The sequence below is a fragment of the Thalassophryne amazonica genome, chromosome 10 (assembly GCF_902500255.1).
Source record: "Thalassophryne amazonica chromosome 10, fThaAma1.1, whole genome shotgun sequence".
In the NCBI taxonomy this organism is placed as follows: Eukaryota; Metazoa; Chordata; class Actinopteri; order Batrachoidiformes; family Batrachoididae; genus Thalassophryne; species Thalassophryne amazonica.
Window position 1 is genome coordinate 18,587,072 of NC_047112.1, and position 141,968 is coordinate 18,729,039.

Genomic DNA, 141,968 nt, shown 5'->3' on the forward strand with positions numbered 1-141,968 from the left:
ACGCCATCTCATTATCTGCTTCAGCTGAAAGTCTTTAAGTTTGCACGTGAGCATCATCCACAGGTGCTGCAAATCATGCTGATGAGGGTGAAGGACTCTTCTGCCAGCACCTTCTCCACAGACAAAAAACCAGTTTGCATACCACCTGGAGAGCAAAGAAAAGAAAACAACACAAAAACATCCAGCCAAACCCCTCCACACACAACACCATGTAGCACAGGGTCGTGGCCACCTGGTAATGAGTTTCAGCCAGCAGATGACTGTGGGGAGGCAGGTGTTTCAACTGAAGGGCAAGGCACACCTGGAAGTCTTCCAATGCCTGAGGATAGTTACCTGGTGCAGAAAGACAGGACACCCTCAATGTTGCAGCTTTTCTACAAGGTAAGACCCAAGTTATCCATCATTAGTGCAGAAGGTAACTGACAATCCTGCAAATTGTGAAACAAGCAGCAAATTTGGTAAAAATACTCCTTAGACTTTACTTGAAAAACCCATTTGGCCACTTGAATTTTCAATCGGCAGCCAGGTAAGAGTCAAAATTAAAAGATGCGCCAGTCATATTGAAAACTATACCACATTTGTTTGATCATAAATATTCCAAAAAGGTATAGTTTGGACCATCTGTGACTGAATGTTATGGAGTGAAAACAGCAAGAATGGTGACAAAGGTCAATTTCAGTTTGTACAGGGGTGAAAAGTTAAAGTTGCTCCAATTTTGGTAAAAAAAAAAAGTGGTGCAAATTATTGGTTGAGCTAATTGGATTAATAAATGGAATAGTTTTGACTGTGTTGAATGTCAAACAATGTCGGTGTCCACTGGATTCTATAACTATGTTGCCCTGTAAAGTGACAACTAAGCATGACACATGGTGCAAACTATTCCTTTTTAAAACCCTAGTAACGCAAACCAATAATTTGTACCACTTTTTTTTTTTTTACCAAAATTAGAGCACCTTTAAGTTGACCCCTGTACAAACCAAAATTCACTTTTATCACCATTCTTGCTGTTTTTACCCCTAAACATCCAGTCACAGATGGCCCAAACTACACTTTTGTGATCAGACAAATAATGTGGTATAGTTTTCAATATGCTTGGTCCATCTTTTAATTTTGACCCTTGTGCAATTTTTCATTTGACCCCTACCTGACTTCCTATTGAAAATTCAAGTGACCAATCAGTTGTTTACAAAAGATTAACATCTAAGAAGTATTTGGTGTTTCCATCACTATTTGCAAGATTCCTCTGAAAATATTGTCTGCTGCACTACATCAGATTTCTGTCCATGTGACAGCAGCTAATGTTGAGTAGATTGGCTCTACCTGCCATACATTGATTAGTCTGCAATCAAGTGATGTCAGCTGACCAAAACACAGCACATCAGAGTCATACTTTCATTTTTTGGAGGATTCAAATTCAGTCAATTTAACACACTGGAGTCTTAGGTATTATTGAGCATTTTTGACGACTTTTGGTTTTAAATGGTAAATGGACTGCATTTATATAGTGCTTTTCCATCTGCATCAGACGCTCAAAGCACTTTACAGTTATGCCTCACATTCACCCCGATGTCAGGGTGCTGCCATACAAGGCGCTCACTACACACCGGGAGCAATAGGGGATTAAAGGCCTTGCCCAAGTGCCCTTAGTGATTTTCCAGTCATGTGGGATTTGAACCCATGATCTTCTGGACTCAAGCCCAACACCTTATCCACTAGACCATCACCTCCCCTACCTTCATAATTTACCTTAAAAAAAATTACCTTGCCTTTATGGCGTAATTTTTCAGCACAACCTCACCCGTGTGACTTTACAATTTTTCTTTCATTCTGACATACTGCATTAAAACAGTGACCCTCAGTTCACTCCAAAATCTAAAATTCGAATCAGAAAAAAAAAGTTTTTTTTTTTTTTACTGTGAAAACCAGAAATATGTTTGATGAACCATTTTTTACAACTTAGAATGCAAATATAAATTGTAAATTTCAAAATATTTGTAAAAATGTAGCATAAAGTTCTATACAACAATTCACATTAAAATGCAGGAAATGCTTCAAGCATTTTTTTTTGTTGTTTTTTTTTGTGGCTATTTACATGTAATAAAATGCCACACAAATGATATTTGTGCCACTCAGAGAAAAAACAATTCCTGTCCAATGCACATCAGAAACCCTAATTCCTTGTCACTGTAGCATTTTTTATTGGTGTTGGTACAGATCGTCCTGACTGTGTTAGTGGAAAAAACAACAACAATAGAAAAAGGTGTTTTGGACTTTTTGGGGGGGGGGGGGGGGGGGGGGGGTCGGATGGGACATTTTATCCAATGTGATCGAAAATCCGTTGTACAAAATCCGTTATATACAGTGTTTATTACCTGGAAAACGATACAAAAACCTTGGGACTTTTTTTGTCCAGTGACTGCGAATATCTGATTTATACGATGACGGTTTAGGTGAGTTTTACTGTACATGGGACTGAACAATAAAATGAACTCTCAAAGCTTTTTTTTTTCTTCTGTTCAGATCTGAAGGGAATCTGTACATCTCGATGCCCTTGTTGCATCATATTCAAGAATTGCTGCTAAAGGTGCACCAATAAAGTATTGAGCAAAGGGTGTGAATACTTACGTACATATGATTTCTTAGTTTTTTTTAATAAATTTGCAAAAATTAAAAAAAAAAATTCATGTTGTCATTATGGGGTGTTGTGAGTAGAATTTTTAGGGAAAAAAGAATTCACTCCATTTTGGATTAAGGCTGTACAATTCAATTTATTTTCATTTGTTGACTCGGTAACTACCTGATAGTGTCGTAATCCTGCTCATTCTGGGCTCCTGTTACAGTTTTTGTTTCATGTCGTTATCCATGCCTCCCTCGCTGATCTTCAGCGTTTAAAAATAAAACCCCAATGTCATCATCTTTATCAAAAGCAGTAAATCGCAGTATTAGAAGTCAAAGTTTATATCTGCATTATATATTATATATATTTTCGAGACGCAGAGAAATAACTCACTGATCTGTGGATTAGTGGATATACGTGGACATAATTTCAACAGATACTGGGGCAAGTCCTCAGCAGGCACACTGAGTCACCACCAGGTGGCACTGTCTTCTACAACTGCAATCTGACATGTTTGGAACAAATGATTCATACGAATCCGACTGGACAGTTATAATTATGGTCTTTAAATCTGTGTGTGTGTGTGTGTGTGTGTGTGTGTCTTAACAGTTCAAATGACTTTTAAATGTTTGTGTAATAAATGGTCAAGTTCTTAATGAGATTATCTTATACCTTAATTAATTCAAATCTGGCAAATCTGTGAAGAGGTTCTGTGCACCATCCTTAAATTTAGAAAACAAAACAGAACAAAAATCCATCAAAAGGTGACAGAGAAGAAGCATTTTCAAGCATTTTGTGTACAATGTGGATGACAAACAGACGATGGACGCCTCATTACAGCCAGAAAAGCCAAAAATTCATATAAATTAAAATAGGATGCGACAATTAACACTGGCGTTGAAGTCAGATTTACACAAAAATGTCATAATTTTAACCCTGGCTCATCCTGAACCTTTATCTGAGTGATGGTCCTGTTAAATCGAGCTCAGACACGCCTGAGAGCAGAATCGATTAAGAAACACTGTTCAGACAGCAGACTTAAGAAAACAGCAGTGATTCATCTGTTCGGCTTCATTCTCCATCACATCAGAAAGATCAGGAAAATAAATCGCTCGTCATCTGCAAACCTTCTGACAGTCTCACTGACATCAACACGCACCACGCCGGGCACCAGAAGCCTTAAAAATAAATAAATAAATAAATAAAATTATGTTGCTTCATTCTCTGCACAGAACACCTGTAAAACACTAAACAGTTAATGAGAAAAGAATTTTTGGCTTCTATATTACTGGTTAAAATCACCTTCATAACACCTTTAATAAATCCGAGGGGAGTCTCGGATATTTGTGCAACCAAATGCACAACAACCCGTCATTTTCAGCGAATAAATAAATAAAATAGCTGGATTTACATGCAGACAGATTAACAGCGAACGCCATTTTGGAACCAAGATGGCACCACGAGTCATGTGACCGATTTTGTTTCGACCTCGTGATGTCGCCGCTCTCTTGATCAGCCACACTACTGAGCACTGCTTCTGTTCTTCCGAGAAGTTCAAAGGTATGAAAACCTGCTTGTTTTGCACTAAAACTAAGTAATTATTTGGTCAATGATATAAACTGATTAAAATTCTATTTTAGAGGTTGGAGAACCGTTGAAGAAGCACTTTTATTTGTCCTTATACTGTGCATTGTTTTCCTTAAAACTAAACACTTCACATTAACTATATATATATATATATATATATATATATATACCTGTGTCCACTGGTTATTGCTATTACTCTTAGCTCCTATGAACCTAGGTAGCAATGAGTATATACTCAGAACAGAAGTGGGTTACAGCAATCCTGAAAAAAGAAGAAAAAAATCTCCCTAAGTCACAACATTTTACATGATGACTGCATCCCTCCTGATGCCTCTGATCATTGTCCAGTAGAATCTTTGTCATTTAACAAGATGCTCTTTGTCTCATACATATTTAAAACCCAGTCAAGTTTATCTGGGCACAAATATTTTTTTTTAGAAAGTACTGGAATAAGATGCTAATCATATAGTTATGATAATAAATATTGAATTACAAATCAAATATAAATGCATTGTTCATGTTTTTACTTTGACATTGAATTTTATCAGCCTACATTTTGTAGAAAATGTGAAATAGAAAATGTACTCAAATATTTCATTAAGTACTCGCCCTTAAAAATTGTGACAAAAATGTCGTTTTGATATTATGACTGAAAATTAAACAGTACAATTAAACGTATCCATATTAAATTTGATTAGATTATATTAGATACAACGTTCCAGCAGCACTGTATAGCACCACACAGGGTAAGAAGCACACAGAGTATCAAAAGTGAAAATAAAAAAAAACAATTAAACACATATGCACTTCAAAAACAGCAACACAGGTTAGGGGTGTGTTCCGGTGCCACCGGGCCACTCCCCTGTTTGTTCGTCGTGCTTCCCCGGTGGCTCTGGGGGCTGCCCTTCCTGGCCCCTGTGCCCTTCCGCTGCCCTTTTTCTCCTGGTTTCTCCTGGGGCCCTGCGTCCTGGACCCATTTCCATCATTGCTCGAGGTCGGCCGTATGGCTTCTGACGTGCTGGAGTGGTCCATGTCATATGGTAAAGTTCTGTACTTTTATCTTGGCCCAACACACCAGCCACAGTTAAGTCCCTTCGGCTGCTCCCTTGTTTGCACTCAGGGTCGCCACAGCAAATCCAAGGTGGATCTGCATGTTGAATTGGCACAGGTTTTACGACGGATGCCCTTCCTGACGCAACTCCACATTACATGGAGAAATGTGGCAGGGGTGGGATTTGAACCCGGAACCTTCTGCACAGAACCAAGGGCATTAACCACTTGGTGATCGGATATTTAGCTGTGATCTGGGTCTCTGTGTGTGGATGGTTGCGTGTTTGTGGCCGTCACCACAATTCGGTTTTGGGTGCTCTCAAGGGGACCAAGACTTTGGTGTCTCAGATTAGGGTGTGAATGCTCATTAATTAGACAACAGACTGTTGCTCTCTCTGTTTGTACACGTGTGGTTGTTTGTCCTGGTATGTTGTATGGTTGGGGCCCCGTCTCCTCTGTGTCTCACTTCAGTTACGGTCTTCACCACTTGTCTTTCATTTTTGTCTGTCTTTGTGTTGTTTTGGTGGTCGGCCCTTCCTGATAGAAGTTGGCGGTTGGCTTTGAGTCGGAGGTTGTAGGCTGATTGGGAAGGGCATGGGGGTCTCACACACACACACACACACACCACGTTCACTCACTCATGTCATCCACAATAAATCCTTAGAAGATTGACTTGCATCAGTGAGAAGCTGGATGTCTAATAACTTCCTACTTTTAAACTCTGATAAAACTTAGAGTGACCAGATGTCCTCGTTTTCCCGGACATGTCCTACTTTTGAGACGTAAAAAAATGTCCGGGGGGAATTTCAAAATTGTCCGGGATTTTGTTCAACTGCCGAAAACATAATACATGTACAGTACATTGTCAATAGAATTGCCACTCCATTCCATTTTTACTCAATTCCAGGTTTCTCTGTATCGTTCACAAATTAGTCACGCCATTCTCCTCAAATCTAGTCACTTTGCATTGTGTGTGTGTGAAGGAAGTAGGGTGGGCTAGCCAGTCTACCCCAAGTGTTAACAAGCGAAAGCACGTGTGTCCGCTGGTTCTACGGCAATGCCGAAACGAAAATGACGCCATTGTAAATTCCGTGATAGCCCCCCATTCTGTTGACGTTGCTTTAGAAGCACTTCAAGGTATTCACTACTGTGGCGTGTCCACTGATGGCAGCAACCATGGAGCAGTAAAACTGTTCCCTCTGCTGATCCAATATTACAACTGGAAGAATGGTGGTGTGCAAAGCAAATTAATCGAAATTAAAAGCACCCCAAATGAATCAGCTGACACCATTGCTCAGTACATAAAAGACACACTGCAAAAGAAGGGAATCTTTTCTAAATGCATTGCATTTACTGGAGATAACTGCAATACAACGCTTGGAGGAATCCGGCGTAATGAGGAAGGAAAGAATGTTTTTGCAAATTTAAAGAAGTCCCTGCAGAACACAGCTCTTATTGGTGTTGGCTGTCCAGCTCATATTCTGAACAATTGTGTTCACCATGGTACAGACACACTAGACCTTGACATTGAGCAAATCATTTTCAAAATCTATCACTACTTTCATATCTACGCTGTCCGCACAGAGAATCTGAAGGAGTACTGTGAATTTGCTGATGTTAATTACAGGGTTGTCCTCTCTCACAGCAAGACACGATGGCTGTCATTATTCCTAGGGATAGAGCGATTACTGCAAATATATCCAGCATTGAAAGCATTCTTTTTGTCCCAGGACAGGCCACCACTGCAGATCAAGATGTTTTTTTGAGGATGAGTTCAGTGAGATTTACCTGTGGCAAATGCATTCACTGATGTCAGTGTTTCAGTCCAATATTCAAGAGATGGAGAGGGAGAATAACTCCGTTGTGGAGGTGAAGAGGATTCTAAACAAGGTCCAGAGCTTGCTTCATGAGCACAAGATGAACAACTTCATGCCTCTTAAAGTCAAGAGTATGCTGGCTCAAAAGCAGAAGGATGGATATGGGCAAAGGTGTGACCAGTTCAGTGCTCAGTTCAGGGCCTGTACAGTTCATGTCTTGACTACCTTCAGAAATAGATGGCACCCATGGAGGAGTTTTCCACTTTTATGTGGATGGATCTGAGTGAAATTCCAGACTGGAATGATGTGGAGGCCTGCATCAGGAACCTGGCTGAAACGGGAGTAGAAGTTGATGATGCAAAGTGCTTTGATCACGTCACCAATCTCAAGAAATTCATTGAGAAAAATGGTGCGGAATTCAGTGATCTACAAGCACATCAGAGGTGGACCAAATTTTTTGAAAGGTCAAAAAGTGTTGATTTTCATTCAGAGCTGCTTAAGATGGTACAGTTTTTTTTTTTTTTTGCCATAGCTGCCCACAATGCAAATGTGGAGCACATCTTTTCACTGATGCAAGCGCAGTGGATGAAGGAGAGGAATTGCATGTCTGTGGATTCACTGAAAGGGATTTTGTGCACCCAGTACAATTTCAGGAACATGACCTGCAAAGATTTTCATACCTACTTAATGGGTAATCATAAACTGTTGAAAGAGATGCAGTCTTCTAACAAATACACCCTGCAAGAGGAGGACTGAAGAGGGGCCTTTTTTTTTTTTTTAAATGCTGCACCGATGGCCCTATTTTTCTTTTTTTTTTTTTTTTTTACTTAGTCTACCACTATTACACTCAAAAATGTCAGTGTACATATGTTTTTGTTAGTGTACATATGTTGTTATAATAAATGCAATTGTTATACAGACACCATGTCATTTGTGTCATAACATACACCGATACACCCATGAATTCACCCCCCACCCACCCAAAAAAAGTTGTCCTCCTTTTCGGAAACCCAAATCTGGTCACCCTAATAAAACTGAAATGATGGTTCTTGGTCCAGTGAGACATCGGCATCAATTTGACCAGTTAACGCTTAGCCTAGGCTCGTATGTCATACATCACACTGACAAAGTGAGGAACCTTGGGGTAATTTTTGATCCTACATTGTTCTTTGACCTCCACATTAGAAATATTTCGAGGACTGCGTTTTTCCACCTGTGAAATATAGCAAAGATTCATCCCATCCTGTCTATGGCTGATGCTGAGACCCTGATTCATGCATTTATCTCTTCTAGATTGGACTACTGCAATGTTCTATTTTCTGGTTTACCGCAGTCCAGCATTAGGGCTCTCCAATTGGTTCAAAATGCTGCTGCCAGACTTTTGACACAAAGTCGAAAGTTTGATCACATTACACCCATTTTACACCCATTTCACTGGCTTTCTGTTCCTGTGAGATCAGATTTTAAGGTTGGGTAGGCCCTACCTAGCTGACCCAGTAATTTGACCCAATAATTTGTGATTTGTAATTTGTGTCTGTAGCATGACCCAAGCAGAGGGTCACCCCTTTGAGTCTGGTCTACTTGAGGTTTTTTCCTCAGATGTAGTTTTTCCTTACCACTGTTGTCTGTGTGCTTGCTCTGGGGGTTGGTAAGGTTAGACCTTACTTGTATGAAGCGCCTTGAGGCAACTTTGTTGTGATTTGGCATTATATAAATGAAAATAAATTCAATTAAACATCTCTGGAGAGATCTGAATATGGCTGTGCACCGACGCTTCCCATCCAACCTGATGGAACATGAGAGGTGCTGCAAAGAGGAATGGGCAAAACTGGCCAAAGATATATCTATAGGTGTGCCAAGCTTGTTGCATCATATTCAAGAATTGCTGCTAAAGGTGCACCAATAAAGTATTGAGCAAAGGGTGTGAATACTTACGTACATATGATTTCTTAGTTTTTTAAAATTTGCAAAAAAAAAAAAAAATTCATGTTGTCATTATGGGGTGTTGTGAGTAGAATTTTTAGGGAAAAAAGAATTCACTCCATTTTGGATTAAGACTGTACAATTCAATTTATTTTCATTTGTTGACTCTGTAACTACCTGATAGTGTTGTAATCTTGCTCATTCTGGGCTCCTGTTATAGTTTTTGTTTCATGTCGTTATCCATGCCTCCCTCGCTGATCTTCAGCGTTTAAAAATAAAACCCCAAACAATGTCATCATCTTTATCAAAAGCAGTAAATCGCAGTATTAGAAGTCAAAGTTTATATCTGCATTATATATTATATATATTTTCAAGACGCAGAGAAATAACTCACTGATCTGTGGATTAGTGGATATACGTGGACATAATTTCAACAGATACTGGGGCAAGTCCTCAGCAGGCACAGAGTCACCACCAGGTGGCACTGTCTTCTACAACTGCAATCTGACATGTTTGGAACAAATGATTCATACGAATCCGACTGGACAGTTATAATTATGGTCTTTAAATCTCTGTGTGTGTGTGTGTGTGTGTGTGTGTGTCTTAACAGTTCAAATGACTTTTAAATGTTTATCTTATCTTTATCTGAGTGATGGTCCTGTTAAATCGAGCTCAGACACGCCTGAGAGCAGAATCGATTAAGAAACACTGTTCAGACAGCAGACTTAAGAAAACAGCAGTGATTCATCTGCTCGGCTTCATTCTCCATCACATCAGAAAGATCAGGAAAATAAATCGCTCGTCATCTGCAAACCTTCTGACAGTCTCACTGACATCAACACGCACCACGCCGGGCACCAGAAGCCTTAAAAAAATAAATAAATAAATAAATAAAATTATGTTGCTTCATTCTCTGCACAGAACACCTGTAAAACACTAAACAGTTAATGAGAAAAGAATTTTTGGCTTCTATATTACTGGTTAAAATCACCTTCATAACACCTTTAATAAATCCGAGGGGAGTTTAAACAGATTTTTGCTGAATTAGAAATTTTTGTGCATTTCAATTATGACTAAAATACTAAATTTCACAAAAATTTTCAGCAAAATTCTAGGGTGCATAATTGTTTTGCACTGTATTGTCAGAGAAATGCACAAACATTCACCAAGATAAATGACAGAATACCATCCAAATGTTTCACGAAGTGAAAAACCCCTCTCTTTGCAATGCCCATGCAAGTTCTTTTTAATATTGCTGCAGTTACAAAACCTGACTTGGTGACAGGGTCATGACAAATGTTGCACACACTGCTGACGACGATGCTGAGGACAAAAAAAAAACACAAAAGGACACCAGTGTACAGTAAAAGTGCTTTGGTTTGACCAACTGGACATCAGCAACTAAATCACATGTGCTGCAACATTCCACATCCGCTACTTTTGGAGGCGGCGTGCTCCGCCCACTCTGCGGAAACGGCGCTCAACGTGCATGTTTCCTACTTTACGAGGCGCGGCCGTCGCATGCAGTGATTTCCGTCATTGCTGCAGGAAAATGTAAACGATTTGGAGAAACTGCTTGTTTTGTGCTTGACTGCAACTTCTTCACAAAGACGACTTGGAAAAAGTGTCCACTTGCTGTTTTCTGAAAACAAAAAAATAAATCTTGCAATGACACCATCATACATTTCAGGAGGACAGAGTAGTTCAGATCTGATGGACAGTATCGGTTTCACATTAGACACCAAAGGTGGACGGTTGCATCACAGATTCTAGGGGGGGTGGTGGAATATTATTATACTGCACATTCACGGCTCCATGTGGCGCCGCCAGCAATTCCCTATTGTACAGACACATTTACAGTTTACACCTTTGTTTTAAAGTGGACCTTTGCAAAAAAAAAAAAAACCAAGCAAAAAAAAAAATCAAACCCTTGCAAAACACGCCACAGACCAGGTCCTGAACCCTTTTCACACACAGTTGAAGCTGCTGGTGGGATCCTGGAGCTGAATCGACTTGATATTCTTAATCATTCGTCACCATTCCACGTCTCCAACAATCCTCATCCCAGACTATCCTCATCCCAGATTATCCTAGTCCCAGACTATCCTCGTCCCAGGACTCCACAGAAACCAGCTCAACTTCCAAACTGTTGCGTGTTAAAACCGAGCAAAACAAAATAAACAATGCAGTCCCATTTTGCTCAAAATTATGTCCATTCATTCCCCTACTGTCTCTTTTTTTTTTGGCAAATACATCATTCCATCATCCCCCCCACCCCGATAACCCCATTGAGTCCATCCCGTGGTTCAGCTCGCCTCTCGAGCTCAGAGTCTGATTGGCTGCAGCGGCTGTCCATCATCGCTGAAGCAGCATGGCAGCCAGTGGAAAGACAAGTAGGAGGCTGCAGAGGTGGGTCTGGGATGAGGCCACACCTCTGACCCGTTTGTTGTCTGGTGGGAAGGCGTACAAGCCCGGTCTGCTCCGAGGACAGTGACTGCTCAAACACATTCCGCTTCCCGATCCGCTGATGTCTTCACCTGCAGGGAGGAAAGAATCCCTTTACAATAAAGTATTTCTGTTTTTGTGAGCATCAACGTTTCAGGAAGTGGCAATTAATGCAAAGACTAAACGTGACCTTCACAGTTTGTTCTTAAAGTTTTATAAAGCATTAGTTGAGAGTATAGAAGAGAGGAAGGTTTACAACAAAGCAGCACAACTGTTGACTGGTCTGGATACTGAACACTGATTTCGTCTGCCGTCACATTGCCCCAATTGCTACGTCATCATCATCTTCTTCTTCTTCTTTTGGCTGCTCCGTTTCCATCTCACCCTGTCCTCTGTATCTTCCTCTGTCACACCAACACCTGCATGTCCTCCCTCAGCACATCCATAAACCTCCTGTTTGTCCTCCCTCCTCTCCTGCCTGATGACTCCATCCTCAGCATCCTTCTCCCTATATACCCTGGGTCCCTCCTCTGCACATGCCCAAACCATCTCAATCTCACCTCTCTGACTTTATTTTCAAACTGTCCCACCTGAGCTGTCCCTCTGATATCTTCATTCCTAATCCTGTTCATCCTCGTCACTCCCAAAGAGAATCGCATCACCGTCTCCTGTCTTTTTGTTAGTGCCATGTCTCTAAGCCGTACAGCACAGCTGGTCTCACTACTGCCTTGTAGACTTTCCCCTTTACTCTTGCTGATATGCTTCGGTCACAAATCACTCCTGCCACCTTTCTCCACCCACTCCACCTTGCCTGTGCTCTCTTCTTCACCTCTCTACCACACTCTGCATTACTTTGGACTGTTGACCCCAAGTATTTAAACTCATCTACTTTCACCACTTCTACTCCTTGTAACTGCACTATTCCACTGGGCTCCCTTCCATTCACACACACGTACTCAGTCTTGCTTCGACTGACTTTCATTCCCCTTCTCTCCAAAGCATATCTCCACCTCTCCAGACTAGACTCAACTTCCTCTCTACTCGCATGTAATGCGGAGTTGTGTCAGGAAGGGCATCCGGCGTAAAACTTGTGCCAATTCAACATGCAGATTCACCTTGGACTTGCTGTGGTGACCCTGAGTGCAAACAAGGGAGCAGCCGAAGGGACTTACTTTTTACTTTCACCACTTTTACTCCCTATAACTGCAATTTTCCACTGTCTTGCTCCTACTGATTTTCATTCCCCTCCTCTCCAGAGCATATCTCCACCTCTCCAGGCTAGACTCAACCTGCTTGCTACTCTCACTACAGATCACAATGTCATCTGCATATATCATAGTCCATGGAGACTCCTGTCTGATCTCATTTGTCAACCTGTCCATCACCAATGTGAACAAGAAAGGACTCAGAGCTGATCTTTGGTGTAATCCCACCTCCACCTACTGTGCAAAACATTCACTGCAGACAGCATGAACCAAAGATATTTCATGTGTTGTGGAAAACTGAAACAATGATGATCCCGTACTGTTGCACACACTAACATTTGTTTTCAGGAAGAATGGGACAAAATAACATCTGAAACGCTTCATCACTTGGTGTCCTCAAAGCCAAAACATATTTTAAGAGTTGTCAGATGGAATGGAAATATTACAACATGGTAAATGCTTTCATGTCCCAGCTTTTCTTCTTGGGTTCATAATATCTGCAATGAAATAGAAGCCAAAGTAAATGTAAGAATCACAGCTTTTTTGTGTGTGTGTGTATTTTCCATTTTCCATCCCATTCTATTCCATGGCAGGTGGTGGCCAAGTGGTTATGTGCACTTGTTTCAGTGTGGCATGTAAAACGTGCCAAATCAGCATGCAGATCCACCTTGGATGTGGCAACCCCAAGTAGGGCGGAGAAAAACAAAACAAAAAACAAACAAAAAAATCAACAATGGAGAAGATGAAGGGACTTACTTATTTTCCATCCCATTCCAACTTTTTTTTTTTTTTTTTGGATTTGGGGTTGAAAAGAGAACTAATCTTGGAAAATAGTTACCAGTAACTAGTTCAAACTAGGCATAGCCCAGCTTGATAACTGCATTAGGGATAGAATATAGCGGCCATTCCCAAACGTAAGAACTCCGCAGCCCGCTTTGAAATCGGAAAATCATCTGATGTCCACCCAACACTTTAAGCACAATTTTGATGGGCACACCATTATTTATCTCTATTACATTATATTTTACATATTTTGGGGTAAATTTAAACTCAAAGACAAAACTGAAATTTAATGATGATTTTATTTATTTATTTTTAATGACTTCTCACAGCACACCTGCAGTACATTCATGGCCCACACTTTAGGAATCACATTTTTAACTGGTATTTCTTTTGCTTCTAAACAGTCTGGTAGTTTGAGGCCCTGTGAGCAACTACTGTATGTATCCAGCTGGAGTTGGTAAAGGATGGTTACAGTGTCAGCCTCTTCGCATCTTTGGCGTTTGCTGCAGTTCAAATTCAAATGAATGGAACAAACATTTTGCTTTATTTTGTTTTAGGCCATTTTGAATTGGATGGGCTTGATCGGATCGGAATGATTTAGAATGACTTGGCTGCATGGTATTTGCCCTTTGGGGACATAATGAAGCACTGAAGTGTACATTAATATTGGTCAAATACTCACGGATGAAGTTTTAGAAAGCCAATGTAAAAACATGGTACAACCAGACTTATTCAAGATTTATATTTTTTCATTATGTTTTTACTAAATTAGTTCAATTTTGTTTTCAAATCAGGTGCATTCACCATCGTGCTCACATGTGCATCATAAACCCTACTATGTATGTGGCTTCTGAACACTGTGCAGTACAAAAATCAGAAAAACTCGGGTTTTCATGGGTTTATGGAGCCATCACATTCTAGTGCCTCATGACAGTGTAAACCGGTGCTGCACCTGGGTTCTAATGTTAGAGCCCAAAATATTAAAAAAACAGCCTAGTCTGGAAAATGCACAAGTATTACGTGGACAGTTCACATAAAAATGATAATTGCCTTGGTTGGCTGCTAGCAGGGACACTGCGCTGTGTGCAGATGGAGTCCAAACAGTTTGTGTGTGTGTTTAGGGAGTTTTCACCCACTTGCATCCTGAAAGTCCACATCGTTTCCTTCCATTGCGTTTCTCAGCCTGTTGCTCATGATTTTGAGCTGCATGATCTGCTGTCGAACACTCATATCTGGCTTAGTGATGTCAAGCTCCACCTCTGGGTTGTTAATCTGATTGGCCAGACCATCACCCATCACCTCTGGAAGGTACCTGATTGGAGCAGAGGAAAAGGGGATGAAGTGATGTGTTGTGGCAATAAGGATCTATCAGTTTTTGGTCAGAAAATCTCAAATGTGAAATATGGTTAGCAGATAACTGAAACAATCTTTCAAATGGTGGTACAAACACCACATTCAGCGTAAATATTCCTTAGACGTCACTCTTTTTGAAAAAAGCAGACGATCCACTTGATTTTTCAAGTAGGGGTTAATGAAAAATTACACAGGGGTCAAAAATTACAAATGTCCCAATCATATTAAAAAACTATACCACGTTATCCGTCTGATCATAAAGATTTCAAAAAGGTATCGTTTGGACTATCTCTGACTGAATGTTATGGAGTAAAAATGGCAAAAACAGTGACAAAGGTCAATTTCAGTTTGTACAGGGGGCCACAGTTAAAGTTGCTCCAATTTTGTTAAAAAGTGATGCAAATTATTGGTTAAGGGAACAGGGTTTGAAAAAGGAATAGTGTGCACCATGTGTTACACTTATTATCACATTACAGGGTAACCTATGTCACATTTCATAGAATCCAATGGACGTCGACCGTATTCGACATTTACTTTGAACAGTAAACATTCAACATAGTCAAAACTATTCCATTTATTAATGCTCTTAGCTTAACCAATAATTTGCATCACTTTTTTTTAACCAAAATTAGAGCAACTGCTGTTTCCCCCCATAACTCCTTAACATTAAGTCATGATAGTCCAAACTATACCTTTTTAGAATCTTTATGTTCAGACAAATAATGTGGGATAGTCTTGAATATGATTGGAGCATCTTTTAATTTTGACCCCTGTGTAATGCTTCATTAACCCCTTCTTGGCCACCTATTGAAAAATCAAGTGGACAGTCTGCTTTTTTGAAAAGAATAATGTCAAAGGAATATTTGTGGCAAATTTGCTGCTTGCACCATGATTTGAAAGATTCCTCTGTAAATATTCTGTTACACACACACACACACACACACAAAATCACACACAGTGTTGTGTGGGCCGCTGAAGAAGAGGTACTGCTGGCCCACTACCACCAGAGGGCGCCCTGCTTGGAGTGCGGGCTCCAAGCACGAGAGGGCGCCAGACCCAGAGGAAGTGACAGCTGTCACTCATCACTCCAGCTGTCACTCATCTACACCACTATATAAGCCGGACTGCAACTCCACCTCCCCGCCGAGAAATCGACTACCAGTACCAAGGTAATTGCTCTGCTGACTGACACATTGTGTAACCATCTGAACTTCTGTTGCAGCCGTTTTCCTGAAGTGTTGCCTTGTCTGGAGGATTGGCGTTTGCTGTGACAGTGACGGCTTCACCTCGCACCCCGTCCCAGATAAGTGGTTGATCAGGAGCTGCACGAGTGTGTGTGATTTAGAGGTGGAGGTGCTTCCTCCTAACGGTGTCTGGACTGTAAATTACTGAGTGTGCGGACTCACACTCACACATCATATTTCTGTTTTCTGCCAGCAGTACCAGGGTCGACAGCCGAAGACAGAGGCCACCTGGGGACTCGGGACTTGGCGGCTCCGGTGTTCTTCAGACCGTTGGTGGTGGAGGCCGTGTGGGACGCGGCTTCTCTCTCGTCGGGCGTCTTCTATCTTCGAGCCTGCCCACACGTCACCTGGTGTTTATTGACTGTGAAAATTACGACACATTTCGTTGTGTATTATCACAACATTAAATTGTTACCTTTTGGCTTACTCATTGTCCGTTCATTTGCGCCCCCTGTTGTGGGTCCGTGCTACGACACCTTCCCAACACAGCTGCGACTCGCTTTTCTCAGTCTGATGTGACATTTGTTGGTGAAGCCATCTGTGCAGCACATGTGCACACACACACTCGAGAAAACACACAAACACACAGCTACGCTGATTTGAAAATGTCCAAACTAATAAAAAATGGCCTCACGCACACAGATTGAACCGTTTAACTCATAATCATCATAATAACAGACGTATGAGACATCATATCCATCATATCCACTTTGCCAAAAACTGACCACGACACTTTTTAAGTTACAAATTCTTGTGTACTTTTTGATTTCCTACCATAACCACTAGATGTCAGGAAAAGGCAGCAAAACAAATATTAACGAACACCAGCTGAACTCCACAAAACCTGGTGGAAATATCAAGGAACCTATTTATATATATGTGTTAATTTATTTTACACTCAACAAAAATATAAATGCAACACTTTTGGTTTTGCTCCCATTTTGTATGAGATGAACTCAAAGATCTAAAACTTTTTCCACATACACAATATCACCATTTCCCTCAAATATTGTTCACAAACCAGTCTAAATCTGTGATAGTGAGCACTTCTCCTTTGCTGAGATAATCCATCCCACCTCACAGGTGTGCCATATCAAGATGCTGATTAGACACCATGATTAGTGCACAGGTGTGCCTTAGACTGCCCACAATAAAAGGCCACTCTGAAAGGTGCAGTTTTGTTTTATTGGGGGGGGATACCAGTCAGTATCTGGTGTGACTACCATTTGCCTCATGCAGTGCAACACATCTCCTTCGCATAGAGTTGATTAGGTTGTCAATTGTGGCCTGTGGAATGTTGGTCCACTCCTCTTCAATGGCTGTGCGAAGTTGCTGGATATTGGCAGGAACTGGTACACGCTGTCGTATACGCTGGTCCAGAGCATCCCAAACATGCTCAATGGGTGACATGTCCGGTGAGTATGCCGGCCATGCAAGAACTGGGACATTTTCAGCTTCCAAGAATTGTGTACAGATCCTTGCAACATGGGGCCGTGCATTATCCTTCTGCAACATGAGGTGATGTTCTTGGATGTATGGCACAACAATGGGCCTCAGGATCTCGTCACGGTATCTCTGTGCATTCAAAATGCCATCAATAAAATGCACCTGTGTTCTTCGTCCATAACAGACGCCTGCCCATACCATAACCCCACCTCCACCATGGGCCACTCGATCCACAACACTGACATCAGAAAACCGCTCACCCACACGACGCCACACACGCTGTCTGCCATCTGCCCTGAACAGTGTGAACCGGGATTCATCCGTGAAGAGAACACCTCTCCAACTTGCCAAATGCCAGCGAATGTGAGCATTTGCCTACTCAAGTCGGTTACGACGATGAACTGGAGTCAGGTCGAGACCCCGATGAGGACGACGAGCATGCAGATGAGCTTCCCTGAGACGGTTTCTAACAGTTTGTGCAGAAATTCTTTGGTTATGCAAACCGATTGTTTCAGCAGCTGTCCGAGTGGCTGGTCTCAGACGATCTTAGAGGTGAACATGCTGGATGTGGAGGTCCTGGGCTGGTGTGGTTACACGTGGTCTGCGGTTGTGAGGCTGGTTGGATGTACTGCCAAATTCTCTGAAACGCCTTTGGAGACGGCTTATGGTAGAGAAATGAACATTCAATACACGAGCAACAGCTCTGGTTGACATTCCTGCTGTCAGCATGCCAATTGCACACTCCCTCAAATCTTGCGACATCTGTGGCATTGTGCTGTGTGATAAAACTGCACCTTTCAGAGTGGCCTTTTATTGTGGGCAGTCTAAGGCACACCTGTGCACTAATCATGGTGTCTAATCAGCATCTTGATATGGCACACCTGTGAGGTGGGAAGGATTATCTCAGCAAAGGAGAAGTGCTCACTATCACAGATTTAGCCTGGTTTGTGAACAATATTTGAGGGAAATGGTGATATTGTGTATGTGGAAAAAGTTTTAGATCTTTGAGTTCATCTCATACAAAATGGGAGCAAAACCAAAAGTGTTGCGTTTATATTTTTGTTGAGTTACAAAGCACAATGGGATATTCTTCAGCATTCCCCAGATTTCTTAAAGCTATTTTGTATTTTTTCCAGGAAGAAGAACTCATTAAAGGACAAGTTCAGTTTGTATAACAGTCATATTTCAAATATGGATAGTAATCAAACTTGCTTTCTTTGACAAATGTGTTGTTGAAGAGAAATTCTTTTTTCCACAATTTGCTCAAAAGGAAACATAATCTAAATTTTTATTGTTTCACAATTTAATTTGCTTTATTAGCTTTACATTTATTGCCTAAGCACATTAACGATATTAAAAACTGTTAATGAATGAAAGTAACAGTAAGTATTAGTTGATAAAAATGTAGCACTAAAATAGTTAAAAGAAAAAACATATTGAATTGCTGTATTTTTCAGATTATAAGCCTTTTTTCTGTTCTTTATTTTTACTCGTTTTGGAGGTCCTCTTACTTCTATGTGACTTATATGTCAAACAGCAGGAGTGTAACAGACCAGAAAAATCACAGTTTGGTATGTTTTCAGTACAATGGAAACAAGAAACACAACATTAAAGATGTTCAGCCTATGTTTTCTAGGTTAGTGTGTGACTGAATAGTCTTTTCAGATATTACAAAATATTCTATCTTGAATTCTTGTGAAATATGTATTTCAAAAATAAATGCAACATAGAAATTTTCCCCCTACAGCCAAAGATACAGCACACACTCTTACATGCTATTAGAAAATTTGTGGAAAGTACAAACGAAGTTGTGGAATCTGTGCAGAAAACCTCAACAAACTCAAAATGTAGTGTCATGGTATCAAGATATTATCTTGCTTCTGGTTCCACAATTCCCAAAGGCCATCAGTTCTGGATTTCTAGATATGTTTTTGTTTCATATTTGATGTTCATTCCAGTTATTTTGACAAATATTGGATGGATACAATCCAAAAATATCGATACTGGAATTACCGATACTGACAACACATGTTTTAATCATACTGATGAAAACAAAGAAGCAAATATAGCTATTTCATTGGCATTTTGAGGATACAGTGGATTTTTTAAATTCCCAATATTGGCTCCAAATTGCACTGTCATTCTTCCCGAAGATATACTGTCAAAGGTGAGTTTAGTGCTCAGAGCCTCTACAAAATTGAACTTATCTATTAAATGTTGGCAGTGATCAGCAGCTGGATATGGATTCTGCATATTATTGCTTTTAAATCATGATATTCAATCAGTTTCTCAAAAACTAATCCACTGATTTTGATATATCAAACAAACAAACCCATGGATCTCTAAACGTCCTTCTTTTTCACTTCACGCACTTTGAAGTGTGCGACTTTAAAAATATGTAACACCTTGAAGACGTTGTTGTTATCCTCTGTTTTGTGTGAGGAAAAAAGCAGTTGGTTTTTCTATTTTAAAAATACAAGGATAAACGCGGTTGGCTGATAAAAGTTGAAGACCTACTTTCCATTTGTCCTTCCGCTCAACGCTTTCAAAAACTTGTTTGCATTCAGCTTTTGTAATGAATCTTCTTTCCACACAGCATGAACACAAATCTTTGAAACTTTGAAGAGCTTTTTACTCGACCCTCTGTAATCAAGGTTCTGAGTCAAGGAGAAGCGACTGGAAGTGTTTTACAGGAAGATCAGCCGGTTTATTCGCAATAAAGTTTGTATGAGCTCATTTTAATCAGCGGGTGTGTTAGCGTTCAGACCGCTCACAGGTTCCTTCCTTACCTGGCTTTGGAGATGCCGTTCCAGCATTTGTCCTGACTGACACTACCTGACAGTTTGCTGCAAAGCGCCAACGGGAGCTGGATCCAGTACTGACGCATCTCCCTCAGCTTACTAGACAGATCCGATACCTGAGGACACAGACCCACGGATCAGGTCTCACATCGGTGAGGTCAAAGTCCCACATCATGTGCAAACGTTCAGAACCTCAAAGTGCATGCTGCTTTGACATCACACAAAGGTTAACAAAAATCAAGCAGTACAAAATGTATTATTAACATGTTTTCCTCGATTAACTAAAAAAAATGTTTTGCTAGGAGATACAGTTTGTCGTAACATCAGCTTTTGTTCATCAACTTATTCGTAAAACCTAAAAGAAATTACCGTATTTTCCAGGCTATAAGTAATTTCTTTTACTAGTTTGGGAGGTCCTGTGACTTATATAGTCCAAAGCGACTTTGTATATATAAAAAAAATTGCATTATCTTTTTCAGCCACAAGATGGCATGATTGACTTGTATAACAAGCTGCTCCTGTATGGTGAATGAGCTATTGTGTCTCAATTCAGGGGCATCCTTCTGAGAACACGGAGGCCAAAACAACCAGAATAAGAAGAACAAGAATAAGACAGTCTAGTCCACTAAGCATTTTGTTACTGCAACATTAGCTTGTAGTTTGTAGCTGTAGTTTAGGAATCATTTTTCAATACTTATTTACACTTTATTCATAAACACTACCTATAATTTATAATTGTACATGTGGATGATGATGTGCATTTTTTTTCCTATTTTATTTTCAATTTAGCAACCATTTTGTCTTGGAAAAAAAAACACGTACTGATTAATGGGATTGTTTGGGCAGCAGAAGATACACCTTCACTTTCGGGGGAAAGAAGGCTGCATACTTCAACCACTTTATTCAGCCAGTGAATGCAGCCTTAGAAGGATGCAGCCCCTGAACTGACACACAGTCTGTGACTCACAATCAGAAGACGATGATGAAGCCTCATAACAAATGTCCTGCTCATGCTAAATCAGAGGATAGATCACACACTTATTTCAACAAATTCAGCTGTGCACTGTCTGTATGTATACACACACTCACACACCTGTATCTCCAGTCTGAGTCCAGCGGTGGGGGAAGGTTTGTACTCAGAGGAGGTCAGAGAGCCGCTTTTGCTCCTCTGCTCCTGAGGCGAGGGGCTACCTGTCCCAGCCTCACCTGGACTCCCACAGGTCTGATACACCTGAACACATATGAAAAACAAAAGTGGACAAGTTCATGTCAACATGGAACCCAGAACCTGTGGACTGAGAGGGGAGAACATCACCAGCAGATGTCTCCCCAGACCCAGAAACATTTTAGGTAAGACCAAGAGCTGAATCTGAATTAGTGGTTATAAAGATGAAGTTAAAGGCTCGCTCGCACCTTCAGCTTTTTGAGGAAAGATGTGTCAGAGTGAAATCTGTAGGTAGGAGACAAGAGAGGACTCCTGAAGTCCTGATTCAAGTTTGTCTTAAGTCAAGGACAGAGTGCAGAAATCCTCACTTGTCTCAATAACAAGAAAATCAAAAACTTCCAAAATGCGATAATGAACTCAGTCAGGAGCCACATCATCATTATCATCCTCCTCATCATCATCACCCTCACCCACACTGTCATCATCATCAACATCCATATCATCATCATCATCGTCTTCTTCATCATCATCATCATCGTCATCATTATTGTCCTCATCATCATCATCACCATCACCATCGTTGTCTTCATCATTATCATCCTCGTCTTCATCATCACTGTACACATCATCATCATCATCATGGTCCACATCATCATCATGGTCCACATCATCATCTTCGTACACATCATCATCATCATCCACATCATTGTCCACATCATCACCATCACCACCTCTTGCTTGCCTCTACTGGTGGTTGGCTCTCACTGCGGTATTGTATCACTTCCTGTTCCGGAGCACAGCGGTGTTTTTCTGTATCTGTTAGCTGTTTAATCTGCGCAGTTAGATTGATCTAGTTATCTAGATTACGATTTGTTTCCCAGTGTAATCTTTACGTGCCTTAACTAAAGCACTCTGTTGTGTGGGCCGCTGAAGAGGAGGTACTGCTGGCCCACCACCACCAGAGGGCGCCCTGTCTGGAGTGCAGGCTCCAGGCACCAGAGGGCGCTGCCGCCTCACAGGAGCAGCCAAGGTGACAGCTGTCACGCATCACCTGCAACAGCTGTTACCAATCATCTGATCGGCAGGGGTATATCAGCAGGACGACGTCTCCACCTCTTTGCCGAGATATCGTTCTACCTGGAAGGTAATATTCTCAGCTGACTGCTTGACAGTAACCTTTTGTGATTTTTGTGAGTGATAGCAGACTTTTTCTCCAACGAGAGGTGGAGGTAGCTTCCCTGCCGTGCAGGTTGCTGGGTGCAAACGCGCCCACGTTTAATTGTGTTCTTGTTCCTCGCCAGCAGTACCAGGTCCGACACGCGGAGGCAGTGGCCACCTGGGAGTTCGGGACTTGGCGGCTCCAGTATTCCCGGGGTCTGGTGGCGGAGGAAATCGTGTGGTTCCGGTTCTGCTTTGGACAGGCGTCTCCTATCTTCGAGCCTGCCCACACGACACCTTTGTGAATTGACTCTGGTCTATTGTTGTAATCTGTTGTATTTGTTGTGCACATTCACAACAGTAAAGTGTTGTTATTTGACCTGCTCCATTGTCCGTTCATTTGCGCCCCCTGTTGTGGGTCCGTGTACCTACACTTTCCCAACACACTCCTTCTGCTGAATCACCTCTAAATTATTTACACATTATTCACTATGCGTGTTTTTAGGAATCCGCTAGCTTAGCGTAGCTACTAGCTCTTAGCCGATTTAGCATGGCGGCTTCTCCTGTCTCTCCCGCACTTTTCTGCTCTGGGTGTGAAATGTTTAGTTATTCCTCGGCCTCCTTTAGCAGTAACGGTACTTGTAATAAGTGTAGCTTATTCGTAGCTTTGGAGGCCAGGCTGGGCGAATTGGAGACTCGGCTCCGCACCGTGGAAAATTCTACAGCTAGCCAGGCCCCTGTAGTCGGTGCGGACCAAGGTAGCTTAGCCGCCGTTAGTTACCCCCTGGCAGATCCCGAGCAGCCGGGAAAGCAGGCTGACTGGGTGACTGTGAGGAGGAAGCGTAGCCCTAAACAGAAGCCCCGTGTACACCGCCAACCCGTTCACATCTCTAACCGTTTTTCCCCACTCGACGACACACCCGCCGAGGATCAAACTCTGGTTATTGGCGACTCTGTTTTGCGAAATGTGAAGTTAGCGACACCAGCAACCATAGTCAATTGTCTTCCGGGGGCCAGAGCAGGCGACATTGAAGGAAATTTGAAACTGCTGGCTAAGGCTAAGCGTAAATTTGGCAAGATTGTAATTCACGTCGGCAGTAATGACACCCGGTTACGCCAATCGGAGGTCACTAAAATTAACATTAAATCGGTGTGTAACTTTGCAAAAACAATGTCGGACTCTGTAGTTTTCTCTGGGCCCCTCCCCAATCAGACCGGGAGTGACATGTTTAGCCGCATGTTCTCCTTGAATTGCTGGCTGTTTGAGTGGCGTCCAAAAAATGAGGTGGGCTTCATAGATAATTGCAAAGCTTCTGGGGAAAACTTGGTCTTGTTAGGAGAGACGGCATCCATCCCACTTTGGATGGAGCAGCTCTCATTTCTAGAAATCTGGCCAATTTTCTTAAATCCTCCAAACCATGACTATCCAGGGTTGGGACCAGGAAGCAGAGTTGTAGTCTTACACACCTCTCTGCAGCTTCTCTCCCCCTGCCATCCCCTCATTACCCCATCCCCGTAGAGACGGTGCCTGCTCCCAGACTACCAATAACCAGCAAAAATCTATTTAAGCATAAAAATTCAAAAAGAAAAAATAATATAGCACCTTCAACTGCACCACAGACTAAAACAGTTAAATGTGGTCTATTAAACATTAGGTCTCTCTCTTCTAAGTCCCTGTTGGTAAATGATATAATAATTGATCAACATATTGATTTATTCTGCCTTACAGAAACCTGGTTACAGCAGGATGAATATGTTAGTTTAAATGAGTCAACACCCCCGAGTCACACTAACTGTCAGAATGCTCGTAGCACGGGCCGGGGCGGAGGATTAGCAGCAATCTTCCATTCCAGCTTATTAATTAATCAAAAACCCAGACAGAGCTTTAATTCATTTGAAAGCTTGACTCTTAGTCTTGTCCATCCAAATTGGAAGTCCCAAAAACCAGTTTTATTTGTTATTATCTATCGTCCACCTGGTCGTTACTGTGAGTTTCTCTGTGAATTTTCATACCTTTTGTCTGACTTAGTGCTTAGCTCAGATAAGATAATTATAGTGGGCGATTTTAACATCCACACAGATGCTGAGAATGACAGCCTCAACACTGCATTTAATCTATTATTAGACTCTATTGGCTTTGCTCAAAAAGTAAATGAGTCCACCCACCACTTTAATCATATCTTAGATCTTGTTCTGACTTATGGTATGGAAATAGAAGACTTAACAGTATTCCCTGAAAACTCCCTTCTGTCTGATAATTTCTTAATAACATTTACATTTACTCTGATGGACTACCCAGCAGTGGGGAATAAGTTTCATTACACTAGAAGTCTTTCAGAAAGCGCTGTAACTAGGTTTAAGGATATGATTCCTTCTTTATGTTCTCTAATGCCATATACCAACACAGTGCAGAGTAGCTACCTAAACTCTGTAAGTGAGATAGAGTATCTCGTCAATAGTTTTACATCCTCATTGAAGACAACTTTGGATGCTGTAGCTCCTCTAAAAAAGAGAGCTTTAAATCAGAAGTGCCTGACTCCGTGGTATAACTCACAAACTCGTAGCTTAAAGCAGATAACCCGTAAGTTGGAGAGGAAATGGCGTCTCACTAATTTAGAAGATCTTCACTTAGCCTGGAAAAAGAGTCTGTTGCTCTATAAAAAAGCCCTCCGTAAAGCTAGGACATCTTTCTACTCATCACTAATTGAAGACAATAAGAACAACCCCAGGTTTCTTTTCAGCACTGTAGCCAGGCTGACAAAGAGTCAGAGCTCTATTGAGCTGAGTATTCCATTAACTTTAACTAGTAATGACTTCATGACTTTCTTTGCTAACAAAATTTTAACTATTAGAGAAAAAATTACTCATAACCATCCCAAAGACGTATCATTATCTTTGGCTGCTTTCAGTGATGCCGGTATTTGGTTAGACTCTTTCTCTCCGATTGTTCTGTCTGAGTTATTTTCATTAGTTACTTCATCCAAACCATCAACATGTTTATTAGACCCCATTCCTACCAGGCTGCTCAAGGAAGCCCTACCATTATTTAATGCTTCGATCTTAAATATGATCAGTCTATCTTTGTTATCTTTGCTATGTACCACAGGCTTTTAAGGTGGCAGTAATTAAACCATTACTTAAAAAGCCATCACTTGACCCAGCTATCTTAGCTAATTATAGGCCAATCTCCAACCTTCCTTTTCTGTCAAAAATTCTTGAAAGGGTAGTTGTAAAACAGCTAACTGATCATCTGCAGAGGAATGGTCTATTTGAAGAGTTTCAGTCAGATTTTAGAATTCATCATAGTACAGAAACAGCATTAGTGAAGGTTACAAATGATCTTCTTATGGCCTCGGACAGTGGACTCATCTCTGTGCTTGTTCTGTTAGACCTCAGTGCTGCTTTTGATACTGTTGACCATAAAATTTTATTACAGAGATTAGAGCATGCCATAGGTATTAAAGGCACTGCGCTGCGGTGGTTTGAATCATATTTGTCTAATAGATTACAATTTGTTCATGTAAATGGGGAATCTTCTTCACAGACTAAAGTTAATTATGGAGTTCCACAAGGTTCTGTGCTAGGACCAATTTTATTCACTTTATACATGCTTCCCTTAGGCAGTATTATTAGACGGTATTGCTTAAATTTTCATTGTTACGCAGATGATACCCAGCTTTATCTATCCATGAAGCCAGAGGACACACACCAATTAGCTAAACTGCAGGATTGTCTTACAGACATAAAGACATGGATGACCTCTAATTTCCTGCTTTTAAACTCAGATAAAACTGAAGTTATTGTACTTGGCCCCACAAATCTTAGAAACATGGTGTCTAACCAGATCCTTACTCTGGATGGCATTACCCTGACCTCTAGTAATACTGTGAGAAATCTTGGAGTCATTTTTGATCAGGATATGTCATTCAAAGCGCATATTAAACAAATATGTAGGACTGCTTTTTTGCATTTACGCAATATCTCTATAAGTAGAAAGGTCTTGTCTCAGAGTGATGCTGAAAAACTAATTCATGCATTTATTTCCTCTAGGCTGGACTATTGTAATTCATTATTATCAGGTTGTCCTAAAAGTTCCCTAAAAAGCCTTCAGTTAATTCAAAATGCTGCAGCTAGAGTACTGACGGGGACTAGAAGGAGAGAGCATATCTCACCCATATTGGCCTCTCTTCATTGGCTTCCTGTTAATTCTAGAATAGAATTTAAAATTCTTCTTCTTACTTATAAGGTTTTGAATAATCAGGTCCCATCTTATCTTAGGGACCTCGTAGTACCATATCACCCCAATAGAGCGCTTCGCTCTCAGACTGCAGGCTTACTTGTAGTTCCTAGGGTTTGTAAGAGTAGAATGGGAGGCAGAGCCTTCAGCTTTCAGGCTCCTCTCCTGTGGAACCAGCTCCCAATTCAGATCAGGGAGACAGACACCCTCTCTACTTTTAAGATTAGGCTTAAAACTTTCCTTTTTGCTAAAGCTTATAGTTAGGGCTGGATCAGGTGACCCTGAACCATCCCTTAGTTATGCTGCTATAGACGTAGACTGCTGGGGGGGTTTCCATGATGCACTGTTTCTTTCTGTTTTTGCTCTGTATGCACCACTCTGCATTTAATCATTAGTGATCGATCTCTGCTCCCCTCCACAGCATGTCTTTTTCCTGGTTCTCTCCCTCAGCCCCAACCAGTCCCAGCAGAAGACTGCCACTCCCTGAGCCTGGTTCTGCTGGAGGTTTCTTCCTGTTAAAAGGGAGTTTTTCCTTCCCACTGTAGCCAAGTGCTTGCTCACAGGGGGTCGTTTTGACCGTTGGGGTTTTACATAATTATTGTATGGCCTTGCCTTACAATATAAAGCGCCTTGGGGCAACTGTTTGTTGTGATTTGGCGCTATATAAAAAAATTGATTGATTGATTGATTGATCATCACTGTCACCATCTTCATCATCATCATTGTCGTCATCTTTCTCATCATCATCACCGTCCACATCATCATCAACACCACATCACCACAGTCCACATCATCATCATCATCCACATCATCGTCATCATCGTCCACATCATCGTCCACATCATCATCATCATCGTCCACATCATCGACATCATCATTCTCATCATCATCGTCCTTGTCATCATCATGGTCCACATCATCATCATCATTCGTTGTCCACATCATCAACATCATCCTCATCAGCATCATCGTCCACATCATCATCATTATCCCCCTTGTCATCATCATCATCACCATGGTCCTCATCATCATCATCATCAACAACATCATCATCATCATCATCCTCGTCATCATCATCATCCTCCTCGTCATCATCATCATCATCGTCATCATCATCATCCTCCTCGTCATAAACATCATCATCCTCATCAGCATCATCGTCCACATCATCATCATGATGACATCATCATCATCACCATGGTCCTCCTCATCATCATCATCGTCAACAACATCATCATCAACATCATCCTCCTCATCATCATGTTGTCATGGGTCATGTTTTGGCTCTTCTTCTGTTTTGGTTATAAGTCATTTTGAGTTATTTCTAATCATTTTCACTCTGTGTCATTTTGTGATGTTTAATATTCATGCTGTTATTCTGGCATTTCATTTTGTGTTACTTTGACTACTGGATTGTTGACCTACACATATGTGTCCCTGCACTTGTGGGTTTAATTGCTCCATGTCCTTTATAACTGTTAGAACATCTTGTAGTGGCCAGATTGTATTAGGTTCCACCCTGTTCTCTAGCATTCCATGTTAAAGTGTTTTTTATTCCACGTTACTCGTGTTGGCTGTCATTCCAGACTCCTGTTTCTTGCCTATGGCTTTTGCTCTGGTTACAGTGTGTTTTACTCCATGTTATACACTTTTGCCACCATTCTCCATTCCTGCCTGATGATTGACCTCATTCTGTGTTTTGGATAACTCTACTTCCTAACCCCTTGGAAGACTGTTTCTCTTGAGAATTCTGGTTACAGAATTCTGCCTGGTCTTTTGGCCTTTTCTCCTGTTGTTCCCCTCAGATAAGGAGAGGATGTCATGATCTGGACTTCTGTGTCATGTTTTCTGTTTAATTCTGTTTAGTTTAGGTTTGGTTGTTTTGTCTGTGTGTGATTTCTCTTGTTGTGTTTTTCTTGCTTGGGCTTTGTCTTTCCCTATCTCTCTTGTCTGTCTCTCTTTATGCTTGGTGGCGGGTGGTGCACAATGTTTGGGCCACACCCTATTCTGGAGCTTTTCACACACCTGTTTCTAATCTGTAGCTCATCACCTGGGTGTATGTAATCTTCACAGGTTGCACTAGTTCTCCACCAGATCGTTGCGCCTTGTGCCTTCGTTTCCAGCTCTGTACCTGTGTTTTCTAGTCCTGCTTCCACGTTGTGTTTTGACCACCATGCCTGATGATTGTGATTTGTTTGCTGATTTTGGACTGCCTTACTGTGTACCGGACCCCGCTGATTCATTCAGTAAACAATCTTGAAAACCAGAGCTGTGTTGTTGAGTCCAGCATTTGTGTCCAGACATCTCTGTCCACCAACCCTGATAGAGGATGGTTTTGGAATGATTACAGCCTGCCAGACCCAAGTCTGTGTTCTCACCGGTCTTGCCTCCCATGTTTGCTGCTGAGTTTTACCAATTAGTGTTAGTATTTAGAACAATAAAAGCTGGTCTAACCACCCTTTGTTGTTGCTCTCTGTTTTGGGGTCTTTGCCAAGATTCATTATAAGCATCACAGATACATAAGCCAGGGTCAGTACATAGAGGTGGCGCTGCTTTTGCAGGTCACATGACATTCTGAGGACATCCTGGCCATTTGACAGCAGAGCCTGAAAGTGCTGAATGAGGCTGTTTGAGCAAGCATCTTTTTATGACCTATAGTTACATTCTAAAGTTAGACAAAAGTGAATTGTAGAGTAAAAAATGTACCCAACGGCAGCATATTGTCATTTCTCTCTCAAATTTTGTTTTCAGTCCTCATTTCAAACAGTTGATGTCTTTGAAGTACAGATTTTCTTGTTGTGAAACAGGTGTACTCCAGCCAGTGCACCGCTATGATATCACCTCTAAGGGAGTTATACACTCACCAGCCACTTTATTAGGTGCACCTTGCTAGTAACCAGTTTGGACCCCATTCTGCCTCAGTTCTTCATGGCATAGATTCTACAAGGCATTGGAAACGTTCCTCAGAGATGTTTGTTCATATTGACATGTTGGCATCATGTAGTCACCCATTCAAACAGTCTGTCCATTCTCCTCTGACCTCTGACATCAACAAGGCATTTTCATCCACACAACTGCCGCTCACTGGATAAATTTTTCAATAGATTTCTCTGTAAACCCTAGAAATGGTTGTGTGTGAAAATCCCAGGAGATCAGAAGTTTCTAAGCTACCCAGACCAGTACATCTGGCACCAACAACCCTGCCATGTTCAAATCACTTAAATCACCTTTCTTCCCCATCGTCAACAACATCATCATCCTCATCATCATCATTGTCAACATCATCATCATCCTCCTCATCATCATCATCATTATCCACATCATCATCATCAACATCATCCTCATCATCACCAAAATGTAAGTGGTTAGTCCTCTTACCCTGTCTGTGAAAGTATTCATGTTGTTCTGCAGGTATCGCATGGCCTCATAAATTTGAGCTGGGATGGAGGAGACGACCACGTCCAGACTGGGTTCTGTGCTGAAACTAGACGCCACCTGGATCATTGTGTCTGAAGCATGAAAAGGACAAACACAGAGCTGATACAAGGCTTAAAGTAAGGGGAAACAAATAATAACACTCCCACGTGGTTACAAATTCAAAAAGCTGATAATAAAGTCTAAATTATTACCCAGCATGCTCTTTTTAATATGCAATAACAGTAGTGGGAGTAATGCTGAAAGAATGACTAAATACGGTTTTGAAAGGTTGTCTAAATCTAAAGTGTTATAATGTAATAACACTGGACAACTTAACAGGTAGATTCTGCTGTTGTTGTTTTAAAGTGGACATACTGTCCACTTTTTCAGCAAGTTCATACAGATCACCAGTTGTCTGAAAACACATGAACATTGTCCAAAAACTACAAATATTCAGGCGATGCATAAAAAACACATTTCCAGGCATCAAAGCAATGACCTGTTGTGCCTGTCACTTTAAATGCAAAGCTGGTGCTGACCACGCCCTTTAGTAAGGGGAGGGGCAGGGGCAGCAATGTGATAGCTAGACCTGGGGTCACTAGACCTGCTCAAGGAGGACGCCTGAACTGCGTGCGTTCCATGTTGATGCGCATCACTCAGCCTGGTTCAGTGGGCGTGTCACACACAGGGCGGCCTGGTTCAGTGGGCGTGTCACTTAGAGGGCAGCCTGGTTCAGTGGGTGTGTCACTTAGAGGGGAGCCTAGTTCAGTGGGCGTGTCACTCACAGGGCTATCTGGTACATATGGTCCCACTCTGGCCAGAGTGGGACCATATGTACAGTGGCAGTGTTAATTTAACACTGTCAGTGATAGTTTTACATGGGTGATTTTACTGTGAACGAACAAGGGCAGGGTTCAAGGTCAAGTTTCTGGTCCCATATTTGAAAGTGAGGTGCAGACTGACACTCACTATTGCCTGACAAAGTTTGATCCGGCTCTGATCCAGATTGTGGATTTTGTGGACATTTGAATTTAATATTGAACAGCCCATTTATTGTAGATTTTGCATTATATCTCAATCAAAAGTGCCTCAGTCACTCTCATTTGTGACAATGAGGTGCAAACTGGCACACTCAATGAATAGACTAAGTTTGATCTCCATCTGATCCGTATTGCGGGTTTAGGAGATATTTGCTATTAGCATTGAAAAGCCCTTTTGATCTATATTTTGTATTACATTTTAGCTTATGAAAAGCATTTGACCTTGAAAATTTTTCTTCAAGGTAAAAATTTGTGAAACTGTAAACTAGTGTGAGTACAGTGCTCTTGTTTTCTATTTTGTAATTTATGTTATAAATGTATAAATCCTCCGGGGAGGTGATGGTCCAGTGGATAAGTGTTGGGCTTGAGACCAGAGGATCCTCGGTTCAAATCCCAGCCTGACGGAAACGGAAAATCACTAAGGGCCCTTGAGCAAGGTCCTAAATCCCCTAGTTGCTCCCGGTGTGTAGTGAGTACCTTGTATGTCAGCACCCACACATTGGGGTGAATGAGAGGCATTATTGTAAAGCGCTTTGAGCACCTGATGCAGATGGAAAAATGCAGTCTATTTATAAATAAACACACACACACACACACACACACACACACACACACACACACACACACACACACACACACACACACACACACACACACATATATATAAGATAAGATAAGATAAAACTTTATTGATCTCACAGAGGAGAAATTCACATTACATCAGCTCTTAAAAACACACAAGATGAGTGCAAGTAGAAGAAAATGTTCATCAAACAGCGTGTGCAAGGATAAGCAGTAATAATAATAATACTTGTAACAGTACAATAAAATAAGAAAATGAGGTAGAAATGTATATATATATATATATATATATATATATATATATATATATATATATATATATATATATATATATATATATATATATATATATTGCTGCATATTTAAGACCATGACATTTAATGTTTGTAATGTAATGTCTGTTCTTTTGCAGTAACATTTAGTGGAAAAACTGCAGTCAGTTCTGTGTTTCCACTCAAACTCATGAAATCATTTTTCGGGTTTTATGGCAGCTAATCAGCCTTACCTATCAGGTTCTGCCACTCGGAGTTCAGGTCCGCTTGATTGGCGAGGCAGCCTTTCATCACATTGGCGCAGTAGTTGGAGCAGGGTTTGACCGAGGTCAGACCCCGACAGTGGGGGCAGTAGGACAGCTTCATCAGGGCCTTCACACACTCAGGGCTCAGTGGAACCTGGCGGGGTCGGACGAGACACATTTAGTATATGGAAACGTTTAAATGCGCAACATGCACATGCATATATTTGACTTTTCAGCCTTCAGTACACTTGCCATAATCTGCCACCACAACTGGGAACAATAGTGAAGAAACATGCAAGGTTGTATTAAAAAACAAAGAAAGACGACAAAAGAAGAGGGCAAGAACAGAAAAATAAAAAGTGACACTTTTTGATTTGTAAAGAATTATGCACAATCATCACGTCGCTTAAGGCTTGGTTCCTGATTTATATTTTAAAAACTGATCTGAGGAGATTATTTGTATGCGTAAGTGTCTGGTAATAATAATAATAATAATAATAATAATAATAATAATAAACTAACCACATTCATCATTTGATAAAAGGTGTCCTTATGACTTTTGATAGAAGACCCTAACTTCCTTTTTGATGATATGTGTTTTTTTCCCTGGTGGAGACTTTTTCTCAGACTGTTTAGGGTGTGACGACTGCATGTGCATCATATCTGCTTTCCTGGGACGGAGCCCAGCAGACCTTAGTCACGCTCACTGAGCCAGAGCCAGTCAGATCATGACTGTGTCACTTCAGACTTCATCCACACGATCACACAATCCAAATATCTTTTTTAAAGAAGCTTCCCAGGGTGGTTAAATATGCAAAACACTGGCTGCTTGTCCACGTGAAAACAAAGACATGAACTGTTCTCTGTCCTACTACTCTGGCATCTAAAAAGTGATGTTTTAAAACACTTTTTATGCTTCTCCTTGAATAAGAATGAAGCTGAAGTATTTGGTGTCCTCAAGAAAAAACAAACAAAACCAAAGTGAGAGTCTGGAGACCTCTGTGTTGTCATGGGTCATGTTTTGGCTCTTCTTCTGTTTTGGTTATAAGTCATTTTGAGTTATTTCTAATCATTTTCACTCTGTGTCATTTTGTGATGTTTAATATTCATGCTGTTATTCTGGCATTTCATTTTGTGTTACTTTGACTACTGGATTGTTGACCTACACATATGTGTCCCTGCACTTGTGGGTTTAATTGCTCCATGTCCTTTATAACTGTTAGAACATCTTGTAGTGGCCAGATTGTATTAGGTTCCACCCTGTTCTCTAGCATTCCATGTTAAAGTGTTTTTATTCCACGTTACTCGTGTTGGCTGTCATTCCAGACTCCTGTTTCTTGCCTATGGCTTTTGCTCTGGTTACAGTGTGTTTTACTCCATGTTATACACTTGCCAAGATTCATTATAAGCATCACAGATACATAAGCCAGGGTCAGTACATAGAGGTGGCGCTGCTTTTGCAGGTCACATGACATTCTGCGGACATCCTGGCCATTTGACAGCAGAGCCTGAAAGTGCTGAATGAGGCTGTTTGAGCAAGCATCTTTTTATGACCTATAGTTACATTCTAAAGTTAGACAAAAGTGAATTGTAGAGTAAAAAATGTACCCAACGGCAGCATATTGTCATTTCTCTCTCAAATTTTGTTTTCAGTCCTCATTTCAAACAGTTGATGTCTTTGAAGTACAGATTTTCTTGTTGTGAAACAGGTGTACTCCAGCTAGTGCACCGCTATGATATCACCTCTAAGGGAGTTATACACTCACCAGCCACTTTATTAGGTGCACCTTGCTAGTAACCAGTTTGGACCCCATTCTGCCTCAGTTCTTCATGGCATAGATTCTACAAGGTGTTGGAAACGTTCCTCAGAGATGTTTGTTCATATTGACATGTTGGCATCATGTAGTCACCCATTCAAACAGTCTGTCCATTCTCCTCTGACCTCTGACATCAACAAGGCATTTTCATCCACACAACTGCCGCTCACTGGATACATTTTTCAGTCCATTTCTCTGTAAACCCTAGAAATGGTTGTGTGTGAAAATCCCAGGAGATCAGAAGTTTCTAAGCTACCCAGACCAGTACATCTGACACCAACAACCCTGCCATGTTCAAATCACTTAAATCACCTTTCTTCCCCATTCTGATGTTCAGTTTGAACTTCAGCGAGCTGTCTTCATCATGTATAGATGCCATTGAACTGCCCTGTGATTGGCTGATTAGCTATTTGTGTTAACAAGCAGTGGGACAGGTGTGCTGTACAAGTTTAAACATGAACTTTATTATAAAAACTTTATATAAAACAACCAACCAATGTATGTCATGCTGCCACCTCATGAATTGGCAGTTACTCAACATTTGCATAAAATAAACTTCTCGTCTCTTTAGGCCACACCCGGCTGGCGGCATAGTGACCACTTTCCTCTTATCGCTGTAAAATGCCCACTCTGTTTGAAAATGAATGTTAGCTGGTTGCTCTGCCTCTTGTCTCTTTTAGCTAATGTGATGAAGGGTGAGTGGGGTCCCAGCCATGCTGGACAGTGTTTTTTTTTGCATTAATTATTCAGTAAAATAAAAATTTACATATTGAAAAATAACGCACATACCGATATGTTTGTGAAAGGCTCATACTGGACGATATTTCGACCAACCGATATATATCGGTCAAGCTCTAGTCTCCAGTATTGATGAAACTGCTATACACAGTAACACAGCAGAAAAACCACTGTGAGGAACCTTGGATGTTCGTTGTTGGGGAATATCCAAGAAATCTCAGTTCTACACCGGTATTAACATATGCAATTAACTACTAGGTTGATTTTGTAGCCCTTAAATAAAGTTCAGTGCAACTAACCCACTCACTCATCTTCAACGCTTATCCAAGATTGGGTCGCGAGGGCAACAGCTCTAGCAGGGTACCCCAGACTTCCCTATCCTGTGCCACATAGCCCACCTCTGACTGGTGGATCCCGAGGCGTTCCCAGGCCAGTGTGGAGATATAATCTCTCCACCGAGTCCTGGGTCTTCCACGGGGTCTCAGCCTAGGTGGATGTGCCAGAAACACCTCCCTCAGAGGAGGCATCCTTCCAAGATGCCCGAACCACCTCAGCTGGCTCCTTTCAAAGTCAAGGAGCAGCGACTCTACTCCGAGCTCCCCACAGATGACCGAACTTCTCACACTATCTCTAAGGGAGACACCAGCCACCCTCCAAAGGAAGCCCATTTCGGCCGCTTGTACCCGCAATCTAGTTCTTGCGGTCATGACCCAACCCTCATGACCATAGGTGAGAGTATGAACAAAGACTGACCAGTAGATTGAGAGCTTCGCCTTTTGGCTCAGCTCCCTTTTTGTCACCACAGTACAGTACAGCGAATGCAACATCGTCCCTGCTGCGCCGATTCTACAGCCAATTCTTCGGCACTAACCCAACCCAAACCAAAATTAAATTCTTAACCCACTGCATTAAAGAAGAACCAGATTTCTGTCTGTGCAACATCTATGATGACATGGCACATACTCACCTGTGAGACCTTTCTGACCACCTCACCACTGACTACCAGCCCCTGGACAAATGATCTGGCTGTGACAAAAGCCCGGATCACCTTCATCTTCATGTCTCGTGGGACATCTCCAAACGGCCGAAGCGTCTCTTGCTGCTTCGACACACATTCGAGATAGTCCTCTGATAGGTTGACCTGTGAAACAGAGACGAAAGGGTGAACACAGCGTAAGGTCAGGTCTCGGAACATGCATTGGCGTGATGTGTCCCCGCATCCACCAATCTATGGAAATGCCCTGGATACTGGATGGTAACCACCCAGGCCGACAACCATTTTATCTCAACCTCTTGAAAGTAACCATCTACCTGTCAAAACTAGGTGTAACATGGGCATCCCCTTTGCCTTCTTCAGCTGATGGGGTCCTCAAGACGGAGGCACCTACGGTCAGAGAGACGTGCCTCATGACCAAAATGTCATATCTGATGTTTCCTCATGATGCAAGTAAACCTCCTAATTTGAGTCTCGCTAAATAACCTTTGGTGTGACACAAAGTCATTCCAAGGGATCTATGAGGAAACCTCATACCAGAGACATCTAGTCACTGATTATGACATAGATGTCCCATCTTCAGTCACAACTTTTATTCCATAATCCATTTCACATTTTGAAATACATTTTACTGGTAAAAGTTCTTGTGCGACACGTTTCGTTTTTATTTGAAGTTGTTCATGACATTCAAATGTAATTCTCTGTGAATCAAGCCAACAATTTAGCTGCGGAATTTCACAGAATACATGTGATTTCAGTGTAATCGGTGGTTTTCACTGCGAGTTCAGCTTTGGTTAACACATGGAAAGAACAAGCTGTCTTGACACTGCTGACCTTTGAACCGACTGAGGTAATCGATGTCCAAAATGAAGGCAGCTGTCTCATTAGTTAACTGTGTCACACAATGAAACACTATGAAATTCAGCCAAACCAAAGTACAAGTGGTTCCAAACCCAGACTGATACAGTTTGCGCTCTGCTGTAAAACAATAAAGTACAAATAGTGTACATTCTTTTAAAATGATTAAATGATGCCAATCAACAGTCGTGTCAGTGCACATACAGATACTGCAGTACTGTAGTCATTCCATCAATAATTCATATACTTATTTTTAATCATTTCTTAATTATTGTTCATGAATCAAAACAGTCATCCCACTTTATGAGCCACTTGTGTTGTATTATGTCCTAACACTAGGGGGCGCAAATCAACAGGAATGTTTTGAAACAGTTGGTGAGGTAATAATGTTCCATTTACCTCATCACATGATAGCCTCGTGTTCTTTTTGTCACTAATCTGCAATACTGAAGAAAAGTTATGGTATCACCCCAGCCACACATACCATCTATTCTTTTATTTAGGCTTTTCATCCGTTTTTTTGTACATTTCATCTTGTATTTGCTCACATAGCAGAGGTTATTGTCCACCCCACAGTTGGTAGCTTGCTAGCTGACACTAGCGTGAAGGCGAATAATTTTCTAACATACATACCTAAAACAAATTAACTTTTTTTTTTATTGGTCTGGTATATCAAAGTTCATCATATTGATGTGGTCTTTTTAATTTGGTGAGTTACAAGATGAGAGCACATTTCTGATTTTCAGTTACTGTTTGCACAATCTATGGGAGGGACTAGTTTGCTTGCCCACCCAAATTTATGCTGTCCAAGCCCGACCCTGTTGTTAATTTAGGTTGAGACTGAGCTAGCTAGCTAGCTATGTTATTGAGGATAACCTAATTATCCAAATAGTTCGGTCAGAGCTGTTTCTTCCCTAATTTGTGAATTTGCCTTTTACATTCAGTGTCTCACTCAACCTGACAACACGTGACCTCACTTACATCAGCAGGGGCGGAGCTTTTAAAGGTGCGCTCCAGGAGACGGGACCAGAATTCTGACAAGTTCTCATCCAGGTTGAGAGCAGAGCCACGATAGTATTGTCGCAAATCGGCATAGAGCTCCGCATAGAGCCGGGTGTTCTGAGAGTACAGCAGGCCAAGGGGAGATAGCACCACCTGGAGGGAGCGCTCAGAACGGCTGTGTAGGTCGGTGAAATAGGCTGGAGGAAATACAGAAGAAAAAAAGTACAGGCTCAATGAAAATAAACAATAATAAAAGGGGATATATATATATATATATATATAGTGTTTTTCTTCCTTTTAAATACACCATATTCAGTGGTGGGCATAGTTCCGCTAACTGCTAATTATCAAAGCTAACTTTTTTGTTAGCAGATTAGCTTTTCAGCGAACTTCAAAAACCATCAGCAGCTTCCAAGAAATTTAGTTTAGATAACCTTTAGACCGCTAACGCTTTTTTACAGAGTTAGTAATGGTGAAAAAAATTCATAAACTCTGTTGGCTCCTGTCTGCTATGTACTTTGCAGCAGTGAGGCAGCTAAGAGGAGCTGAGCTCAACTCTACCCCAGCAGGAGGAACCTGGCCTCCAGGCTGACACACAAAAAAACAAAAACAAAAGTCACTACCCTTTACAGTATACAGCAGTTCAGCCATGAGGCCAAAGTCCTCAAAAGGAAAGCAAGTTTGACTTATGGTTTTGATCTATAAACCAAATTAATCCACATAGTTTAACGACATTAATGTCACTCTGTCATTTGTACAAAAAACGTAACGTGTGTGTTGGTTTTTACAAATAAATGTGTATTTGTAAAATATGTCAATTTTTTCTTTTGTTAAAAAAGACATTTGCAAAACTGCAAATTCTGTTTAAGTAGTGATCAGCCAGGCAGCAACAATCATGTGATATAACCAGGTGTCATTCACACTGCCATCCAGTAGATGGCAGTGTTCTATGTGTTGACCCATCTACTGGATGGCATATTACATACTGGCATATTATGTTACTATGCATTTTACTTTTTTACTCTTTTACTCTGCTTTATAATCTTTTAATTCATTTTATTTTGTGTTCTAAATTGTTTTGTGTGAAGCGCCTTGAGGCGACTGATTTGGTGCTATATAAAGTGAATAAATTGAACTGAAATTGAGGTTCAGTTTACTCATAATGCAGTTCAGCATCTGTGTGTGTAAATATGTTCAAAACTTCAGAATTAGTGCATTATTTTAAAATTAAAAGATATGTGTTATATTTTCACTTTGTACAAATGACAGACTTGACATTAATGTAGTTAAACTATCCGGATTAATTTGGTTTATAAATCAAAATCATAAGTCAAACCTGCTTTCCTTTTCAAGACGTCTTCCTCATGGCTGGATCACTGTATGCCATCAAGGTAAATGACGCTTCCCTACAGCAGTGAGCAGGGCCCACAAAGACAGAAGCACTGACTTTTCTGTGTTTCAGTCTGTGTCCGCCTTTGATTCTATCAGAAGTGTTGGCGGTGTTTAAACTCAAAATTGGCTTGTCAGTAGCTGAGAGTACGATGTCTGTTAGAAAACTATCCAACCTTTTTATTTTTTGCAAAAGCCATATGGATTTGAATCACGTGTGATTGCATCAGCCAAGCTTGAACCTTCGTGCGCATGCATGAGTTTTTTTACGCCTGTCGGTTGCGTCATTCGCCTGTGAGCACGCTTTGTGGGAGGAGTGGTCCAGCCCCCTCGGCGGGTTTTCATTGTCAGGAAAATGGCTGAGCGACTGCCGCTTTGCTGCATCAAAATTTTTTCAGAAACTGTGAGAGACAGCCAGGTGGAAACCATTCGGAAAATTCAGATGGCTTTCGGTGAAGATCTTATGGGCATTACGCAGATTAAGGAGCATTACAACCGGATTAAAGACGGCCCACAGCGGCTGAGGGCGCGCCGCGCTTCGAGCGGCCATCGACAGGCTGAAATGACCAGATCATTTCCAAAGTGAAGGCTGTGTTGATCCGGGATGTCTGACTACTACAGAAATGGCAAGAGAGGTGGACATAGCACTTTTTTGGCACATTACACTGTTACAGGAGATTTTGTAATGAAAGACGTGCGGCGGAGTTCGCACGTCAGGACGGAGCCGCATAATGGCACACAACAAAAAACATCTCCGTGTTGGAAGTCTCACGGGACATGCTCAGCTCTTCCACCATTCGGAACATTCAGATGGCTTTGGGTGGCTTTTCAGTCGATGAGTATCCGAGAAATTGTGTAAGACCTGGGCATGCCACAGCATGTCCTGTGAGACAAACACGGAGGTGCTTTCGTTCCATGCCATTAGCGGCTCCGTGGCGAATTCCTCCACTCCTGTTTTCATGACAAAATCTCCTTTAACAGTGGAATGTGCCGGAAAAGTGCTGATGTCCACCTTTTCTGCCATTTCTCTGGTAGTCAGACGACGTCCCGGATCAACACAGCATTCAGTTTGGAAATGATCTGGTCGTTTCAGCCTGTCGATCGCTGCTCGGAGCGCAGCGCGCCCTCCGCCATTGTGCGCCGTCTTTAAACCGGCTGTAACACTCCTTAATCTCTGTGATACCCATAAAATCGTCCCTGAAAGCCATCTGAATTTTCCGAATGGTGTCCACCTGGCTGTCTCTCACAGTTTCTGGAAAAATTTGATGCATTGCTGCTCCAGCCGTTCAGACATTTTCCTCACAATGAAAATCCGACGAGGGGGGTGGACCAGTGCTCACTCAAAGCCTGCTCACAGGCGAATGACACAACCGACAGGCGTGAAAAAACTCACGCATGCGCACGAAGGTTCAAGCTTGGATGATGCAATCACACGTGATTCAAATCCATATGGTTTTTGCAAAAAATAAAAAGGTCGGATAGTTTTCTAACAGACCTCGTATACCCGAGACAACACTGAAAGTTATAGGTTAGCTGTAGCTTCTGATAAATGTTTTGGTGGTTTATCGGTTAAGCATTATCAAAGATAACTTTTCAGTTCAATTTGTTCATGTAAATGGGGAATCTTCTTCACAGACTAAAGTTAATTATGGAGTTCCACAAGGTTCTGTGCTAGGACCAATTTTATTCACTTTATACATGCTTCCCTTGGGCAGTATTATTAGACGGTATTGCTTAAATTTTCATTGTTACGCAGATGATACCCAGCTTTATCTATCCATGAAGCCAGAGGATACGCACCAATTAGCTAAACTGCAGGATTGTCTTACAGACATAAAGACATGGATGACCTCTAATTTCCTGCTTTTAAACTCAGATAAAACTGAAGTTATTGTACTTGGCCCCACAAATCTTAGAAGCATGGTGTCTAACCAGATCGTTACTCTGGATGGCATTTCCCTGATCTCTAGTAATACTGTGAGAAATCTTGGAGTTATTTTTGATCAGGATATGTCATTCAAAGCGCATATTAAACAAATATGTAGGACTGCCTTTTTGCATTTACGCAATATCTCTAAAATCAGAAAGGTCTTGTCTCAGAGTGATGCTGAAAAACTAATTCATGCATTTGTTTCCTCTAGGCTGGACTATTGTAATTCATTATTATCAGGTTGTCCTAAAAGTTCCCTAAAAAGCCTTCAGTTGGTTCAGAATGCTGCAGCTAGAGTACTGACGGGGACTAGCAGGAGAGAGCATATCTCACCCGTGTTGGCCTCCCTTCATTGGCTTCCTGTTAATGCTAGAATAGAATTTAAAATTCTTCTTCTTACTTATAAGGTTTTGAATAATCAGGTCCCATCTTATCTTAGGGACCTCATAGTACCATATTACCCCATTAGAGCGCTTCGCTCTCAGACTGCGGGCTTACTTGTAGTTCCTAGGGTTTGTAAGAGTAGAATGGGAGGCAGAGCCTTCAGCTTTCAGGCTCCTCTCCTGTGGAACCAGCTCCCAATTCAGATCAGGGAGACAGATACCCTCTCTACTTTTAAGATTAGGCTTAAAACTTTCCTTTTCGCTAAGGCTTATAGTTAGGGCTGGATCGGGTGACCCTGGACCATCCCTTGGTTATGTTGCTTTAGACGTAGACTGTGTTTCATAATTATTGTATGGCCTTGCCTTGCAATGTGGAGCGCCTTGGGGCAACTGTTTGTTGTGATTTGGCGCTATACAAGAAAAAAGTTGATTGATTGATTGAGTTAGCTGATTATTGATTATCGAAGCTAACTTTTTGGTTAGCTGTGCCCACCACTTCCCATGTTGCAATGTGGATAAAATTAAAAACATAACCCAGATCTCCCCATGGATTTGGATTTACTCCAAAATTTAAAGCTGCAGTATGTAGGATTTAGTGCCATCTAGTGGTGATGTTGCAAACTGTATTATGACATTGTCATTCGTGATTTTGTTTCCCTACACGTTTCCACTTCTTTGGTGACAGGGATTCATGATTGCTTGTCTTCTTTTATAATAAGCAAATTTATGATCCTCTGTGTCGTTAACGCTAAGATTCTCAAAGTTGTGAGCTTGCATGAGCAACCAGCAGACACTGTAATGAAGACCAACCACTGATTGCTTTTCTTTTTTCTTCAGGTTTCTGGCTGTGATGCAAAATACAAAAGGTGGAGCATGAATGTCCCTTTTGGGCTACTGTGTCAACCTGGCGGCCTCCCATCTAAATATGAAGGGATCATTCCAAGCTCATGAAACCACATCAGTTCATTGTTGCAGGTAATTATGCACAAATGAACAGATGGTTATGAATGCTATATTCCATTTATGCTAATAAACGCCCCTACACCTGACACGTAGCTTTAAAGCATTCTTCCTTCAATCTATAGATTTTAACTCAATCCTATGGCCAAGTGGTTAGTGCACTTGGCTTCAGTGTGGGAGGTCGTTGGTTCAAACCCCACCCCTGCCACGTTTCTCCACGTAATGTGGAGCTGCATCAGGAAGGGCATCTGGCATAAAACTTGTGCCAAATCAACATGCAGATCCCCATCAGATCTGCTCTGGTGACCCCGAATGAAAACAAGGGAACAGCCAAAGGGACTTACTTACTCAATCCTAATCCTGGCAACAAACCAACCAATAAACCAAAAACCTTACTGTAACTGACATTTGTGATTAGGCAATTGTTTGACAGGTTTAGTATTGATGAGCGCCACAAGGCCAACTCTGGATCGACAGTGCCACCCACACCAGTCATACAATCAATTTTACCTGATTTCTTCAATGTTTCTAAATGACTTTCACAATGCTGTGCCAACTGTTTGGGTCCACAGTATTTCATATGTGTTGACATTTATGGCACTATTCTTCATGTGTCATTTCACACCTTTGCTTCTTCCTTCTTTCTTATAGCTTACCATGAAATATTACTTTCGGCAGGCGTTTGACATTATACAGCCTGTGTCTCGGCCCATTTGAGCTCCTTTATATACAACTGCGTCCACAAGTATTTGGATGGCAACACAATTTTTGTAATTTTTCCTCTATACACCACAGCAGTGGAATTAAAACCAAAGAAATAAAGATGTATTTGTAGTGCAACCTCTCAGCTTTTATTCAAGGATTCCATTAACCAATAACTGGACAAACTAAATTAAATTAAGTTGCCCAGAAGGGCAAGGGACACAACTTGTAAGTTAATTTTTGGCTGTCAGCCTACCTTATTTTCAGCAAAAGTTTGCATCTCAAATGAATAAACAGTCGAGTCCTTTTCGCATATTTGAGCAGCTTTTTTCACCATCTAGTGGGCAATGTCAGCATTACAGGGCTTCTGGTACATTTTGTACTTAAAACCCCAAATTCCATTAAAAAACTCATTTATAAATGTAAAAAATGCTTTTTTTCCCCTTATTTTTTCATACAGAGCTTTGATCCCCCAGTATTAATGTGTAAAAATTTTGATTTTGAGAATTTTGCAGTTCTTGAGTTTTAAGATATGAAAGTTTGCTAGAAGGGCGTACGGATGGACAGCATTTCTCCTGACAAGCACAACTTACAGTTGTGAATAAGTTTTATACAAATCATCACATTCAGATCAAATCTAGGCCAAGCCCGGCACCAGAAAAAAAATATTAAAGGGGATAGAGAATCAAAATCATCTTTTTCATGTTTTTGGTGTTAGTTCAGAGTCTCCCCGCTGTGGGGAATACACACGAAGTGCCAGCAAGTTTTAGAACCTCTGTTTCAAGTATTTCTCCTTTTTTGAATTGCCCCTAGAAAACAGGCCAATCCGTTTTTGAGAGAAACCTTACGTCACTTTTTCACCAATAGCCCCCCCCCCCACACACACACACCCACACCCACCCCCTTTCACACATGCCCCTTCGAAATTAATTATTCATAAGGTTGTGCCCACCCATTCGTAACACTCGAAGAGAAGCAATGGCGAGCTACAGGTGTGCTTTCCCAGGCTGCTTTAGCGGACTACGATCTTCCCACGCAAAGCAATGTACGCGATCACTGGCTTTTATTCATTTTTAACCGCATCCCCAGTACATACAACCGCCGACTATTTCTTTGCTCTGCGCATTTCACGGAAGACTGTTTCACAAACCTTGCACGATATCGAGCTGGCTTCAGTCGGCATTTAATACTCAGTAGAGGGTCAGTTCCGACTTTAGACAAAATCAACCCCAGCAATCAGTACAGCCTGTGAGTATCACATTTTCTTTTGTTTTAAATTTGTGTTGCACCATATTCCTGTTGTAAGAATTGCACGTTAGAATGGCACGTTAGCTCTGGTTTGTTCCTCTAAAGGGAATGAGCTAACCCCTTAGCAGCTAGGGATGTGTATCAAGAACCGGTTCCTTTTGGGTATCGTTAAGAAATGACTCGATCCACCGACATCAATAAGCTTTGCGCTTAACGATTATGTTATCGGTCCTTCAGAGTGGCCGTTGTTTTGGGGGGTGTTTGTCAGGAAAATGATCATTTCTGTATTGATTACAGACCCTGCAGCGGGTCCGTAAACAACTTTTCTGCAGCGCGGCTTTGCTTTGAACCTTGAACCAATTGAAGCAGTGCTTCGCAGATTGAAGCAATGCTTCGATTATTCTTTCTTTCTTTTGCTTAATTTTCTCCTGCTAAAACCCTAAAGAGCATACGTCTGTGAGTATTATTTACCTTTTCTATGTTAAACCGAAATGTTATGTTTTCTGAAACAGTTGATAGATGTATTTTACAACTTAAAAACGGGAGCGATGCTAATGCGTTAGCATGTCTATGGCATTTTCAATGTTAAAAGTTAGCACTGCAGCTGTCATCACGTTCGGGTGCATTTGTTTTCAAATTGTAATATTTCTTAAATTTATTTTTGTTTATATATTAATAATCTAATGATTATTATATACAATTTTAGAGAAAGAGGCAAAAAAAAAACCCCTGAATAGAAACACAACAGAAAATATAAAAGCAATGAAAATAAATAAATAATACTTTCTTTTCAGTGAGAGCAAGGGCAGCCAATGAAACAACGGCAACCAATCAGCGCCACCTACTTGCATTTCATAATGAGGTTGCCAAATAAGCTCTGAAACGATGCCATTAAAGGCAAACGAGGCATTCTGTTGTGAAGGTGTAGTAACACGGACCCACAACAGGGGGCGTAAATGAACGGACAATAGATGAGCCAAAAGACAACAATTTAATGTTGTGAATGTGCACAACGGAATACAGACAATAGCAGATTTAGAATCAAGTCAAATATACAAAGGTGACGTGTGGGTAGGCTCAAGGATAGAAGACGTCTGTCCAGAGAAGAGCCGGGTCCCACACGATTTTCACTGCCCACGGATCCGGAGCACACCGGAGCCGCCAAGTCCTGAGTCCCCAGGTGGCCACCGTCTCCAGCTGTCAGATCTGGTACTGCTGGCAGGAAGCAGAAACAGATTAATGGTGGGTGTGTGCACACCCAGCAAACAGTCAGCAAACACAGTTCCTCTACTGGTGGGACAAACACCTCCACCTCAAATCCAGAAACTAGGCACGTGCAGAAACCTGTGAGTACTTATCAAAGTTTGGCGTGGGGAGCGAAGCCGTCAGCCCTCCACATACCACAAACCCAGCCTCCAGCTGCAAGCACTGACCAGCTGCAAAAGTACCGATGCAAAAAACTGTCACAATACGGCTGAGCAGTTTACCTGAGAGGTAGAACGATATCTCGGCAGGGAGGTGGAGTTGCTTCCCGGCTTTTATGGAGATGGTGACGAGGTGGTGATGAGTGACAGCTGTCAGGTGGTGATGAGAGACAGCTGTCATTCCCGGCTGCTCCCGTGAGGCGGCTGCGCCCTCTCGTGCCTGAAGCCCGCACTTCAGGTAGGGCGCCCTCTGGTGGTGGGCCAGCAGTACCTCCTCTTCAGCGGCCCACACAACACATTCTAAACCCAGCATAGTAACATAGCTGTTTCAGAGAGCCTTTTAGGAAGGTTCTGAGCCATTACAGACCCAACCAATTTTTTTGGGCTACATATCACATCACAGAACAAGGATTAATGCCCCATTCAACCTCTCTCTATCACCTTTAAGGGGGCGATGAGTTTATCACAGGGGGCGGGGTCGTCCCCCCCCCAAAAGAAAAGTGTGCACCGGAGGGGACATGCCTCTGAGCGTGCGTAATGAATTGGGTGCGCTCCTGGAAAGCTCATGTATTTAGGCTACACCGTTGTAAGAGACTGACTGACTAAGAGTAAAGAGTGATGACAGTATTTTTTAATTATTATTTGAACGTATAGACCCTCGGTCAAGTGATCTCCTGCATACCACAAAACCAAACCAACAACTGATCTGAGAAACGACACGAGACAGTAGATTAACCCCACATACAGCCCTCCATCACAAGCGCAAACACAGCGCAACTGGGCATGTGCGCCACTCCATGGCACAGAGCCCAACTATGCATGCAGTTACAAAGTTCTTCTGAAAAACTGGAGCGATCTGAATTCGGTTGGATGAATATGGGTGTGTGTGTGGAGGCAATTCACCTCGTTCACAACGTGACAGAACTTAACGATGCGCTGTTACATGCAATAGCGCGCAATAGCACGCAACATCACGCAACAACACGGAACACTATTCTTGACCGTGCATAATGGTTCCGTCACATTCGTGATCATCGGCCAAGAATGTGTACTTCGTGGCATTCGTGACTTGTCACCAGCGCCACAAGGGGGCGTTTGGGGGCGGCGCCCCCTCACGTCATCAACCCTGCCCCCTCGTGGCGCCGGGTCTGATCTAGGCTCATGTCTCCCATTTACATTGTGGCAAACTGCAAATTAAATCTGAACATCTGCTTTTAAAGGAAAGAACTGTCTGCCAACCAAACAACGGAAAACATAACCTGCTCAGCGAAATACTCTTCAACACTTGTGTAGCTCTTCTGGATATGAGTTGGACTACCAGGATATAGATCAGTATTAACCTGTCTGTGTCCTTGGACAAGACACATCATCTGCATTTCCCCAGTCCACCCAGCTGGAGAAGTAACCTCCAATGGACTATCCAGGGGGAGACTCACAGATGCTAATCCACTTTGTACTACAGTATCTGAGAATAAGCACCAGACCGATGGTCCTCAGGCCCTGCATTTGAGTTGCTTCGACATATATTTTAGGACTTAGCAGCTAAATAGATCCAAAGCAATAGAGAGGTCAAAGAGAGAATAAGGGAGTCTGCAGTACACTTGCGTGGGCTTTTTTCCTGCCTCAAAGGCCGTGGCTCAGTGCCAGCCTCTTCTAAACACAACCAGATGGACGGCCACATTATTGCTGCTGCTACTGAGGTGGCCTGCCGCCTTCAGGCTAATAATACCGTCCACCGCCTCCTCTGACGAGTCCTTCTCCTGCTTTCGGTTTCAAGTCGTTCCTTTTTCATTTTGATCCACTGATTCTGCTCCGTACTGGGGACACATTTCTTACTTGCTGGACTAGTCTGCTGCCCTCTTGTTAGCGGTTGTGCTTCTTGGTATTTTTCTCTCTCTCTCTCTCTGATGTGCTGTGATGTGTGGTGTCGGCTCCTCAGTGGGTCAACTGCTCATTAGCTGATTCAAAAAGCGCCCCAAGGGACACCCGTCTTCTGTGTGTGTGTGTGTGTGTGTGTGTGTGTGTGTGTGTGTGTGTGTGTGTGTGTGTGTGTGTGTGTGTGTATGTGCTGCTTCATGATCAGGGGAACCAGCTTATCATGATTCATTGTGTCTATAGCACCCTGTCATGGGTCCCACTGACTGATACACACACACACACACACACACACACACACACACACACACACACACACACACACACACACACACACACACACACACACACACACACACACACACACACACACACACACACACACACACACACACACACGACTCAAGGTGCAAACACAGAAACAAACACAACATGTAAAGTCACACTGCTCTGCAGTCTCTCAGCTCGTGGATGAAGCTCTGATGTGAAGCTCAGTGAGTAACAAGCGTCCATCCAGCACAGTGGTACTTACTGTCAAAGCTCCTGTAGAGGTTGTTGAAGGCCGCCTGCAGCGACCTGCCCGCCTCTCTGATCAACGCTTCAGTTTCTCTGGTGCTCAGGCCAGCCAGGTTCTCCTCCATGCTGCTGGTACAGCAGGTCGGACCCTGGGGACACATCCTCAGATGTTCACCTGGAAAAGTGCAGAAGATGCATGAATAAAATTTCAGTATTCACACACATTTATAAAAACAGTTGAAAATATGGTACCTGAGGACAATGCAAAGATATATCAATATAACCTTTTCCAAATCATCACAGAAAATAAAGCTTTGTTAACAAAAGTAGAAGAAAACAGAACATAAGAAAAAAAGATAAGAAAAAAAAATCCAATTCTACACGTTGTTAAATTGTGAATTGTGCTGTTTACTTTTCTTCCCAAAAATGGATCCACTGTTGCCTGACTGAATATTTTAATACAAAATTTTGTCCAAACCCCTTCTAATTGATTGTGAATCATCAAGTGCACAATAAACTTGTCAGCACTCACAGAACCCAAGTCTTCTGCTTCTTTGTTAGTCAGTAAGAAGGTCCCAGGTTCACTTCTGTTATGTTAATGCTCTGTCAAATATATTTTTACCATTTTAATTATCTGAATAATTGATTGTGACTAATAGGTTGCCATTTATTGCTGCTGTACTACTAGGTTTGCTGTGATAACATTTAACACTCAGTGTACTGAAATGTTTTATGTGTCAAAGGTTGTATTGCAGAACAATGCCATGCAAGACGGAAGTGTGCAAAGAGCACAGATAAGACTGATGAGGCGAGACATTCTTTCCTCAGTGCATGATGAAGGAGCAGGAACGGACTCTGAGACTGACTTATGCCATCAAATGATTTCATTCAATGAACTTTGGCACACCTTGGAACTGTATATAAGTGGCGTAAAACTGAATGTTCTGGGTATTTGTCTTCAGAACTGTACTCTGTATGACATGTAACTTTAAAGCTTTAAATAACAAAAGATCTTAAAAGTTGAAACCTGCTTCCTTGGTGTCTCATGTGTTGTCTGTGCCAGAGAGGTATTAGGTAGTGTTTTCAAATGGGCTTCCTCAGGAGGGTGGCTGGTGTCTCCTTTAGAGATAGGGTGAAAAGTTCGGTCATCCGTGGGGAGCTTGGAGTAGAGTCGCTGCTCATTCGCGTTGAAAGAAGCCAGCTGAGGTGGTTCGGGCATCTGCTAAGGATGGCCCCTGGGCGCCTCCCTAGGGAGGTGTTCCAGGCACATCCAACTGGGAGGAGACCCAGGACTAGGTGGAGAGATTATATCTCCACACTGGCCTGGGAACACCTCGTGATCCCCCAGTCAAAGGTGGTCAATGTAGCCCGGGAAAGGGAAGTCTGGGGTCCCCTGCTGGAGCTGTTGCCCCCGTGACCCGAACCCAGAGAAGCAGTTGAAGATGAGTGAGTGAACTGACCACACTGAGTGAACTTCCAACATGGTCCTGGAGTTTGCATGTTGCCCCGTGTTTGTGAGGGTTCCCTCTTTGAGCTTCGGCTTCCACCCAGTTCCAAAGATATGTGTGCATGATTGGTGACTCTAAATTGACTGTAGGTGTGCGTGAGAGTGTGAATGGTTTGTTTGGCTGTACTCTTTGGCCCTATGGTAAACTGTCAGCCCATCCAGGGTGTACACCAACTCTTTCCAAATGACTGCTCCAACCCACCTCCTTCCTTAAGTTCCTTAAGTGGAATAAAGAAGTTCCGAAAATGGACAAACGGATGAATGTCTCTTCATCAGCCTGAAAGTGTCATCAGTTCTTCCTTGACTCAAGATTTTCATCTCAAAATTCATCCAGATACTCAAGCCCCTCTCACACAGATGACGTTTGCGGTGTTTAGAGGTGCGTGTAGTGCTCTGTACCCAACTCACCACAATCGACCACAAACACGCAGTCTCCAAGGTGTGGCGGGTGTTTTGGTCATGATCTAAACACCCTCAACTTCACTTGTAGCGCAATCACCCATTATACACCACACACCATCTGTGTGAGCGGAACGAGGTTGCTAAGAAACCTTCAAATCCACCATAAAATGGGGAAAATCATAGAGAAAAGGTTGATAAAACACTGGTCACAGTCAACAAACAGAAACATCCAGTTTCTTGCTGGCTGGTGAAGCCTTTTCATACGGCTTTAAAATGTCAAATACTGAATTATCTCCTGTCCGTGAACTGTAGGTTTGAGACTACATTATTATTATTATTATTATTGTTATTATAGTTTTCAGTTGCCACCAGTAGCTCGGGTTCCCAGATCAGGATTTGGCACAAGTATTCTACCAGGTGCGTTTCTCGAACCAATTGCACTTCGACACTTTGAGCAGTCGACCAGCCAGGTACTAATCAGGTCTGCTCTGCTTCACTTCTGAGATCTGACGGGACCCGGCATGCACAGAGCGACGTGACTGTGACTGAGACCGTATTGTTTATACTCCATTGACGCTATAACATAGATTTTTAAAGATCTTGCAACCTTGACAGCTGACCTAAATATACAGTGAGGCCCACTGCCGACTCCTTTGCCAAAGTTACTCACCTTGGCTTCAGTTACTGTTGAGTTACAGAACCAGATGCCTTTATCATCACAGCGTCATGAATCTTTCATTGGTCCTGGCAAGAGTGTGTGTGTGTGTGTGTGTGTGTGTGAGGATGTATTCATGTGTGTGCGTGAACATATCCACTATTCATTTTCTTCCGCTTAACCTTTGAGGTTGAGCCTGTCTCAGCCTGCACTGGCAGACAGTTGGGGACACGTACTGACCATCAACCAGCCCACCTACAGCCGATTCACAGTCAATAATTAACCAAACTCAATGTTTTTGGACTGTGGGAGGAAGCCAGCTGCTTTCAAACTAACAGCCTTGCCTTCATGCAGTGACAAATCGCTGACAGATGAATGACTGTGCCGCCCGTGTGTGGACGTCCTTTCTTTATTCTGTTTTTTTTTTCTTTTTTGCAGGAGGGATCAGTGTCAAGTGTGTGTTAGTCAGTCTAAATTCACTTCATGTGTTTTTGAAAATGAGTTCTATCTGAAACAATAATAAGAGTAAAACCTTGTAAACATCAGCCATATGCCAGCTGTAAAAAAAAAATAAATAAAAAAAAAAATATATATATATATATATATATATATATATATATGTTCTCCACTCAGACTGCAATAGCCAATCACAGATTAGGCTTTCTGTCCATCATTTACCTGTATTTTGGCATGCATGGCGCCCGAACGTCATGTTGGATCCAAAAGGATCCAAAAAGGCTAGGACCAAAAGTTATATTGGATTGGTTCCCACTGACCAATAGCGTTAGCGCTTACTGCCAACAGCTAGCCAATCAGAGTGCGGCATACGAAGGTCAGGAACTAGATGACAGACGCTGGTTGAAAAAATGGCAACAAACATGTCAATAACAGCAGAAAATATGCTATTCACAACAAAATAAATTGATCTAATTTACTTGACTCTTTGTTGTTTGCTTAATTTGGGAGGGGGTGGAGAACATAACAATTGATGGATGGTAAGGAGTCCAACATAGAGAAATATTGGATTCAGAAAAGTTACGCTCGTCCAATATAACTTTTCTGAATCCAATATTTCTCTCTCTCTCTCTCTCTCTCTCTCTCTCTCTCTCTCTCTCTCTCTCTCTCTCTCTCTCTCTTTCTCTCTCTCTCTCTCTCTCTATATATATATATTCTGAATCCTCATGACATGGGGAACAAATTGGTACCATTTTTTTAAAAGTTGAGCTGAAAATTAGCCCCAAAATAGCCATTTATGTAAGACCATGTGTGCTAAACTCCCAAACCATAACATGTAGCCCTAGCAAGTCCCTTCAGCTGCTCCCTTGTTTGCACTCGGGGTCGCCACAGCAAATCCAAGGTGTATCTGCATGTTGAACTGGCATGGGTTTTACGCCGGATGCCCTTCCTGACGCAACTCCACATTACATGGAGAAATGTTGCAGGGGTGGGATTTGAACCCGGAACCTTCTGCACTGAAACCAAGCACATTAACCACTTGGCTACCACCCCTGCCACATGTAGCCCATAACATGTAGCCCTAAAAACTATGTATATTCTGAATCCTCATGACATGAGGAACAACTATTGACATGAATTTTTCACCAGAAGTTGGTAACAACCCAGGTAATGCTCACATACAAGGAAATCAAATCACAGATGTAATAAATAAAATTAAGAATAAAAGAATTAAGAATAATAAAATAAATTAAGTTAGGTGTAATAATGTGAAATGACACAGGAAAAAAGTATTGAACCCCTGCAGAAAGGGAAGTGCAAAAAGGCATGGAAAGCCAAATCTACAATCCTGTTCCTTGTCAGTGCAAATAATTATCAGCTGGTTCAGTCCCAACTGATGGCCTGTAAAAAGGTGTCTCATTATCAAGGTGTCACAGAAGAAACATGTCATGATGGGAAAAAGCAAAGAACTGTCTCAAGATCTTTGCAACCTTATTGTTGCAAAGCATACTGATGGCATTCATTACAGAAGGATTTCTAAAGTTCTGAATATTCCAGTGGGCACTGTTGGGGTTATACAACCCCTGGCAAAAATTATGGAATCACCGGCCTCGGAGGATGTTCATTCAGTTGTTTAATTTTGTAGAAAAAAAGCAGATCACAGAAATGACACAAAACTAAAGTCATTTCAAATGGCAACTTTCTGGCTTTAAGAAACACTATAAGAAATCAGGAAAAAAAATTGTGGCAGTCAGTAACGGTTACTTTTTTAGACCAAGCAGAGAGAAAAAAATATGGAATCACTCAATTCTGAGAAAAAATTATGGAATCATGAAAAACAAAAGGACGCTCCAACACATCACTAGTATTTTGTTGCACCACCTCTGGCTTTTATAACAGCTTGCAGTCTCTGAGGCATGGACTTAATGAGTGACAAACAGTACTCTTCATCAATCTGGCTCCAACTTTCTCTGATGGCTGTTGCCAGATCAGCTTTGCAGGTTGGAGCCTTGTCATGGACCATTTTCTTCAACTTCCACCAAAGATTTTCAATTGGATTAAGATCCGTACTATTTGCAGGCCATGACATTGACCCTATGTGTCTTTTTGCAAGGAATGTTTTCACAGTTTTTGCTCTATGGCAAGATGCATTATCATCTTGAAAAATGATTTCATCATCCCCAAACATCCTTTCAATTGATGGGATAAGAAAAGTGTCCAAAATATCAACGTAAACTTGTGCATTTGTTGATGATGTAATGACAGCCATCTCCCCAGTGCCTTTACCTGACATGCAGCCCCATATCATCAATGACTGTGGAAATTTACATGTTCGCTTTAGGCAGTCATCTTTATAAATCTCATTGGAACGGCACCAAACAAAAGTTCCAGCATCATCATCTTGCCCAACGCAGATTCAAGATTCATCACTGAATATGACTTTCATCCAGTCATCCACAGTCCACGATTGCTTTTCCTTAGCCCATTGTAACCTTGTTTTTTTCTGTTTAGGTGTTAATGATGGCTTTCGTTTAGCTTTTCTGTATGTAAATCCCATTTCCTTTAGGCGGTTTCTTACAGTTCGGTCACAGACGTTGACTGCAGTTTCCTCCCATTCATTCCTCATTTGTTTTGTTGTGCATTTTCAATTTTTGAGACATATTGCTTTAAGTTTTCTGTCTTGACGCTTTGATGTCTTCCTTGGTCTACCAGTATGTTTGCCTTTAACAACCTTCCCATGTTGTTTGTATTTGGTCCAGAGTTTAGACACAGCTGACTGTGAACAACCAGCATCTTTTGCAACATTGCGTGATGATTTACCCTCTTTTAAGAGTTTGATAATCCTCTCCTTTGTTTCAACTGACATCTCTCATGTTGGAGCCATGATTCATGTCAGTCCACTTGGTGCAACAGCTCTCCAAGGTGATCACTCCATTTTAGATGCAGACTAATGAGCAGATCTGATTTGATGCAGGTGTTAGTTTTGGAGATGAAAATTTACAGGGTGATTCCATAATTTATTCCTCAGAATTGAGTGATTCCATATTTTTTTTCCCTCTGCTTTGTCTAAAAAAGTAACCGTTACTGACTGCCACAATTATTTTTCCTGATTTCTTATAGTGTTTCTTAAGGCCAGAAAGTTGCCATTTGAAATGACTTTAGTTTTGTGTCATGTCTGTGATCTGCTTTTTTCTACAAAATTAAACAACTGAATGAACATCCTCCGAGGCCGGTGATTCCATAATTTTTGCCAGGGGTTGTAATCCAGAAGTGGAAAGAACATCATTTCACTATAAACCGGCCAGGATCAGGTGCTCCTTAAAAGATTTCTGACAAAGGACTGAAATCAGAAGAGCTGTCTCAGAGCCAAGGACCACCTGTGGGGAGCTTCAGAAAGACCTGGAATTAGCAGGTACAAATGTTTCAAAGAAAACAATAAGTAATGCACTCAACCAGCATAGTCTGTATGCACGCTCACCAAGCAAGACTCTACTGCTGAAGAAAAACTATGTTGAAGCTCATTTAAAGCTTGCTGCTCAACATTTAGACAAGCCTGTGAAATACTGGGAGAATATAGTCTGGTCAAATGAGACCAAAATTAAACTCTTTGGATGACATAATACACAATATAAATGGCACTGTACATCACCCCAAAAGCACCATACCAACAGTGAAGTTTGGAGGTGGGACCATCACAGTGTGGGGCTGTTTTTCAGCATCCAGTCTCGCAGACTGAATGGTCCACACCTAAAAATCAGTCCGCCTACCTTCACTGTGCATGCGTCATTTCAGACCACAGGTGGTGTTGGGGGGTAATTTTGGGTTTCAGCTTTTTTTGTTTTTCACCACTTTCATCCCTGAATATGTGAAATCGTGAGTCAAACGAGGTGCTAATTTATGGTGGGACTGTTCGGTCTGAACAGTCCCCCTAAAAATCGTTCCCCCAATGATGCAGTTCATGGATTATTACCTCGTTTCTGCTTCAAACTGCACTCCAGTCATCATCTATCTCAGCGACAGATAACTAAAGCTTTTATACAACAATCATTTCTACATAAATTCAACAGTATTTCACCATAAAAGGTGGTGAAAGTGATAAGAGCACTGCGGCTACACGAGCGGCTAGCTGATCCATTCACTGTGCGTCGGACATTTCAAAGCATCACGGAATCTCACCTCGTTTATTCTTAAAACGGCCCCGTTTCTGGTTAAAACTGACTTTAGAATGATTTAAGAGGTTTTACCTTTATCATCTGATGGTTAATAATCCCATTAATCCATCTGATTGCTTTGGGTGAAGAGACTCCATCTCAGACGTGCTGCTGTGGTCTGAAATGACACATGCGCAGATGTAAAATGCGGACCGATTTTTAGAGGTGGACCGTTCAGTCTGTGACACCGGCACTGGCAAACGTCATATAAGTGAAGGAAGGATGAATGGAAAAATGTACTGAAATAAAAATCTGCTGCCATCTGATGGGTGATGAAAATGAAACAAGGGTGGACAGTTCAGCAAGATAATGATCCCAAACACACAGCCAAGGAAACTCAGTTCTAGGGTAATTATAGTGGGCGATTTTAACATCCACACAGATGCTGAGAATGACAGCCTCAACACTGCATTTAATCTATTATTTGACTCAATTGGCTTTGCTCAAAATGTAAATGAGTCCACCCACCACTTTAATCATATCTTAGATCTTGTTCTGACTTATGGTATGGAAATTGAAGACTTAACAGTATTCCCTGAAAACTCCCTTCTGTCTGATCATTTCTTAATAACATTTACATTTACTCTGATGGACTACCCAGCAGTGGGGAATAAGTTTCATTACACTAGAAGTCTTTCAGAAAGCGCTGTAACTAGGTTTAAGGATATGATTCCTTCTTTATGTTCTCTAATGCCATATACCAACACAGTGCAGAGTAGCTACCTAAACTCTGTAAGTGAGATAGAGTATCTCGTTAATAGTTTTACATCCTCATTGAAGACAACTTTGGATGCTGTAGCTCCTCTGAAAAAGAGAGCTTTAAATCAGAAGTGCCTGACTCCGTGGTATAACTCACAAACTCGCAGCTTAAAGCAGATAACCCGTAAGTTGGAGAGGAAATGGCGTCTCACTAATTTAGAAGATCTTCACTTAGCCTGTAAAAAGAGTCTGTTGCTCTATAAAAAAGCCCTCCATAAAGCTAGGACATCTTACTACTCATCACTAATTGAAGAAAATAAGAACAACCCCAGGTTTCTTTTCAGCACTGTAGCCAGGCTGACAAAGAGTCAGAGCTCTATTGAGCCGAGTATTCATTTAACTTTAACTAGTAATGACTTCATGACTTTCTTTGCTAATAAAATTTTAACTATTAGAGAAAAAATTACTCATAACCATCCCAAAGACGTATCGTTATCTTTGGCTGCTTTCAGTGATGCCGGTATTTGGTTAGACTCTTTCTCTCAGATTGTTCTGTCTGAGTTATTTTCATTAGTTACTTCATCCAAACCATCAACATGTCTATTAGACCCCATTCCTACCAGGCTGCTCAAGGAAGCCCTACCATTATTTAATGCTTCGATCTTAAATATGATCAATCTATCTTTATTAGTTGGCTATGTACCACAGGCTTTTAAGGTGGCAGTAATTAAACCATTACTTAAAAAGCCATCACTTGACCCAGCTATCTTAGCTAATTATAGGCCAATCTCTAACCTTCCTTTTCTCTCACAAATTCTTGAAAGGGTAGTTGTAAAACAGCTAACTGATCATCTGCAGAGGAATGGTCTATTTGAAGAGTTTCAGTCAGGTTTTAGAATTCATCATAGTACAGAAACAGCATTAGTGAAGGTTACAAATGATCTTCTTATGGCCTCAGACAGTGGACTCATCTCTGTGCTTGTTCTGTTAGACCTCAGTGCTGCTTTTGATACTGTTGACCATAAAATTTTATTACAGAGATTAGAGCATGCCATAGGTATTAAAGGCACTGCACTGCGGTTGTTTGAATCATATTTATCTAATAGATTACAATTTGTTCATGTAAATGGGGAATCTTCTTCACAGACTAAGGTTAATTATGGAGTTCTACAAGGTTCTGTGCTAGGACCAATTTTATTCACTTTATACATGCTTCCCTTAGGCAGTATTATTAGACGGCATTGCTTAAATTTTCATTGTTACGCAGATGATACCCAGCTTTATCTATCCATGAAGCCAGAGGACACACACCAATTAGCTAAACTGCAGGATTGTCTTACAGACATAAAGACATGGATGACCTCTAATTTCCTGCTTTTAAACTCAGATAAAACTGAAGTTATTGTACTTGGCCCCACAAATCTTAGAAACATGGTGTCTAACCAGATCCTTACTCTGGATGGCATTACCCTGACCTCTAGTAATACTGTGAGAAATCTTGGAGTCATTTTTGATCAGGATATGTCATTCAATGCGCATATTAAACAAATATGTAGGACTGCTTTTTTGCATTTACGCAATATCTCTAAAATTAGAAAGGTCTTGTCTCAGAGTGATGCTGAAAAACTAATTCATGCATTTATATCCTCTAGGCTGGATTATTGTAATTCATTATTATCAGGTTGTCCTAAAAGTTCCCTGAAAAGCCTTCAGTTAATTCAAAATGCTGCAGCTAGAGTACTAACGGGGACTAGAAGGAGAGAGCATATCTCACCCATATTGGCCTCTCTTCATTGGCTTCCTGTTAATTCTAGAATAGAATTTAAAATTCTTCTTCTTACTTATAAGGTTTTGAATAATCAGGTCCCATCTTATCTTAGGGACCTCGTAGTACCATATCACCCCAATAGAGTGCTTCGCTCTCAGACTGCAGGCTTACTTGTAGTTTCTAGGGTTTGTAAGAGTAGAATGGGAGGCAGAGCCTTCAGCTTTCAGGCTCCTCTCCTGTGGAACCAGCTCCCAATTCAGATCAGGGAGACAGACACCCTCTCTACTTTTAAGATTAGGCTTAAAACTTTCCTTTTTGCTAAAGCTTATAGTTAGGGCTGGATCAGGTGACCCTGAACCATCCCTTAGTTATGCTGCTATAGACTTAGACTGCTGGGGGGTTCCCATGATACACTGAGTGTTTCTTTCTCTTTTTGCTCTGTATGCACCACTCTGCATTTAATCATTAGTGATTGATCTCTGCTCCCCTCCACAGCATGTCTTTTTCCTGGTTCTCTCCCTCAGCCCCAACCAGTCCCAGCAGAAGACTGCCCCTCCCTGAGTCTGGTTCTGCTGGAGGTTTCTTCCTGTTAAAAGGGAGTTTTTCCTTCCCACTGTCGCCAAGTGCTTGCTCACAGGGGGTCGTTTTGACCGTTGGGGTTTTTACGTAATTATTGTATGGCCTTGCCTTACAATATAAAGCACCTTGGGGCAACTGTTTGTTGTGATTTGGCGCTATATAAATAAAATTGATTGATTGATTGATTGATAGGGGAATGAAAATAAAACTGCAAGAATGACCCAGCCAATCATCTGACTTGAATCTAATAGAAAATCTTTGGAAAGAAGTAAAGATCAGCGTTCATAGAAGAGGTCCACCTTCAACATTTGAAGAATGGGCCAAAAATCACACCTCAGCAATGCATGTGAGCAGTTTCTCCATCAAAGAAAAGCTTCATTACCAACAAAGGCTTTTGTACAAAGTATTAAATAAATTTCAGTAAGCGAGTTCAATACTTTTTCCCTGTGTCATTCCATTTCATTGCACATAATTTCATTTGTACCTGTATGTTTTAGTTTCTTTGCATGTGTGGGTTACTTGGACTCTTACAGAAAATTTCATGTCAATGGCACCTTTAGAAATATATTAACTGACAAAAATGGTGATGTGTTCAAGACTTATTTTACCCACTGTGTGTGTGTGCGTGTCTTTGGATTTACTGGGTTTTGCATCTGGTCCCTTCATATGTAAGTGCACAGATAGAAAGACTTAGTCAGAGAGGACAGGACACATTTTAGGTTTCAATAACTGTCAGTGTCACACTTTTTGCTCATATTGATCAGGTAACATTTCTGAAGCCACCTGAAGCTACTGAAGGCTTCAGAGTTGCAGAAGAGTTGATGCTGGAGATGCAAGTGGTTCAAACCCAGCAAGCAACATTATTCAGCACTCATGTTAGCATTTTGTCGTTGGCTATGCTGCCAAAACCAGATGACGAAGGGCGTTCACCGCAGACATCTGCTTCACTGCATTCCAGAGTTGCGCAGTAATGGAAGCGGAGCGTCCTGCTATAAAAACTTAATTTACTTGGGAAGACAAAACTGTATGGAAGCCCATTTTCACCATCTGAAAAGAAATCAAATCCACCACTTTCCTTTCACTCATCATTAAGTGACATTTTATTTGTATAGGAGACACCATGTTGTAATTACAAGACCTTAAGTCAGGATCAGGAGTTAGTGAGTTATGAAGTGCAAAGGCATAATTACAAGAACCCTACTTGTATTCATCATGAGTTAAGAAGTTGTCCTGCTCATGACATTTGGTGCAACGGCTACGCTTTTGACAGTTTATACTACAAAATTGTACTGAAGCCAGTCAGTCTCCCATTGCAGACTTTTGGACTCGATGTTTCAATTCGAAATACAAGGTAACCACGTCTGATTGTTCACAACAGTAATCTACTGTTGCGTGTCATCAACAAAATAAATGAGTTGCCCAATCCACATTCAAGTGGACATTACTGATTTCAAGTGATGCTGATGAAATAATAACAAAGCTGTCTGAAATTTTTTTAAAAATATTGTCCATATTGGACAGTGGAAACTGGCATCTGCAGTAGTGGTGTCCCTCACTACTCTCCTTCCCGCATGGTCGCTCAGTTTTTGAGAATTGACTACTTACACAGATCTACCATACAGTACCATAGTGTTTGTATTTATTAATGATTGATGCAAATGAAGTATAGGACGCATGTGTGGCTTAGAAATGTTCATGCATCCATTCAGTGACGTCTCAAGAAGTCTGATTGCAAACTAGCTGGGTGCAGGAATGGAGTGTGTGTGTTGTGTCAAATTCTTACTATTGCCTAACATTACATTTTTCTTATATTACTGTTCTTAAAATCTTTTCAATTAGTAGAAACTTCCACTGAACTAAGAAGAACAGCGGTTTCTAACACATGCATACACTCACCGGCCGCTTTATTAGGTACACCTTTCTATTGTACTGGGTCGGACGCCCTTTTGCCTTCAAAACCGCTTTAAATCTTCATGGCATAGATTCAGCAAGGTGTTGGAAACATTCCTCAGAGATGTTGGTCCATATTGACATGATAGCATCACACAGTCGCCCATTCAACCAGTCTATCCATTCTCCTCTGACCTCTCTGACATCAACAAGGAATTTCTGTCCAGACAACTGCCGCTCACTGGATATCTTCTCATTTTTGGACCATTTTCTGTAAACCCTAGAGATGGTTGTCCACGAAAATCCCAGTAGATCAGCAGTTTCTGGAATCCTCAGACCAACCCGTCTGGCACCAACAACCATGCCAAGTTCAAAGCCACCTAAATACCCTTTTGTCCCCATTCTGATGCTCGGTTTGAACTTCAGCAAGTCGTCTTCACCACATCTAGATGCTAAAATGCACTGAACTGATGCTGTGTGATTGGCAGATTATTTGTGTTCACAAGCAACTGAACAGGTGTACCTAATAAAGTGGCCTGTGAGTGTATATGCACAGAAAAAACAGTGTTAGAAATGTACACTGCTGAAAATAGCAGAAGGTCAAATGTTGGCCATGATACGCCGAAAGGAGCTTCTGCAATAAATGCTTTGCTCAGGGGTATCTTTATGGAAAACAGAGTTGCTTTGTGTGAGTGAGTAAAAAAATAAAAATCGGAATAATGCTGCGGGGAATGAGGCTGGAGGAATAGCTAAGGGGAGTTTAACTGTGAGGAGAAAAAAACTAAGATTTTCATCTAAAGTCATTTTTTCGATGATTTAGTTGGTGGCAGAGCCCGTATGGATTTTATTTGAATGACACACTGACGTAATGTATTCTTGCCTAAGGCCTTGTTCAGACAGGGAAGGTGCACCGAGCATAAATTTGATATATTAGAACCTGGATTTGGTATAATGAAGCGAATTCGAGCCTACAACCCTCTGTGGATGGAACAGCAGTCTGAAGCAGGTTACTTCCCCAGCCAACACGGGTACCCATTTAAAGGTGGCTGAACTGAGACAATGCAGATGAAGTGAGACATGTCAAAGAACACAGGTAGCATGACCGGGACTCAAACTCATACCCACATATATGAAGCTCAACTCCTTATCCCACTGAGTGACCTGCTCTACTGTCAAGGGAAAGCATTATAAAAGACAAACACCAATTAGTTTTCTCAGATTTCGAGGCATCTCTTCAGGTAACATTTCCTCAGCAGGCAACATGTATGATTGTGTAAAAGGACTTTACTCACAAAACAGCACTCCTTTATGACATTACCAAATATTGTTCCATCCATCCCAAGCACTATCCCTCACCCTTACTTCCGTGTTTGAACATTTAACCGTTCAAACCCTAAAATAACCTTTGCAAAGAAACACATAGAGGAAACAGGGTCACTGCAGCCTTGTGAGAACACACAATGTGACAATCTGAACCTCCCAAACTCATTTTCGCTCTGCCACTATCCTTGATTAGTTGATTTGTGAGATACTCAAAGTGATGGAGATGCTCCATTAACACCCTACAGTGCATCAGTGATGGATCGTGTATCATGAAGGGCCAAAAACCTGCAGGTGTTCTTTCCAGCAGATTGCCACAATGATGAGCACCTCGAACAGATCTAATTTATTGACCCACGGGCCAACCGCAACCAGCAACGGCTGCTCAGTGCCATTTTTCATATCACCATTAGGGGTTACATCAACATCAACCTTTACAGTAAAAAATGTTTTGAATTTTATGACCATAAAATAGCAGTAGGCCCACTTTTGACATAGTTATATGATGACATGGATGGTGATTGAGAAGTTTTGAGCCTGACCCAGAAAAAGTAAGGTGTGGTTCTCCATCCAACATTCCTCAACAGTGTACCCAGTGAGTCAAAACTTCACACATATGAGAAATGATGATTTCTCAGAATGCAAAAGATGGAGAATCACGCATGACTTTTTCTGGGCCACGCTCAAAACTTCTCAATTGCCCCTCGTGCACATCGTAGCAAGGGAAGGGACACACATCACAGCAAACAAAAACAGCTGAGACGCCCAAGAACAGTAAAACTTACTTTTATATTCATAAAAATGCCATACAGCCATCTCTCCATATTTCTGATTATGACAGCCTTCAAAGCCAGGGTTTAATGCTCAAGAACATCCCAAAAATACACAAGTTTGAAAAAAAAAAAAAGTGATGCCAAAATATCTCTGCTGCCACCTGGTGGCTGGATTTTAAATTAGCCTTGATTCATTGGGACATGGACCTACATTAAATTAAAATGGAAACAAGTATTCAAAATATTTCTTTTTAAAGATGTGCTGGATTAAGCACAACCAGGTTGTGGGATCACTTCCCGTCTGGGGCCTTTCTGTGTGGAGTTTGCATGTTTTCCCAGTGTTTGCGCAGGTTCTCTCTGGGTGCTCTGGCTTCCTCCCACTTCCAAAGACATGCAGGCTTAAACCAACCGTAGATGCAAATGTGTTTTTCTGTCTAAATGTGGCCCCGCGATAGACTGGCATCCTATCGTCTCACAACCTATAGCTACTGGGATAAGCTCCACTCCCCACCCCTCACCGCCCCCAAGGAGCAAATATTTGTTTATGTCAAAAGTGTCAAAGTGGTTGAGGAGATTGAGAGATGCTTCTGAGTACCTCATGGAGACAATAAAGGCAAATGAAGACTGAAGTCTTGAGGGTCCTGGTGCTTCCAGTCTTTACTGTATGGTTTGGACTTGGACACTAACAAGGCGACCGCTAGACTCCTTTGGTTTTCAGTCTGTCCAGAGGATCTTTGGGTACTGCTGGAATCACTTTGTGTCAAATGAACTCTTATTTAGGGCGACTCCAACAACGTGTACTGTTGCATTGTGGGGAAACCTTGGTGCTGAGGACCTCAGCAACTGGAAAAAGACACAGAGACACCCACGTCACCTGACTTTGGCAGATTGATAGCGACTGCTTGTCTGCCTAGGTGGTTGACCACCAGCACCCAGTTATGGAATTTGCGGGAGCAGCATTTGCTTCCATCCCTGACTTGAGGATAGCTCATGTGACAGCTACCATCCCGGTCACTATTCATTGTGAATCACAGGTTGCTGTAAATGTCATTAAACTAAACTGATATTCTCCAAACTGCATGTTTTCGTTGCACCTATTTCAGCTTCCGGCCAACACTCCATATTTCACACCACCATTTTACCAACTGATGGTGGGACTCAAACCTAAAACCTTAAAAAGTCAGTATGGCATCCACATGCTGTCAGACTAGGAAGCCCAAGTTATACTTTGATTAATAACGTGTTACCACGTCCCGACAGCCAGAGGCTGTGAGAGCGAACCGCCGGGCTACCCGCCCCCTTGATCGCCACCCAGTCCTCTCTGCACCCGACCCCATGGCCCCCTCTGCAGGTGGTGAACCCACAGGAGGGCGGGCCCACATCGCTCTTTCAGGCTGGGCCCGGCCGGGCCCCGTGGGCTAAGGCACGACCACCAGGTGCTTGCGCGCAAGCCCCAACCCCAGGCCTGGCTCCAGGGTGGGCAGGGGGGCAAAGCTCTCAATTTACTGATCGATCTACGTTCCGATCCTCACCTATTGTCATGAGATTTGGCTCATGACCGAAAGAACGAGATCGCAAATACAAGCGGCTGAGATGAGTTTCCTCCTCAGGGTGGCTGGGCGCTCCCTTAGAGATAGGGTGAGGAGCTCGGTCACTCGGGAGGAGCTCGGAGTCGAGCCGCTGCTCCTCCACGATGAAAGGAGCCAGTTGAGGTGGCTCGGGTATCTTTTTCGGATGCCCCCTGGACGCCTCGCTGGAGAGGTGTTCCGGGCACGTCCCATCAGAAGGAGGCCCCGGGGAAGACCCAGGACATGCTGGAGGGACTATGTCTCGCAGCTGGCTTGGGAACGCCTCGTGGTTCCCCTGAGGAGCTGGGGGAGGTGTGTGTGGATCGAGAGGTCTGGGCGGCTTTGCTTGAGCTGCTGCCCCCGCAACCCGACCTCAGATGAAGTGGAAGAAAATGGATGGATCGATGGATGGATAATAATGCATTACCCTTTTAGCCTACAATAAATCATCTTCAGGGGTTAAATGCATTAGTATTGATTATGCTGAAACAAACTGGTTGAATATTTATTACAATAAATTAATTTGATGGTGGGTATTCAGCTTTATCATCATGAAGTATCACTTTCTTTTTTGTGTGTGCAGCCCACGTGGAGCTTCTGCTGCAGAGCTTCTACACCTCATCGTTCGTGAAGCTCTTTTATTAGAAAAGCATTTCAGAGTTCTCTGGTAGCCATGACGACCGCATCAAGACAACATTGCTTCACCATTCCTGCACTCCGAGGACCTGCAGCCAACTTTCTGCTCTGTCTTTTTCCCTGCATTCCTTGTGGCAGCTCCAGCATACCTGAGCCCGTCTCGACAAGTGAGCCAACCCCCAGAACGTGTGCCAGGCAGCCAGACAGGTTGCAGGCTGACAGGAAGCCATCCAGCCAGGCAGCAGAGCGTTGACACAAACTCACGGAATAACAGGAAGCATGGCATTTCCAAGGATTGAGAGTTTACTGGGAATTTCTATGCACCGCTCTCTGGTGCACAGATGTATCTGTACCACGTTCAAACTGAGTTCGGCTGCCCTGAAGACACAGAACTGAAACGCCCATTAAACCTCCACTGAATCAAACCAAAATATTTCAACAACACCCAGATTTACCCAGAGATGGAGCTTTATTGCCGATTCAGCAATTTACTTAAATCGACAGCAGCTGTCAGCGGTTGTCCTTCTACCTCCGTCTGCCACGTAAACTTAATTACTTTTTCCCGATTGTTGCTCTTTTAGTGTTTTGGAGTCAAGCTGTTGCTGACAATCATGAACATATTTGTAAGTTTGGCTGTCGGCTCCAAACGGATAACTGATATTTCTGCTCTGGTAAAGTGCGTTTTTAATTTTTTTTATGACATAATGTGGATTAATTTGTCAGCAACTTACAAAAAAAAAAGTGATTAAGTTTAGTTAAAAGTACAATATCTGCTGGGCTCAAAGTGTGTAGCGAATGTACACTGATGTGATGAGAACAGAATACGGATTACCTGTGATCAAATGGACAGCTTTTTTTTTTTTTTTAAAGCTCTGTTTAAACTCAATTTGACCCTTGAGAGAGTTTTAAACACTACTGTATAGTCATACAGTAGTGTTTTAATACATCAATTGATGTATTGTTATCTGTGTCAGGCATACTGTCACCTGTGTCTATTCATTCGTAGGCTTTGGAAACATCTTTCCACTAGGGATGGGTATCGAGAACCTGTTCCTTTCGGGTATCATTAAGAAATGATTTGATCCACCGACATCAATAACCTTTTTACTTAACGATTCCCTTATCGGTCCTTCAGAGTGGCCGTTGTTTTTGGGGGTGTTTGTCAGGAAAATTATAATTTCTCTACAGTGATTACAGACCCTGCAGCAGGTCTGTAATCAACTTTTCTGCAGTACGGCTTTGCTTTGAACCTTGAACCAATCAAAGCAGTGATTCGCAGATTGAAGCAGTGCTTCGATCATTGCTTCGTTGATTAATTTTTTCTTTCGCTTTCCCCCCGCTAAAACCCTAAAGAGCATATGGCTGTGAGTATTATTTACCTTTTTTTTTATGTTAAACTGACCTGTTATGGTTTTCTGAAACAGTTGATAGATGTATTTTATAATTTAAAAACGGGACCAATGCTAACATGTTAGCATGTCTATGGCATTTTCAATGTTAAGTTAGCATTAAGCAGTTGCAGCTGTCAAGCATTTTTGTTGTAAAAGAGTAAAATGTATTACAAATTGTAATATTTTTTAAATGTATTTTTGTTTATATATTAATAATAATAGCAAACACAACAATAACAGCAATAACTAATCTAATGATTATATACAATTTTAGAGAAAGAGACAAAAAGAACCTGAATAAAAACACAACAGAAAATATAAAACCAACTAAAAATGCGATGGTCATGGATCCAGACAGCCATCCGTTTAGAAATGAAATGGTCGTTCAGCCTGTCGATGGCAGCTTCGGAGCGCGGCGCGCCCCACAGCCGCTGGGGGCCGTCCTTAAAGCAGCAGTTACACTCCTTATTCTCTACCAAGCCCGTAACATTTTCACCGAAAGCCAGATAAATTTTTCTAATGGTTTCCAGCTGCCAGTCTCTAACAGTTTCTGAAAAAATTCTGATGGAAAAAAAGCCCAAATCATTCCGCCATTTCCTGACAGTGAAAATCCACCGAGGGGGCTGGACCACTCCTCACTCAAAGCCTGCTCACAGGCGAATGACGCAACCGACAGGCGTGGAAAAACTCACGCATGCGCACAGGGTTCAAGCTTGTCTGATGCAATCACACGTGATTCAAATCCATATGGTTTTTGAAAAAAAATAATAAGGTCGGATACTTTTCTAATAGACCTCGTATAACTTAAAAACGGGACCGATGCTAATATGTTAGCATTAACCAGTTGCAGCTGTCAAGCGTTTGTTGTTGTAAAAGAGTCAAATGTATTACAAATTGTAATATTTTTGAAATTTATTTTTATTTATATATTAATAATAATAGCAAGCACAACAATAATAGTAATAACTAATCTAATGATTATATACAATTTTAGAGAAAGAGACAAAAAGAACCTGAATAAAAACACAACAGAAAATATAAAACCAACTAACAATGAACATACATAAATACATATATACAGAAATAAATAAGTGTTTCCTGTGAACACCTAGTGACTCTTACACCTCCATTTCATCCCTGTCTTATTTAAGTTTAATGACAGTTTGTTTCTGTCAAACCATATTTTCAGTTTGTTAATTTCTTCAGTGATTTCCTCCAGAACTATCTGCCAAGCTAGAAAACTGCTGCATCCTAGTAAGAGCAGAATACTACTGGAATGAATTTGAATAAGGAAAGTTGTTTTTTTCTCACTAAATGGATGCTGCACTCACTCCAGTTTATTGTCTGGAATAGTCCCAGATTACCTTTCAGAGCTTCTAGAATTCAAACATTTTCGTGCAGGTGGTGTTGGGGGTAATTTTGGGTTTCAGCTTTTTTTGTTTTTCACCACTTTCATCCCTGAGTATGTGAAATCGTGAGTCACTTTTGTGCAGATTAAAGTTACTAACTGGGACTCCTGTCTTGTTGCGAGAAAGAAACGAGAATCGTCCTCCGTTCTGTTCACACAGCTCCAAACGTTGCGCGGCTCTCTGCCGAGTCAAGTTAGAATGATAGAATCCAGTTGGAATTAATAATTTCAAAGTGAAACACCATTTTGTTTATTTTTATTTATGTCCAGAAATCAAGGATACAGTGACCAGTTTCATATTTATTTACTTTAAGACTCAATGAAATACATAGAAAACCTGTAAAGCCTACTTTTAGTACAAAATGCACGAGGTATCGATAAGGGAATCGATAAGGAATCGGATCGATAAGCAGAATCGATAATGGCATCGATATCGATAAAATATTATCAATACCCATCCCCACTTTTCACCCATCACACTTCCTGTGAGCTGTGCCGCTGCTACACAAAATACTGGTTTCTGTTCTTTACAATGAGACACCATAAATATACTGGGCATCTAAAAGAGAGTGAGGATGAGTGAATTAAAAAAGCCCAAATAAATGAGGGTTAGGCATGTCATGACAACCCCCCCCCACCCCCAACCATCAGCCCGTCCTCTTTTTTTTTAATGAAAATTGGTTAAGTTCCGACCCAAAATAAATTAATTGTGTGACTCTACCACATCATAAAAAAACAAAAAGTAATGAGTTTCGCTACGTGTTACCCCATTTCATTATTCGTTATTATTAGTCCCCATTTTGCCCCATTTCACTAAAACAATTAAATGTTGTCCATTCAGCTGCTCCCGTTTTGTTCGGGGTCGCCACAGCGGATACAGCCAGATCCACATTGGCATTTGGCCCTTCCTGACGCAACTCCAGTGTAACCTGGAGAAACACACAGAGCCGCTGGTGTTCCAAAGAGGTCTCCCATCCAAGTACTAACCATTCCCCTGCACTGCTTAGCTTCTGAGATCTGACGGGATCAGACTAACACAGAGCATATCAACTGTGCTAAAACAATGAAATAAAAGTACTTAATTGAATCATATTTGGAGTCAGTCTGCTCCATTTCGCTATGTTTTACCCCCGTTTCATTATTATCAGTCCCCATTTTGCTCCATTTCACGTAAAAATAATTAAATAAAAGTACTTAATTAAATCATATTTGGAGTCAGTCTGCTCCATTTCACCACGTTTTACCCCTCTTTCGCTATTATCAGTCCTCATTTCGCTCCATTTCGCTTAAAAATAATTAAGTAAAAGTAATTATTTGAATCATATTGAATCATATTTGGAGTCAGTCTGGGTCAGTCTGCTCAATTTCATGACATTTTACCCCCCCATTTTGTGATTATTAGGCTCCATTTCTGGAAATAATAATTTCTCATCTCTGTGCTTGTTCTGTTAGACCTCAGTGCTGCTTTTGATACTGTTGACCATAAAATTTTATTACAGAGATTAGAGCATGCCATAGGTATTAAAGGCACTGCGCTGCGGTGGTTTGAATCATATTTGTCTAATAGATTACAATTTGTTCATGTAAATGGGGAATCTTCTTCACAGACTAAGGTTAATTATGGAGTTCCACAAGGTTCTGTGCTAGGACCAATTTTATTCACTTTATACATGCTTCCCTTAGGCAGTATTATTAGACGGTATTGCTTAAATTTTCATTGTTACGCAGATGATACCCAGCTTTATCTATCCATGAAGCCAGAGGACACACACCAATTAGCTAAACTGCAGGATTGTCTTACAGACATAAAGACATGGATGACCTCTAATTTCCTGCTTTTAAACTCAGATAAAACTGAAGTTATTGTACTTGGCCCCACAAATCTTAGAAACATGGTGTCTAACCAGATCCTTACTCTGGATGGCATTACCCTGACCTCTAGTAATACTGTGAGAAATCTTGGAGTCATTTTTGATCAGGATATGTCATTCAAAGCGCATATTAAACAAATATGTAGGACTGCTTTTTTGCATTTACGCAATATCTCTAAAATTGGAAAGGTCTTGTCTCAGAGTGATGCTGAAAAACTAATTCATGCATTTATTTCCTCTAGGCTGGACTATTGTAATTCATTATTATCAGGTTGTCCTAAAAGTTCCCTGAAAAGCCTTCAGTTAATTCAAAATGCTGCATCTAGAGTACTAACGGGGACTAGAAGGAGAGAGCATATCTCACCCATATTGGCCTCTCTTCATTGGCTTCCTGTTAATTCTAGAATATAATTTAAAATTCTTCTTCTTACTTATAAGGTTTTGAATAATCAGGTCCCATCTTATCTTAGGGACCTCGTAGTACCATATCACCCCAATAGAGCGCTTCGCTCTCAGACTGCAGGCTTATTTGTAGTTCCTAGGGTTTGTAAGAGTAGAATGGGAGGCAGAGCCTTCAGCTTTCAGGCTCCTCTCCTGTGGAACCAGCTCCCAATTCAGATCAGGGAGACAGACACCCTCTCTACTTTTAAGATTAGGCTTAAAACTTTCCTTTTTGCTAAAGCTTATAGTTAGGGCTGGATCAGGTGACCCTGAACCATCCCTTAGTTATGCTGCTATAGACTTAGACTGCTGGGGGGTTCCCATGATGCACTGTTTCTTTCTGTTTTTGCTCTGTATGCACCACTCTGCATTTAATCATTAGTGATCGATCTCTGCTCCCCTCCACAGCATGTCTTTTTCCTGGTTCTCTCCCTCAGCCCCAACCAGTTCCAGCAGAAGACTGCCCCTCCCTGAGCCTGGTTCTGCTGGAGGTTTCTTCCTGTTAAAAGGGAGTTTTTCCTTCCCACTGTAGCCAAGTGCTTGCTCACAGGGGGTCGTTTTGACCGTTGGGGTTTTACATAATTATTGTATGGCCTTGCCTTACAATATAAAGCGCCTTGGGGCAACTGTTTGTTGTGATTTGGCACTATATAAAAAAAAATTGATTGATTGATTAATTGATTGATTTCACCCCATTTCATCCATTTCATATTTTAGTAGAGCCGTGATAATAGCAGTCACATGACAATGACGTGAACGCAGTACAAGGGTTGCACAAAAAGCGGAACGAATCTGGCACTGAGGAAAAACTTTCCTTAATCTGCTGGTCTCCAGTGGATTTGGGGCTGTGATGGAATGAGTGGACAACCACCTAATGCGGATGCGCAGCACTTTTGGGTGCGAACAGAACACGAAAAGATAATGCATGGTTAAAACTACAGTGACATGAGGGCAGTCAGCGGCAGATGGAAAACCGGATGTTCCATTATTTTCAGTGAGAGGTTGACGGAAAAATTTCACCACCTCTGGCGGTGAGAATGGCAGCCGTGTACTGTGATGGCACTCAACATTTACTGCTTACCACAGCGACAAGGCCAAACCAGACATTTTATCTTCAATGAGGAAGAAAAATGCACAGGGAGAGGTGGATTATTTAAGTGCAGAGAGTTGCCTGGTTTTAAACAAGTAAATGTGAATAACTGGTGTGATATTTCAGAAAGGAATTAATTTATAACCTCACAAAATGCTTTTTAAGCTGTCACCAGAGCCAGGGTTTATTGTTTTCATATAATGCTGTGCAAAATGCTAAAACTGTTGGTGTATCTTTCAATTAAGTAAATTGTTTGTGTTCTTATTGCTGAAGAACGACTGCACCTCCCCTCATCACCCGCAGTCCGTCGCTGCAAACCATAGAAATTTTTCTACAATGACCCAACTTCCTGACAGGCTCACTAGACATCAGCTGACAAAGAACGCATTTAACAAATGAGAAAAGGAATTGTGTAAGACAAAATGGACACAAACGGATGAGTTATTTGTGATTGATTTTTTTATTTGTGATGAAATCAGACATTTTATTGAAATGGACATTGTGATGAATGTAATATTGGCCATGCTCGTGCATCCGCACATCCCCTCTTCAGACAGAATTTTTGCTTTGACAATTGAGTATGGTACATGCACAAAGCATACTAAAAGCAGTAAACATTGAATTAAAATACACTTTTATCCTTGAACAGAACTCTTAAATGCTGACATATAACATGAACAAATCTTCAGTATTACATCCATCCTATTCATCTATAAACATGAATACCAACAATTAACCATCAAACAACCAAGCTATTTTAAAGGCTAATAACCGAGAGGGGTTATTTATGACCTTGTTGACTTTATATTGGAATACTTCTGTATAAATGATTGTTTTTAGGATTCTTCATATTTATTTCAGTCTCCAATATATTTTGTCCGTCATCCTTTTCAACCTCACTCTGGGCATCAAGAATCAGTCTCAGTGCTTGTGCAGCTGTAAATCTTACTATTCTAGGTCTGTTGGCTTCCCTGCAAAACAGTAAAATATATGATAGCATTGGCAAATTACAATACCATCTGAAGCTATAATGCCGAAAATCTCATAGATCTTCCCAGGGGTCATAAGTGACCCCACACAAGTTTGGATTATCCTTGCCACACGGATTGGCCGATTCTTGCAAAATTATATAAACAAATGTAGGCCAAATAGATTGACAAATTGATGGTAGGAAACTTTTTTCTGATTAAAATTAGAAAAATGGCGAACAAAAATATGTGCACGGGGTCATAAATGACCAGACTTGGTAGCTTGAGAGTTAACAAAGTTCAGTTTGTGCCACAAATTTTTACCTACTCTGAAACAGTGGGAAATGTCTTCTCAAACAAATGATCACAGTCTAACCCTCCCAAGAAAAGGCACTTTTTTTTGCCATTATAAAGTTAATTATAATGAAGAATCTAATTGGCTGGACTTTGCCGCACCAATTTAAAACCTGCTGTAGACACACTTTGTTTTAATTTTAATTACCGGAAATTTCTGTGCTGTGAAAAGTACAAGGAAAAAAAAAAAGCATTGATTTACTGAAGAAACACAAGTGATGTCTCCAATATCAGACTGTTGAGGCACACAGCAAGTTAAATGAGCTGTGTAAATCCAATTACAGCGATACAGCCAGAGTCAAAGCGCTCCATCATACGACTAACCTGCAACCTCGTCCTGCTCGCAGGACGGACTGCACACCAGAGCTGACTCAGCGTGCTGTGTAAACCACGATAAGTCCCTCAGATAAATACTTTCCAGCTGTTAGACTGCTCCTCACTGCTTTTCCTGCTGACAAACTCATGAAAATGGAAGTTTGTTCGACATTAAGCTCTTCTATGAAAAAGTAACATGTTACTTTTGTTGGGGAGGTGATGTTCAAGCAGATAAAGCGGGTCATCGGTTCAAATCCCCATCAGACTGGAAAATCACAAAGAGCACTTGTGCAAGGCCCTTAATCGCCACCCCGACATCAGCGTGTGAACGCCTGAATGCGTGAAGCACTTAGACCATAAAAGTGATAAATAAATAAAGTCCATTTAGAAGATTTGATTAAAGCTTTATTTCACCAGATAAAAACCCACTGAGATCGAGACGTGGCCAAGAAAGGCAGAAGCACACGTGCATCATTTCCTTGATGACATTAAAGTCAATACTTGAATACTTGAGAATTCACATCATGTTCTGAGATTCATTCTGTAGACGCTAGTTTTAAAAAGGTCATATGATTCACCTTTACATCAAATTATTTTCAGACACAAAGTGTCTTATTAACCAAGCGCCAACCTGCGGTGCTGCAAACTGAAGCCGATGCAGAACTGACAAATCCTGCAGTTCCTTGGAAGGCCACATAAGGTTGGCTTCAAAAGCAAATCAGTAAGTCCCTTTGGCTCCTTGTTTGCACTCAGGGTTGCCACAGCAAACCGAAGGTGGATCTGCATGTTGAATTGGTGTATCTTTGTAAGTTTTGCGCCGGATGCTTCCTGACACGACTCCACATTACATGGAGAAACGTGGCAGGGGTGGGATTTGAACCAGGAGCCTTCCGCACCAAAACCAAGTGCACTAACCACTTAGCCACCACCCCTACGGCTTAAAATGCAAATCAACTGTGACAAATGCCCCCTTGTCTTTTAATAATTTGAGATGAAACTAAAGCATTCAGGGATTTTTTTTTTTTCTGTACATATGTTACAGATGTCTCAAACATTCGGTTTGAGGCCTAAATGATATTTCTAGCAGGAGAATATCTGTCAAAACATTCAAAATTGTTGGATTTAGGAGATGATTAACAGTAATCCTCAAACACAGGAAAATATAAAAGGTAGATTTAATACTATATGACCCCTTTAATAATAATCTTTTTGAACCAGAAGCACTCGGAGAGCGCAAACCTCCGCCAAGGCCATAGGGTCACTGAGGTCACATGGAATACCCTTTGGCAAAGAGACTTATTCTACATCGTTTCACGCATCTACCGTCATGTTTCACATTCAGTGGTTAACCCTCTGGGGTCCGAGGGCATTTTTTGGACAGTCCACTCGCCTGGCATAAATGTTTATTATTGCTGTTAACAGCTCTCCCTGCATCCCACAACCAAGTTTTATATCTCTTTTTTTCAGGACAACCTGTACTTTCAAAATATATATGCTATAGTTGTGTTTCATAAGTGTAATAAAGGTTTACAATCAGAAATAAGAAAGGAAAAAGTGAAGCGGGAAATAATTTTTCACACACATTTATTCAAAACACACAGCAAACTATAATAAACTAGTAACACATCACTCCTAAAAATAATCTTTGGTGTGTCACATGAGGTGAATCTGCCCTACGACTGGATTTTGCTCACGTCATCACACAACTTCTATGAGGAGCACAAAGATGGTGGACAGTGGCTCGAAAGTCTGCGGAGTTAACATTTCAGCAAAAAAAAGTAAGTACTTCAGCAAAAGTATTTCTAAAGAGAAACTGCATGAACTACACAAGTTTTTTTATTTTCTAATAATAAGTTTATTTAATGAGGAGAAACAAATGCTAAATTATTGCTGTGTCGTAACTTAATTTTTGTTCAGCCTTTGTGACCCGTCTTCATGAAGTTAGATGCAAAAATGTTGAAATTGGCCCCATCCTGCAATGATAAAGAATCCTTCAAAAATTTACTGGATCCGGATCGTGTTCCAGATCATTACCAAAATTTAATGACTTCTAAGTTAGGCATTGAAACCCGTTGAGGATTTTTTGAGTAATCCTGCTAACCAACCAACCAACCAACCAACCAACCAACCAACCAACCAACCAACCAACCAACCAACCAACCAACCAACCAACCAACCAACCAACCAACAAACAAACGGACACGACCGAAAACATAACCACCTTGGCAGAGGTAACAAGAGTTTAACTTGGACTATGTCCACCAGTCACATAATAAAAGTCACCTTTAAAATAATACTTGTGTGAAAACTAACCTGTGACATTTTGTGAAAATGGCTTTTAAAACAGTTATATCTGAGAAATGTGAGAAACAGGCATTTAACTCATGAGTGCAGTGAACATGAGAGGGTGGTGTTTAAAAAAAAACCTTCAGCATGTGAAGGTGGTTTAATTATTTTAATTTCACCTTTTAAGGATTATATAATCACACAGGTCAATACTGCAATTACAACTCAGATGCAGTTAATTGTGCAGCTCTAATAATGAGCATGCTCAATCTGGCTCTTTGTCGTGCAGTGGCCAGTTTTGCACAAGAATTTCCCACCACTTAAAACAGCAAAGTGTACTCAGACACACCGACAGATTGTCTATATATATTGGACAATCAGTCTGTAACTGTGAGCTGTTTGGAAGCTCCAAAAGTGTTGCTCTTGACTAATCCATAAATAGGTAAAGAGGTGGAGTATGGGAGTGATGTGGGCGGGACTTATGAAGCCTTAACACGCCCCTATTACCAAACAAGCTAAAAGCTAACAAGCTAACTTTGGCTTGATTTTATTAAAGCACATTTTTGTTGACTGGGCCTTGGTGAGTGTTCGTACTAAAAATTATAACCTGATTATCTCCTCAGTAATTATGGATTAACTGGATTTAACATCATCAAGCTACTGAAAGCTACTACAAGTGCTAATACATTAGTTTTTAAAATTAAATAATGTGAAAATTTCACTTGACAGAAATACTGGAGCACAGATATCTTACATGATTGGTTCGGACAATTAGCAACACAACAATCCAGACTATTACGTGGTGTGTCCATAAAGTAATGGTCCTTTTTATTTTTTAAAAACTAGATGGATTTCATTCATATGTTTTTACGTCAGACATGCTTGAACCCTTGTGCGCATGCGTGAGTTTTTCCACGCCTGTCGGTGACATCATTCGCCTGTGAGCACGCCTTGTGGAAGGAGTGGTCCCGCCCCTTCGTCGGATTTTCATTGTCTGGAAATGGCGGAATGAAAAGGACTTTTTTCCATCAGAATTTTTTCAGAAGCTGTTAGAGACTGGCACCTGGAAACCATTCGAAAAAGTTATCTGGCTTTTGGTGAAAAAAGTTTGGACATGTCCAGCTCTTCACAAGTTCTCTTATACTCACTCGACTGGTAAGCACTGAAAGCTGAGATAGGCATGTCCCAACTTGTCCTCTAACACTCCGAAATGGAGGTATTCCTTTGTCTCGCTTCATCAGCGAATCGGTCGTGACGCGCGAAGCCTCTGCGTGGCTTACCATGACAAAATCTCTTGTTAAAAGTGAAATTTGCCGGAAAATGGCTGATGTCCAACTCTTGTCATAACCAGAGAAAGAGCACACGACAGTCTCGTATCCACAGAGCCATCAGCTTAGAAATGATCCAGTGGTTTGTGCCGCGTCGTCGCAGCTCGCAGCTCGCAGCGCGGCGCACCGACCGTCCTTTAAAGGGGTCCTTAAAGCTGTAGTTAAAGTCCTTATTCTCTGTGAAGCCCGTAAAATTTTCACCAAAAGCCAGATAACTTTTTCGAATGGTTTCCAGGTGCCAGTCTCTAACAGCTTCTGAAAAAATTCTGATGGAAAAATAGTCCTTTTCATTCCGCCATTTCCAGACAATGAAAATCCGACGAGGGGGTGGGACCACTCCTTCCACAAGCCGTGCTCACAGGTGAATGACGTCACCGACAGGTGTGGAAAAACTCACGCATGCGCACGAGGGTTCAAGCATGTCTGACGTAAAAACATATGAATGAAATCCATATAGTTTTTAAAAAAAATAAAAAGGACCGTTACTTTATGGACACACCACGTACACATATTTGTAAGAAAATGCTCAGAAAGGACAGATGTGGCCATCCACAACAACTAGCAGCCACAGCTAGCGGCCTCTGTGCTAACAGAGCTCTGAGTCTGAGCTCAGCCGCATCACATTAGCTATCACTCAGGGTGATCACGCTCCTAATTATGCATATTTTTATGCCTTAAAATGTCTTAAAATAAGACTTAAAATCTTCAAAATAAAACCTTAAAATAAGGAGTTGTTTAGTTCTCCACATCTATTTGTGGCATGGAAAACTAGCTCTAAAGACCAAAATGTGTTTGTGTATTAGGCTGTACGAGGTCTGTCAATAAAGTATAGGTCCTTTTAATTTTTTTCAAAAACTATATGGATTTCATTCATATGTTTTTACGTCAGACATGCTTGAACCCTCGTCGCATGCGTGAGTTTTTCCACGCCTGTCGGTGACGTCATTCGCCTGTGAGCACTCCTTGTGGGAGGAGTCGTCCAGCCCCTCGTCGGAATTCCTTTGTCTGAGAAGTTGCTGAGAGACTGGCGCTTTGTTTGATCAAAATTTTTTCTAATCCTGTGAGGCACATCGAAGTGGACACGGTTCGAAAAATTAAGCTGGTTTTCGGTGAAAATTTTAACGGCTAATGAGAGATTTTGAGGTGATACTGTCGCTTTAAGGACTTCCCACGGAGCGAGACGTCGTGCAGCACTCCCAGGCGCCGTCGTCAGCCTGTTTCAAGCTGAAAACCTCCACATTTCAGGCTCTATTGATCCAGGACGTCGTGAGAGAACAGAGAAGTTTCAGAAGAAGTCGGTTTCAGCATTTTATCCGGATATTCTGGGACGCAGCCGCTGCGACGCTCCGCCACTGGAAAAACACCCCTGTTGGAAGCCTTAAGGACAAGTTGGAACATGTCCAGCTGATAAACAATTTCTCATATACTCACTCCACTGAAAGCCATCAAAAGCCGCCTGGATTTTACAAATGGTTATCAACACAGAGGTGTTTTTCCTGTGCCGCCGCACCACGCCGGCTGCGTCCCGACGCGCGGACCAGTCTCTCATCAGCCGTTAAAATTTTCACCGAAAACCAGCTTAATTTTTCGAACCGTGTCCACTTCGATGTGTCTCACAGGTTTAGAAAAAATTTTGATCAAACAAAGCGCCAGTCTCTCAGCAACTTCTCAGACAAAGGAATTCCGACGAGGGGCTGGACGACTCCTCCCACAAGGAGTGCTCACAGGCAAATGACGTCACCGACAGGTGTGGAAAAACTCACGCATGCGCACGAGGGTTCAAGCATGTCTGACGTAAAAACATATGAATGAAATCCATATAGGTTTTGAAAAAAATAAAAAGGACCTATACTTTATTGACAGACCTCGTAAACATATTTTTTCTCTCCTCTAAAGTTGGACATTTTAACATGAGCTTCAATGAGAATCCAAGGAACTGCAACTTTATCTTCTTCCCATAGGCTTCATTCCTGACGTGGCAGGGGTGGTGGCCAAGTGGTTAATGCGCTTGGTTTCAGTGCAGAAGGTTCCGGGTTCAAATCCTACCTCTGCCACATTTCTCCATGCAATGTGGAGTTGCGTCAGGAAGGGCATCCGGCGTAAATCCTCTGCCAATTCAACATGCAGCTCCACCTTGGATTTGCTGTGGCGACCCCGAGTGCAAACAAGGGAGCAGCCGAAGGGACTTACTAGGCTTCATTCCTGACACTGGAAGTTGGGGCTTGGCCACACCCTAAATGGATTTGCATCATCTGCACAGCTTGTTTGAGTGTCTGCCATCAATATAGACCCCTTTAAATATTGGTTATTGACAAACTTTACAATCCAATGAGGCGCTCACATTGTATTGTCATTAAATTCTTAAGTGGTGAGTTACTGAAGGCGCTTAATACTCAGTAGATGGATCAAAAACTAGATTGTTTGTCAAAAAATAATCCATAAACGTGGTGTATATTTGGGAAATGTTTGTGATTTTGCGTTTAAGAAATTGAACTTTGCAGTTGTGATGTTAGATATTTGTGTGTGTGTGGCTGAGTAACGCTCTATTTGGAGCCCCGCCCATTCCTCCAGCCCGCGTGGGTAACGAGTGTGCTGCTAATCCACAGTGTGATGGCAACCAGATCCTGCTAACAAAACAAACCAACAGATGCGGCGGAGGCACTCATTTTCTCTCATTATTACAGAATGAGTGTTTTCGAACACTCCCGCTGTTTGCAGCGGTGAAATCAGTTTCTCCATCACTTCTTCCATCCCTCCACTCCCTCTCTTTCTTTAATTCCTCACTCTCCTGCTGAGATTAAAGGCCACAAGAAAGTGACCTTGCAGGGTTAATGCGGTGTCTCCTTGTAACGGATATGACCTCTGACCCTCACACAGTGCTGTGCAGACTTACACTGTACGCAAAGAGCATCGTGCTGTGATCACCTTACAAATAAAATGCACAAGTAAGTACAGGTCCGGGTTTGGCTGTTACACGCCACATCAAAGCGTCTTATTGCCGGGCAGTAAAAGTGGCGCAGAGGATTGAATTTATTCCCTTCAGTCAGACGTTTATTCGCTGCTTCCCTTTCTTAATGAGCGTCTTACAATAACCCTGTCACTTACTGCGGCAAATTACTGCTACCTAAATGAGAGGCTGATGGTATGCCTACGTGCCCGTGTGGCACCGTGTGCTTCCAGCTCACAGTCTCCTCGCCGTTTAGAAGCACCTGCATGTGATTTAAGGTTCCAGATGGCCTTCCTCCCAAAGTACACATTTACCTTTTTACTATCAACCCCACGGTGAGGGAGGGCGAGGCACTGTAATGATGAAAGAGCAGTGAGAAGGAGGGATGAGAAGCTAATAAAACAGAAATGAAGCAAAGGAGAGAGAGGTTTGTGTGTGTGTGTGTGTGTGTGGGGGGGGGGGTGCAGAGATCATCAGTGGAAAAAAAAAAGGAGGAAAATTTACATAGACGGTGATCTATTTCTACACTCTAAGGAGGGTCTCCCATTGCTGATTTTGGTCCAATTTCTGAGTTGATTTCAAGATTGAAGAAATCTTGCCCATTTTAAAAACACCTCAGTAAACAAAATTACCTAGTACTCTTTAAGGTGTAGTCATACTGTGACAGACTGAACAAATTGAAATAATTTACTGGGGAGAAAAAAAAAAAAAATCACTGAATTTATCTGGTCTCCATTGAACTTTTTGGGGCTCTGATGGAATGTGTGAACCATCACCAGGTGCGGGTGCACAGAGCTTCCGAACACAAACAGAAGATGAACAGATTCCGCACAGATAAAACTAACATCTACCGGATGCCCACTGGCAAGCTAACGAACAAGTACAGGACAAAACTGTAAACAAATATGCACCCATTAGGGAAGGTCTCAAAGTTTTGAGCATGCACAAATCTTTCCAAAGGACTCCTCAGACATCAGATCACAAGGAACACATTTAACCAATGAGAACAGAATTCATACAGGGCAAAAACAGACACAAACGGATGTCTAAATATTTTTTCCGTGGCTCATATATGTCCTCAATCCATCACAGTGTGACAGCTACTTTACGTACATAAAAGCATATAACGGAATATTGCCAAATACATCAAATATGGCAGAAAACAAGCAAATATTACCAAATATTTGTGCAGAATACACCCAAATATTGCCAGATATACACAAGTATTATTGAAAACACCCGACGATTGCCTAAAACACCCAAATATTACCAAATACACTTGAATATTGCTAGATACGCCCAAATATTGCAGAATACACCCCAAATACTTCCAAAACTACCCGACTATTGCAGAATACATTTGAACATTGCCAGATACTCCTGAATATTGCTGAATACACCCAATTATTATTATAAATTTTACTACACTAACAAGTTTGAATTGGAGGAATTAACAGCAAACAAGCTTGAAGTGCTCATGCAAAATGAAAACCAACAAGATGAAAACACAGTTCTGAACAGCCATATAATAAATGAATTATTAACCTCGCTTGCTCAGCCTGTACGGGAATATCAGACCTTGGTCTTTTTTGTACAGACTGAGCACAGCGAGGTCCATGCTGTCAAGACCTTGGTCTGATATTTTCCTGTACAGACCTTGCGCTCGGTTAATATTCCTTTAATATTGCACAATACAGCCAAATATTGCCAGATATACCCAAATATTGCCAAAAACACCTGACTATTGCTGAATACACCCAAATACTGCCAGACACACCCGAATTTTGTTGAATATTGCCAAATCCAACCGAATATTGCCAAAAACACCACAATATTGCCAGATACACCTGTACATACAATTCCTATGACATGCAAAATCATACATCTGTGTTTTTTCCCCACATTTCCATGTTCTACAATTCCACTTTTACCGCACTACCTACTTCTGTTTCAGTTCCATCCATACATTTTCAATACCCACTTACTCCAATTAAGGTTCACAAGGGCACTGGAGCCAATCCCAGCAGTCATAGAGTGAGAGGTGGGGTACACCCTGGACAGGATGCCAGTCTGTCGCAGGACCTCCCAGATTGGGTATTTTATTTTATTTGTGTGTGTGTGTGCAAATTGCAATGGTAGACTGACCTTCAAAATGAAATGCCATATTCACTTGGTGGAGGTGATGGACTAGTGGTTGACTTGAGACCAGAGGATCCTTGGTTCAATCCCCACCAGACAGGAAAAATCACCAAGGGCCTTTGGGCAAGGTCCTCAGTCCCCCATTTGATTCCTGTGGGCAGTTGATCACCTTGCATGGCAGCACCCTGCCATCTGCATGTGTGTGTGTGTGTGTGCACGTGTGTATGAATGGGTACATGCAAGGCATCACTGTAAAGCACTTTGAACTTCTGAATTTATATGTAAAATGCACACAAAAATAGATGTACAATATGATCCTTTAAAGTTAGTTTAACACATCACCAACACCTAGTACACATTTCTCAACTACAAAAGAGGACAGCTGAGTAATCACTGATGCTTTAAAGGACGTTAAACCAAGCTATTAATGCAGCAAAAGGCAAAGTAACAAAAAGGGGAAGCAGTATTTTGGGTGAATCTTATGCCATTACTGAGCCAAAAATACACCACCACCCTCAGTCCAGCCCGGTCCACTGCTAAGTCAGAGTGTGCACATGTGTGAGCTCACTTGGCAACGACCTCACTGTATAATACTATAATTCTATGTCATTTCTGGGAGTAGTTAAAGGTTCTTTACACAACTGCTACTTTTACTCCCCTTGACTCATCTGTTTAAAAAAAAGCATATGCCAACTGGTACGTGCCACGCCGGGGAAAGCCTTAGTGCAAGTATGTGGATAATTCTGCTGGGGCGGGGGGCAAAGGTCATATCAGCTATCATGAATGGTGGTAGAGGCACATTTATAGCTCACTATAAATTGTGCACTATAGTTCCAGAACAAAATAGACAGATAGGTGGGAAAATAATAGAGTGCATAACTGTGACAAGGGTCAAACCATCACATCTCTCAAAGTTAAAGACACGACACTCCAACCTTTGCTCCAATGCAATCCTAAATTTAAAGCTAGAGTGTGTAAATTTTAGTGACATTTAATGCTGAGGTTGCAGACGATATTATGCCATTGCCCGTCATGATTTTGTATGAATACACATTTCTGCTGTTTTGGCGATGGAGATACATGCTGTGGGCACAACCCTGGGACATTAAGAAAGTCCCAAAAAAGTGGATTCATGAGATTACCTTTTTAATTTGAGTTACCAACTACCGAGCCTGTCACAGTAGAGCTAGGCTAACAATATCTTTTGGGATAAATGACACTGTTACCTAATTGTACATAGAATGTGAATATATTACATATAGCAATATTGTCTTATTAAATATTCATTTAAAGATGCATTTTTAACATTAGTAACATTGTTGTTGCACCAGTCGCAAAGGGGGCTGCCATGGCTGTGACGGTAACTCGTGTTCCTCAATTTTCTCACGAGTTTCCCAGTGAAAATTCTGGCCCAACGGAGTATTCAAGGCGTTTTTCCTGAACTGGACGTCAGACTCTCCGATCGTCCAAGGGTTCTGAATGCAGCATCCTGCTTCCCCACTTTCTCTTGTAATAAGCAACATGTATGATCCTTCCTTTTACAAAAAACAGTTCTCTCCTTATTTTTATTTTTTTTTTTTAATAACAACTTCTCTGTCTTCCTCTGTCCAAACGCACTGCAGATTCTGGACCGATGCTGTGTGTGTGAGAGAAATCAGTTCTTCTTTACTGCCGGACTCAGTTCTGAATGTCAGGTGGTCCACAAGGAATGCGAAAACGCTTTAAACCGTCAACTTCCCTTTAAACTGATCTAATTCATCATCATCCATATCCTTTCTACTATTTTGAGCTGTTGTATGTTGTATTGTAATCAGGATCCCACAATGCAGCGTGCAAGTGAAGATGTGCAAATCCCTCTATGGTAGCCTAGTTTCTTCGTACACTTTAATCCGGAAATTTTAATATTCTTTCTTAGGGGGTGCGTAAGGTTAGATCTTAGCCTTCTGAAGTGCCTTAGAGCAACTATTCTGTGGTTTGGTGCTATATAAATAAGATGAGTTGAGTTGAATGATCTTAATTCCAGTTCTCATGGTGGTACTTGAAAAGCCAAATATTTTCTAAGGTAGTACTTACTGTAAAAAGATTGAGAGCCACTGGTCTAGACCAAACCAAACCAAGTTTTGTGACTAGATGCTTAATAGTTTTGTAGGCAATATCCAACTCACAAATAACCCATCTGATAATCTAAGAATATAAACAATATTTTAAAAATGTAGGTATACAGCCCTGCAATAGATTGGCATTTTGACCAGGGTGTACTCTGTCTCATGCTCTATGACTGCTGGGATAGGCTCCAGCCCTCCCAAGACCCTTAACTGGTGTAAGCGGGTATAGAAACTGGATGGATGGATGGATGGATTCAGTGCACCCAAACTTTTGACTGGCTGTGTATATTTGACAAAATAAATAAATAAATAAATAAATAAATAAATACACAAGGCCATAGGGTCACTGACCCTAAAGAGATTCCCTCCTTGGCACAGTGATCTATTTCTTTTTGTCTCGTTCTCTAAAATTGTACATAATACAATGAAAATGCCATAGACATGCTAACGCATTAGCATCGGGATCCGGATCGTGATCAGGATCACCACTAAAATTTAATCACTTGTTCCTCTTGTCATTTCCAACCACTCCACAAAATTTCATCAAAATCTGTTCAAAACTTTTTGAGTTATCCTGCTGACAAACAGACAAATGCGACCGAAAACATAACCTCCTTGGCAGAGGTAATAAATCTTGTCTGGAACACTTTATCTGGACACGCGTCCAAAATTCTCTGACTTCTATTCTACGTAAAAGTCAATGTTCTCAACATACTGTATGGTGAAATATGTCATAGATAACCAGTGTTGCTCTCTAAAGGTCAGTGTGCTCGCTGTCACGCTGTGATCTGAGGAGTGTTAACACAGATTAACAGGAGATTAGACATCAATCTGTAATCCGGCAGCAGAGTGTTTATGAGGGTGAAGGGAAGGTGTTGAATGAAAGCAGGGGGTGGAAGTGAGCTGCTGAGAGGTAAAGCAGGCCGTCCCCCCATGAAAGACTTTCAGAGATATTAGATTTGAAAGCCCAGGAAAAAGAAAGAAAAGAAAAACAGGAAATTTGATGAGAAGCCACGAATTTTAGAAGTGAAAGAGAGCAGAAACTATAACAAACTATATATCACTTTAAATCTTATAATACTGGACATATATATTATTACCTCAAGATTTTTGATTTGGTGGGATAGCTCACTGTGGCTCTCAGCGGCTCATGTGTGGGGAGTGTTAATAGTGGCAGATTGTCTTATCACTGCTCTTTCTCAGCAGGGGAGCTCAAATCCCTGCACCGGGGAACATTAGTTCACAGCCAGGGGTCAAGACTGCTGTAATAAATGTGCCACCAACTGTCCAGGCTGAGAGAACAGTCACAGGGTTTTAGATAGAAAATGTATGGAGATGTGATCTTAACTTTTTATACAACAGGTTTCTGCACTCATATCTGATTCAAGCTCAATCCTGCACACGCTCTCCTGAGCCAACACGCCTTCTGTTATGTGTATGCATTCAATTTTCACATGAAATATGTGCAGTTCTCTTAAGTACAGGCTTTAAGACATGTTCAGGAATAAACGGAAATTACTGTAAGAAATTTTGTGCAAACAGAATATTGAACAAAATGGCAAAAGTTAGTGAACATTGTGCTTGCAGAGAGTCCGCTAGGGATTAAAAACACCATCTTATCACGGCTGGAGACGAGGGTGGGCTGGACACAAATGCAGAGCTCAGACACCAAAGGGACACGGTTTAAAGGTTTTACTGGTAAAACGGACAAAAATGATACACGGTTAGGCAGTCTAAAATCAGCAACAGTATCAGAAACATAGGGCTTAGGCATGGACCAAAAACAAGCAGGAAGTCAACAACACAGCAAGGCAAAAAAATGGGTCGAGAACAGAGCAAGGAAAGGAGCTGGAAACAAAGGCACAAGATACAATGATCTGGTGGGGAAGTGAGGGAACCAAGAGGTCGTTGCCAGATAGAATAGAAGCTTTATTGTCATTGCATATATATATATATATATATATATATATATATATATATATACACACAATGAAATTTGTCCTCTGCATTTAACCCATCCTAACTACAGTTAGACAATCCAACCACTAGGAGCAGTAGGCAGCCACAGTCCAGCGCCTGGGGACCATCTCCAGATGTAGACGTTGCCTTGGTCAGGTGCAGAGAAAGGAGCAGACCCTAAATAAGCATGTTTTTGATTGTGGGAGGAAACCGGAGTGCCCGGAGGAAACCCACACAGACACAGGGAGAACATGCAAACTCCACATAGAAAGGCTGGGAATCGATCCCACGACCTTCTTGCTGTGAGGCACCAGTGCTAACCACTAAACCACCATGCTGCTGATGAGTGGTTGATTGAGAACATGTGTGCAAGAAAGTTCCAGAGAGGGGCGTGGCAACAGGGACAGAACTGCCCACCACCAAAGACCCATGTGAAAGACGAGAGAGAGGTGACACCAAAACCCAAGCAAAAGATAACAAACAAAAGCACAGTGATACAAAGAGAACAAAATAAGAAGAAAACAAAATAAAACAATACAGCACATGACTAAACCAAAACAATACCTAACCAAGCCCCACAATCCTGACACATTTGTCATGTGTGCTTCCTCACAATGGCATATCGAGGCTATGAGCCAAGTTTGAGTTTGATACAACAAAGGGTTGTGAAGATATGACCTCACTCCCTATTTGGTGGCTTTACCATTTAATTCATCTGGCTGTGATGGATGAACACTTTAAAAAAAAAATCTAACTTCCACATACACTGTGTGTACACAGATATTAGGCAAATAAGAATTAAAGAAGAATCGAGAGAAGAATTACTAGAAACACTTCAGCATCCAGAAGTTCAAGGTGTTCAATTCTAAGAGACACGACCCACGTAAGGAAGGCTGAAACAATACAATCACCAAACAAGTCTCAAAGGTGAAATGTCATGATTGGGCCAAGAAATATCTGAAGACAGATTTTTGTTCAAGGCTTTATGGACAGATGAAATGAGAGAGGCTCTTCATAGACCAGATAGACGGGCCTGATGAACAGACAGCACCACTTCAAGTCAGACTCCAGCAAGGTGGAGGGCTACAGGTATGGGCTGTTCTTATTCAGGATGAGATACTAGGATGACGTGTTTGGCAATGGCGAGATCTTTGCAGGAAAATGAAGGAAAGTCCAAGTCTTTAGGGTCCTGGTGCTTCCTGTCTTGCTGTATGATTATGAGATGCTAACCAGTGACTTAAGGTAACGGGTGGATGTCTTTGGCCCTTGGTCTCTTCACAGAGTCCTTGGGTACCACTGGAATGACTGTATCAAACAAGCGGTGACTAGGAGAGACTAACATAAAGACTATCACTTGCATTGTATGGGAGTGTCGGCTCTGATATTCTGGCCGTGTTACGCATTTCTCTATTGCCTGATCCAGCACGCAAGTGGCAAAGTGTTGAAGACCCAAGTAGATGGAGAAGGTCAATGGAACAGCCACGTTTCTCCTGGCTGTGGCAGATAGATGGGTGTGTTATAGATGTGGAGCCAAGGTGGTTCCATGGTGTTGTAGATGTGGCAAAGTTGAGCACCAGTGCATGCTCCCAGACCTGACTTCCCTACCTGGACCTTTTTGGGTTGAAGTTGGGATAAAAATCATCTCTGTGTCGAGATACTTTCTTCAAGCAGTGGTACAAGAAAAAGTCTGCATCATTCAAGAAGGTCATGATTTTTACACATGAATCAATACAGCATGTTGGGCGAATACAAACTGTTTTTTTAATCAAAAAATATTTCTAATCTTCTCATCTGGGCTGAATAAAATTGTTCCATGTCTGCGCAAACTGAGTGAACTGGACTACGATCTGTTAAATCTTTTGTAATGACGTGACAAGTTGAATAAGAAAAACAGGGAAGATTAAAACCAGCTTGTTTAAAATGTTATCTCCCACAGCGACTTCTCACGCGTTTTTGTGTAAATGTACTATAACACCTCCCACTGTGTGCTCAAAATATTAATGCTCTGATCTGAGCACAGGAGACTTTTTAATGCAGTTTCTCACCTCTGTTAACTAAACCTCTCTGTATTTCCTGATGGCAAACTAATAAAGTAGAAACGCCATTAAAAAAATAACGACATGAAACAGCTGGAGAGCTTAAACTCGGGAGCGTGGCAACTCGGAGCAGGCAGCTCTCACAGACACACAAACACGACATGCGTGCTCGCGTTGGATTTTCACAGCTTTACGTCTAATTATAGACTTCTGTCTGAATCTCACATGGACACAAACACACACTGTGATGAAGTTTTTGACTCAGATGCATTTGGTCTCCTCAGATCAATCAATCAATCAATCAACTTTTTTCTTATATAGCGCCAAATCACAACAAACAGTTGCCCCAAGGCGCTCCATATTGTAAGGCAAGGCCATACAACAATCACAAAAAACCCCAACGGTCAAAACGACCCCCTATGAGCAAGCACTTGGCAACAGTGGGAAGGAAAAACTCCCCTTCAACAGGAAGAAACCTCCAGCAGAACCAGGCCCAGGGAGGGGCAGTCCTCTGCTGAGACCGGTTGGGGCCGAGGGAAAAAACCAGGAAAAAGACATGCCGTGAAGGGGGGCAGAGATCGATCACCAATGATCAAATGCAGAGTGATGCATACGGAGCAAAAAGAGAAAGAAACAGTGCATCATGGGAACCCCCCCACAATCTACGTCTAAAGCAGCATAACCAAGGGATGGTCCAGGGTCACCCGATCCAGCCCTAACTATAAGCCTTAGCGAAAAGGAAAGTTTTAAGCCTAATCTTAAAAGCAGAGAGGGTATCTGTCTCCCTGATCTGAATTGGGAGCTGGTTCCACAGGAGAGGAGCCTGAAAGCTGAAGGCTCTGTCTCCCATTCTACTCTTACAAACCCTAGGAACTACAAGTAAGCCCGCAGTCTGAGAGCGAAGCGCTCTAATGGGGTAATATGGTACTATGAGGTCCCTAAGACAAGATGGGACCTGATTATTCAAAACCTTATAAGTAAGAAGAAGAATTTTAAATTCTATTCTAGAATTAACAGGAAGCCAATGAAGAGAGGCCAACACGGGTGAGATATGCTCTCTCCTGCTAGTCCCCGTCAGTACTCTAGCTGCAGCATTCTGAACCAACTGAAGGCTTTTTAGGGAACTTTTAGGACAACCTGATAATAATGAATTACAATAGTCCAGCCTAGAGGAAATAAATGCATGAATTAGTTTTTCAGCATCACTCTGAGACAAGACCTTTCTGATTTTAGAGATACTGCGTAAATGCAAAAAGGCAGTCCTACATATTTGTTTAATATGCGCTTTGAATGACATATCCTGATCAAAAATGACTCCAAGATTTCTCACAGTATTACTAGAGATCAGGGAAATGCCATCCAGAGTAACGATCTGGTTAGACACCATGCTTCTAAGATTTGTGGGGCCAAGTACAATAACTTCAGTTTTATCTGAGTTTAAAAGCAGGAAATTAGAGGTCATCCATGTCTTTATGTCTGTAAGACAATCCTGCAGTTTAGCTAATTGGTGTGTATCCTCTGGCTTCATGGATAGATAAAGCTGGGTATCATCTGCGTAACAATGAAAATTTAAGCAATACCGTCTAATAATACTGCCTAAGGGAAGCATGTATAAAGTGAATAAAATTGGTCCTAGCACAGAACCTTGTGGAACTCCATAATTAACTTTAGTCCGTGAAGAAGATTCCCCATTTACATGAACAAACTGTAATCTATTAGACAAATATGATTCAAACCACCGCAGCGCAGTGCCTTTAATACCTATGACATGCTCTAATCTCTGTAATAAAATTTTATGGTCAACAGTATCAAAAGCAGCACTGAGGTCCAACAGAACAAGCACAGAGATAAGTCCACTGTCCGAAGCCATAAAAAGATCATTTGTAACCTTCACTAATGCTGTTTCTGTACTATGATGAATTCTAAAACCTGACTGAAACTCTTCAAATAGACCATTCCTCTGCAGGTGATCAGTTAGCTGTTTTACAACTACCCTCTCAAGAATCTTTGAGAGAAAAGGAAGGTTGGAAATTGGCCTATAATTAGCTAAGATAGCTGGGTCAAGTGATGGCTTTTTAAGTAATGGTTTAATTACTGCCACCTTAAAGGCCTGTGGTACATAACCAACTAACAAAGATAGATTAATCATATTTAAGATTGAAGCATTAAATAATGGTAGGACTTCCTTGAGCAGCCTGGCAGGAATGGGGTCCAATAAACATGCCGATGGTTTGGACGAAGCAACCAATGAAAATAACTCAGACAGAACAACCGGAGAGAAAGAGTCTAACCAAATACCGGCATCACTGAAAGCAGCCAAAGATAACGATACATCTTTGGGATGGTTATGAGTAATTTTTTTCTCTAATAGTCAAAATTTTGTTAGCAAAGAAAGTCATGAAGTCATTACTAGTTAAAGTTAATGGAATACTCAGCTCAATAGAGCTCTGACTCTTTGTCAGCTTAGCTACAGTGCTGAAAAGAAACCTGAGGTTATTCTTATTTTCTTCAATTAGTGATGAGTAGAAAGATGTCCTAGCTTTACGGAGGGCTTTTTTATAGAGCAACAAACTCTTTTTCCAGGCTAAGTGAAGATCTTCTAAATTAGTGAGACGCCATTTCCTCTCCAACTTACGGGTTATCTGCTTTAAGCTACGAGTTTGTGAGTTATACCACGGAGTCAGACACTTCTGATTTAAAGCTCTCTTTTTCAGAGGAGCTACAGCATCCAAAGTTGTCTTCAAAGAGGATGTAAAACTATTGACGAGATACTCTATCTCCCTTACAGAGTTTAGGTAGCTACTCTGCACTGTGTTGGTATATGACATTAGAGAACATAACGAAGGAATCATATCCTTAAACCTAGTTACAGCGCTTTCTGAAAGACTTCTAGTGTAATGAAACTTATTCCCCACTGCTGGGTAGTCCATCAGGGTAAATGTAAATGTTATTAAAAAATGATCAGACAGAAGGGAGTTTTCAGGGAATACTGTTAAGTCTTCTATTTCCATACCATAAGTCAGAACAAGATCTAAGATATGATTAAAGTGGTGGGTGGACTCATTTACTTTTTGAGCAAAGCTGATAGAGTCTAATAATAGATTAAATGCAGTGTTGAGGCTGTCATTCTCAGCATCTGTGTGGATATTAAAATCGCCCACTATAATTATCTTATCTGAGCTAAGCACTAAGTCAGACAAAAGGTCTGAAAATTCACAGAGAAACTCACAGTAACGACCAGGTGGACGATAGATAATAACAAATAAAACTGTTTTTTGGGACTTCCAATTTGGATGGACAAGACTAAGAGACAAGCTTTCAAATGAATTAAAGCTCTGTCTAGGTTTTTGATTAATTAATAAGCTGGAATGGAAGATTGCTGCTAATCCTCCGCCACGGCCCGTGCTACGAGCATTCTGACAGTTAGTGTGACTCGGGGGTGTTGACTCATTTAAACTAACATATTCATCCTGCTGTAACCAGGTTTCTGTTAGGCAGAATAAATCAATACGTTGATCAATTATTATATCATTTACCAACAGGGACTTAGAAGAGAGAGACCTAATGTTTAATAGACCACATTTAACTGTTTTAGTCTGTGGTGCAATTGAAGGTGTTATATTATTTTTTCTTTTTGAATTTTTATGCTTAAATAGATTTTTGCTGGTTATTGGTGGTCTGGGAGCAGGCACCGTCTCTACGGGGATGGGGCAACGAGGGGATGGCAGGGGGAGAGAAGCTGCAGAGAGGTGTATAAGACCACAGCTCTGCCTCCTGGTCCCAACGCTGGACAGTCACAGTTTGGAGGATCCAAGAAAATTGGCCAGATTTCTAGAAATGAGAGCTGCTCCATCAAAAGTGGGATAGATGCCGTCTCTCCTAACAAGACCAGGTTTTCCCCAGAAGCTTTGCCAATTATCAATGAAGCCCACCTCATTTTTTGGACACCACTCAGACAGCCAGCAATTCAAGGAGAACATGCGGCTAAACATGTCACTCCCGGTCCAATTGGGGAGGGGCCCAGAGAAAACAACAGAGTCCGACATTGTTTTTGCAAAGTTACACACCGATTTAATGTTAATTTTAGTGACCCCCGATTGGCGTAACCGAGTGTCATTACTGCCGACGTGAATTACAATCTTACCAAATTTACGCTTAGCCTTAGCCAGCAATTTCAAATGTCCTTCGATGTCGCCTGCTCTGGCCCCCGGAAGACAATTGACAATGGTTGCTGGTGTCGCTATCTTCACATTTCTCAAAACAGAGTCGCCAATAACCAGAGTTTGATCCTCGGCGAGTGTATCGTCGAGTGGGGAAAAACGGTTAGAGATGTGAACGGGTTGACGGTGTACACGGGGCTTCTGTTTAGGGCTACGCTTCCTCCTCACAGTCACCCAGTCAGCCTGCTTTCCCGACTGCCCGGGATCTGCCAGGGGGGAACTAGCGGCGGCTAAGCTACCTTGGTCCGCACCGACTACAGGGGCCTGGCAGATGACTACAACTTTTATGAAACCGTGGTTGGTTGGATGACAAGCGCTTTTATGTGTGTGTGCTCGTACGGTTGCGAGGACCGGGTTCAAGTTTATGATGCTGTAGTGAGAATTTTTTTACAAAGTGAGAGTATTTTGGTGGCCAATCGCCATTTGTCCAGCTGCTTTCGAAGAGGAAAGACGTTGTTACTGTTCCAGTTAGGTGTACCTTAGGCTTAGGGTTTAGGTGAGTGAGTCCTCCAAAGGATAAATGAACAAGTATATGTGTGCACACTTAGGTAGAAACTAACAGATGCCCTTTGTGGGTAATGTGGGTCACCATTAGAGGACTGGTGGTTGTCAGCTGGAGGACACCAGTTTGTTGGCACCAGTGCTGGAGTCTCAGGGGTACAGTGGTGCTTGAAGGTCTTGCCACAGTGGCCGATCTCAGAGGGGCATTGGGGTCCTGCTTGGGTTTGGAACCAGGACTCTGTGTCCTATGCCTTGTGCTCTTGCATTACAAAGGTTTTGGTGCCCCTCCCCATGGTGTGGCTGGTCTGGTTTCCTGAGGGTACTTCAGACCTCCTGGCAGCATGGGGCGCCAAACGTGACTGGGGGTTCCCTGTGTGGCCAAGGGGCAATGTGACACTAATACAACTACAAACATCTTGATCACACATCTTGAAATATATCCAAATATTTACAGTTCTCACACATAATGCAAATACATGCTGATCCAACTCATATTTACCGACTATAGTTTATAATCCATGAAAAGCCCAATACATATTGAGCTGTTGTTTTCATAATTCTCACAGTTATGCTCACTGTTTATCATTTACTTTGTGACCAAATTAAAATTAGACAAAAAAAAAAAGCAGCAAATATATATATACACACACACATGTATGGGCTGAGTAAATAGACAAAAGAGGAACCCCCACCACTACCCCCTGACACCAAAACACACACACTCAAAATTTTCCATCACGCTCATCTTCATACGGTGTGCTACCATTTTGTGAAAATCCTTCAAACCGTTTACTTACAAGGACAGTTTCATCAGGACTTGCTAGTAATGCACATCGCCATACCCGCCACACCACAGGACCGCCCAAAGTTGTGGATGGTAACTACCCAAGCAGACCAACGGTCCATCCCCACCTCTCGAAAGTAACCATCTATCCACCACAGCCAGGTGAAGCATGGGTGTCCCCTTGGCCTTCTCGAGTTCCTGGGATCCTGAACCAGTGTTCACTCAGTCAGTTGTTGACGGGATCATATCCAGCGAAATGTGCCACATGGCCAAAATGTCTTGACCGATGCTCCCTCACCAAGCAGGCGAGGACTCTTCAGCTGTATCTCACCAAGTCACCACTCATTTGACACAAAGTCATTCTTGTGGTGGTACCCAAGGATCCTCCAAACAGACCTGGTACCAAAGACATCAACTACTCATTGCCTTTGGTCATGGGTTCGCATCCAAGCCTCAAATCCATACTGTAAGAGTGGAAGCACCAGTATCCTGAAGACTTGTACCTTTGTTCACCTGCAAAGATGTTGGCATCTCCAAACACTTCTGTCCAGTGACCTCGTGACTCCACAAGCTCTTCAAAAGAGCCTCCCAATCTCAAAAGCTGAGGACCCGGAGACATGTATGTCACTGCCAACAGAGGTGAATGTCTCTACAATTTCAATTCTTTCACCATCCACAGATACTCTTCTGATGGCTTAGACCAGGAAGTTGTTAAAGACTGACTCTTACTCTTGTTCCAGGACCAATTACAAACCCAGACACTCTGATTCCCATCTTTGTTCTCCTGCAAAGATGTTGAAATCAACAAATACCTCTGGCCACCTCAGTCAATATCATGAGATGCATCAATTAAAAACAAAAGTCCAATTATCTCCCCTTAAACATGACACATCAGAACTATCTTCCTTCATGCACCTCTTCAGATGGTGTGCTACAACTTTGTGACGTTTCTTTGAAATCCAAACAGTTCAGGAGAAGTGATGGTCAGAGAGGGTACTTCATCCCCCCCCACCACACACACACACACACACACACCCTACATACACATAAATTTTTGTTTGCAAGGTCTATAATAATCTGAATATCCACCAATAATGAAAAAGATTATCAGCAACAGCTCTCGTTAAATCTTAACAAATCACTGACTTGCTCTTTGCGTGAAAAATCGAGCGCTGAGTTTCAGGTGAACGCGGCAGCGTGTTTCCATATTGATCTGACCTTTCAAATGCAGCATTAAAATCAATCAGCATTTCACCAGCAACATGTAACCTGTGAAAAACGGCGAGAGCCTTCGGTTGCTATTAGAAACCGGCGATAAGGCTGACTGCGCTGCATCCGTTGAGCACAACTTTGCGACGTAGAACACAACAAATCCGCCTGCCTGCTTGGAGCAGCGAGTCACCGCCAGCGAGCTGTGCGTCTGATAACAACACTGATCCCGTCAGCGAAAGGGCACGTGCGAAGCCTCAGCGAGGACACGGTGAGACGGCTCAGACAGCCCGCCAAACATTATCTGAGGCAGAAAAAAGCGAAAGCGTGCCGCCAGCGTTTGACATGCAGGGCTAATAAATGGGCCTGCAGGCATGTGAGGGAAATGTTTAACAAACTACACCATAGATGTTGCTGCTGTGACTACACAATATGTCGAGACTAATTAGGAAAAAATGCACATTTAGCTGCAGGCCAAAGTGGTTTCTATACATGCAAAATATAAAACCAGAGGCTGTTCTTTTAGAAATGTCTATGTTTTAATTGATTCTATTCCTCAACTGTAAGATTTTTGTGTAACTTCCTGAAAATTGGATGTGGCTTCTCTTTATTTTTGTCGTAACACATGATAAAATAAAGACATGCAAGCTCTATCTCTATAAAAAAATGTTTAATGATCAAATCTTCTGAAAAGTTTCGTGAAAGTTAGCTTGAATTTTTTAGGGTTAGGTGTTTCTATCAGGTGTGAAAAGATAACTGATCACATGACCACTGTAAAGGTGGTCACGTGACAGAAGCCGGACAAACAGACGGATGATTATTGCTCCAGCAGCTGATGCCTTTTTAAAAACAGCCCCACATACTGCAGAATTTTATCCGGATCCATATAGATAATTACTGGTTTCTGTTCCAAGCTGGTGCAAAGTTTTTAATTGCAGCTAACAGCTATTTTTTTTATCCATCTAGATGTAATAAATTTTTCAGCATTAAATCGACACTGCAGCTAGTGTATACAGACTCATTCAAAACAGTGTTAAACCAACTCCACAATATGTTAGTCTTGCTGAATTACCAATTTTTTAAATGGGAAGATACAAACGCACACACACACACACACACACACACACACACACACACACACACACACACACACACACACACACACACACACACACACACACACACACACACACACACACACACACACACACACACACACACACTTTCTACTTTTTGAGCTGTAGGTTGTAATGATCAAACTTTTGAAAAATGTCTGAAACATTTTAGTTTATATGCATTGAAATGAGAAAATGTAAATTATTAGCTCTCTGAAATACCAGACAAAAAAAATACAGATTTTTTTTTTTTTTTTTAATATTGAACAGCGTAGTGACATAGCCAGCAACAGTGACATAGCCGTAGTGAAGCTCAAGTCTTACTGGCATTTCAGCATGAATGTCAAAGACTTTAAGCATGTTGAAATTTTGTCCAAAGGCACGATAAACATCAGGGTTGCACAACTGATGTCCACTTAGTCAGCAAACGCGAGGCTAATCGTCAGTGTGAATGGGGCAGAACATAACAACAACAACAAAAATAATAATACAATAGCAATCAGAGATTTCCGACATTCGCCAATCCAGATCCAGATCACCTCCAAAATTTTGTGGTGTCTTCCATAACCTAATATCTATCTGTAGTGCAAAATTGGTGAGAATCCATGAAGTAGTTTTGATGTAATCCTTAAAGGCCTATAAAGTGAAATCCTGATTCAGAATCCGGATCTGGATCACCTCCAAAATTCAGTGGAGTCTTCCATGCCCTAATATCTATCTGTGATCAAATTTGGTGAGAATCCATGAAGTAGTTTTGATGTAATCCTTAAAGGCCTATAAAGTGAAATCCTGATTCAGAATCCGGATCTGGATCACCTCCAAAATTCAGTGGAGTCTTCCATGCCCTAATATCTATCTGTGATCAAATTTGGTGAGAATCCATGAAGTAGTTTTGGTGTAATCTTTTAAAGACCAATAAAGAGAAATCCTGAGACAGAATCTGGATGTGGATAAGGATCACCTCCAAAATTCGGTGGAGTCTTCCAGGCCCTCCATGAAGTATCCATCCATCCATCCATTTTCTTCTGCTTTATCCGGAGTCGGGTCGCGGGGGCAGCAGCTCAAGCAAAGCTGCCCAGACCTCCCGATCCACACACACCTCCCCCAGCTCCTCCGGGGGAACCCCAAGGCGTTCCCAAGCCAGCCGAGAGATGTAGTCCCTCCAGCGTGTCCTGGGTCTTCCCCGGGGCCTCCTCCCAATGGGACATGCCCGGAACACCTCTCCAGCAAGGCGTCCAGGGGGCATCCGGAAAAGATGCCCAAGCCACCTCAACTGACTCCTTTCGATGTGGGGGAGCAGCGGCTCGACTCCGAGCTCCTCCCGAGTGACCGAGCTCCTCACCCTATCTCTAAGGGAGCGCCCAGCCACCCTGCGGAGGAAACGCATCTCGGCCGCTTGTACTCGCGATCTCGTTCTTTCGGTCATGAGCCAAATCTCATGACCATAGGTGAGGATCGGAACGTAGATGGATAGGTAAATCGAGAGCTTTGCCCCCCTACTCAGCTCTCTCTTCACCACGACGGTCCGATACAGCGACCGCATCACTGCAGATGCTGCACCGATCCGTCTATCGATCTCACGCTCCATCCGTGCCTCACTCGTGAACAAGACCCCAAGATACTTAAACTCCTCCACTTGAGGCAAGGACACTCCACCGACCCGAAGAGGGCAAAGCACCTTTTTCCGGTCGATAACCATGGCCTCGGATTTGGAGGTGCTGATTCTCATCCCGGACGCTTCACACTTGGATGCAAACTGCCCCAGTGCACGCTGAAGGTCCTGATTTGACGAAGCCAACAGAACCACATCGTCCGCAAACAGCAGAGACGAGATTCTGTGGTTCACAAACCAGACCCCCTCTACACCCTGGCTGCGCCTAGAAATTCTGTCCATAAAAATAATGAACAGAACCGGTGACAAAGGGTAGCCCTGGTGGAGGCCAACGTGCACTGGAAACAGGTTTGACTTACTACCGGCAATGCGAACCAAGCTCCTGCTGCGGTCGTACAGGGACCGGATAGCCCTTAGCAAAGGACCCCGGACCCCGTACTCCCGGAGCACCCCCCACAGGGTGCCCCGAGGGACACGGTCAAACGCCTTCTCCAGATCCACAAAGCACATGTGGACTGGTTGGGCGAACTCCCATGAACCCACGAGCACCCGATGGAGCTTGTAGAGCTGGTCCAGTGTGCCGCGACCAGGACAAAAACCACACTGCTCCTCCTGAATCCGAGGTTCGACCATTGGTCGAATTCTCCTCTCCAGTACTCTGGAATAGACCTTACCGGGGAGGCTGAGGAGTGTGATCCCCCTATAGTTGGAACACACCCTCTGGTCCCCCTTCTTAAACAGAGGGACCACCACCCCGGTCTGCCAATCCAGAGGCACTGTCCCCGATCGCCACGCGATGTTGCAGAGGCGTGTCAGCCAAGACAGTCCCACAACATCCAGAGACTTAAGGTACTCAATACGGATTTCATCCACCCCAGGAGCCTTGCCACCGAGGAGCTTTCTTACCACCTCGGTGACTTCAGCCTGGGTAATGGATGAGTCCGCCTCTGAGTCCCCAGTCTCTGCTTCCTCTTCGGAAGACGTGACGATGGGATTGAGGAGATCCTCAAAGCATTCCTTCACTACCCGACAACATCCCCAGTTAGGGTCAACAGCTCCCCACCCGCACCGTAAACAGTGCTGTTGGAGAGCTGCTTCCGCCTCCTGAGGCGCCGGTCGGTTTGCCAGAATCTCTTCGAGGCCGACCGATAGTCCTCCTCCATGGCCTCCCCGAACTCCTCCCAGACCTGAGTTTTTGCCTCTGCGACCACAGGGGCTGCGGCACGCTTGGCCTGCCGGTACCTGTCAGCTGCCTCCGGGGTCCCACCTACCAACAAAGATAAGTAGGACTCCTTCTTCAGCTTGACGGCATCCCTTACTTCCGGCGTCCACCACCGGGTTCGGGGATTGCCACCGCAACAGGCACCAGAGACCTTGTGACCACAGCTACAAGCGGCCGCATCAACAATGGAGGTGGAAAACATGGTCCACTCGGACTCCATGTCTCCAACCTCCCCCAGGATCTGGGAGAAGCTCTTCCGGAGGTGGGAGTTGAAGACCTCGCTGACAGAGGGTTCCGTCAGTCGTTCCCAGCAGACCCTCACGATACGTTTGGGCCTGCCAGGTCTGATCGGCTTCCTCCCCTCCCAGCGGATCCAACTCACCACCAGGTGGTGATCGGTCGACAGCTCTGCCCCTCTCTTCACTCGAGTGCCCGAGACATGTGGCCGAAGGTTAGATGATACGACTACAAAGTCGATCATCGACCTCCGACTCAGGGTGTCCTGGTGCCACGTGCACTTATGGACACCCTTGTGCTCGAACATGGTGTTCGTGATGGACAAACTGTGACTAGCACAGTCATGAAGTAGTTTTGGTGTAATCTTTTAAAGCCTATAAAGTGAAATCCTGAGCCAGAATCTGGATCTGGATCACCTCCAAAATTTGGTGGAGTCTTCCATGCCCCAATCTGTGGTGCAAATTTGGTGAGAATCCATGAAGTAGTTTTGGTGTAATCCTTAAAAGCCTATAAAGCTAAATCCTGATCCAGAATCCAGATCTGGATCCAGATCACCTCTAAAACTTAATGGAGTCTTCCATTGCATAATATCTATCTGTGGTGAAAATTTCATCAAAATCTGTGGTGTAGTTTTGACGTAACTCTGCTAAGAGACAGACAAATAAATAAATAACTAAATAAATAAACGCCGATGATTTTATTACATCCTTGGCAGACATAAGAACATAAAAGAAAAAACTAATGAAAACAACAGAAAATAAATAGGGTTTAACTTAAAAAAAAAACCACTTAGTTTAATCATTTTGTCTATAAAATGAAAAGGGCCCATCACTGTTTTTCACTTCAAGAAAAGAAGAGGCCATAATCCACAAATTCATTTGATTTTGGTAACCAGTCAAAACAAGATTTTTTTTAAATTTATTTTTTAATTTAGCTGTTGCATGTGAAGTTCAAACATTTCAGACTCTAAGCCATTTAAAGGCATTGGAAAAAAAGAAATGCAACTGGTATCCCAGACGATTGATGAAGGTGACCTTCTGTGGAGGTATGTGACAGTAATCGGTTATCCGCTGCAGGAAAATGGGAGCCTCAGGTGACATATCAGACGATCCATGACCGTTTCCTGGAGGTCTGAATTTGTTGGCACCCAATGTTGCTGCTGTCTGCATTCCTAAACTCCCCCTCTTTCATGCCTGACCACCGCTGTGAGAATATGAAAACTGACAAATAAGGAGCGGAGAGTTAATTGGTGATGCAGAGAGGCACCGTATGTGTATGTCGGTACGACATCATCTCAGATCTGATTTGTGTCTCACCATCAGATCAGACATGGGGTCACTTTGGCTACATTCACATGACAAATCTTGATGCCCAGTTCTGATCGCCTGCCTAAACTGAACATTTGTTTTGGACGGTGTATTTCCAGCTTCTTTTCTGAAGTGGTTCACAACCGGATACATGGTTTGAACCTGTTACTCCCTGGAAGCAAGGGCACAGGTTTGCACATGTGTAGATTTCTGATGCTTGCACTAGTTTTTTTTCCTAAAGTGTCTTTAAAGATCCACAAAGACTCACGTTTTCTGGTGGAGGAGAAAGATCTCAGCTCTTGTTGCAGTTTGTTTTTTTTAATGATTCCTGCTACAACATTCTTTGGGAAGTGCAAGCGAACACGTAGGATGAGTCGGAATGCCACAGAAATTCCAAACTATGTGTATGTATAGACCAGTAACTTATGCAGTGTTAGATTAACACTGCAGGGAGTAGATGTGTTAAATCAACACTACTGTAGTGGAATTTGGTCAACTTGAGTTAATACTTTAATAGATTTAACACCACAACGGAGTTGATTTAACTGAATTCTGAATTTGAGTACATGGAGTTGCTGCAGTGTTAATTTAGGTTTCAGCTTTAACTGGTCTACAGTTTCTGGTTGTGAATTTTTTTATGTCATTATCTTTTCTTGGGTGGGGTGGGGGGGGGGGCAGGTCCCACATTCAGCATTCTTGGCAGACATAAGAACATAAACGAAAAAACTAATGAAAACTGCAGAAAATGAATTCTTTATTGCTTCCCTTATTGATTCCTAATCAATTTTCTGTGTGTGGGGAGAAAAAAATAGAATTATACAGGTTGATAGAATCTATTTCTGAGGCTGAACACAGTGTCGAACATCTGCTTCAGAAAATCTGAACATGTGGAAATAAATGACAAGGATATACTGAACCAATATTCCAGATCTTCAAGTGTTAAGAAAGGATGTAAAAGTTTGACTACAAACTTTGTGGATACATGGTGACACCCGTCCACTGTTTTTCCGCTCATTTTCCTTCTCTGTGCAGAAAGCGTGAAAGAGTTTGGCTGCAAGCTGACGGGCGAGTCAAGCAGCTGGCTGTAGATTCAGAGATATCTGCAGAAACACGCTGCCTGACATCATGAAAAACAGATGAAATGGAAGAATATTTGTAAAGTGCTGGTTGTCATTTTGGTTTTCTTAATCAGAGACAAAATGTGATAGGCCTACGAGGGTGGACTGTTTGCACCAATGTTATTGTAACATCAAGAATTTACCCTTGATTACGGGCGTGCTGCTCATTTATGAAGCAGTGGAACTTGTACGTAGAACAGTTTGCTGGTGTTTACACTTTTACTAGAAATGAGCATTTTATAGACATTACAAGCAGCACTGTCGGCATCGTTCTTAATGAAATGACAGATAGATAGATACAGTAGTATTCAGAATAATAGTAGTGCTATGTGACTAAAAAGATTAATCCAGGTTTTGAGTATATTTCTTATTGTTACATGGGAAACAAGGTACCAGTAGATTCAGTAGATTCTCACAAATCCAACAAGACCAAGCATTCATGATATGCACACTCTTAAGGCTATGAAATTGGGCTATTAGTAAAAAAAAGTAGAAAAGGGGTGATCACAATAATAGTAGCATCTGCTGTTGACGCTACAAACTCAAAACTGTTATGTTCAAACTGCTTTTTTAGCAATCCTGTGAATCACTAAACTAGTATTTAGTTGTATGACCACAGTTTTTCATGATTTCTTCACATCTGCGAGGCATTAATTTTGTTGGCTTGGAACCAAAATTTTGCTCGTTTACTAGTGTGCTTGGGGTCATTGTCTTGTTCAAACACCCATTTCAAGGGCATGTCCTCTTCAGCATAAGGCAACATAACCTCTTCAAGTATTTTGACATATCCAAACTGATCCATGATACCTGGTATGCGATATATAGGCCCAACACCATAGTAGGAGAAACATGCCCATATCATGATGCTTGCACCACCATGCTTCACTGTCTTCACTGTGAACTGTGGCTTGAGTTTGGGGGTCGTCTCACAAACTGTCTGCTGCCCTTGGACAAAAAAAAGAACAATTTTACTCTCATCAGTCCACAAAATATTCATCCATTTCTCTTTAGGCCAGTTGATGTGTTCTTTGGCAAATTGTAACCTCTTCTGCACATGTCTTTTATTTAACAGAGGGACTTTGCGGGGGATTCTTGCACATAAATTAGCTTCACACAGGCGTCTTCTAACTGTCACAGCACTTACAGGTAACTCCAGACTGTCTTTGATCATCCTGGAGCTGATCAATGGGTGAGCCTTTGCCATTCTGGTTATTCTTCTATCCATTTTGATGGCTGTTTTCCATTTTCTTCCACACGTCTCTGGTTTTTTGTCCATTTTAAAGCATTGGAGATCATTGTAGATGAACAGCCTTTATTTTTTTGCACCTGTGTCTAAATTTTCCCATCTCCAATCTACTTTTTATATCAAACTATGCTGTTCTTCTGAACAATGTCTTGAACATCCCATTTTCCTCAGGCTTTCAAAGAGAAAAGCATGTTCAACAGGTGCTGGCTTCATCCTTAAATAGGGGACACCTGATTCACACCTGTTTGTTCCACAAAACTGACGAACTCACTGACTGAATGCCACACTACTATTATTGTGAACACCCCCTTTTCTACTTTTTTTTACTAATAGCCCAATTTCATAGCCTTAAGAGTGTGCATATCATGAATGCTTGGTCTTGTTGGATTTGTGAGAATCTACTGAATCTACTGGTATGTTGTTTCCCATGTAACAATAAGAAATATACTCAAAACCTGGATTACTTTTTTTAGTCACATAGCACTACTATTATTCTGAACACTACTGTAGATAGATAGATAGACAGAGAGATACACAGAGCAATCATTAAGCATTAGTATATTTAGATCATTTTGTGTAATTGATAGTGGATATGATACGTTGTGTTTTGACATCCACATTAGAGACATTATGAGGACTGCTTTCTTCCATTTGTGAAATATAGCAGAGATTCGTCCCATCCTGTCTATGACTGATGCTGAGACTTTGATACATTCATTTGTTTCTTCAAGATTGGACTATTGTAATGCTCTATTTTCTGGTTTTCCGTAGTCCAGCATTAGGGGTCTTCAACTGGTTCAAAATGCTGCTGCCAGACTTTTGACTCGAGGTAGAAAGCTTGACCATATTACGCCCATTTTGGCATCCCTTCACTGGTTTCCTGTTGCTAAGTCTCTATTATTGGCCTTTAAAATTGTTCATGGATTTGCACCTCTGTATGTGGCTGACCTGGTCAAGCCCTACGTACCGACTCAAGCCCTGCGTTCGCAGGCTGCAGGACTTTTATGTGTTCCCAGAGTGAATAAAAAGTCTGCTGGTCACAGAGCTTCCTCCTACCATGCCCCAGCTCTGTGGAATCTCCAAGCACATATACGGCAGTCGGATAATGTGGAGACTTTTAAATCGAGACTAAAAACCCATTTGTTTTCCTTGTTTTATCATTAGTTTTAACATGTTATTATGTGTTTTTATTGTTGTGCTCTTTTATGGTTTTGTCTTCTTATAGTGTTTTTCATTTTTTTTATTCAAATTTTTCTGTTTTCGGTATTGTGTTGTGTAAAGCACCTTGAGGCAATTTCACTGTGAGTTGGCGCTACAGAAATTAATCAATTTGATTTTGATTTGAAATTTGATATGCACCATTTCAAAGAGCAATGAACTTTTAATTTCTGAGAATATCCAGGCATTGGAATTAAAATGTGGAAAACAAACATTAAAATTTCCTAAATAATTAAAACATACATAAACAACAAATAAAATGGATTCTCTGAATTTCTGAACAAAAACTGTACTCAAAAAAAAAAAAGAAAAGAAAGGGGCTTTAAACAGTCAACATACCAACTCAACCGCGGCAACAGATTGTTCTCTCTAATTCAGTTTTAATCCCCAAATGTTGCAAAATTGATGCAGCCATGGTTTACAGATTTAACACCAAGTTTAGTTGGATTTATTCTTCTGATCTGGTTGGAATTATTCATTAAGAAAAAACATCTATTGGTGTTATGTATTGTCACTTTACCTGCCTTACTGTTGCTCTCTGTGTCTGTATGTGTGTGTGTGTGTGTGTGTGTGTGTGTGTGTTAAATGTTGAAAGGAAGCCGCCACAGCAGAAGCAGCGCGACCAAAAATTTACCGTAAAACATTTCCTCATGATTTTCTTCTGTGCGTTTGGCTTAAATAATGTGAATTATAAAAAAAAATGCTCAAGGTCACCTCCATATAATTCTACAACAAGTGCATATAAAAATGATCATGACAAGCCTATGATCACACTTTCTACAGTGGTCACACTCGATGGGCAGCTGCTCATGAAGATAGTGCCATCTGCATGACTGGAGGACTATAACATGTAGCTACTGATACTCACTGAGAAAAATCCATTTTTTAAAAAATGGATTTAAATTTTTTTTTTAAACTCTTTAAACTAATCTGAGCAATAAAATTATTTTTCACAAATCCCAACAAAACATGTCCTTTCTATGACTGAGCATGACTGATGAATGTGATCATAAATTTATTGTGTACTTGCAGAGATTTGTGATCCATTTTATTATGCGATTGCTGCACAAATTACCTTTTTTTGTTCACAAACTTACATAATACACTACAATACAAACTGATTAATTGTTGTACTGTTCTTTTATCATATTATGCAGCTTTTTACTACATTAAACTTATCTTTATTGTTATTTCTCAGACACCCAAATAGAACTGCAAACCTCATCCTTTTGCAGTGTGTAATCTTGTGCATGTTAATGACAATAAAGATATCCTATCCTATTCTATTCTATATGAATAATCATTTTTGTTGTTTGGGGGCATGCATGGCCTGTTAGTGCTGAGTTACGATCCTGGCTGTATCACAGCCAAAACACAAAGAAACAAAAAAACTTATCATAATTGATCACTCTGGCCTGTATAAGCTGCACGCAGCCAGGGTGATACACCAATAAATCTCAATCTCTTTAGTCCACAAACACACCAGCACAGTGTCTACAGTCCCTCAGGGCATTTACACCGACTCAGAACGTAACCGAGCAACCGCCGAGTCGACCACATCACTCAAACCATTCATCTTTTCATTTGGAAAACAGATGTACGTGGAGTGAGAGGAAGGGAAGATGACAGGAGTGGTGAGACTATAGGAGGAGAAAGCAAAAATAGCTTTTGATGAGCAGGAAGAAGTAAACATTAAAGAGAAGAAGAAGAGGATTGAAAATAGAAGAGCACAGACTATGGAGGAAAGGCAAACACTGCTGGTTTGTCCCACATTGATTTTTAGTTCTGACACTGATGTTAAGGCATTGAACGGTTCATGCTTTTTGCTCCTCGGCTCTTTCTCTCTGTCGCTCCTGTTCTACGTGATGACCGTATTGATTTCAAAAACGCCTCCTGACAGCGATGTGCGACTCTGACCTTTTTGGGAGACATCAGTATGGCTCGCTTATATGATTTTGCAAAGGAGGAATTAAATGATGTTGTTACCAGAAAGTCACTGTGGACAACAGCTGTGTGTGCATACTTGAAAATGTAAATGCGCACATGTTCATGCGGCTGTTCTGCATACATCAACTGGAGGATTCCCGCAATAAAAAATGAATTTTTTATAAGTTTGCTGGCATTTTTATGGTGGGAATCCATCCTGATCCAACTGTATCTGCGGGTTTCAAAGTCAAGAGCAATTTAATCTGCGCTGCAGCGTATCATGCACCAATAAATAAAAGACCATGTGACAAGTATCAGGTATGAAACCACAGACGCACTGTGAGCAATAGCAGCCGCTTGTCTCGGAAAGGGTGAAGGATAAATGAGAGGAAAGGTACCCGGCTGGGACAGAGCGTCCTACTCCCTTTTATCTTCACCCCTGTCTCCTCCTCTCACAGAGTCTCCCCTCTCCTCCTCACCCCCCCCCCCCCACCTTTATCTCCCTCAAGCTGCTGCATCAGACATCATGAAAGATTCACAGCTCTGCTTTTAACAGATCCCCCCCTCCTCCCCCTTTACCCTACAGTCCCTGATCCTAGCAGGTCGACTGAAACAATGCAGAAATTGAAATAGTGCAGCAGATAACAGAATATTTGCAGAGAAATCCTTCAAATCAAAAAGTTTCACTCTGTATACCTTTTGGTACATATTTGAGAAAAATTACGTTAGCCATTTGAATTTTCAATAGGGGGTCAATTGAAGAACTGCATAGGGGTAAAAAAAAAAATGTTCCAATCATATTGAAAGCTATACCACATTATATGTCTGATCACAAAGATTTAAAAAAGGTATAGTTTGGACTATCTTTGACTGAATGTTCTGGAGTTATGGGGTAAAAACAGCAAGAATGGCGACAAAGGTCACTTTCAGTTTGTACAGGGGTCAAAAGTTAAAGCTGCTCCAATTATGGTAAAACATGATGCAAATTATTGGTTAGGGTTAGTAGGATTTTAAAAAGGAACAGTTTGCACCATGTGTCATGCTTAATTATCACGTAACATATAACATATGTCACATGTCATAGAATCCAATGGACGTCCAACTTGTTTGAGCTTTACTTTGGAGACCAAACATTCAACACAGTCAGAACTATTCCATTTATTAATCCTATTAGTTCAACCATTAATTTGCACCACGTTTTACCGAAACTGGAGCAACTTTAACTTTTGACCCCTGTACAAACTGAAACTGACCTTTGTCACCATTCTTGCTGTTTTTACCCCATAACTCCAGAACATTCAGTTATAGATAGTCCAAACTATACCTTTTTGGAATCATTGTGATCAGACACATAATGTGGTATAGCTTTCAAAATGATTGTAACATTTTTTAGACCCCTATGTAGTTCTTCAATTGACCCGTACTTGGCCCCCTATTGAAAATTCAAATGCCTAACATTTTTTTTCTACAATATGTACCAAAAAGGTATACACAGTCAAATTGTGGTGCTTGTAACCGGATTTGAACAATTCTTACAGTTATCTGCTGTACTAAAACACAGAACAAGAGAAAAGACTGACGGAAGAGTCACAAAGTTGCAGACTGTGTCAGTGTGTATTATTCAACATTCCATGTGGTGGCATGTGAGCATCTGAGTGTGCGCGTGATATGTGACAGGTGACAGACGGGATCATTTTCCTCTGTCCCAGACACAATCACAAACACACGGTTTTGCCGTGTTTCAGTCAGGATCACAACATGCACAGCAGTTAATCTACAGTACAAGATACTGACATAACCATGGATTTACATACTTTTTTACTACAGCAATCTGTAATGTAAAATACAGAGCTGATGCGTGTGATTATATATATATATATATATATATAGACGAGATCTGTTAGAAAACTATCCGACCTTTTTATTTTTTAAAAAAACTATATGGATTTGAATCATGTGCGCTTGCATCAGCCAAGCTTGAACCTTTGTGCGCATGCGTGAGTTTTTTCACGCCTGTCGGTTGCGTCATTCGCCTTTGGGCAGGCTTTGAGTGAGCACTGATCCAGCCTCCTCGACGGATTTTCATTGTCAGGGAAATGGCTGAGCGATTGGAGCAGCGCTGAATCAAATTTTTCCAGAAACTGTGAGAGACAGCCAGGTGGAAACCATTCGGAAGATTCAGACGGCTTTCGGTGAGGATACTCTCGGCGTCACACAGATTAAGGAGCATTACAACCGGATTAAAGATGGCCCACAGCAGCGGAGGGCGCGCTGCGCTCCGAGCGGCCATCGACAGGCTGAAACGACCAGATCATTTCCAAAGTGAAGGCTGTGTTGATCCGGGACGTCATCTGACTACCAGAGAAATTGCAGAAGAGCTGGACATCAGCACTTTTGCGGCACATTCCACTGTTACAGGAGATTTTGTAATGAAAGACGTGCGGAGGAATTTGCACGTCGGGACGGAGCCGCAATGGCGCACAGCAAAAAGCACGTCTGTATTGGAAACCATTCGGAAGATTCAGACGGCTTTCGGTGGCTTTTCAGTCGAGTGAGTATCCGAGAAATTGTGTAACAGCTGGGCATGTCACAACCTGTCCTGTGAGACTTCCAACACGGACGTGCTTCCATCACGGACGTCCCATCCGTATGGGTTGCTAAAGTGAGACCTGTGACTCGGGCCTCTCAGTCTAGAGGGAGCAAGCCAACATTTTCCAGAGTGTCACAGCCGCAGATTTTCATCACCGTTTTTAATATTTGGGTGTCAATCATCCCTATGAGCATTCTAAAGAAACAAATGGTGAATGTACTGCAATTCTACAGAGTTTTTCCATCTGAACTGGATGCTCAAAGCGTGTCCCAATGATGCCTCACATTCATGCACTAATGCCACTGTGCTGCCATGCAAGGCAGCTGAACTGCACACCGGGAGCAATTTAGGGATTAAGAACCTTAGTCCACAGAACCTTACTGATTTTCCAGTCTGAATGGGACTTGAACCATGGATCTTCTGGTCATAAACCCACCAATCCAGCAGAACTCCATCTGCGCCAAGCCTCGTTTTAGTGTTTCTGCCTGAAAACTAAACCTGTAGCATGTTTCTAATCCCTGTGTAATCTCACCAAAAACATGGCACATCATGTTCAGCCCTGACATTAAAACACACGTCCTTTCATCTCTTTCTTGTTTGTTCTTTCAAGCATGGGGGGGGCTAGCACATGAAAACTAGCAAGACAACCTCAATATGTAGGCTGCAAAACGTATGCACACTACTGAAGCTTCGGAACTCAATACCTTCCTGCAGAGAGTTTGAAGCGTGTGTCATTCTATCACATGGGTGTGTGCGATACCTGACATAGACAATGCAAGTGAAATAAGACCAAGTGTTTTCCGTGGAGAAGGTGTTGGCTTTCACTGAGGTTTAAACGGATGAGCTGAGCATTAACTACTGACCAAAAGAAAGGTGTATGATTTAAAAATGCTTGCAGGCACAAAGACAGACAGGCAGACAGCAGGTTAGACCATTTCCATTCACTTGCTGTTAAACCGATAGGATAAAAGGTGTAAGCAGAGACTGAGGTTTTATGATCTGCAGAAATTTAGAACACCTGGTTGTCACTTTACGTGTTGCTCATTTTGGACGGTAACACCAGACGAAACTGACAACGGTGCAAATACAGAGCTCAATCCCTGCTATACCGTTTATAAATGGCAAAAAGATTGTCTTCTATATAGGGTCTAATGATTTAATCCAATGTGGATTTCGTTAATCACTAATTCTTTCAGTGATGATTGAAGGCATTATGAAATTGCACATTTTGGTTGCATTTCATTTGGAGTGGCACATTGTCCAAAAATGATTTACCATATATTCTGAAGTGTACTGTAAATCGTACCAGAATATGTCTCACTTGTCAAAAAAAAAAAAAAGCCTCTTGAAGAGGGAAAAACATCGCATAAGTCACATATTTCACACTGGAGTCACAGCTTTTTTCTGTATTATCAGCTCTTTAATTTGGATTTTTTTGTGTCATTATAGTATCTTATTATTTTTCTTATTACTGTTATTATTATTATTATTATTGTTTTGGCTGATTCCATTAGCGGTCGCTATAGCATATCAATTGTTTCCATCTCACCCTGTCCTCTGTATCTTCCTCTGTCACACCAACCACCTGCATGTCCTCCCTCAGCACATTTATAAACCTCGTCTTTGGCCTCCTCCTACCTGGTGTCTCCATCCTCAGCATCCTTCTCCCTATATACCCTGGTCACTCCTCTGCACATGTCCGAACCATCTCAATCTCACCTCTCTGACTTTGACTCCAAACCGTCCCACCTGAGCTGTCCCTCTGATAAGTTAATTCCTAATCCTGTCCATCCTTGTCACTCTCAAAGAGAAACACAACACCTTCAGCTCTGCCTCCTGTCTTTTTGCTAGTGCCACCATCTCTAAGCCATACAGCATACATTTTATTATTGCCATTTGTTCTTTTATTATTAGAGTTTATTTTCTTTTGTGCTCTGATTCCCGGGAAAATCATATATAAGCAGTCATTAGAATTATTATTATGAATAGTACACCGTGACCCTTAAATGAAGCAAACGGGTGTAGAAAATTAATGGATTATGAAAAGCGAATGTGGTTTTTCGGTATATAGGTTCACATAGGTTCACACAAGTCACAGGACCTCCCAAACTATCACAGAAACACAACTTATACTCTGGAAAATACGGCCATTATTATAATTAATATTTATGAGCCTGTGATTTCTTGGTTTTTAAGCTGCACCAGGGAATAAATGGTAAATGGACTGCATTTATGGAATGCTTTCATGGTGAAAATGCTTTTCAATGATGCCTCACATTCACACACCAATGTCAGAGTGCTGCCATGCAAGATGCTTACTGCACACCAGGAGCAACTTGGGGATTAAAGACCTTGCCCGAGTGCCCTGAGTGATTTTCCAGTCTGATGGAGATTTGAACCAAGGATCGTCTGTTCACAAGCCCACTGGTTTAATCATTTGATAAAGAAAAGAAAAGAAGTGCTGATAGGCCCTTGTCCCCTTGGTGCTGGTGCTTATCCCTGAATTCCTTAACATGAAGCAAATGAGAAGGAACACCAGTTCATCACTAGGGATGGGCATTGAATCAATACCCATTGATAAGATTTTATCAATATCGATACCATTATCGATTCCGCTTATCGATCCCATACCTCTTTTCAATTTTCTGTGTACTAAAAGTAGGCTTTACAGGTTTTCTATGTCAACAACATTTTATTGAGTCTTAAAGTAAATAAATATGAAATTGGTCAATGGATTCTTAAACTCTGGACATAATAAACTCTACATGGTGGCTCCTTGATCTCTGAATATAAATAGAAATAAACAAAATCTGTAGTTTTTGTCAAAAGCATTTCCTTTCAGACATTATTGGCATGAATGTCTTTCCATATATCTGAGCTGAGCTCTTACAGCTAGCTGTGCTGCACGTCAAGATGTAATTCATAAAGCATGCAGGACGTCTCATTTTGGGAGGAAAAAAATTTTTTGTAGATTGTAGTTTATTGTCTGTATTACAGCATTTGGAAAGAGGTGTCATTTTATTTAAAGCGGCAATTCGTTTTGAAGTTATTAATTCTGACGGGACTCTGTCTTGGCAGAGAGCCACGCAGCGTTTGGAGCTGTGCCAACGGAACAGAGGACGATTCTCATTTCTTGACTGCAACAAGACAAGAGTCCCGGTTAGTGACTTTAATCCACACAAAAGTGACTCATGATCGACATATGGCTTTGAGAGGGGTTAAGAAGTGGACTTGCTGCTTCTGCAGAGCAGTGAATCAAAGAACCAACGAGTCAGCGGATCAAAGCGCTGCTTCATTGGTTCACACTTCAAAGTGGAGATGCGCTGCAGAAGTGGTTGATTACAGAGCCGCTGCAAGGTCTGTAATCAACGTAGATAAATGATCATTTTCCCGACAAACACCCTCAAAAACAATGGCCGCTCTGAAGGACCGATAAGGGAATCTTTAAGCAAAAAGACTATTGCTATCGGTGAATCGAATCAATTCTTAACGATACCTGAAAAGAACTGGTTCTCGATACGCAACCCTATTCATCACAAATTACTTCGCTCGCAAAGACCAGTACCTAATTACAGCTGGATGGGCTGGAAAAATGCAGATAAAGTCTCCTGTCCAAGCACACAGACAGGTAATGTCTAGACATCAAGAGCACTGATCTACCTGTGCTGCTGTTTTCCATTTTTATTTTACTATTATACCCCCACAAGCAGTCTGAATTGTTGATATAATGCAGGATGGATCCATGTTTTCATGTTATTTTGGACAAATACTGATCCTACCATATGCGTATGAAAGTCATACCAGAAAATTGAATCCGACCAGGATTTCCAATTTTCTCATTTGCTGAGCCCATGCCCACTGAGCCTCATGTTATTTCCCCAGTCAACGCTGGCAGAGTGACATGAATGTCTTGTCCAGAGGCAGAAACAGGTAGCAGAACCAGGAACTAAACCCAGGCTCAACTCCTTATCCCACTGAGCAAACTGCTCCACAAAAAAATCTGCTTGGGGATGTCCTGGAATGTGTCAGCAGAATACAAGCCGACACCAATATCAGGGCGTTCGGGTGCAATTGTGGACTTTTAGGCATGTTCAAAACCCCAGAGTCATCATGTCACATCGACTCAGCTGGTGCTGAGCTTCACTGCACCCACAACATCACGGAACCACCTTGGGTCCTAGATGGCAATCACCAAGGGAGACAAATGGTCCATCCCCACATCTCTAAAATAACTATGTATCTGCCACAGGCAGGTGAAACATCAGCATTTCCTTGGTTTTTAACAGTTACTGAAATCCACAATTCTCAGGCATCTGTGTGCTGGATGGTGCACAGGAAACACATGATGAGGCCAAAATGTCGAAGTTGATGCTCTCTCACAAAAGTAACGTCTCAATTAACAGCTGTACCCAAGTACCCTCCAAAGAGCCCCAGTACCAAAGACACCCAGTTGTATCACCTTAAGTCAATGGTTAGCATCCATGTAGCATCTATGTCTTATAACCATACAGTAAGACAGGACTTGGAACTTTGTTCGCCTGCAAAGATATTGGCATTTCTACACATCTCTGTCCAGCAACCTCATAACTCCATAAACTCTTCCCAATCTCAAAGCCTGAAAACCCAGAGACATGAATGTCACACCCAAGATAAGTGAATGTCTCTACAAGTTCAAGGAGTTCACAACATACAGACACGTCTGATGGCTGAGTCCAGGAAGTCATTAAAACCTGGATCTTAGTCTTAATCCAGGACAATCGAGAACCCAGACACACTGATTCCTCCCTCAGCTTCTCAAGTACTGCAATCAGAATATTCATTAATTCTGCAAAGATCAAAGTATCATCTATAAAAGTTAAAGTCAGTAAAATTTTCCTTGCCAACAACACCACCAAAGTTGCTAGTTTCCACAACCAACACCAAGTCCATGCAAGCACTGAACACAGTAGGAGCCAGAACACATCCCTGATGAACACCAGTTTTCACTGTTACTGGCTTTCAGCTCTGCTCACTTTCTTTTTAACAAGAAACCAGCTCTTTATTATGAAGTTGCATCTTGCAGCATCCTTATCCAGGTCACCCACCAGCGGTCCATAATGTCTGACACCTACAAACCCATTGCCACACAACTTTATTTTTTCTGTCGTACTTTACTCGAGACAGTGAATGAATAAGCTACTTTGGATTGTGAACAAAGCAAAGGATGACCACAGCGTTATGCAGTTCATGTTGGCTCCTGTTTCATGTTATTGTGATCACTGCACACACACACACACACACACACTATGAGCACCCGACTCAAACAGCTACGTCTTGATCATGCCGTGCCGTGCCGCGTCGCGTCCTGCTGGGTGACACCAGCTCCGTGTGCAGTTGAACACGTGTACCTAATGAACTGGACAGCAAGTCTCTGCATGCAAACATGAACCCTGTCTCTGTGACCGTCACAGTCACGCTGCTGCAGAGGTTTGTTTCAAACTAAGTGTGAAAGCTACATTTACCAACCTTGAGGCCCGAAGAGGAGAAATATTGGAATCCTCATTCGGGGGACTCGAGCTGCCTGTTGCCATCCTTCTCCTCCTATTTGGCTGTCGGTTTTAATAAATTCTGGGATTGGAGACATCTCGCTCAAATAACTAGAGCAGATCAAGGTCCGAGTGAGTGAAGCATTGTGTTTTTTCATCTTTCAATAAAAGATGAGATTTTAATGGAAAGGGAGGGCGAGCGTCGTGTCTGCTCTCTTTCAGGGACGGGCACGGAAACAGACCTTGAGTGACTCACTCTGTGTTTTGCTCTTTTTTTTTTACCATTTTCTGTCTGACTCCGTTTCTGCCTCTCGCTCTTATCGCCTCACTCTTGTCTGTTTGTTGATCCATCGCTTGCCCCCTCCCCATGCCCACACACACACACACACACACACACACACACACACACACACACACACACACACACACACACACACACACACACACACACACACACACACACACACACACACACACAGAGAGCAATATCTAATAACTCATCCTCCCCATGAGGGAGCATTTTCATTTACGCTGCATAGAACGACCTTCAGGTCGCACGCCGCGCACCTCAGCCTCCATTCTTGTTTCGTGAAACAGAGGAAGAGATAGCGGGAGCGGCAGGTGGTCGAGTCCCTTTAACGAGTCCCACATTTGGTTTCCTCAAGGTGAAGATGATCTAATTAACTCCACCAGCTGACAGAGGAGGCTGGAGGTTATGTTACATCATCACATCATCTCTGTTTGTTTCTATGAAGGTCTGTAGACAACCTACCATCGGGTCCATAAGTATTTGGACAAGTCTGCGATTTTTGTAATTTTGAAATAAAACAATCATGATGTACTTGCGGTGTAGATTTCCAGCTTCACGCCAAAGTGTTTAAAACAAAAATCCCAATAACCAATTAAATCATGATGGTCTTTATTTTTATACACAGTCCCAACATCTTCGGAGCCCATAAGTAATCGGACAAGCTAACAAATCTAAGCATAATGCTGAAATCATCACAAACAGTATGTTACTGTATGGTAAGTATAGAGCAGGCAGCTCTCCAAGAGTGAGTGCCCGTGCATGAAGGAGACGAGTGAGGAAAGCCACCAAGACAACTCTGAAGGAGTCTTCTGTGGCTGCCATTAGAGAAGCAGCACATAGTGCAACTTTTGTCAGTTGCATCACCAGTTATACAGCTTCATGGTGGAGCAGAGGAGGATTTTCCTGACAAGAAGATGTGAAATTTCAGCTACAGTTTGCCAGAAGGCACATGGGAAACTTGAGCCAACAGACAAAAGGTGGCACTGGGTAACTGTTGCGGTGGTGTACAGAGGCAAAATTACAAAAATGGTGTCAGTGCCAAAATACTTATGAATAACCCAAATGTAGCTGGAAAAATGGTTAGTGGGATTCAAATATGTGTTACAGAAAGATAAACGTCCCTTTATCCTTTTATCAACCTTATGACCTCACAAATATCTGCTGCAGAAAAGCCACAGTTTTGAGCACCAGCTTACATCAGTAATCGGCTGAGGTAGGCCCACCTCAGATCCTGTCCTAACTAGTATTTGAGTAAGATAACTAGTGCATATGCAACAGGCAACAAAACCAGGCTTTGATGTCTGGTTTGCTGACTTTAACCTTGAACTGATTGATTTGGCTGGGTTATGGACTCATTGATTAAACACCAAGCCTGTTGTGGAAAAGTAGAATAGAACAGAATAGGAGTGCATTCTGTGGGCCAGTCCCAAGCCTGTGTAAATGAGATGGGAATGAGCATATAAGAAGGGCGTACATTGTAAATTTTGTCAAAAATCTGCCACACTGGGTGCACAAGCCAATGCATTTGGAGTGACGGTCACAAGACCAAATAAAATGAGTAGATGTGTGTCCAGAGGGTCATCCAGCGTTAATTTTGTGAAACCAAACTTGCAGACGACAAATCAAATTTCCATGCTGGATCAGTTGAGGCACGAGTTAACAACAACTACCACTGGTGCTGTTGCTGAAAAAAAAGAGCACTACAGATGCAATGTTTGCTCTGAGAGTGGTGATAGTAAAGAGAAGTATAGAGAAGGTCAGAAGGTGTTGCATTGTATGCTTGTGGATTTAGAGAAAGCTTATGGCAGGGTTCCAAGAGAAAACTTGTGGTATTGCATTAAGAATCCTGGAGTAGCAGAGGGTAGTGCAGGATGTGTACAAGGACACTGTGACAGAGGTGAGACAGGCACTAGGAATGACAGTTGCATTGAAAGTGGACGTGAGATTAAATCAAGGATCAGCTCTGAGTCCTTTCTTGTTTGCAGTGGTGAAGAACAGTCTGATGGACAAGATCAGGCAAGAGTCTCCATGGACTATGTTTGCAAAGGACATTGTAATAGGTTCTAGAGAGAAGAGGAATGAAAGTCAGTCATAGCAAGACTGAGTACATTTGTGTTAATGAGGGGGACCCTGGTGGAATAGTGTGGTTGCAAGGAGTAGAGGCGGTGAAAGTAGATGAGTTTAAATAATTGAAGTCAAGTATCCAAAGTAATGGAGAGTGTGGTAGAGAGGTGAAGAAGAGAGTGCAGGCAGGTTGGAGTGGGTGGAGAAAGGTGGCAAGAGCGATTTGTGATCGAAGAATATCTGCAAGAGTGAAAGAGAAAGTTCAGTGAGACCAGCTATGTTGAACAGCTTAGAGGCGGTGATGCTAACAAAAAGACAGAACGCAGAGCTAAAGATGCTGAAATTTTCTTTAGGGGTGATGAGGATGGACAGGATTTGGAATGAATGCATCAGAGGGGCAGCAGAGGTAGCACGGTTTAGAGACAAACTCGAAGAATTTTGAGATTGAGATGGTTTGGACATGTGCAGAGGTAGGACACATGCAGGGAATTTTAGGAGAAGGATGCTGAGAATGGAGCCACCAGGGAGGAGGAAAAGAGGGAGGCCAAAGAGGAGGTTTGTGGATGTGGTGAAGCAAGACACGCAGGTGGTTATTATGACAGAGGAAGATGCAGAGTACAGGGTTTGATGGATGATCTGCTGTGATAACCCCTAACGGGAGCAGAGGGAAGAAGATTAGAACAGAACCACAAACCATTCCAACTTTACCTTATCAGTTGACCTCAGCTGGTTGTTGCTCCCAACTAGACTAGACAGACAACTGCTTTCTGCACTGACATCCACAACCCCCCCCCCCCCCCCACCACCACCACCACCACCACCACCTCATACAACCGCAGTCCAGCAAAGAAATCAGACAATGAAAAATGCTCCAGGGAATTCATTACAATTACACACAGCCAAACACAAGATTTAACCAAAGCAAATCTGGGTTTTTTTTCCCACAGTAATTTCCATTAAAATCTACTCAGACCTGCAACACAGCCCTCAGCAAACTACAGTAAATGTCCTGAAATGACTGTAAGACACACTGCTTGCAGCCACCTGCCATCGTGCCTACGGCAGACAATGGAAATGCCCCAGAAATAAATAAACCACCGAGGTGCAGCACACAACAAAGTCTGGTGGGATGCTGAGAGGAGAGAAAACAGCAAATACAGCATGTGGGGGCTACATCACTGAAAAGTGCATTAGATCCTGATTTCAGCAGATTTTTTTTTTTTTTTTTTGAATACTAACAATTAATTGCCCTCACACATATCAATCAAAATGTACTTTTCTGACTGCTACACTTGTGTCATACAGTGTTGTGCATAAGACTTAGTGTTTCTGTACAAATGTGCTTTTTAAATGGTTTTATTCACGAGGACTTATTTTGAAAGATCCTCACCTCCCAAAAAATGACCTTCAAATAGCCTCTTTTTCTTTCTTGTAATAACAAGGCAGATGTATGATTCCAAAAAGGCAACTAAGTAAAGTGATAATAAACAATGAGTAATCAACTGATCAACATGATCTTCTTATAAAGTCATGGGGTAATCACCCCCCCCCCCCCCCCAAAAAAAAATAAAAAAATTAACAATTATTATATTTAGTTTTGTCATTTTTCCCCCAAGAGGGCCACAATGGAAATAGTTTTATATAATTTTTTTGTTTGTTTGTTTTTGCTTTATTGTACTGTTTTATGTATTTTCTGTAGATGTACTTTTACTGCCAAATTAATCCAATTTAATGTAATTACTGCTGGACACTCTTTATTATAAAGTATTTGAAATCCAAAGTATTTCAGTATTTGTGCGGCAGTTTTTGCACAGCTCTGCATGGATGACTGTTTAAAAAAAAAATTACCATTTTATGAGTAAATTAATACTATATTAACCCACTGAAAGCCTTGAAAACGCCTGCAAATATAATATAATATAATATAATATAATGCATTTTAAGCACTTTTTTATTGCTGGTTCGGGGCTCACCGGAGATCTCGCTTTGGGGGACCCCGGCCAGAGTGAATCCTTTGCCGGTGTAGAACTGCCGCAGGTCGGCGCAGCTCCTGTCGGCACCGGCCGCCGGGCCCGGGGCTCCGGTCCCACACAGCAGCACACAGAGAACCGGCAGGACGAGCATCTTCTCAGACACAGTCCTCTTGCTTGCAGAAACGACTCAAAAGTCTTGAGAAATCCGGATTTGTGGCGCAGTCCAGCAGACAGTGTCGCGGAGTTTTCACTCAGCCAGCAGCAGCAGCGCCACGCGGGACAAAAACTCCACAAGAAGCCGAGTGAAGGAGCCTCCAGCGGCGGCCGGTCCGGGCTGTCTGAGCCGGGGAAGGCAGCTGTGACGTGCGGCTGTAGGTGTCAGGTACGCCCGCTCCTCCTCCTCTGGAGATGCCGGAGACAAAAGAGGAAACGAAGAAGCAGGTGTCGCTCAGACAACGGCTCCGTGATTATGCAAATGAAGCGGTTTAAAAGGCGACAAAAGAATAAAATCCGTTATGTCAGACGGAACGCAACCGTCCGCTCAGTCCCCGTATCGGAGACTTAACATAAAGGAACGTGTTGACTTTCTTTTTCTTTTGTGTGTGAGCGACTCTCTCCTGCAACACGGATCGCTGCTAAACAGCGCCACCTGCAGGCATAAAAGCACGTACAATTAGAGTGGTATTTGATCGAGCGCACGCTTTCACAGCACATTTCATGTATTTTTTTCCATGTCCTCAAAGGTTAGAAGAAGTCCAGAGGCTTTTCTTTGAAATAAACTGCATACTGACTTCAAATGGTTACTTTTTAAATTAAGATTTCAAATGTCTTTTCTCCCATTTCTATAGATATTTTTTATTATCATTATCTTAGCTTTATAATAGCGTGGCATGTAGGGATGGGTATCGAGAACCGGTTCCTTTCGGGTATCGTTAAGAAATGATTTGATCCACCGACATCTACCTTTTTACTCGTACTTAACGATTCCCTTATCGGTCCTTCAGAGTGGCCGTTGTTTTTGGGGGTGTTTGTCAGGAAAATTATAATTTCTCTACAGTGAGAAGGTCTACAGACCCTGCAGCGGGTCTGTAATCAACTTTTCTGCAGCGCAGCTTTGCTTTGAACCTTGAACCAATCGAAGCAGTGATTCGCAGATCGAAGCAGTGCTTCGATCATTGCTTCATTGATTAATTTTTTCTTTCGCTTTCCCCCGCTAAAACCCTAAAGAGCATATGGCTGTGAGTATTATTTACCTTTTTTATGTTAAACCGACCTGTTATGGTTTTCTGAAACAGTTGATAGATGTATTTTACGAGGTCTATTAGAAAAGTATCCGACCTTATTATTTTTTTCAAAAACCATATGGATTTGAATCACGTGTGATTGCGTCAGACAAGCTTGAACCCTCGTCCTTAAAGCTGTAGTAACACTCCTTATTCTCTACCAAGCCCGTAACATTTTCACCGAAAGCCAGATACATTTTTCTAATGGTTTCCAGCTGCCAGTCTCTAACAGTTTCTGAAAAAATTCTGATGGAAAAAAAGCCCAAATCATTCCACCATTTCCTGACAGTGAAAATCTGCCGAGGGGGCTGGACCACTCCTCACTCAAAGCCTGCTCGCAGGCGAATGACGCAACCGACAGGCGTGGAAAAACTCACGCATGCGCACAGGGTTCAAGCTTGTCTGATGCAATCACACGTGATTCAAATCCATATGGTTTTTGAAAAAAATAATAAGGTCGGATACTTTTCTAATAGACCTCGTATAACTTAAAAACGGGACCGATGCTAATATGTTAGCATTAAGCAGTTGCAGCTGTCAAGCGTTTGTTGTTGTAAAAGAGTCAAATGTATTACAAATTGTAATATTTTTGAAATGTATTTTTGTTTATATATTAATAATAATAGCAAGCACAACAATAATAGTAATAACTAATCTAATGATTATATACAATTTTAGAGAAAGAGACAAAAAGAACCTGAATAAAAACACAACAGAAAATATAAAACCAACTAACAATGAACATACATAAATAAATACATACATACAGAAATAAATAAGTGTTTCCTGTGAACACCTAGTGACTCTTACACCTCCATTTCATCCCTGTCTTATTTAAGTTTAGTGAGTTTGTTTCGGTCAAACCATATTTTCAATGTGTTAATTTCTTCAGTGATTTCCTCCAGAACTATCTGCCAAACTAGAAAACTGCTGCATCCTAGTCAGAGCAGAATACTACTGGAATGAATTTGTGCAGATTAAAGTCACTAACTGGGACTTCTGTCTTGTTGCTAGAAAGAAACGAGAATCGTCCTCCGTTCTGTTCACACAGCTCCAAACACTGCGCAGCTCTCTGCCGAGTCAAGTTAGAATGATAGAATCCAGTTGGAATTAATAACTTCGAAGTGAAACACCGTTTTGTTTATTTTTATTTATGTCCAGAGATCAAGGGTACAGTGACCAATTTTATATTTATTTACTTTAAGACTCAATGAAATACATAGAAAACCTGTAAAGCCTACTTTTAGTACAAAATTCACAAGAGGTATCGATAAGGGAATCGATAAGGAATCGGATCGATAAGCAGAATCAATAATGGCATCGATATCGATAAAATCTTATCAATACCCATCCCTAGTGGCATGTGTGCACCAGTACGCCAAGTTCTTGGTTTTCCGGTGTTGCAGACTGAATGGTCCGCTCCTAAAAATCAGTCCGCCTTTTGCATCTGCGCATGCATCATTTCCGACCACAACAGCACGTCTGAGATGGAGTCTCTTCACCCAAAGCAATAAAATGGATTAATTCTAAAGTCAGTTTTAAGCAGAAACGAGGTGAAATTCCGTGACGCTTTGAAATGTCCGATGTGCAGTGAACACATCAGCGAGCAGCTTGTTTAGCTCTGATCGCTTCCGCCGCCTTTTATGATGAAATACTGCTGAATTTATGTGGAAATTATTGTTGTACTAAAGCTTCAGATATCTGTCACTGAGATAGATGATGACTGGAGTGCAGTTTGAGACAGAAACAAGGTGTTAATCCGTGAACCGTGTCATCAGGGGGATCGTTTTTTGGGGGGACCATTCGGTTGGTGACACCGGTTCTAACTAAACTCTCATAATTAACATTGAGTTTCTCACAGCACCACCTGCTGGCTAACGTTATATATATTTTTTATGGTTGTATTTGTGTAATTCACAGTTTGATATGGCTGCACATTCTGGAACCATCCAGCAGGTACCACTGCCCAGCAGGTGGCGGCACAGCACATGATGCATTCATTTGCATGCAGACTCCTGAATAATGTTCAATAAGGTTTCAAAAAATGTTTCCAAACAGTGCTTCAAGTTTGCTGTGAGTAATTTACAGTACTGGTGGAAAGTTTTGATATCACCAGAGCCACATGGAACCATGTTTCTTCCCATGGTTGCTACCTTAAGTTGTTAGCTCATGTGAAGGCAGGTAGCACATCCAGCAGGGGGCAGACATGTCTACAAACCTACTGCATAGGTTTTAAAAGTTGCATTTTTGATTGATGTGATGCATCAAAATTCACCCGATTTTAATCAGTTTGTCCTCATTATATGCCATTTGCAGTTGGAGATATACAAGTTGATATTGTTTATTAGTTTTTGAGTTATTGCTTACACAACCTGGCCAGGATGGACTCACTCACTCACTCATTCATCTGATCTTTTGCTGTACACATCCTACACTATTAGCCGTGCAGGGAAGCTGTTCAACAAAAATGTCTTAAAAGGTTGAAGAAAGTGAAAAATAAAAACTAAATCCCGACTCCACCTCTGGATCTAGGTCCAGATAATCAATTTTAAAATTAACAAATTAAAAAGAAAAAAAAGGCACATCAAATTTAAGCACGGGGTGCATTTTAGAAATCTGTCACAGTCCACACAAGACTCCTGTTTTTTTGTTGTTATTGTGTCCGGTGCAGTTGTTTTACTTTAATTTCATAAAATTCAGTTAAATAGTTTACAATTCATTATTTATTCTTCTCTCTTTTTCATTTCATATTTTGGGCTATTTTTTCTTTGTTAAAGTGACTTTTTCATTTCAATAAATTATTTATTATCTTAATAAATGAATTATTTAACAACTCCATTTTTCTGTTAATACAGAAAATCTTTGTGTGACAATAAAATTTCCATGAAATGTGGCAAATATGCAAAAATAGAGAAACTCTGAAGCATTATTAAGACTCTGTTTACATCAGCACTGCAGTAGATTTAACATGCAGGATGAGTCGACCAGTACAATATGACTGTTGTTTATTAAAAGCATGTTTTTGATTGATTACCGTTTACCCAGAACTTATTCAAAGAAACAGTCCGACCAAACAGTTGCGCTGAAGTAGAGGTTTGCTGAGCCGATCCTTCAAAATTTAGATTTTATTCTACAAGTAAATTCAGGAGACAAAATCCATCAGAGACACACTTCATCAGGGACGTCAGCAGCGGGAAAGATTCAGTGCCGTCCTCATTTCATGCTGTCACTGGACGTGACCAATGAGCTGTCAAATGCTCTCAGATTTGGTGCATGGCATTGGTGTCAGGTTTAAGTTGTGGCCAGAAAGGTCGCTATCCAAAACCTGAGTGACACCTCACAAATACACCAAGTTTGTTGGAGTTTGGATCCAAAAACTTTGTATATGTGTTACAATTAGTTTAGATCTTGATCTGCAAATGAAGCAGATCAAAAGCAATTTTGAAATTGCAAATGACCTATAGGAGCCACATGTACCTTTAATTGCGCAAGCCAATGATGCTGGAGGAGGTTATGTTTTTGCCCATTTGTTTGTTTGTCTGTTTGTTTGTGAACAGCCTGGAACCCACAATTTTTCATATATCATTATGAAAGTTTTACTGAAGATTCATATCCTGATGGGAAAGAAGTGATTCAGTTTTCAGGGAAATAGGTCAAAGGTCAAAGTCAGGACAAATCTTGGAAAATTGGAAAATTCCCTAATTTAAACATTGAACAAATTTTCAAAAAATCATATCTCTGTCAAAAAAGATCAAATGTTTTTCATATTTGAGTGTGTTATGTAGGATGGTATCCTTTATTGACTGACAAAGTTTGACCTGGATTTTCTGGACATTTAAATTTAACATTGAAAACCCTATTTATTGTATATTTTACATTATATCTTAAATGTGCCCCAATTACTCTCATATTTGAAAGTGAGGTGCAGACTGTCACTCACTATCACCTCACAAAGTATGATCTGGATCTGATACAGATTGTAGATTTTGTGGGCATTTAAATTTAACATTATCTTAATCAACATTAAAAATTTTGTGGGCATTTAAATTTAACATTATCTTAATCAACATTAAAAACCCCATTTAATGTATAGTTTACATTACATCGTAATCAAATGGGCCCCAGTAGCTCTCATTTTAAAAAGTGAGGTGCAGACTATCACTCACTATCACCTCACAAAGTATGATCTGGATCTGGTCCAGATTGTGGATTTTCTGGACATTTAAATTTAACATTAAAACCCCCATTTAATTTATATTTTACATTATATCTTAATCAAACGTGCCCCAATCACTCTCATATTTGAAAGTGAAGTGCAAACTGTCACTCACTATCACCTCACAAAGTATGATCTGGATCTGATACAGATTGTAGATTTTGTGGGCATTTAAATTTAACATTATCTTAATCAAATGTGTCCCAATCACTCTCATATTTGAAAGTGAGGTGCAGACTGTCACTCACTATCACCTCACAAAGTATGATCTGGATCTGATCCAGATTGTGGATTTTGTGGGCATTTAAATTTAACATTAAAAACCCCATTTAATGTATAGTTTACATTATATCGTAATCAAACGGGCCCCAGTAGCTCTCATTTTAAAAAGTGAGGTGCAGACTATCACTCACTATCACCTCACAAAGTATGATCTGGATCTGATCCAGATTGTGGATTTTCTGGACATTTAAATTTAACATTAAAACCCCCATTTAATTTATATTTTACATTATATCTTAATCAAACATGCCCCAATCACTCTCATATTTGAAAGTGAAGTGCAGACTGTCACTCACTATCACCTCACAAAGTATGATCTGGATCTGATCCAGATTGTGGATTTTGTGTGCATTTAAATTTAACATTAAAAACCCTTTTAATGTATAGTTTACATAATATCTTAATCAAACTGGCCCCAATCACTCTCATATTTGAAAGTGAGGTGCAGACTGTCACTCACTATCTCCTGACATAGTTTAATCCGGATCTGATCTGGATTGTGGATTTTGTGGACATTTGAATTTAATAGGGGAGGTGATGGTTTACTGGTTAAGTGTCCATCTTGAGACCAGAGGATCCTTGGTTCTAATCCCAGTCTTACTGGAAAATCACTAAGGGCCCTTGGGCAAGGTCCTTAATCCCACTGTTGCTCCTGGTGTGTAGTGAGTACCTTGTTTGGCAGCACCCTGACATCGGTGTGAATGTGAGGCACTATTGTAAAGTGCGTTGAGCATCTGATGCAGATGGAAAAGTGCTATATAAATGCAGTCCATTTACTATTCAATACTGAAAGGCCTGTTTGGTGTACATTTTGCATTACAGCTCAATTAAAAGTGCCTCAGTCATTCTCATTTTTCTGTTCTGGATTTACCTACACCACCAAAATTGGATGGAGGTTTCAAATTTATGCCTGTTCATCTTCCAGTTATCAGTCAGAAACTACGTGCCAAAAAGCAATGACAAATTGTGCACAGCAGAGATAACCAACGTTCTGTGAGAATTATCTGAAAAAGAATTCAGAAACTGAAAACATTGAAAACAAAAACCTGACAATGCCAAAAAAATTATTTGATTCAAGTGCATGAACTAAATACACACTCCTGACATTTGATCACATCTAATTTACCTTATGAAAAGCCACTTCTAACAGGACTTTGACCTTGAATTTTTTTTCCAAAGTAAAATTTTGTGGAATTGGAAACTAGTGTTGGTGGAGGTGCTGTAGGTTTCATTGATGCCTAATGTGCATAAAAAGACTAAAACCAGTGTTGGTGCATACCAGCAGGTTTGTCAGACAGTTTGACAGGATGATGGTGTTTGAGGAACCACGTGTAATAAACACATGACCATTTCCTCACAAGCCCAAACCAGCCTCAAACCAACTGAGGTGCTTTCAGCTCCTCCACTGCCTTGAACGTGCACAAAGACACATGAGGAACCGGGCTTTCCATGGCAGCAGAAATGTTATGAAAACTATCCATAACAATAACGTCATCATAACCATCAGATCAGACTGAGGAATGCTCACTTCCTGTTGTGACTTATGGCGTCCTCATGGCGATGACAAATTTTTACCACATCAGTATTCAGTGGTTTTCAAATTGGGTAAACGTTTTTTTTTTGGTTTGTTTGTTTGTATTTTGCTGTGTTCAGTATGCCAAATTTACCATCAACCCTGTTGGGAAATAAACCTAATGTCATTTAACATATATGGTAATGACAAAAAAAACAAAACAAAACAAAAAAAGAAAAACAGATTGCCGAACAGAAAAACCACACAAACAGACAAAACATGAAAAATGTCAACTCTACATGAAAGGAACTGGACTCTGTATTGTGATGTAAGAGTGGTAACTGTAACTAATCCATGGGTGCAATTTGGTGGGGGATAGGGGGGACATGTCCCCCCACCTTTTCAACTAGGGGGCAGGGAGGACAGAATATGGTATGTCCCCCCCACCTTCTGACATATATGTGTGTACTTGAAACATACTATGCCAGTCTTATGTGCAAACCATGTCAGTCTTATGTGCAATACCATGTCAGAATAGTATCTTTGTTTGTGCACGTTTGTATTTTTAGCAGCATTGACTTGTTTACAACACCTGTTTCTTGTTTATCACATTCGTAATTTTCTGGGACTACATTTGACCAGATTTGAAACCAAAAGTAGTTGCCTCTAGGGACTAGTGTCTACACATAAGTATCAATGGACCAACACAGACGTGCTTTTTGTTGTGCGCCATGAGCAGCTCCGTCCCGACGCGCAAATTCCTCCGCACGTCTTTCATTACAAAATCTCCTGTAACAGTGGAATGTGCCGCAAAAGTGCTGATGTCCACCTCTTCCACAATTTCTCTGGAAGTCAGATGACGTCCCAGATCAACACAGCCTTTACTTTGGAAATGATCTGGTCGTTTCAGCCTGTTGATGGCCACTTGGAGCGCGATCTTTAATCTGGTTGTAATGATCCTTAATCTGTGTGATGCCCAGAGTATCTTCACCGAAAGCCGTCTGAATCTCCCGAATGGTTTCCACCTGGCTGTCTCTCACAGTTTCTGGAAAAATTTGATTCAGCGTTGCTCCAATCGCTCAGCCATTTTCCTGACAATAAAAATCTGACGAGGGGTGTGGACCAGTGCTCACTCAAAGCCTGCCCATAGGCGAATGACGCAACCGACAGGCGTGAAAAAACTCATGCATGCGCACGAAGGTTCAAGCTTGGCTGATGCAAGCGCACATGATTCAAATCCATATAGTTTAAAAAAAAAATAAAAAGGTCGGATAGTTTTCTAACAGACCTCATATATCCACAGTTTCAAATTGCATAAGTCAAATGGTGTCCACTTTATGGTCTTCACAAAACATTAAAATTACTGTTCTGGATGCTCAGAATGCATCTGAGCTTATCTAGAAACCGTTGGCTTTTGGGGGCCTAAAGCGGCCCCCAGACCCCCGGCCTATGGGCTTCGGCCATGCTGGCCTCGCACTTTGTCCCCCCAATTTCTACTTCTAAATTGCGCCCTTGAACCAACCAATGCTGCACCATGCTGGCCATGTATTAACTAACTGGTTCCTGGTCCTTTGTGCAAGGAAGAACAGGATGAGCACAAAATCACAAGTCATCTCAGATCATTCTCAGGGAACACCTAAACTTTGAGGACCATCTAAATGCAGAACTCAGTTTGGTTCAGGGCTTTAGGTCATCTGAATAACAACTTCATGGACCTCATCATTAAAAGTAAAAATGGTATTTTCACTTTATCTTATAAACATTCTCAATTCCACACACACCTGGGCGAGTGTTAATTCATCCAGTGATTTTACTGTGGCAGGTGAAATAACATTAGGATTAAAGAAATTCATGTTCACGTTGCATGGGGGAAAAAAGTCTTTGTTGTATATCAGAGTCAGAGAGCTGCCTGATGATCATGTTCTGGCTTGGACGCTGTTCAGTGCGTGCACAGACAGGGTGTTGGGTCAGGTTGTGGAAATGAGCAGCTTCGGCACTTTTGTTAGTGAGGAAAGGTTTACTGATCTTGACTTCATGGAAGATGCTGTGATCTTTGCAGAATCAGTGGATGCAGCATTTGAGAAGCTAAGTGAGGAATCGCGGTGCCTGGGTTTGCGATTGTTCTGGTTCAAGACTTTAGATCCAGACTTTCAGTAAGTTTCTGAACTCTGCCATCTAAACTGTGTCTGTATGTGGTGAAACTATCTAACCTGTAGTGACATTCACTTATCTCTGCAGTGACATTTATGTCTCTGGGTCCTTGGCCTTTGAGATTGAGAGACCCCTGGGGAATGTTTGTGGAGTCATGAGGTTGCTGAACAGTCATCATCCTGAATACTCACTTTTAAACCTGATCACTGAACTTTAGTTTTGATCACCAAATGTTCTGACACTGTAATCATCATTAAAGTTTGGAATTCACCCCTTAACCACAATTCCTGACTGCGATCAACTGCTTATTGCTTTGATCCTGCAATAAAGATCAAAGGAGAGCAAGAGTTGGATCAGGATCAAAGGACTTAGGATCAAAATGCACAAAGATAAAAGCAGCCTTTGGCTCTTAATCCAAATCTGCACCAAAATTAAATATTGTGTGCCATGGTCCAAGGCCTATCACTCCACCAGACAGGCAGACAGAAAGACAGACACATAAAAATGAAATGTCAAACCACTTTAATCAAGGCAGAAAAGGTTGCTGAAACCTGGGATATTTCAACATTCTGATGTAGATGCATTCTTGGAATTTATTTTTTCACTAAAAACCACAAATGGCTCTTTTATTTAAATTTCAAAGAGAAGAATTTGTTCATTACAAACCAAACTGTATAAGCAGCTAAGACTAAATTTGCTTCTTTTGTCAATTCATCAAAACGGAAAACACCAGTGGACCAAGAGCAGATCCTTGCAGAACACCACATGATAATGGGGCTTAGAACTGTCTCTTACAGATAGAACTTTTCAGTCCATGAGACGCTCAGGAAGAAAAGGCAAAATTCCACACAGACACAATTTCAACCTGTGATGTATTAAATGTCAAAATAAAATGCCAGTGGAAACTGTTATTTAGGTCGTTTATTCACACAATGCAGACACAGGCTGTGGATTGGTTACAAACAACATCTCAGCTTTCAGCTTGTACAGGATTTCAGTGTGAGCTCGGGCCGTCATATTACTGACGTCAGAATTCTGTCAGTAAGTAACTTGTCTGGTTTGCTCATATGACAAATGTATTTAGCTTAAACATCACTTCAGTCCGATGTGTTTCTACCCAGTGTCAAACCCAGAGTTCTTCTTCTCAGGGTCTGATACGAGGTTAGTCAAGTTGGGTTACATTAACATAAACCACAGACTTGAACCAGTTCCTTCATCTTCAGCTCTGCAGCTTTTCTCTTTTATTCTCTTTCGCTCTGAACTTTCTGCCCCACATTTTATCTGCCCTTAACTTAGCCCACGCACTCTAGATAACTCTTCAAGCTTTAATACTATAATGCTTATCATCTCTTCTCCATCCGCCACCCTCTGCACCTTGTTCTCCACACGCACACACTCTCAAAGCCGCAGGATCGTTCAGATTTATCGTAAGACTCCGTATTTCAAAATGCATTCCTTTAAAGCATCAGACTGTGAAGATGTAAGGAAGAAAATTAATGAACGACAATGCTGCTTAGTCGGCTACAACCTGCACATAGAATCCTGCACATATATGTGAAATCCAATCGTTTTTTTTTTGTTACGTCTACCAAGGATATAATTAAATCATCTCCATTTATTTATTTGTCTGTCTGTCTGTCTTTTAGCAGGATTACATCAAAAGTGATGCACAGATTTTGAGGACATTTTTACCACAGATAGATATTAGGCCATGGAAGACTCCATTAAATTTTGAAGGTGATTCGGATCCAGATCTGGATTCTGGATTAAGATTTCACTTTATATAGGCTTTGAAGGATTACGTCAAAACTAAGTCATGGATTCTCACCAATTTTCCACCACATATAGATATTAGGCGATGGAAAATATCATTTTGTGTATTCGATTTCAGATTGCATTATCTTGAGTGTCAAGCGTGTTTGATATTTCCGCCTTTTACGCTAACTACACGCTTGCCTTACATGCTAGTTATTCCCAGTGGCGTCTGCAGTAGCTGAGCTTTAACAAAACCAGTAGAGGAGGAGTACCAGCCGAACACTGCCACATCAACACATCACAGACCCTCTACGAATGTGTGTGGACCTGCACTGTAATGACCGACCATTAGTGTTCACGCGCAGCCACCGACAATAACTCACAGAGATGGTGAAATCAATCATACAGATGATAAAACTATGTCTCTTCTAATAGCTTACCTGGCACCCTGGATCCACACTATCTGTCACTCAGGATAAGATCTCTGAGCAGCAGCCAATAAACATTGACATAACGGCATGGGAGTGAAGGACTGGCTGGCATCCAGAACAATGTGAACCTGTTTCAACTTGAAAAAAGTGTGACGTTAAACCTGTCGGCCCTGATGATCGGTCTCTGGCTCACTTGGGGTAATTCCTTTAAACTCACTGTAAATGTGAAAAACATTAGCACCGTTTACATGAATTGTTCTAATCTGAGTGGAATGCCATCTTAATGATTGATTAGAATGGGGAGGTGACGTGAGACACGTGAAAAGAAAATCTTTGGTTCAATTCTCTGTCAGGAAGGAAAACCACCAAGTTGTTCCCAGTGTGCAGTTTGACGAATTTAGGCGTATCTGTAAACGTTTTGTAAAATGGACTGCATTTATATAGCGCTTCTCCATCTTCATTAGAAGCTCAAAGCACTTTACAATGATGCCTCACATTCATCCATTCACACAAACACATTCACACACTGATGTCAGGGTGCTGCCATGCAAGGCGCTCACTACACACCAGGAGCAACTAGCGGATTAAGGTCCTTGCCCAAGAGTCCTTAGTGATTTTCCAGTCAGGCGGGGGTTTGAACCGAGCATCCTCTGGTCTCAAGCCCAACGCTTAACCACTAGACCATCACCTCCCCAACCTGTATGGTATCAGCTTTTTTCCTACATGGAACTGGCGTTTTCAGAGCAAGAAAATGCTACTTTCTGAAAACGGCCTCAGAATGGATACATGAAAATGTCGCTGTTGCGTTTTTGTGTGTAGGAAGGAATTCTTCTGAAGGAATTCAGGGACCTTTAGACCAACAGTTTCTTTGCTTTGTTTTGCACCAGGGGTAAAAATATTCAAATGTGTGCTGCCTCGGTTCCTGCCTGGTCCTGCCTTCTGCTTCTGTGTGTTTCCAGGTGGCATGTTGTGGAGCTGACTACCGCACCTGTCGATCATCAACTCAGCTGTATATAAACCCCGGTTCTACACTTCCACCTTTCCACAGTATCCGTCTTCTCTATTTTCCAAGATAGAGTTCTTGCACGTTCCTAACCAGCTTTTCAAGCCTTGGTATTCAGTGCGTTTCTACGCTACACCTGTTGTATTCTGGGACTGTGAGCGTTCCAGTGCTCTTGCTTCGCTTGCGTGCACCTGCACGCCACTCACCTGTGTCTGTTCCTTGTTGCTCAGTGATCCTTCACTTCATCAGCTCCGTGGACGGCCACCTGCTTCCGGTCTTCATCATCACTACATCCTCGCTCCCTGGCTCTGGATTCCGCATCATCATCCATCCTGGTTCAAGCCGTTCATCATCCCTGGTTCTGGTTCCATTGGACTGTAGCCCAGTCTGGGTCTCCGCACGCCAGACCTCCTCAACATCTTCAGATTCTGTTGCACATTTGCACATTCTTGTAAAATAAATCCTCCAATCAGCGTCCCGTATTTTGGGTCCTCAATTCTGTTTGAGTTTCAACTGTAATACTTTTGATGGATAACATTTTTTATAATATTCTTGTATTTCTCATGACACCAAAATACTGTATTTATGTTCTGGGGTGCATTTCCCCAAAGTGGCTTGGCACCATGGCTTGATTTCTGATTGCAAAAAAAATCATCACTTGCCACACAAAAACAGTGGCTCATCCAGAGAACTCAATCTGTTTTTGTTTCCCTGCAGAAAGTTACCTATAATGAAGACAAAAACCCAAAACCAGCCAGCCACTTTTCTGCTGCTGTTCTGTGTCTTCATGTCCTGTACAGTGGTACCACTGAACATACAAGCAGAGCAAGACAAAAGTAGTGCATGCACCTAAATTCTGTTGTGTTGAATTACACTGAGGAATTGAGGACGTTTGCCACTTTTGTTTTCTGCAGTGACCTGAATCCCCATTGCAATCTATCATAAGTGCATTGAATGTGAGCTGACTGCTTGTGCCGTTCTCCTCAAGGGGAGCATGCTACAAACGCTCCAGAGACACCATTTAAGCCTATAGGCGGTCTGTATTTGATACACCACAATAAATATTCTGTGGAATATTCCTTTAAAGTGCCCTTCAGTGAGACACTTAATCCCTGATTGCTTGAGCAGAGTGGCTCTTGTGTTGCCATTACAGGCCTGAGGATAAGGCCACTGCCAACCACTGTGAAGTTGATAAGCTTTCGAGGTTAAATGAGTCTTAAACACCAAGGCCAAATTTAGACTAGTGCCACGCGTGCATTTTACTCTAATTTATGTTAGTAAGTATTGATATTGGACACTCAGAAGCAAACAAGCAATTTCAGTCATCAGCTGCTGAGAGTGCCATATCTTTACTAGGGGAGCTACGACCACTATCTTTGCACCCCCCCCCCCCGCCCCCCCAGGACTAAACCAAACCAACTTTTTTAGGTTTTTTAGGACCCCAAAACACAATCAGGATGTTCCCAAAAATAAAAAGTGGCCTCAAGCCAGTTATCCAAGATGGTGTCAAAGATGGCCACCAAAATAGGGTTTTTCACTAAAACACCTTTAAATAACATATAAACAACTTAAATATCACAGAGAGTCAATGGGAAGACAATTGCAGGTCACAGCAAACTCATTTGTGCCTAAACTAAATTCATTCGTGGGTTTAAGATCCAAAATGGCGTCCAAAATGTGTTTTTTCAGCAATATGCATTATTTCAAGGACACATGTTTAAATAATAAGATAGCCCAACACAGAAACCTATTTTGGCGTCTGGACTGTGCTTTGCAGCAGTTCCTGTAACTATGTTATATCTATTCTAATTAATATTATTGATAACAAAGACATGATTTTTCAGTATACCAAGTCACACTGGAGTCTAAGTTACAAGACCTTCCAAACTAGTTAAAAAATAAGTGACTTATACTTTGGAAAATACAGTAACTGAAAAGTTTGATTGTCTAAAGTATAAGAGAAGTATGTAAAATACTGTAACACCTGCATCTAACTCATTCTTTTCAAACTTGGAAGTGCAACAAATCAGGATTCCAATGTGCCTTGAAGGCTGGAGGCACTGACACAAATTAAAAACAACTTCCCCTGAATCATGAAGCTCAGACAAGCGTATTATCAGTGAAGATAATCAGAAGCCTGATTTCATTAGTGCTGGCACAAAGAAGGTTTTTTTGAGCTTGTTGAAACATTCTCCTGCCTCGCCAATTACTCCCATGACCTCCTCGATCTCGTTCACCTCCTTTGACTCTCATCCTGCCTGCCACCTCCTTTTCAGTCTCTCTGCTCTTAAGTCTTTTTGCCTTTGTCTTGTGACATCACATGAATCGATTTGTACTTAAGAGATGATGAAAATAATTACGTAATAACAGTTATTACATCAACAAACCAAGAACGTTTTAAGATGAGATCTTTTGGTAAAGTGAGGCTAGTATCTCACTCACACGCGACTGGTGGACAGGAGGCCAGGAGCATTAAACTTAATTTCCACTTCTGTCCTCAGAAAAATAAACAAATAAATAAATTAAGGTAAACACATTGTGGCTTGTCCATGGCTGGACAGGACAAGTCCAGCCCGCTCATGCATGTGCATGTCGGGTGGGTCCAAGCCGGCTGCTGAGCCAGGTGGCTGGAGGCTGCTAGACTGTTTGGCCACTTCCAGAAGTGCTGTTCTTCTCCGATCATATAAAAGGAAAAGTGCGTGTCAACCCCTCACAAGTTGTCTCACATGTTGTACACATTTTGAGTTGCCGAGACCGCGTGGTAGGAGGTACGAGGTGCCTGACGATTTGGTGAGGGAGTTTATCGTGCAAATTTTTTGGACTGATCAAAAATCAAGTGACGCACGGGCACCGCCCTGTGACTGAGGTGAATGGCGGTGAATGGCTACGAAACCTTGTGCTGATCTGCGCAAATTTCCTTGCGTGATGTCATTCACAGGTTGTCACAGCCCAGTGAGGTGCTAGCTGTAGTTCTTGAAGTACTAGCAAACAAATGAAAGAGAAATAAACAAATAAAAGATGTATAAACAGATCTGTCTCACAATGTCTTTCCTGACTCAGAGACCAGCGACCTTCTCAGCACAAAATGTTGTTGAAATCCATCCTTTACATTTTGAGCTACATTTGGCACAGGGAGACAAACAACAGCGGCCTCGAGTGGCCACCGGGAATCCTACGATTAACAACAAGGCTTTCGACGCGACTTGATAGGCCTATCTGTCTTTATTCAATTTAGCGTATTAAAAATGCCAACATGGCCCAAAATAAGAGGTTCACTGGTCCTCACTTCTATCTATCAGAGCCCCAAAATATCAGAGCTGCATATTCAGCACTTTTTACAGTCACTTATGGAAATATTGTGGACTCACTCACACGCTGACCCACTGATGGATCAACACCATTATCCTATTTTTGCTAATTGGAAGGGAAAAGAAGCTGAAAGGGGTGATTAGTAGAGCTCAGCTCGCCTGTTGGTGTCAGTACTTATCCTTGGACACTGTGGTGTGGAGCAGATGAGAGCAGTAACTACCGCTGAATGGGACACCAGTCCATCACAGGTTATTTCCCCGCCAAGGTTGGTATCCATTCACAGCTGGGTCAACTGGCACAGTGTGGAGCAAGTGTTTTTTCCAAGGTTACAGACAGGTGGCATGACTGACACATTGGTAGCTCTTTTTCCCCCCACTGACCTACCTGCACTAAGAAGTAAGTAAGTCCCTTCGGCTGCTCTCTTGTTTTTTTCACTCAGGGTCACCGCAGCAGATCCAAGGTAGATCTGCATGTGGATCTGGTACAGGTTTTACGCCGGATGCCCTTCTTGATTTAACTCCACATTACTTGGAGAAATGTGGCAGAGGTGGGGTTTGAACCAGAAACCATGCACACTAGCCACTTGGCCACCACCCCTGCAAACTACCCGATCTACCTGCACTGCATTCGATTATTATCACTGGGTAAATTATTGATTGCATAATGAAACAAAGACCTACGGTATATAATGAATCAAGCTCATTGGTGCTGGTGCTTATTACACTGCAGTGTAAAATGGATATGAGTCTATGACTACACCTGGACAGGTTATTTCCCCATCCAAGTCTTGTCCAACTGTCTTGTCTGAGGACACAGACATGTAGTGTGACCACGAATCAAGCGTAGGTCTACATTATTAGTAGCTCAATTTCTATTCTATGGCACACAATGCACAGATAGGCAGCGTGACCAGGTAACTCAATGGGAATGTAATAAAACAACTAATTATGAACTGTTTATGGCAGTCATAACCAGAAAGATGTGCAAAAAGGTTCTAAAATTGATAGATGTTAAGTCACATTGTCAAGAAGGTGCCGCCAAACATGTGACTGCCTGGTGGCTTGCAAACAGAAGAGGAGTAAAATAAATCGAAGAGGACTGCCAGCCCTGCTTGGCACCATCCCCAAACTAATGCCACTGAGCTGTGGCAAAGCGTGACGTGACAACTGGTGTCCCATGTCCAAACCCTGAGCGTATGTGTGCCTTAATCTTTGGATTGCAGCGCTACACACTTAAACGCAAACGTCCAGTGAGGGAGACCGGCGACAAACGATCTAGCAGAGAAGTAATGAGACAATGCTTTTAAAGACAGCACAAAACAACACTCTCCTCCTGTCTCTTTCTCTCTGCGTCCCATGGGGATCTGCTTTCAATGATGGCTTTATTTCCCATCATCCCCTGGCAGGTTCCCGTGCCAACCAGACAATCTTTGCCAGCATCCAGATAATTTTCCAATTGTAAGTCACTGTCTTGAGATGTGTCTGCTTGATTATTGTTGCATCCCTTCTGCTATCTTGAACCTCTGGTGGCTTCCTCTTTCACACCCCGCTCAGGCTGTTGCTCAATGCGTAAAAGACGAGGTAAGATCCATGTTTGTGAACACAGTTTATTACCACGGATATTAAACTGATGATTTCCGACAGAACATAAGACAGTGTGTAGTACAATCGTTTTATTGATGCTGTGGTTTAGTGTACGTTATCAGCACAGAGGCTTTCAGTGTGAGGAAGCAGAACTGCAGCCTGGTTTTTCCATCTTCGTAGCCTTCGGTGCTACTACACATCAGAGAATAGATTTTTGAAACAAAGAGGGCTTGAGCTTTAAAAAGTACACTTCATTGTTGTTTTTTTTAAATAATGACACAGCACTCTCTCTGACATACGAGGGCTGTCAATAAAGTAACGGTCCTTTTAATTTTTTTCAAAAACTATATGGATTTCATTCATATGGTTTTACGTCAGACATGCTTGAACCCTCGTGCGCATGCGTGAGTTTTTCCACGCCTGTCGGTGACGTCATTCGCCTGTGAGAACTCCTTGTGGGAGGAGTCGTCCAGCCCCTCGTCGGAATTCCTTTGTCTGAGAAGTTGCTGAGAGACTGGCGCTTTGTTTGATCAAAATTTTTAAGCTGGTTTTCCGTGAAACTTTTAACAGCTGATGAGAGATTTTGAGGTGATACTGTCGCTTTAAGACTTCCCACGGTGCGAGACGTCGTGCAGCGCTCTCAGGTGCCGTAGTCAGCCTGTTTCAAGCTGAAAACCTCCACATTTCAGGCTCTATTGATCCAGGACATCGTGAGAGAACAGAGAAGTTTCAGAAGAAGTCGGTTTCAGCATTTTATCTGGATATTCCACTGTTAAAGGAGATGTTTTTAATGAAAGACGTGCGGATGGGTCCGCGCGTCGGGACGCAGCCGACGCGGTGCGGCAGCACAGGAAAAACACCTCCGTGTTGATAACCATTTGTAAAATCCAGGCGGCTTTTGATGGCTTTCAGTGGAGTGAGTATATGAGAAATTGTTTAACAGCTGGACATGTTCCAACTTGTCCTTAAGGCTTCCAACAGAGGTGTTTTTCCTGTGGCGGAGCGTCGCGGCGGCTGCGAGCCGACGCTGCAATCCGTCCGCACGTCTTTCATTAAAAAAAATCTCCTTTAATAGTGGAATATCCGGATAAAATGCTGAAACCGACTCTCATCAGTTGTTAAAATTTTCACCGAAAACCAGCTTAATTTTTCGAACCGTGTCCACTTCGATGTGTCTCACAGGTTTAGAAAAAATTTTGATCAAACAAAGCGCCAGTCTCTCAGCAACTTCTCAGACAAAGGAATTCCGACGAGGGGCTGGACGACTCCTCCCACAAGGAGTGCTCACAGGCGAATGACGTCACCGACAGGCATGGAAAAACTCACGCATGCGCACGAGGGTTCAAGCATGTCTGACGTAAAAACATATGAATGAAATCCATATAGTTTTTGAAAAAAATAAAAAGGACCTATACTTTATTGACAGCCCTCGTACATGTGCCACACACACACTGAAGGCTGTTTATGGCAACATGGTACAGTCACAATGGAGTGCACAAACACTGCTTGTTACATATAGTAGTCAAGAAAAGACTGACTGAGACATGGGCTGCCATGAAACTAACAATATGATCACCTCAGGCAAAAATACAGCTGTACTCGGTATTACAGTATTGTGCACATCCATTAATAACCTCAGGCAAAAAACAAGCAAAAAAAACAAACAAAAAAAAAAACAGCGGTAACTTGGTTTGACAGTATTGTGCACATCCACATCCATCGATCACCTCAGGCGAAAATACTGCAGTAACTTGGTATTACGGTATTGTGCACGTCCATTGATCACCTCAGGCAAAAAGACTACAGTAACTTGGTATTACGGTATTGTGCATGCCCATCGATCACCTTAGGCAAAAATACTATAGAAGCTTGGTATTACGGTAATGTGCATGTCTGTTGATCACCTCATGCAAAAATACTACAGTAACTTGGTATTATGGTATTGTGCACGCCCATCGATCACCTTAGACAAAAATACTACAGTAACTTGGTATTATGGTATTGTGCACGCCCATCGATCACCTTAGGCAAAAATACTATAGAAGCTTGGTATTACGGTAATGTGCATGTCTGTTGATCACCTCATACAAAAATACTACAGTAACTTGGTATTACGGTATTGTGCACGCCCATCGATCACCTTAGACAAAAATACTACAGTAACTTGGTATTATGGTATTGTGCACGCCCATCGATCATCTTAGACAAAAATACTACAGTAACTTGGTATTATGGTATTGTGCACGCCCATCGATCACCTTAGACAAAAATACTACAGTAGCTTGGTATTACGGTATTGTGCACGTCCATTGATTACCATAGACAAAAATACACTGATACCTTGGTAATACGGTATTGTGACCATCCATTTATCACCTCGGGCAAAAATACAACGGTAACATACTTTTAGAGTATTGTGCACATCTGTTGATCATAACTCTGGTAATATATGGCCCCAATTTGAACAATATGATAATATGTGTACTACCAAGGACTTGTACCAAGTTTCACGCAATTCTTCCTAAAAGTGTGAAAGGAGTTGATTTGATAATGCTTATACTCTTTTAGGGACAGACAGACAGACATGACATAATCCCCCTTTGGGCCTTCGCCCAGCAGGGGCTAAAATACAATCCTCTGTATTACGGTATTGTGCATTTCCATTGATCACCTCAGAAAACAGAGACAGAGTTGTATTCAGTATTACAGTATTGGAAATGTCTACTGATCGCATCAGGCAAAAATACTATGTTACATGGTATAACAATTACACACATCTGTTGACATTATTTTAGTGTTGGCATCCACATTTCTTCCTCTGTGTCTCTCCTTCATCCTCTCTTCTCTCTCTCCCTCTTCACGTTTCCACAGTTGGTGACTCGCACCCACTACTTTGATGATGACAGTCTCCCGGAGCTAAACACTCACATTTTTGTGAGTAAATTCAAATTGAAGTGCAACTCAACCAGCACCCCATTTAACTAACGACATTGTGCATTTGAAGAAGATAAACACTAAATTTTGTGCACTTTGAGATGCGCTTATCGTTTGTGGAATCTCATGATTCAGAAGCATGATACATTTTGAAGCTTACTGACTTTGTACCATTTTACTTTGAGTGCTGATCAAACTGGGAGTGGGAGAAATAAGAGCCTCACTGAAATACGACTACTAATTAGCCATGTTATATATCTCGTTAACTAACCTCATCCTCCACATTGGGAGCTTGCTCTTTCTAAAGCTAAATTCAAAATAACTTTAATTCATCACCGAGCTGTGGGTGGTGTTTCTCATGGATGCACAGTGATCACGTGTTACTTTCTCTTGCAGTCACTTTGTCAGTTCGTCAATACGTCTCCCACCCGAGTGGTAAACTTGGTGTACTCACTCTCTCATTACATGTTTTTGTATCAAATGTAACTATTTGTGAGTTGAGCTAATCTTGAGTCATTTTCTTATTTGGTTAAATGGCAAATGGAGTGCATTTATATCACACTTTTCTATCTAATGCAGATGCACAAAGTGCTTTATAATGATGCCTCATATTCACCCACTCAAGATGTTCAACTGCACACCAGGAGCACCTTTCAGGACTAAGGACCTTGCTTCTAGGGACCTTAATGACAATCTGACCAGGATTCGAACCCCGTAAACGGTTACGCTTTTGAAAATGAATATACGTATGTGTATCAAGTTCAGATACATTTTTACAGGCGTTTATTTTGATCCCAAATATCTGTTGAGGCTTCTATTTCAAATATAGTACAGTTATGTACTAAAAGAGTCATTCCAAAGCATTGATGTCGACATTTCACCTGAAGGTGACAGAAACAAAGATCGGTGACACTAGAAAAAAACAAAACAGAACACCTACCAGATTACTGAATTGGAATGAATGAGCACTGCCGGATCTAGTGGTGGGGGGCTGAGGGGGCTTACAAAAGTGTGATGAAATATGGAAAACATCTTACACACTCGTAAATTGTTGAACACAGCTGCCTGCAGACTTCATTACTGTGCACACCCCTCAGCTTATTTAACTGAAGTTACTGTCCTCAGATGTCCTGCATTTAAAATAAATATTGTGTATTAAAACTAATCCATATTTAGCTTCCCAAATTGCCTTAGAATGCAGGAAAAAGCATCTATATTTTAAAAATTTCCCAGGGGACATGCCCCAGGATGCGCATATACAAGTCACAATGCCCCCCCCCCCACCCCCCACTTCATTTGAGCTAGATCCAGCCCTGATGAGCTGCAACAAATGTGTAGCAAGTGTTCACAATCACGGGTTAAATCATTTTAAAATGACAGCTTATTTAGAAATTCTGAGAAGCTTCTTAAACTGCGGAGCCTGTAAATCCATCCACTCGTAGTTCTGCTGTTCAGGGTGCGGGCGCGGGTTTTGTTTATGTGTGAGGTCGCCCTGTATGATGGAAGGGTTGGCTTCAGGCCAACGTTCCTCATGTCTTTTGGAGCTAACGTTTAAATAGTAATCAAATAATGGTGCATTTCTTTGACTGATTATGTTGTAAAAGCATCCGGCGAGCTAACACAGGATTTGGGCTTGCTGCCCAGATGACTCGTACAGTTAAGCTCCTAATGATAAGTATTAAAGTTGACTCATCTGTCAATCACGCCGCCTCGCAAATAAATTGTCTCACATGATGGAAATGCAGACACATTTCTGAGGCAGCTTTGTACTTCATGAAAAAGACTTTATCACAGGGCAAAGACAACAAGGAAAACCTTTCAACCCTGGATTGAACCCTGACAGGAGCAGGCCGCGGCATGCCGTCTTCACAACCTGAGAATACAAACAATACAATATGACGCACAGCTCGGCTGAAGAAACAACAGTTACCTGCATTCATATGCACGGATTCATTTTATTTGTTCGTATAATTACACAATGATCTGATAATCCTAATTAAACAGAATAACAGTCATCTGGAGTGGTGGCCAAGCGGTTAAGTGCACTTGTCTCCAGTATGGAATCCACCCCCATTCTCCATGTAATGTGGAGCTGTGTTGGGAAGGGCATCGGTGTGCCAAATTAACATGCAGATCCACCTCAGTTTGCTGTGGTGGATCTGATTGAAAACAAGGGACTTACAGTCAGGTCCACGAGTATTTGGACTGAGATGCAATTTTGTCCTCCCTGTCCAAAACATGGTATGTCCTTTCACCCCATCTGGTTTTCAAAAATGCCACACAAGGGTGTCCACGTTCGGCCCTCGAGAGCTACCTTCCTGACGCTCTTAGTTGTCTCCCTTTTCCAACACACCTGAATCCAATGAAAGACTCATTAATAGCCTGCTAATGAGTCTTTCATTGGATTCAGGTGAGTTGCAACAGGGAGACAACTAAGAGTGTCAGGACGGTAGATCTCGAGGACCGAACTTGGGCACCCCTCCCCTAAAGGGTACAATTATGAGATTCACATGAGTTTACTTTCAATTGGGCAGCGCAGTCTCGTTTGAGAGCGGGCGCTAAAGGGGTAAAACATGACGCATATGACGAAATTTTTCTACTTCCAGGGACAGAAACATGGCACTTTCTCTGAGTTTTTTGGCAAATTACACGCAAACAAAGTGAAAATGCAAAGAAAAAGTGACGATGTGGTGAAAAGTGGACCATCCCTGGTTCTCAAGACCAGGCACCTTAGTGGCTCTACTCTATTCTACTCTTCTTTTTTTTTTTAAGATATTTAGATATACCTTAGTATACACTAGTAGTGTTCTACTTTAGAATTGGAATATATTATAGAAGACATACCTTACTGAATTTTCATGTGTTACAGTTTGTTTATAACCCAGAGCTCAAACGTGTCGAGGCGGTTATACAGGTGAGAGAATGCAGTGACTCTGGTTAGCTGTGTAGGCTAACATTTACCAACACAATCTCTCCCATTTACCTCATCTTCCCTTCTCCACTGGGAACCGAAAAAACTGCACTTTTCGTGACTGCTTCGAAGATTGCAGCCAAAATCAAAAACAGTACACCAATTTTCCTGTGTGAAGTGACACTGTTTGTGTGGAGAGACTAATCCCGGACGGAGTGTGGGAGTATCAGCACAAACCATTGGGAGTATGGGGGTTTCAGCGGCACTTCTTCAATCAGCAGGTCCGCTAGGTGGCGGCGAGTATGCTTTTAAGTTGATCAAGCCAGGCCGAATGGTTTGTGCTGAAACTCCCACACTCCGCCCTAAGATTCTCTACTGTGTTCGTGCCAGCTCGGCTGTCCCCAGATGTGATCAAATCCCATGATATCACGCAGGGGTTCAAACGAGACTGCGCTGCCCTACTGCAGATCCTCCATTTGGTTCTACTTGAGTTTCTTCTTATCCAAAAGGGAGTCTGCTCTAAATTCTAATCCAATTACATTTCTTCCGCGAATCTGGTTGGTTAAGTGTGTCAGATTTCAGACCGTATAATAGCAGAGTAATGCTGGCAAAATGTTAGATTGTTTCACATTTGGATGTGTTTCTCATCTGGAATACCTTTATTATGTACATCACTAGATAGATCCACAGTGTTTCAGTCTATATGTGGCTGCATAGTTTTATATACGTAGGGTTTTGGAGCCTTTGTCTCCCTTTCCTCAGGTCTAAAGTTCAGTGTCAAGTATCTCCTTATATCGTCTGCTACCTGGAAACACTGGATACTACACTTAGTTTATAGGTAACATATACATTACCTTAACTTCACCCTTCCAAAACATTTATTTTAAAAATATTTATTGCCCAGATACTTTCATTATGTACATTCATTCACACAGTCGCCACCAGGTTGCATTCATGTCTCCTAGTGCCCAAAAGTACAAACCATCACCTATGCAAGCATATGAATTCAGTGTTTTTATTAAATTATTCTCAAACTATTACATTGTCGGATCCAGGGACTTATCATCTACAATCTTGGACTGTCAGAGTCGAAGT

General features: G+C 41.7%; 1 protein-coding gene and 1 long non-coding RNA gene across 2 annotated transcripts; one reads left to right on the plus strand and one right to left on the minus strand.

Annotated features, from left to right (window-relative positions):
- Positions 1-10,830: 10,830 nt before the first annotated feature.
- gpc1a (glypican 1a) lies at positions 10,831-118,039 on the minus strand. The gene is made up of 10 exons (XM_034179502.1): positions 117,503-118,039; positions 48,240-48,398; positions 37,776-37,993; positions 35,910-36,083; positions 32,376-32,541; positions 30,210-30,340; positions 21,365-21,502; positions 20,260-20,387; positions 14,564-14,739; positions 10,831-11,531 (listed from the first exon to the last, which is right to left on the minus strand). Exons 1-10 carry the CDS (start codon positions 117,651-117,653, stop codon positions 11,350-11,352), a joined length of 1,623 nt encoding a protein of 540 aa, XP_034035393.1. The 5' UTR covers positions 117,654-118,039; the 3' UTR covers positions 10,831-11,349.
- Positions 70,753-85,709, plus strand: LOC117518395. Its single transcript, XR_004562973.1, has 3 exons — positions 70,753-70,844; positions 74,932-74,937; positions 85,697-85,709. It is a non-coding gene; the product is annotated as an uncharacterized LOC117518395 (long non-coding RNA).
- Positions 118,040-141,968: the final 23,929 nt, after the last annotated feature.

Coding starts and splice junctions, on each gene's coding strand:
- gpc1a (XM_034179502.1), bottom strand. CDS start 117,653: ATGCTCGTCCTGCCGGTTCTCTGTGTGCTGCTGTGTGGGACCGGAGCC. Junction 37,994..48,239: donor CCTCTACAGGAGCTTTGACA/GTAAGTACCACT, acceptor TATTTCCTCCAG/CCTATTTCACCGACCTACAC. Junction 21,503..30,209: donor TGAATACTTTCACAGACAGG/GTAAGAGGACTA, acceptor ATATGTGTTCAG/GTGTATCAGACCTGTGGGAG.